General features: G+C 43.1%; 1 protein-coding gene across 1 annotated transcript; it reads left to right on the top strand.

Moving 5' to 3' along the window:
- Positions 1-23,892: 23,892 nt before the first annotated feature.
- Positions 23,893-87,599, top strand: LOC145399304 (sodium-coupled monocarboxylate transporter 1-like). Its single transcript, XM_080271971.1, has 13 exons — positions 23,893-24,121; positions 24,662-24,795; positions 37,773-37,961; positions 56,830-56,981; positions 58,407-58,547; positions 61,503-61,721; positions 69,100-69,209; positions 69,455-69,609; positions 72,705-72,965; positions 77,589-77,801; positions 78,008-78,072; positions 81,460-81,641; positions 87,415-87,599. The coding sequence occupies exons 1-13, from the start codon at positions 23,893-23,895 to the stop codon at positions 87,597-87,599; spliced, it is 2,235 nt and encodes a 744-aa protein (XP_080128097.1).
- Positions 87,600-144,179: the final 56,580 nt, after the last annotated feature.

The raw sequence follows: 144,179 nt of genomic DNA, 5'->3' as shown, positions 1-144,179 counted from the left end.
GCAGTAATAATTGTTCTACACGATTATGCTAATTATGCTGCTTCAGCCTGGTTTTCTTTTTGTAACACCGCATTACAACTTACATAATTTAATCTTATCAGTTATATAAGCCATCTCTGTCACATTTCTCACGTTATCAGTATAGTGTATGTAAAGTGTTCGTGACAATGTTCCGCTCGCACCCAACCTGCCTCTCATCCAGCCCCCACCTCCTCTACTCTCCCCACCCACCCCCACACACTAAAGAGGGCGACATCTGTTGGCCGACCATGGCATTTCCCCCAGCTGTTTCAGTACTTCAAACTCAGGCTATTCGAACCCCCACTGTGGCTGGATAGTGGACAAGACTTTTGTGCACGATAGTACAGCCGACAGCAGAAGTTCGTCCCTCTTAGCGTGCGTTATACGAACCTGTTGATCTGGTAACACTGTATGAGATAGAGTTGACAGGTACGCTTTAAATGGCTAATATTAAAGATATGTGTTCGGAGATAAGAACACATTCCCTAATGATAATATTAATTTGTAGCAGGTGGGGTAATGTTATTGTGAAATGTTTGACATTGGTGTATGAAGATTCTTCGTTACGGACACAGACGCATAGGATTATTTGGACTGGACTGATGTTGCCAGCAAGTATTATATGAAATATTATAGAACGATTACAGTCCTAAAGGTGAGGTTGCAAGAAAACACTAATTACGATGTTAGTTACACACTAAACAAACACAGAAACTGACAGTTCGTGTTTCGCCAGTATGCGGTTTAGTTTTACAAGTTAAATCACTTCCTTTTCCGACCTCTCTCCCCACCCGTCTCTTCTCTTCCTAGTCATGCTCTGCCATCATCCACGTTTTATCGTTAATGCTGAATACCGTATGTCTGTAGATAAACTGTGGGTAACAATATAAAAGTGTCAAATGAGCTTCATTTCCTCCTCCATCGCTTGAAATGTTATCCATGACTTGAATATAAATGTTAGTAACATGAATAAATCGTCACTGTGGTGGTTAGGAGACATTACTCGTCACCATTTATATAACATTTATATAAGCATCGTTAATACAGTGCTCCAAATACACTCCCTCTCCACCCCCTCGCCGTCTCCTCCCCTCCCCCTTCCACTGTCTCCATCACTTTTCCCCCCTCCCTTCCCCCCCTCTACCAGTACCCCTTGTTTCTCTCCCTCAACACCCCCAACCCTTCCCAACGATTTCATTTAACTGACTCTGCTTCTATTTACCTCCCTAACTAGATCGGTTCTTCATAATTTGAATACAGTTATTACCATTTACAGGAATTTGAGTCTTAATTGTAATGACATTATAAACACAATACTCGTGCACGTTATATTGCCAACTGTATTACACACAAGTAACCAAATTTCTTACATAACAATATGTCCATCGTAACTATCAGTGTTCAATACCATCCCCCCTTTGTGGATTCCTTCCCTCTTCGCCTCCTTCCCGCTTTCTGTATCCCTCACTCCTCCCTTCACGTTATAACATATTTATCTGTGTCCCAGCTTGTAATATATGTAATCCCTTCCCTCACCCAAAGTATTCCTGCTTCCATAATCCCCCCCCCCCCACACACATTGTGTTCCGCACTAAAGTGAGACCTATGAGATACGTCTAATTATCTATCTATCTATATACCTAGGCTGCTTCCCCCAAGGAAAGGGAGGTAGCCGAGACAGGACGACTCACTCTCCATTTACTCATCCATTCAAACACATTTATTCGCATCTTAGCCCCAAAGGGGAGAACGGACAGATCCTCACTGCATCACAACGCACAAGGGTCAACTGCGCAATGCAATCAGTGACATCCACAGCAGGGCCCGACAGCAGAACTGGTTTACCCCTGCCACATCATAACAGACCCATCCCCTTACCCGCACCTGACCTGACTAGCTGATCAGACCAAAAGCGGGAGAATATCCCCTCAGGGCTGCGTCATCACTTATTCATTCACAATTTCTCTCCATTTATTTCTGTCACGCACAGCCACTCTTCCTTGCTCAACAGACATCCCTCTCGCATCCAGCGCTCTCTGTCTAATTATATATAATTTAAAACAATATGCCATCGACATACTTTGATCTTAACTCCCTCAACGCATGATCTTACAAGGTCAGAGAATGCAGTCAGCAAGATTATCCCTATCATTCCATTCCCATAGCTGCATTGCATGGTTAGAACAAAAGGTAACGGCATGGCTGTCCGTCAGCGCCCTGAACATCTGTTCTGCAACTGCCGATATTATCGATACAGGAGTGACAAGGACTCGGATGGATAGGAAGCGAACCTTTACCATAATTAACCCTTACACCGCGACAATCTCATACTTCCACTTACATCTGCCTGCTGTCCGGGCTCATGACAAGCATATTCCGATAAGGGCTTAATCTACTCATCCAGAGGGGTATAATCCCCCTTCATCGTATATTACGATGATTATGGTAGCCAAATGTATGAGGATACAGCTTTTGTCACTATCATCTATTTTGCTATATTTAATCGTAACTGAAGATCTACAAATTATCACCAAGAATACTGACAGTACTTTTAAGAAAATATTTTCTGGATGCGTGTAGATCATACAACATCTATCTATCTATCTATCTATAGCCCGACGCCCTAATCCCGAAAGGGTTGTCGCAGACAAAACGCCTCCAAGTCGCTCTGTCACCCACCATTTGACTCCCCTCCCCCCAACTCAACCCCCCCTCCCCCATATATTCCTCTCAACTCCATCCCTCCACCTCATCCTTGGTCTACCCCTCCCTCTCCCTCCCTCCACCTCACCTACATACACCCTCTTAGTCTTTCATTCTCCATTCTCCCCACATGTCCAAACCACCTCAGTCGTACAACATACGCAATGATTATTTTTCATTTTATACTTTCTTTGGTGAAAAGAAGGACGTTTGTGCTTCATATTTTATGTATGTTGTTATTTATAAAATAAGTGTAAGCAAGATATTAATGGCTAGAGGAGGAGAAATAAAATGATCATTAAACTGAGGCACTGACTGCCGTCCTTTGAACAGTTAATGCCTCTTGACCGCCATTGTCACGGTCATTATAATATTACACATTATTAAAGGATACTATACAAAAACATGACCCAAACATCGTTATGTTGTTCGATTCCCGAGACAAAAATGAAAAAGGGAGAGAAAAAGACATTTGAACTGACAAGGGAGAGAAGTTGGGCAGGGTCAATACAATAACACGGTGGGGAGGGATTCGGAGTGTTGCAGGCTAGAAACAAAGGTTACTGGAAATGGGGGCGGAAGGAGGGGGGAAAAGTGATGGAAACAGTGGAAGGGGGAGGGGAGGAGACGGCGAGGGGTTGGAGAAGGAGTGTATTTTGGGCACTGTAAGAACGATAGTTAGGTAAGTGTTACATAAATGATGACGAGAAATGTCTCCTAACCACCACAGTGACTATTTATTCATGTTACTAACATTTATATTCAAGTCATTGATAACACTTCAAGCGATGGAGGAAAAGTAGCTCATCGACACTTTTATATTATTTCCCACAGTTTACCTACAGACATACGTTTATCAACATTAACGATAAAACGTGGATGATGGCAGAGCATGACTTGGAAGAGGAGAGACGGGTGGGGAGAGAGGTCGGAAAGGGAAGTGACTTAACTTATAAAACAAAATCGCATACTGGCGAAACACGAACTGGCAGTTTCTGTGTTTGTTTAGTGTGTAACTGACATCGTAATTAGTGTTTTCTTGCAACCTCACCTTTAAGACTGCAATCGTTCTATAATATTTCATATAATACTTGCTGGCAACATCAGTCCAGTCCAAGTAATCCTGTGCGTCTGTGTCCGTAACGAAGATTCTTCATACACCAATGTCAAACATTTCACAATAACTTTATTATCCCACCAGTTGCAAATTAATATTATCATTAGAGAATGTGTTCTTATCTTCGAACACATATCTTTAATATTAGCCATTTAAAGCGTACCTGTCAACTCTATCTCATACAGTGTTACCAGATCAACAGGCTCGTATCACGCACGCTAAGAAGGACGAACTTCTGCTGTCGGCTGTACATAAAGTCAGACATAGTAGATATATACAGAGACAGACAGATAGATAGAGAGAGATATATATAGATCGATCAATGGATAGACAGATAAATAGGTAGACTGTAGACTGCAGACTGTAGCGCCAGTCGAGCAGGGCAGTACTCCAAAGGTGGATGGAAAACTGATGACAGGTAGAGCTGGAGCTTCCGTTTCATCATACTCGGGACTAGTTCCTGACCGTCCCCCCTTGCTGACCTTTTTCAGTGTCTCAGTAACACAGAGAGTAGGCCAGCATGCTCTCCAATACAAGTTACTCTAACTGTCAACACCAAACTACATGCACAGTACACACTACACTTCCTTTTCAAAATTTAAAAAGTAAAATGGCGACAACTATCCACGTCTCGGAGTCCCCAGGGGGGTGGGGGGCCATAAATGCCCCCATCCGCCCCTTTCCCGGTGACGACTCAACCAGATGCCTGGAACCACTGTCTGACTCATTTCCTCATTTCTGCAACATTCACGGCCTTCCCTCTAACTTTCTCTCTGTTGAACACCACCTCTCCTCCTCGAAACCTCACCTTCTCTTCTTAACCGAGACTCAGCTGTGTGAGGCAACTGACAGCAAACCCTTTTCTGTATCCTCCTACTTTGTCTATATTCATTTAAAAGCCAAAGGTGGCTGTTGTGTATACGTACACAACGACTTATCTCGCTCTCGTATTCCTGAACTTTATTCTTCTGAATTCTCTACTCTCTGGCTTTGGCTATCCTGTCATTCTCTGACTAAATATATCTGGATGGTTAACTTATCCCCTAATTCTACTGACCATGAAAAATTCTTTGGCTATCTTACTTCTACGATGGAACACATTCTATCCATTTCTCCTTTCTCTGAAATCATCATTCTAGAAGATTTCATGTTCATCACCACCTTTGGCTCTCCTCTCCTTTCACTGATCCACCTGGTGAACATGCCTACAACTTTTCTATCCTAATGACCTAGAGCAGCTTGTACATCACCCTACCCGTATCCCTGACCGCCTTGAGGAGAGCTCCAACATACTTGACCTCTTCCTTACAACTAATTCTTCTGCTTACGCTGTTGATCTTTCCTCTCCATTGGGGTCCTCCAATCACAACCTTATTACCTTAACCTGTCCTATCGCTCCAGGCTGGCCTGTGGACCCTCCAAGGAAACGTCAACCATGGCACTTTGGAGCTGCGGATTGGGAGGCCCTCAGGCAGTACTTCTTCTATTTTCCATGGAATGATTATTGCTTCCATGGCCGGGAGCCATTTCAGTGTGTCTTGCATATTACAGAGGGTTTTCTCTCGGGCATGGAAACATACATTCCTTTCCCATATCCTTTTACTAATGCAAGAAATCCTTGGTTTAATCACGCTTGTTCTAATGCTGTCTGCAACAAGGAGAGGGCCTATAAAAAGTACTGGAGCCAACCCACCCCTGAATCACATTTATTTAATGTTTCTGACCGGAATTGTGCTAAGTATGTTCTTTGCTCTGCTAAAAATAATTTCATCCGTACTAAATGCTTTCAACTTTCCAATTTGAATTCTTCCCGATCCTTCCGGCACCTTGCCAAAAACCTTTCTAACAATTTTACCTCATCATCCTTCCCTCCTCTTTTCTACTCTGATGGCTCTGTAACTATTTCTTCTACTGATAAAGCAGATCTCTTTGATCAGACTTTCTCCTCCAATTCCATCTTAGACGATTCTGGTGCTGTTCCTCCATCACTTCCCCCCTCTGACTTCCTCATGGCTGACATTAAAATTTCTACAGCTGATGTATTTTCAGCTATCACTGGCCTCAATACTAACAAGGCAAATGGTCGTCATGAACTGTGCTTCTGTGCTTACGTCCTGCCGAGTAAACTCTTTTAACTTGTAACTTTCCTTCTTGCTGGAAGTTTGCTCTCATTCAACCAGTCCCAAAGAAGGGCGACCATTCCCAACCCTCTAACTATCGTCCAATTGCTTTAATATCCTGTGTCTCAAAAGTATTTGAGTTAATTCTTAACAGAAAAATTTTAAAGCATCTCTCCTATCACAACCTTCTTTCTGATCGTCAGTATGGGTTCTGTCAGGGACGTCCCACTGGCGATCTTCTCACTTACCTTTCAGACTCTTAGTCATCCTCCTTTCGGGACTTTGGCGATAGCTTTGCCATTGCATTTGACATCTCAAAGGCTTTCGATCGAGTCTGGCATAAATCTTTAATTTCCAAACTGCCCTCTTACGGTTCCTATCCTTCTATCTGTGCCTTCAACTATAGCTTCCTTTCTGGTCGTTCTATACCTGCTGATGTTGTGACGGTCATCGTTCTTCTCCTAGATCTATCAACAATGGTGTTCCTCAAAGCTCTGTCCTATCACCAACTCTCTTCCATTTATTCATTAATGATCTTCTAAGCTGTATAGTCAGCCAAAAAAGTCGTGTCTTCGTTCCGAACCCCGTAAATATTCAAACAGATAAGCGGAAGCAGCAGGGATAGTTTCACAAGTCTGGTAACTGTGTCAGATCAGACGGTGGTGGGGGTGAGTGGATTGGAGGTGGAGGTGGGGAAGTGGGGTGTGTGTGTGGTGTAATTATTGTTGGCAGTGTCTATCTATCTATCTATCTATATACCTAGGCTCCATCCCCCAAGGAAAGGGAGGTAGCCGAGACAGGACGACACACTCCCCATTTACTCATCCATTCAAACACATTCATTCGCATCTTAGTCCAAAAGAGGAGAAGGGACAGATCCTCCCTACACCACAACGCACAAGGGTCAACTGTGCAGTGCAATCAGTGACAGCCACAGCAGGGCCCAACAACAGAGCTGGTTTACCCCTGCCACATCGTAATAGACCCATCCCTTTATCCGCACCTGACCTGACTAGCTGATCAGACCAAATGCGGGAGAATATCCCCTCAGGGCTGTGTCATCATTTATTCATTAACAATTTCTCTCCATTTATTTCTGTCATGCACAGCCACTCTTCCTTGCACAACAGACATCTCTCTCACATCCAGCACTCTCTTCACACTGTCCATCCATCCTGTTCGTGGTCTCCCTCTCAGCCTTACACCTCTCACATCAGATCTAGTTACCTTTTTCACCATTCGCTCATTATCCATTCTCCATAGGCCCAAACCATCACAACACCCTCTGCTCAACTCTATCAGCCATCTCCCGAACAACTCCAGTTCTCCTTCGCACTTCATCATTTCGCACTCGATCCATACGCGTCACTCCACAGACACCTCATCTCCATTACATTCAAACTTTCCTCTTTGCTACTCCCATATTCCATGTTTCAGCCCCATATAACGCAGTCGGTACCACAACACCCCCATACAGCCTTCTCTTTACATCCATGCTAAGTGAACGACATCTAAACACCTTTTTCTTTCCTCCCAGCACCTTTCCTACTTCATTCATTCTAAATTTCACTTCTGGATCTATTCTTCCATCTTTAGCAACATGTGACTCTAAATATTTAAAACACTCTACCTCCTCAAGCAACTCACCATTCAAAACTATATTCATCCCCCTACCATCTACCAACCTAGTACATTTCATCACTTTACTCTTATTCTCATTTCCTTTCAATTTCCTCCTTTCACACACCCTTCCAAACTCCTCTACCAACTGTCTCAATCTCTCTTCTGAATCACCCACCAGTGCAGTATTATCTGCAAACAGCAGCTGTTTCAGATTTCACTCTCCACCATCAACACTCACCAGACTCAGACCTCCACCTAAAACTCTTGCATTCACCTCCCTTACAACACCATCCATATAAATATTAAACAACCAACGTGACATCACACGTCCCTGTCACAGCCCCACTCTCACAGGAAACCAATCACTCACAGCATTTCCCACTCTTACACACGCTCTACTATTTACATAAAAAATTTTCACCCCTTTTAGTAACCTACCATGAAGTCCATACAATCTTAAAACAGTCCACAAAGCCTCCCTATCAATTCTATCATACTCTTTCTCTAAATCCATGAATGCCCAAAACACATCCTTGCCATTCGCTAAATACTTTTCACACACTTGTCTCACAGCAAACACCTGATCCACACATCCTCTCCCTCTCCTAAAGCCACACTGCTCATCACCAATCACTCCCTCTGTACCCTCTCTAATTCTCATAATTAACACTCTGCCATACACCTTATCTACAACACTCAAGAGACTTATACCCCTAAAGTTAGTACATTCATAATTATCATCCTTGCCTTTATACAATGGGACCACACAAGCACTTGCCCAGTCAACTGGCACCATACCTTTCACAAAGCACATATTCAACAACCTTACTAACCAGTCAAAAATAGTCACTCCACCACCCTTCAGGCATTCCACAGCACACCCATCCATACCTGCAGCTTTCCCTGTTTTCATCTCCTTTACTGCCTTTTCCACTTCCTCCTTCGTGATCAAAGAATCATTCAACTCTCCCAACACATTTATTCCTTGCACCCTTCCATCCGCCACAGTCTCATCCACCCTTTCCTCCTCTACATTTAACAATCTTTCAAAATACTTTGCCCATCTCTTCCTTACTGCATCCATCTCATTTAACATGCTTCCATCCTCTGCTTTTACTCTCTCTTCCTTTCCAGACTCTCCCTTTTGCACCCTTTTCACCTCCTTCCAGAACATTTTCTTATTCTGTTGAAAATTCTCAGTCAGCCACCTACCCCACCTCTCATCTGCTGCCACTTTAGCATCATGCATAGCCTTTCTTGCCCTATTCCACTTTTCCTTATACCTTTCATATGACACCTCATCCTTCCTCTGCAGCCACACTTCATATGCACGTCTCTTCTCAGCCATAGTCATACTTACTTCCTCGCACCACCATTCACTTCCTTTTCTTACACCATCACCCACACGTCTCACACTACACACCTCTTCTGCATGCCCAATCACAGCACTCTTAAACAACTGCAGTGTAATCTGTAATTCTTGTTGGCAGTGTAGTCTAGTAATACACAGCACAGTAAAGGCTCTAAATGTGATATTACACCTGATTTAATACCTGTTAATAGTGAAATGTATCGTTAACCTGAAATAATGCCTATAACATGTAGCCAAACAAGCGTTAGCAGAAATGACGAGGTTCTACCCCTCTCCCCACCTTCCTGCCACACCCTCTCTGCTGGGCATCAGCTAGCCACATAACATGTGAATAAAGGAGAGACAGCTGTGTTTTTACTGTATGTTTACCTTCTGAACATGACAGGATATATTACATACCATTACCATGTGTGGTGTGGCACAGGGGTATGCGGTGCCTTCACAGTAATAACGAGAAAAGCATTTGTTTCCACAAGTGGTTAATGTTTTGGTAAAGGGGTAAGGGAAACCTGACCACAGGTGTTACGCACGGTAATGACACCCAGATATACACCCACCAGCATATAGTCATAGCTTCACAGTCATTCAGTTATCTATATTGGGCAACAGGAAAATTAGAGGGGAGATTCATGTTGTCACTAATAAATGTTGTTTTATATTATCACAACCATGACATTCCATTAAATTCCAATCACTCGTTATGAAACGTATTCCACAGTCATTCCGTCCTCTGGAGTATTCCAAATAACAAAGATGAATTAGACATGACAGCCTATGTATATGAAACTGCAGTATATTTTGATTACATGTAAACTCATGATGATGCATATGTAGACATTTAGCGACATACTAGTGATAAAAATTGACTATAACCCTATTACCAAGTATGTTATTCCCAACAGCTTCCACCCTTCGGTAATGCATGGTATATAAAACATGAGAGCACACACACCCTCCATTACCCCACCTCCACCCCCAATCCACTCACCCCCACCACCGTCTGATCTGACACAGTTACCAGACTTGTGAAGCTATCCCTGCTGCTGCCACTTATCTGTTCGAATATTTACGGGGTTCGAAACGAAGACACGACTTTTTTGGCTGACTATACATTTAACCCTATCTACTCGTATGCTGATGATACCACCCTTCACCTTTCCATTCGGTTCCCGCAACATCCATCTGTACAGTTACCTCAGCAAAGGATGAGGCTATGGCACACCTACTGTCTGACTTGGCTCGTATCTCTGACTGGGGTAAAAATACTTTGGTTGTTTTTAATGCATCAAAAAATCGGTTTTTACACCTATCAACCCGACAAAATTTTCCACAGGAGTACCCACTGATATTTAATAATACCCAGCTCAATCCTGCATCATCCTTGAACATGCTTGGGGTTTCATTCGCTAGGGATCTATCTTGGAAAGATCATATTACATCTCTTGTAGAATGTGCTTCCAAGAGATTTGGTGAGCTAAGCCAACTCCGTACCTTCTTTACCCCTGCACAGTTGTTGACTTTATACACAGGTTTTATTCGCCCTTGTGTAGAGTACAACTCTCATGTGTGGGGAGGCTTCCCACATACAGCTCTCCTCAATAGGGTGGACTCAAAGGCTTTTCATCTCATTAACTCTCCTCTTATTGGCTCCATTCAAACTTTGTCTCTTCGCCGCACTGTTGTCTCTTTATCTCTTTTCTATCGTTACTGCAATGGTTACTGCTCCTCTGAACTGTCTGCTTGCATCCCTCCACCTTTACGAGCACCCGTCTAGCAACAAACTCTCATCCCTTTTCTGTCCAACTCTCTTATACAAAAGTTAACCGTTACTCCTAGTCCTTCATTTATGCAACAGGTCAACCCTGGAACTGTCTCCCTCTGTCTGTATTTCCTGCTTCCTATGATCTCCAGTCTTTCAAACGCAGTGTGTCCAGGCATCTCGAAATGAACGGATCTTGAATTTGGCTCTCTGCTGTATTGTTTTTGCTTTTTTTCTTGGAAGGAAGTATTTTGTGGGCTCCTAGCCTTTGGCTCCTTCCTCGCATAAAAAAAAAAAAAATCATAAAAACAAACGTGCAGAGAGAGAGAGAGAGAGAGAGAGAGAGAGAGAGAGAGAGAGAGAGAGAGAGAGGCATATAGATAGGTAGACAGATAGGTAGATGGACCGACCGACCGACAGACAGACAGACAGACAGACGGAGAGACATGTAGGCAGACCGACAAATGAATAGATAATTGATATATACTCGTACTTGCACAACACCTGTACAGCAATATTTGTGGGGGAAATAATAATGAATAAATAAATGCGCGAAGAGGTATCAGGCTCTGAGGCGACATTCATAAGACAAGGGACACATTGATTAGCCGCACCCACCCCTGCAGTATTCTTCCAGGAGAAAGAATTAATATGTTACTGGTTAAACACTTAAATGACTTTATGCAGCACTGGCCCTCCCGATACAACTCAATGACCAGTGGTGTGTGTGTGTGTGTGTGTGTGTGTGTGTGTGTGTGAAGGGGGGAGTGGAAATACGAATGAAATGCCAATAAATAGTCGGTTGTCACAAAGGAATCGAGTCAAGTAGTAAGTGTTACTCTATGCTGGCTTACTTCGCCGAATCACTATAGACGAGAATTTCATAAACTTTCTCAACAGTACACAGTGAAGACTAATCGCTCACGAATGCTGAACTGTCGATACTGTTGGCCTCTGAGAAAGTATCCTGACCCCTGACAATCAATAATAATACTAATAATAATCAAGACAGATTTGCTGGTGCAAACTCCTGGCTGGCACAACGGATTTATTATGAATCAGTACCAAACATCTGGCATAACTACCAGTCGTGATTATTGTTTGTGCAAACTAGGAGCGGCAGACTAAAGTAAGCACAATGTGGAGAAATCAAATACACTTCTTACATTTAACTGAGCTCAAAGAAAAGATCTATAGATTTATTAATTACAAGAAAATAAATTTACGTTACAAGAATCTCAAAGTAAATTCAAAATATCAAAGCAAAGGAAATACAATCACTTACGCACTCAAACAATTAGCTAAATAATCTTAACAAGGTACAATTTAACGGAAGGATTATGGTGATGAGAGAGAGAGAGAGAGAGAGAGAGAGAGAGAGAGGCACACTGGAAGCCTTGCGGGCATAGGGGTAAGCACCCCCCTCTCAACATCCCCAAGCTCATTAAGGGTACTGTGTATAGGCCTTAGACATGCTCTCTCTCTCTCTCTCTCTCTCTGTCTATGGCAGAAGGTAGATTAAAGTATAAGGCATATGTTAGATAAGTCTGTCCGTCTGTCTGTCTGTGTGTCTGTCTGTCTACTCATGTCTGTGTATTTATATCTATATGTCTGTCTGTCTGTCTATGTTTCCCTGCTTTTATCTATCGCTGTATCTATCTAGCTATCTATCTACCGACCCACTTAGTAATCCATATTTTATTTGTCTGTCTTTCCATCTATATATCAGTCTATCTACCTGTCTATCTATATATATCTCTCTATCACCTTATCGACCTGTTATAAATCTATCGTTTCTATCTATCTACCTATAAGTATATGTAGAAGTCTATCTTCCTATCTCTATCTATTTATCTATCTATCTGTACTATTTTTTGTCAATGCCTTATCACTAAAGCGTCCCCTACACGATCAATGTTATCGACACAATATATTGACTCAGTATTATCGTCCAATATGCGTCCCCCCTACATGGCTCCATATTATTGCTCAGTATCGTCAGTCTAGCGAGCGATCTCAGGGTGACATGACTAACACTGACATTGCTTTAATCGGAATTGCAATAGCCAGCTGCACAAAAAAGAAGAAAAGTCACAGATGAATGAAAGAGTGGTACAAGAAAAGACATGAGTACAGCACTGAGAATTTGTTGAAGGATAAAAGGGTCAGTGAACCAAAGGATTACAGGAATTATATGCGAATGGACAGTGCAGCATTTGACGACTTACCGAAGATGGCAGCTCCAATTATTTCCAAAAAGAACACTGTGATGAGGGAATGTATCTCTGCAAGTACGCAGCTGCCAGTAACACTACGCTATCTTGCCACCGGCAACACATTTGATGATCTGAAATCTGGTAAAGCAGTGTCCCCTCAGTCGATCAGCTGCAGCATGATGGAGTCATGCTAAGCTATTATTCACTGCCTCAAAGGATATAAAAAAGTAAGAAAAACAGGCATTACAGTTTCAGTATTTATATATGAAAAATAAATGACTATGCACAACAAAACATGTAAACTGCACTGTCTTAAAGAATGGAACACGTTATTGTGACAATTAGGTTACACTTATGTTTAAAAATTAAAATAATACAATATATCCTTACGTTATCTGACATTTAAAATATATTTTCATTAACATAATTAACCGTAATGGTATACCACAGGATATAGCCTACCTACTGTAGAGAATGCCTTCCCATCAGTGACAGGAATAATTTTGTAATAATAAGAGAAATCCTTTCGTGTGTAGCTGTGGTAAGTACAATAATTCCTTATAACTCACACGTATACTTCAGTTTCTAAGTGAAAGAAGAAAAATACCGGCTAAGTGATGTTCCTGTTATAGAATTATCTGTCACCACATTCGCCTAACCTACGTCAGTGATACTATACTGGCTACTTGTATGCATTCTAGTAGGAATGGTCTATCATCTTTCGTGCCAGCCATGTCGACGGTATGAAGGCAGGATACAAACTACCAGAAGACTGCGCAATGTTACGTTCACAATACCAAGTATACTCGTATTGTGCAGTGAAATATCAAACCCTTTTTGATGTTTTCAGAATACTGCGTTAGTCTTCAGTACTATCCCTACACTGTTGTTATTATTGTGCAATACGGAATATTACGCAATAATACTGATCGTGTAGGGGGCGCTTAATTATAAAGTTAAATTCCTTCATGCTTTGATCTCACTCTTGATGTACGTAATAAATAAAGGCAATTTTACACACACACACACACACACACACACACACACACACACACACACACACAACCGGCATCGAGAGAGAGAGAGAGAGAGAGAGAGAGAGAGAGAGAGAGAGAGAAAGAGAGAGAGAGGTGCCATAGCCTGTTGGTGTGGGTTATGCAGTTACGGATGGCGAGGATCGCAGGCTTAAAGCGGGCCAGGAGTCGATACCCTTTCTATGTGGGAGCTTATCTGGTGGGGAAGGACTGTCCGTCTGTCTCTCATTAATGATTTTCGGATGCGAGGTGGTTTAATTTAGACTTTATCAAAGACTTTAGCGATCCCATAGCATACCGTACTACACCACAGCACATCACACTACAAACCACACCACACCACACCACACCACACCACACCTCACCACACCTCACCACATCACACCACACCACACCACACATCACATCACAGCACACACCACACCACACATGCCATACCACCGTCTCACACCATACCGACCAAAATCACCCTCTCACACCAAACCACAACACCACACCACACCACACAACCACACCATCCTACCTCACACCACACCACACCACACCACACCATCCAAAATCGCCCTCCCACACCCTACCACACCAACAGCATTAACTGGAGGGCCCTGAAGTTTCTGCATTTATCATTTTCGTTCCTGTTATATTGTTACTGACGATTTTATTTAGTGAAAGGTATCAAGGTGTAATGAACTAAGGGAGAAGGATAGTCTTGTCTCCTTCTTCTTCTCCTCTTCCTCTTCTTCTCGTCCTTCTTTTTCTTTTCCTCCTCCTCCTCTTCTTCTTCTTCATTTTTTCATCTTCTTCATTTCTTCTTCTTCTTCTTCTTCTTTTCCTCCTTTACTTGTTCTTTTTCTTCTTCCTCCTACTCCTCCTTCTCTTCTTCTTCTTCTTTTCCTCCTCTACTTCTTCTTCTTCCTCCTCCTCTTCCTTCTCCGCTCCTCCTCCTCCTCCTCTTCTTCTTCTTCTTCTATTTCTAATTATTTTCATACTTCTCCTCCTCCTCCTCCTCCTCCTCCTCCGTCTTTTTCCTCTCTGTTTCTATGCCTCTCTTTCTCCTCCCTGTGTCTGTGTCTGTCTGTCTCCTCCCTGTATCTGTGTCTTTCTCCTCTCTGTGCCTGTGTTTATCTCCTCTCTGTGTCTATCTATCTTTCTCCTCTTTGTGTCTGTCTTTCTCCTCTTTGTGTCTGTCTCTCTCCTTTCTTTGTCTGTGTCTGTCTGCCTTCTTTCTGTGTCTGTCTATCTATCTCCTCTCTCTGTCTGTCTGTCTATTTCCTCCCTGTGTCTGTCTGTCTATCTCCTCTCTCTGTCTGTCTTTATCTCTTCTCTGTGTCTGTCTGTCTATCTCCTCTCTGTGTCTGTCTGTCTATCTCCTCTCTGTGTCTGTCTGTCTATCTCCTCTCTGTGTCTGTCTGTCTATCTCCTCTCTGTGTCTATGTCTGTCTCTGTAACAGTCTCGGTCTCCATCTCTGTCAAGTCTCGCATATTCTCGCCCACATGAACAAAAGGTTAGGCAGGCACACGCAGAGAGAGAGAGAGAGAGAGAGAGAGAGAGAGAGAAATACATACATACATACATAGGTAGACATAGATTGACAGATAGATAGATAGATAGATAGACAGCTAGATAGATAGACAGAAAGAGAGAGAGAGAGAGAGAGAGAGAGAGAGAGAGAGAGAGAGAGAGAGAGAGAGAGAGAGAGAGAGAGAGAGAGAGAGAAACCAAACTTTGTGGAAGGCTTCAGGATAAGACAAGTATAAAGGTCAAAGCCAAAGGAGAAGGTCAAAGGTCATTTTAGGTTAAGGCCAATTTAGGGCAAGGTCAATTTTGATGTAGGTCAATTTTGGTCAAGGTCAATTTAGGTTAAGGTCAATTTAGGGCAATGTCAATTTAGGCCAAGGTTGATTTACGTCATGGTCAATTTAAAGCAATGTCAATTAAGGTCAAGGTTAATTTAGGTCAAGGTCAATATTAGGTCAAGGTCAACTTAGGGTGAGGTCAATTTAGGTCAAGGTCAATTTAGGTCAAGGTCAACATAGGGCAAGGTCAATTTAGATCCAGGTCAACTTAGGCAGAGGTCAATTAAGGTCAAAGTCAATTAAGGGCAAGGTCAAAGGGCATGCTCAATAGAGGTCAAGACCAATTTGGGCAAAGGTTAATTAGGTCAAGGTCAATTTAGGGCAAGGTCAAAGGGCAAGGTCATTTTAGGTCAAGGTCAGTTGAGGTCATAGTCAATTTAGGGCAAGGTCAATTTAAGTCAGGGTCAATGGGCAAGGTCATTTTAGGGTAAGGTCAATTTAGGGGAAGATCAGTTTAAGACAAGGTCAGTTTTATTGAACCCCCACCATGTGACACAGACTCTCCAATATCTTCCTATTCTGGCACTCTACGAAGCCATTCAAGGCTGAATGATGTGCCACTATATTGCATTTCCTAATTTAATATCAAAGACAAATTTCTTCCAGCATTGAATTGTTGAACTCTGACCCGTTATCAGTTAGAATGACTTCTGGGGTTGTGAAAAGGCAAATGACTGAATTAACGAAAGCATGGGCAACTGCATTGGCAGATTTGTCACGCAATGGAACCAATATCACGAATCTGGAGAAATGATTGACTATTACTATTAGACAGACAAAGCCAGATTCTGTACAGTGTAGCTTCAGAAGATCAAGGGAGACAGTTTGCCAAGACCTTGATGGTACTGGGTATTGCAATATAGGAGCAGGTTGACCAGTTGTTCCTTCATAACAAGCACACGATAAACTTGCATCGCAGTGCGCTTCTGTATCCTTTCACATAGTGGGCCAATAATACGAAAGACGTGGTTGTCATAAGCTTCTGTCTTTGCCAGGATGTGACGCATGAGGGGTGTCGTGGATCAAAAGAAGAGCAGCAGGAATTAAGTCTGTTGGAATGATTAGTTGCTTAACCTCGTGACGAGGCATATTGTTACCTGTGAATACCGAATTTTTGTAAAGTAATTCATTGTTGATACACTAAAGAAGAAACAGCGGATATGATTCAGACAAGCATGGTGTACTTGGAGCTTGGGGGCTGGAACAAAGGAACAGACAGATTGTACTGAGAAATTACGAACTAAGGCAGATTCGCAAGGAAACGCTGCTAAGAAAAATTGTCAGGAGGTATGAAGCACAAACTTGAGAGTTAGGTGTAAGAAAAGCACACATATTGAGGTCATTGGTGGATGTGAAAGCAATAGAGATATGATTTTGTGAGAGAAGGAAGTACTCCGAAGAAACAGAGGCCTGTACTAGAGAAGTACTGTACCAGAAAGGAAAAGGAATTTTTTGAAAGGGATCGAATGTGATAGAAGAACGAAGAGGGATATGAATAACTATTTCTTTAGTAAGGAACGTGGCCTCAATTATTGGGTAGTAGTATTCTAAGGAGCAAAATGAAATCACTGGAGATAAGTCAAAAGTGGAGTGAGCCCATTCCAATGCAGAGCGGAGGTCAGAGATAGGTACTAAATCTACACGACCATCGACAGTGTTTACCAGAATACAAATTAAGATAGAAACTAGGGAGACAAAAGAGTCCAGAGAAACCTGTAGGTTGTCTAGTTGGAGTTTTACATACAAAAGTTCTGATACAGTATTAACTTTTGAGATTTCCTTTGTTAGAATTCTGTTGAAGTTGTTTAATGTTTGTGTGTGACATCATCTAAATGGTTTGTGACCTTCTGTAGCATTGAATGTTGAACATTACAGTAATTAATCTGTTTTGAGATTCTAGGGCACTGGCTAATTCAACAAGGTCAGATTTAAATCCAGAAAGGTCACATGTGGTCACTACACCAAATAATTCACTGAGAATTTCTCCTCCAAGATCAGAAAGTCCACGTTTCACTCGTGAACGACCTACAGGTGTTTAGTTAGGGAAAGAATCTTGGAGATGAGAGAACTGAAGCCTTACATAATCCATCTTCCAGCATATGGGTAGGTAGAGTGGGTACCAAAATGCATCCTTTGGATATTGTTCCTTGATAGCAGACAGAAGAGCCTGTAACTCCTCTAGCTGGTGTGTGAAATCTGGCAGGGCGATGGCCACGGCAGCCAGCAGCTCTAGGTCGTAGCACATGGAGACTACATCTTTCACCACCATAACCTCGAATACCGCACCAACCAAGGCCCCAGGCCGTATGACACCATCGTCCTCACCCAATCCAAACCCGACTAGGGTCAGCACTGCCAGCACGTAGACCCACAACATTTATACTATAGCAGTAAGCGTGTGTGTTGTGTGTGTGTGTGTGTGTGTGTGTGTGTGTGTGTGTGTGTGTGTGTGTGTGTGTGTGTGTGTGTGTATGTGTGTGTGTGTGTGTGTGTGTCTGTCTGTCTGTCTGTGTCGGTCTGTCTGTCTGTCAGTCTGTGTGCGCGTGTGTGTGTGTATTTTCGGCAGCCGAAACTACACATTCATATCGCACCAAAATTGGCACAAAAATCGCAAAAAAAATCGCTGATGTGAAAAAACTTGGTCCTATGACGATTGAAAAACTTTACTATATATAATGAGAGATTACATTTTGACCAAAAAACGCTGCTCCAGGCGCCCGGCATAGGATCTTCGTAGAAATTTTTGCCCACAGTAATAACTAAAATATATTATGGCAGTGCGAAAGCCCTCCACAGGAGCAAATGCAAGGGGCCTGAAGGGCCCACAAGCACTTGTCTTTCCTATAAAATAAGTTAAAGTTAGAGGTGATGCTTATGAAGAGGATTATGACGAGAGTGTGGGATGATAATGTTATGTAAGAGACTTGGCAAGAAGTTGATAGGAGCTGAAGACTGTGACGTAGCCCTCCGTGAGTGGCCATGCTCCCTCTTTCATGACGTCAGGGCGGCTTGGTGTTGGGTGGTGATGATGCACCAAGCTTGGTGGTGGTTGGGGGCTACTCACTGTAGTGGGGGTTGGGGGGGGTCGGTTGGGGCTATGATGGCTAAATCGTTAAGCCCGGGCAGGGTGGTAATGCACTAATGTGTTTTACAGGACTGGCAGTTCAGGCAGGTAGGGAGGCTAGTGGTGGAAGACTTACTGGGGTTGTGGTGGCGTGGTGGCAGGTGGGGATTGGTGTGGGTTAGGTATTCCCGTAAGAGAACCACAGTTAGGTATTCCGTAGCAGAACTACAGTTAGGTATTCCATAGGAGAACCACACCAAAACTGCAAAGAGGCTGGAGGCTGGGGGCAGGAACAGACTATTGTCATGGAAGGTGCAGTACCATGGGCAAGGGAGCAATAACAGAGAGATTGCTCACAGAAGACGTGAAATTATGTTTATCCCACTCGCTATCCACCAACTGTCAAGGAAGATATCAGATACAGGGACTGGTAACTTGGGCAAGGAAGAATCATCACCAGGTATATGACCTGAGACCATTGAAGACCAACACGCTGCAACCCGTGGGGAGTGTTATAACTGAATGCTAAATTTACGTCACAACCAGTGGAGAATGTGGTTATATGCCAAGAAAGGGCATCGGCTACAACATTTGATTTCACTGGAATGTATTCAAAGGTTGGATTACAGTCATAAACAGTGACTGCCCAATGTGCAAGTCGACCGGTAAGATTACATCCCCCAAACAGGTCACACAGAGGAAGATGGTCTGTTTGGATGTGAATAGGGCAACCATTGATGATGTCGTGGAAATGTTTCAGGGGGCTTCCCAATGAGTTACACTGTAATTCTTTACTACTGAGTTTGACACACTGCTGGCCTAGGCAATGGCACGTTTCCTTCCTTCAGAGTCACCTTGCATGAGAACAGCACCGAGGCCCACTCCGGAAGCATCAGTACATAGAAGAAATGGTTTTGAATAATCAGGGAATGCCAAAACCGGGGCTAGTACAGGAGCAGTTTTCAAGGTGGTAAACGCGGTAACTTGTTCATCTGACCACATAAAAGGCTCGTCCTTCTTTAACAGTTTCGTTAATGGCACAGCAATTTGGGCGTACCCTTTGATGAAACGACAACAGTAGCCACTAAGGCCGAGAAAACTACGTACTACATCTGTGTTGGTGGGAGTAGGGAAGTTTGTTACTCCACTGATCTGGTCATCTAATGTATGAATTCCATAAGCATCGACGACATGTCCTAGGAACTGTAGCTTCTTACATAAAAAATAGTACTTTGACAGTTTGCTTTTCAGGCCAGCTTGTTTGAGCCTGATGAACACCTTGGCCAATTTTTCTAAGTGTTCTTCTACAGAATGACTAGTGATTATGACATCGTCTAGAAAAGGAAAGACTGAGTGACCTATCATGCCGGCGAAAACTGTATGAATTAGCTGCATGAATGCCGATGGTGCATTTCTCAAGCCAAATGGGAGTCTACAGAACTGGTAAAGACCGGATGGGGTGCTAAAAACAGTGATTGGACCAGATGAGTCCTCCATTTCTACTTACCAGTTGCCACTCAAAAGATCTAGGGAGGAGAAAACACTTGTTTTTGCCTAAGGATTCCAAGAAATCAGTGAGTACAGGAATAGGAAATCTGTTCGGGACAGTCAGCGCATTTACGGGTCTGTAATCAATGACTGGTCGCAACTCACGACCTTTCTTTGGAACGAGAAATAGTGGACTGTTCCATGGACTGTCAGAGTGTTCAATGATGTTGGATTCCAAATTTCCTGAATAAGACGGTCAGCCTGTTGGAGTTGGTTGTGCGGTAAAAGGTAGGCAGGGATATAGGTCTACACTGGTTGAGCTTCAGGTTGTAATGCAATATAGTACTGGAGGAAGCTAGTTTTGCCCATGTTCTCACTGGGTAGGGCTACTACTTCATGATAGTCTCACTAGAGATCAAGCAACTGACTTCTGTGCTCTGGATAATCACTCTGTTTCACGTGAGATTCAAGATTAGATGGGGTGGTAATGTCGGTGGACTGAACAACTGAGCACACATCTGCAACAGAGAGTGGGAAGTCCTGGCACACATGTTAGGCCGCTGGGTATACCAAGAAATCACCAATCTGAGTCCCTGTACACAGCTTAAATGGGGCATTAGTAGTGTTGGCTAATTACAAGTAGCATAAGCTATACTCCAGCACAGTACACAATGCCGACTTATAAGTTAAGCCATTCACACAACACGTCTCAGGTAGGGTTAGTACATCCACTCCTATTTTCACACCCACAACACGAACAGAGACTTTGGTAAACTCATGCGGTAACAATTTAGGTCAAGGTCAATTGAGGGTAATGTCAATTTAGGTCAGTTTTTCTGATAATAATAATAGTAGTAGTAGTAGTAGTAGTAGTAGTTGTAGTAGTAGTAGTAGTAGTAGTTGTAGTAGTAGTAGTAGTAGTAGTAGTAGTAGTAGCAGTAGTAGTAGTAGTAGTAGTAGTAGTAGTGTTGTAGTAATTGTAATAGCAGTATCAGTAATAGTAGTAGTAGTAGCAACAGCAGCAGCAGCAGTAGTAGTAGTAGTAGTAGTACTACTACTACTACTAATAATAATAATAATAATAATTATTATTATTATTATTATTATATAAGAATCACAATTTTAAGAACCAAATCAACATATCCTCAATAAATGGTAGCATTCCCAAGAAATGAGTTAGGATATGAGCAAAAAAAAAAAAAAAAAAAAAAAAGTAACAAATCCCAGATCTTTTTCAGTTATTTAATGAAATCCAGTTATTTTAATTACCTAAAAATAAGTGATAAAATAAGCATAACAATAAAATCAATAAAGTAAAATAAACAAGAAAAGAGAAAAAAAGTCATAAACTGCGTCTTATACGGCAACAATTTTTGGTCGATCGTTTACAAATTCTAAGAGAAAATGAGTGTGGGTTTAATATCCTATGTAAGAGAGAGAGAGAGAGAGAGAGAGAGATTGGCTGAGTAACTGATTCATTGATAGATAAATAGACAGACAACAACAAAAATGTTAAGATAGATTGATAGACAGATAGATAGATAGATAGATAGGTAGGCAGATGGATAGATAGATAGATAGACAGATACTGAGATACTTTAGAAAAACAGATAGATCAATAGATACATTCATACTAAAATTGAGAGAGAGAGAGAGAGAGAGAGAGAGAGAGAGAGAGAGAGAGAGAGAGAGAGAGATTAGCCCCTTCCACCCGAGGATTTATTTATTTATTTATTCATTTTGATGCAGAAACATCTCTAGGAATGGCCCTGTCAGTCGGTCCCACCCTAATGATTGTCACTCAAGATATTCCAGGAGAGAGAGAGAGAGGGAGAGAGAGAGAGAGAGAGAGAGAGAGAGAGAGAGAGAGAGAGAGAGAGAAAGCAAACCATGCATCACTCTTCCTGCTTACACACCTCCTTCGTACTTAGCCAATATTTGTAAGGGTTAGATCTGGCTGTCACTCTCCCACAGCAAAGAAGTGGACCTAATGTGGGTTGATACAGATGGAGCTACAAAATCCATCCGTCTATCTATCTATCTGTCTATCTGTCTATCTCTGCCTGTCTGTCTGATCTACTTATCAATCTACATATCTATCATTCTGCCTCAGTCTATCTATCTTTCTATCTATCTATCTATCATTTTGCTTCAGTCTATCTATATATCTATCATTTTGCCTCAGTCTATCTATCTATCTATCTATCATTTTGCTTCAGTCTATCTATATATCTATCATTCTGCCTCAGTCTATCTTTCTATCTATCTATCATTTTGCTTCAGTCTATCTATATATCTATCATTCTGCCTCAGTCTATCTATCTTTCTATCTATCTACTTATCTATCATTCTGCCTCAGTCTATCTATCTTTCTATCTATCTATCTATCATTTTGCTTCAGTCTATCTATATATCTATCATTTTGCCTCAATCTATCTTTCTCATTCTGCCACAGTCTATCTATCTATCTATCTGCCTCAGTCTATATATCTATCTGCCTCAGTCTATTTACCAACCAATCAGTCTATCTATCTGTCCCGGTCTACTTCAGTCTGTGTATCTATCTGTCCCAGTCTACCTCAGTCTACCCATCTATCTGCCCCAGTCTACCTCAGTCTATCTATCTACCTGCCCCAGTCTACCTCAGTCTGTCTATCTATCTGTCCCAGTCTACCTTAGTCTGTGTATCTATCTGTCCCAGTCTACTTCAGTCTGTGTATCTATCTGTCCCAGTCTACCTCAGTATACCCATCTATCTGCCCCAGTCTACCTCAGTCTATCTATCTATCTGCCCCAGTCTACCTCAGTCTGTCTATCTATCTGTCCCAGTCTACCTCAGTCTGTGTGTCTATCTGCCCCAGTCTGTCAGTCTACCCATCTATCTGCCCCAGTCTATCTATCGATCTCTCTATCTACACGGACAGGTTAACTTAGTGGCGCCTTGGGACACCCTCTCAGCTAACTTAAGAACACTAAGTTACCCACCGACACACTGCACCTCTCTCTCTCTCTCTCTCTCTCTCTCTTGTATTTTTATCTTGTGTGGACTGACAACAAATAGGCATCGGAAGCAAATAGACAGATAGATAGATGGAGAGAGAGAGAGAGAGAGAGAGAGAGAGAGATGATTAAGGCGTCTGAATAGATAGATAGATAGAAATAGACAGATATAGTGATAGATAAAATGTTCCACGTATCGTATTTTTGGAGAAAAATGTATCTTAGAAATTAAATCGCTTAACTGGAGTTGACAGGTAAGAATTTTGTGCCTAGCTTTCGATCCTTTATTTATGGAAATCAAACTTAGCGCCAAAAAACTGTGTACAGAACGTGAACTGAACGTAATCAATACCGTCTTTCTTGGTAGTTTGTTAGTCTGTTGGGGTTGGTTTCGTTAGAGTAAAGAAGAAGACAGAAAAAGTAGAGATCAAACTTAGCGCCAAAACACTGTGTACAGAACGTGAACTGAACCTAATCAATACCGTCTTTCTTGGTAGCAGTGTCGGGGTCGTGGAGTGATGGCGTCGGGAGTGGATGAGAGTCACGCTGCTGAGCACTTCACCGCCGTGGATTATGCTCTGTTTAGTCTCATGCTGGCGGTGTCGGTCGGTATCGGGGTGTGGACAGCCTACAGGAGTCGCGGCAAGGAGTCCACGCAGGAGTACTTGATGGGCAGCGGCGCCATGACACCCTTCCCTGTGGCACTCTCTCTCCTTGGTGGCATCATCTCGGCTATATCTGTACTAGGTTAGTCTCTCTCTCTCTCTCTCTCTCTCTCTCTCTCTCTCTCTCTCTCTCTCTGCAGGGTTCACTATTCAACAAGACGAGTGATGCAGTAAATTCATATACATTTTTCCATAGACAAATCTTTCAGTAAATTAACATGATATTTAATCGTCATAGCAGAATATTAATGGCTACAACTGAAGGAGTCAACATCTCTCCTAGTCAGTTTCTAATTCCCCATCCCCTCCACTCTGTCCCTCCATCTCATCCTTGGTCTCCCCCTCCTCCTCTCCCCCTTCACCTCACTCTCACTCTTCTAGTTAGTCTCTAATTCTCCATCCTCTCCACTTCATCCCTTCATCTCATCCTTGATCTCCCTCTCCCCTTCCTTCTCACTCACATAAACTCTTCTGTTCAGTCTCTCATTCTACATCCTCTCCACTCCATCCCTCCATCTCATCCTTGGTCTCCCCCTCCACCTCCTCACTCTTCTAGTCAGTCTCCCATTCTCTCAAAATATTTCCCTAAACCCATTTCAATCCCATCCCTATTTTTCTTCAGGGAATCCCACTGAAGTGTACTTATACGGGTCACAAATAGTGGTCACTCTGCTGGGCGTTGTGTTGGGCAGCATCGTCACCCACCAGCTCACCCTTCCACTCTTCTACAACCTGCGTCTTGTGTCCATTAGTCAGGTCAGTGTTTGGCCTCCACTCTTTTCACTCTAACTGGGAGTAAAGTTGACATTTCCTTTTCTAACTTGGTCTAAAATGCCATACTCGTTTCGACCTTGGTCTAAAATTGTCATTCTCTTTTCTAAACTGGTCTAAAATGCCATACTTTTCATTAACTTGGTCTAAATTGTCAAACTCTTTTACAACCTGGATGAGGGTAACTTTGGCCTGAGTGGCCACCATGGCAGTGCAGACGGTCTGGATCGCTATTGTGTCAGTGGAAGCAGTCTGTTTGAGGCAGCTGGCACCCAGTTGATGATGGCTTTGTCTCCTCTCACGCTGTGGTCTGGGGAGGTCGCCCCTCTTTGTATGATGTGGCTGCTGCTGGGTACCACAACCTGTCCAGGTACGGTGTGAAGGGTTAACATCCCGGTGAGCTTGGCACTAAACTGGATGGCAGGGTTGTGAGGCAGGCACAAAATGGTGAGGCTCTGTTGTTGTGCATCTTCTCACTTGGCATCCTCCGCAGGCACTGAGGGCACCTCACATGCCATGCATGGTTCCTACTATTATATCCTGGGCATTTGGTGACTATTTCGTTGTTATTCTATTTCAGGCAATTCTCTATAACTGTATCATTTATAACTTGGTGAGAGCCCAGTAAACTCCCGGCTTTGTGATGTTGCACCTGCGGCTGTGGTTCATGTTGAGAGTAGTGCAAGAATCACAAAGACGTAATCATGGTGCAGGTATTAAGGGCCTGCATTATAAAAGCTGAGTGCACGAAAATGTAAACAAGCCTTCAATTTGGACTTATTGGGGAAACACTTGCTATTACTGTTAAATGTGATTGGCCTGCATCCCACACGACGGCATGAAGTAAAAATGATAAAAAAAAAAAAGTTCAAACATGTTACTGTACAGACACACAAGTATCTTCCAAACTGTGACGAAAACATAACGGAAATATCGAACCATCTGAAACACACACTAGTACCGATAAAGTTTTTCACTGCATTTCGCCAGTTTTTCTTTTCTTGAGAGAACTGGGAAGACAGTTGCTTCTTTGACTGTACATGATCTTTAAATGTTTGAGAAATTCCTGTAAATAATAATAATAATAAAAGAATTCATTTTCAATAATATGGCCATGTATGCTCACTAAATTCACGCCATTGTGTTGGGGGTACTTGGAGATGGGATGCAAGCTGGAAGCATTGCAAGATTAAACACAATAAAAGATATATTTGTCTTCGTAGTGGTTATTTCCTTCGTATGACGTACTCCCTTAGTTTTCCTTAGAGGCAGATTGCTGTATTTAAATTATTAAGAAGGTGTGCCAATAATGGGATTAACTGGGGTAAATTGCCTCACTTGCGTTTGATACATCTCCCATTATCTGAATATATTGTTCGGAGATAGGAAAGATGATGATGATGATGATGATGAGGATGAGGATGAGGATGAAAATAATAATAATAATAATAATAATAATAATAATAATAATAATAATAATAATCTATCTATCTATTGCCAGACGCCTCAATCCCGTTCGGGGTGGCCACAAACAAATCGCCTCCACGTCGCCCTGTCCCCCGCGATTTCACTGTCCCGCTCCCAACTCACACACCCCTCTCTCATATACCTCTCCAGCCCATCCCTCCATCTCATCCTCGGCCTCCCTCTCCCTCTTCCCCCCTCCACCTCACTCACACACACTCTCTTCGTCAGTCTTTCACCCTCCATCCTCTCCACATGGCCAAACCACCTTAGTGTATTCCTCCTAACATTTCCCATCACATCCACATCCACACCACAAAGCTCCTTTATATTCTCATTTGTCAGCCTGTCTCTCCATGTGACTCCACAGGCTCCTCTTAAATAACTCATTTCCACTGCCCTCACTCTTGACTTGTGTCCTTCCAGCAACGTCCAAGCTTCGCTTCCATACGTTAGAGTTGGTATCACAATACTGTCATGTAGTAACTTTTTCACTTCCATGCTAACTTCCCTGCTTCTTATCACTGCTTTCAAAGCACCAGGAACCTTTCTTTCCTGCTGTACCCTTTCAAGCACTTCACCCTCCAAACCTCCATCCTTACTCATCACACTACGCAAGTACTTAAACGTACTCACATTTTCCAATTCCTCACCATCCAACCTCGCTGTACAATCACTGACTTCACCTCTCTCAAAGACCATCACTTTACTCTTCCCTACTTTCACCTTTAGATTTCATTTCTTACACACTCTCCCAAATTCATCCACCAAGCCTTGCAGCTCCCCTTCGTCTTCACTCAACAACACAGTATCATCTGCAAACAACAGTACAGGGAGTTTCCAAACGCTACCCTCTCTCACCAGGGCCACTCCAATATCCACTACCCTACCTTGTACCTCTTTTATTACCCCATCCATGTACAGATTGAACAACGATGGAGACAAGACACAGCCCTGTTTCAACCCAACCTTCAAAGAGAAAAATTCACTTAGCTCACCATCCACACACACTGCAGCCTTAGCACCATCGTACATACTCTTCACAGCATTCAACAACTTCACATCTACTCCATATATTCTTAACACTTTCCACAATCCTTGTCTATCCACCCTGTCATATGCTTTCTCCAAATCCATGAAAGCCGCATACAACTTCTTTCCCTTCTCTAGAAACTTTTCCACTAAAGATCTAAGAATGAATATCTGATCTACACAACCTCTTCCCTTCCTAAAGCCTCCCTGTTCTTCTCCAACTAATTCCTCTGTTCTTTCTCTAACTCTGTCAATAAGTATCCTACCATACACTTTTCCTATTATACTAAGAAGACAGATACCCATATGATTACCACACACTTCTTTTTCCCCTTTTCCTTTGTACAAGGGAATAATTATACGTGACTTCCAATCCTCCGGGACTCTACCTTCCTCCCAGGCCAATCTGCACATTTTCCACATCCATTCTACTACTATCTCTCCCCTATACTTCAGCATTTCACCACACACTCCATCAATTCCTGGGGCTTTCCCCAATTTAACTTTCTTCATTGCTTCCACAACTTCTATCCTACTGATTTCTTCCTGTCTTCTCACCTCCCTCCTCCTCCCAGCCATTCCCCAGCCACATATACTCGCATTACTTCCATCCTCTATGTTCAATAATTCCTTAAAGTGTTCTCTCCATCTGCTCACTTTTTCACCCTTCTGCACTAGTAATCTACCGTTTTTATCTTTCACTCCCCTGCTAACCTCACTTCCACCCTGTCTTACTCTTCTCACCTCTTTCCAAAACATTTTCTTACAGTCCCTCCACTTTACACTCAATTTCCTTCCAAATTCCTCATCTGCTCTCTTCTTACCCTCTCTTACTAATCTTTTCACTTCTCTCATTCTTTCTACATTTAACTCTCTCTTCCACCTCTCAACTTCTTCCACGCCCCTATTTCTCATCCATTCATTGTATGCTTTCTTCTTTTGTGCCACAGCCTGTCTTACCTCTTCATTCCACCACGCTGTTCCTTGCACACCCCTCTGTCTTCTCTTCCTCCCACACACCACACCACATGCTGCACATATTTCTTCTGTAAATATCCTGCACACACCTTGCACGTCCCCCATCTGCTCCAATTCATATTTGCCGAATCGTTCCTCCACTTCTCTTTTATACTCTGCCTTTTTCTCATCCTGTTGTAACCTTTCCACTCTTCTTACAAATACTCCTTCAGATCCCTCCCTTCTTCAATTTCTCCATCCTAATTGGACCTTGATTCTGGCCACCACCAAGTAGTGGTCAGAAAGTCCACTCCCCCAAACTTTTATAAGCTCTTGCATCCATTACACATTTTTGCATCCTTTCATCCACACACACATAGTCAATCATTGCCTTCCTTTCATTCAGTTCACCACCCACCCTTCTCATCACTCGCCATATATACTTGTGGATCATCATGTTCCTGAAGAGGGTATTGGCTATCACCAACCCCCTCCCAGCACAAATGTTCACTAACGCACTCCCATTCTCATCTATCTCAGCAGGCACACCCCACTCACAAACTATTCCATCCACCTTCACATTCCCTACTTTACCATTCATATCACCGATCAAAAACACTCTCTCATTCCTTCCAAACTTTTCCATGCACACTTCCACATTTGTCCAGAACTCTTCTCTCACTCTGCTTGCGTGATCTTGCGTTGGTGCATACACACACACAATCGTCCACATTTGTATTCCAACTTGCAATCTTACCCACACAATCCTTGAGCCAACTGATCCATACTCTCTTATGCTCTTCTTCCATCTTTTACTCACAACTATACATACTCCTTCTTTTGCCCTCATTCTCACCTACTCCTGCACATATACCCCATCCATACTCCCATTCTCTCACACTCTCACCTCTCCATTTCGTTTCAGTTATTCCACATACATCAACTTTCACACCCTCAAGCTCCTGGACAATCTCTCTCTTTCTTTCATCTCATCATTCGCTCTCCTTACATTCCAATTTCTGATAACCATGTCCTTTGACCGGTCCTTGGTCGTCATCTTTTGGTCAGTCCTTGTCCGAGGCTTATTGTTTGTCTTTTTAGTTAGTTGTTTTCTGGAGAGAGGCACTAACCCTCCGCCAACCCTTTTAGTCGCCTTTTACGACAACCAGGGATACTGGGGGAGTATTCTTGAAAAAAAAACCCTACCCCCAGGGGTAATAATAATAATAATAATAATAATAATAATAATGATAATAAGTAAAATACCGGGAATAGTGAGTAAGGTCAACACGACACCCCCAGCAGGAGCCTACGGAGGGGCAGACAGAGCGCAACCTGACCCCGGGCGATAGGGGCATAAGTCCGCCCAGGCCGCACGCCTCTGTGACCTGGAACTCACCCGCCACCACCATAGTAAGAAAAGGAGACTACCTTGCAGGAGAGCTGACCCTCAACAGGATCGGGGTGGAGCTATTACTCTAGCTCCAGGCAGCACCCCAGCGATGGCCAGTAGCCAGGCTCTTTTTGAGATGGCCTGCAGCCGCTCACCCCTTCTTCAGATGGCCAGTAGTCGCTCCTGCCTTCGTCAGGAGATGGCCGGTAACCGCTCTGAAGGTGCCCTAGAGACGGCTGGTAGCCACTCACCCCTCTTTCAGGAGACGGCTGGTAGCCGCTTCCACCTTTGTCAGGAGACGGCCGGTAGCCGCTCCAAAGGTGCCCATGAGACGGCCAGTAGCTGCCCACCCCTACTTCAGGAGATGGCCGCTAGCTGCTCCCGCTTTCGTCAGGAGATGGCCAGTAGCTGCTCCCCCACACAGGCCACAGTCAGTAGCCAGGCCTCAGCAATGGCCGGAAGCCGCGCCCCTAAAAGACCATTGCCAGCAGCCAGGCCCTATGGCAGGAGACGGCCAGCAGCCGCTCCTCCGTCAGGTGCTGCCACACCCCCACGATGTGACATCCTCCAGGAGGAGGGTCCCAGTTCTGAGGACCTGTGGAGAGACCCTGTGCTATCCCCAGGGTTGTACTTCACCCAGCCGGCTCCAGAGGGACCCTACTTGACAGACTCCAATAACGACTGATGTCGCAGATCACTCCTGACGGCGCCCCCAACAGCAGGAGACCTCAGCCACTGGGCCCCCGAGGACCCCCAGGCGAGGCCTCTTCTCACCCCGACACATATGACCCTTGTCCTCTGTCCAGCGCCTAAGAGAGCGCTTCAGGAGACTGTTCAGCCCCAGCCCTGAGGGCCGCACTCCAACTCCCAGCTCTGACAGTGCAGGGCCCTTCACCGGCCCTAGCCCCGGATGAGAGAGGACGCCCCTACGAGTGATCCTGTGGCCGCCGGACACAGAGGCCACAGGCGGGGCTCAGCCCCTATCACAAGTCGGGCTGTGAGTCCTCCCTCCGCCCCCAACTAAACTCTCTGCTGCCCCACCAAAAGTGAGTGACAGTGAAGAGTGCAGTGACAAAGTAATAGTGACTGGATTATCGGGCAGAGTATCACCCAAGGGAACATAAGTCCAAGGCCTAGTAATGTGTGATAATTATGATTTAGCCAAACAGTGACATAGTGAGAGTAAGAAGAAAGATCTAATAAGAGTGCAGTGATTTCAGTGAACATGAGACTCGGCCTTCATAATGTAATTCCTCTGCTCTTCAAGACCAGTGGCATAATTGCCCAGCCTAAATACAGTTTATATTTCCCTCCAAGTGACAGTGATCTACAGTATTCCCCTGCCCAAAATACTACAAACACTATTTAGTGTGCCATTCACATGCTATCCTGTACTATTGTCTAAATAGTATCCTATGCGATACAACGATACTAGTACATGACTTATAATTACCCAGATTCCTATTGTTGTGACATCTATCTGTTCCACATATAGAATTAGTCAATACACACATAAGGTTGTTGCCTTGAGTTTTTGTGTCCTGTCTCTTGTTTGTCTAAGCTCCGGTCTAGAAAGAGAACCCAGCTGCACATTAGGCATTCAAGGGATGGGAAGCTTACCCTTAAACACCTAGCATAACACTGGTGCACAGGGGTGGTTCCTGACCCGGGCATACGAGAGAGGCATTCAGGAAATACCGGCAAAATGGCAACCAAAACTTATGTGCAACTGCCTAAATTTGACCCAGAACAGTACGATGTCCACATGTATCTGGCGATTATTAAGCCATTGCTAGATATTGGGTTTGAGGATGACAAACAAAAAATATCAGTAACACTCCCACTACTGGGCAAAGTGGCAGCAAATATCACGCCAGAAATCGTCCCCGGGCTCACATGGCAAAACTTCACAAAGCTCGTGATCCAAGCCATCACACCCTCATCAGGAAAAGTAGTGGCACTATCCCAGTTGGAGAGCCTGACATATGATGGCAATTTGGATGACACTCTAATCCAGGCCAGATGCCTGGTAACTGCCACCTAACCTGAGGTGGATGATGAAACCCGGGAACAGCTCATGTTTAACACACTTATCAGGATCCTCCCCAGTTTCATCAAAAAACATTTTATAATACATGACCCTACGGGAGACCTGGATAAAGATATCCAAGTAACGAGGTGCCGTCTAGCCATCCACTCCACCCCTAAGCACATCGACGCAGTCAATCAGTTTCCCACGAACATCATCGCGAATGACCCGTGGGAATTTACTGCTTGCAGCCACGAATGCCCCATTCACGACATTCGCAAGCAGCTAAAAGCTGCCCGGAACAGCAGAACGACCCAAGAATGCCTACAAGCCGCCCCACTATATGCCAATTGCCCCGAGCCCAAGGGAAGCAAGACCTGAAGAAAAATGCACAGAAGGCATCCCCCCTCTGCCCCCATACCCCCTTATACTAACGGGGGCCACCTCACACCCCTCCCCCCAGCCTACGACAGGGGGAAATGGCACGTTTCCTTTTGCTCTCTTCCCTCTATCTCTTCTCTTTTACTATCCTCTCTCTCTAACCTACCCTCGCCCACCTCCTTTTTCTCAGTCACCTCCCCTACCCCACCGCCAACCTCACCATCCCCATGGACCCCCAGCTCATCACCAATAACCTCACCAGATGCCTCACTACTCGCCAAACCCCACACCTCAGCTCACCACCTGCACCTCACACTATCACACCCGCCGCCTCACCACCGCCAAAAATTCTTTTCCACAGCCAGCCTCCCACCTCCTCTCCTCCAGCCCCTTCACCCTCCACACTTAACGCCACCTCACCTGCCACCTCACCACCGCTGCCCACCTCCAGTACCAGAGCACCCTCTCACCCCCACTCACCACCCACTTCAAGCCCCACCGCCTCACCCACGCCCATCATCGGAGCGCCGCCCGAAACTACCCCACCCTGGCGCACCACCTCCTCCACCACGCCACACGCAGCCAAAGCACCAAAGGGGCGCACACCCACCTTACCACCCACTCCCACCCTAAAACCCGCCATCAATCGCTATGGCCACCTTTCACGCCTGCCTGCAAGACCCACCACCACCTCCCCAACCCCAACACCACCTTCCCCACTGCCAGCCACCACTGCCAACCCTTCCACTAACTCCTATGACTGCCACATCTCACCCTCACCTTCTCTACCTGCTTCCCCTCCCCGTCTCCTCCCACCCCATCCCCTGGAATGCCGCATTACACCTCACCTGAGAACACACCAAAACCACCCAGCTCAAATCTCTCCCCCACCCCCTCCCCGCCACCCTCTCCATCCCCCACGCCCACCACCGTGTGCTCTGCCCACGCATCAACCACTCCTCCACCCACTCAGACTTCACTCAATCCCACCCACCACCCACCACCACCCCCAGCCCCATCGCCACCTATCCACCCCCACGCACCCCACCTGCCTCCCAATCCCCCATGCCCATCTCCACGTGTCCCATCCATGGACCAACCTCTCCTCCACCTGCCCACAGTTCACCCTGCCCACTGCCCATCACCACTTCCAGCACCACCACTGCACTGCTGCCCCCACACACCCCACCCACCTCCCCACCACCCTCAACTCTACCACACTGCCCACTCGCCACCCACACCCACCTTAACCCCTACACCGCGGGCATGTTTACCAATGTTTTGCGTGTGCCGCGCGGTTATTCTGGCTCCGACAGACTCTCAAAAAATATTTGCCAAAAATCAGTTATTAGTCCTAGAATATTAAAATTGTATATGCTTCTGGCACATACCTTCAGCTTTCTCCTGGAATGTTTGTTGAGCCTTCGTCCGTTACCGTAGGACTTGTGGAGACCTCTGAAGTTGGGTAACGAAGTCTCCACTTTACACTTCCCGACAACCCGTAATATGATTACCACAGCCAGCTATTAACACTATAAACATTACTCTATGATTTTCAAGTAATTTGGGATCCATACTCCAAAAAAAAAACACTGTGAAAGCAATGAAAACTATGAGCGCGTCTGACTGCCGCACTTGCGCTAGTTCGCTCTTGGTACTCTGTCATTTATTATTCATAAAACCCCTCACACTTTATATTTCTATTACTATATAACACTTATATATATCTACAGTCTTTATCCATAAGTTTCCTTCAGTAGTATTAGTTTATTGTCACTGTAGGGATTCAATTTCTTTCAGTAAAATACGTAGCATTCACTTTCTCGTCCTGTATACTAGCATTGAGAGTGAATGTCACTTTCATCTTCACTCTCATAACTCATAGCATTCATACATGCTAGAGTGAAACTTTCACTTTCATTACTCCTAGGGTATATACTCGTATTCTTATAATACTACTCATTTACATTTCTATTTACGTCCTCTATTTTATTTACGTTATTTACATTTCTATTTTATTTATACTGTGTTATGCACTGTCACTTGAAGTAACTTATAAAACTATTTTCCATTGTTCACGTATATTTACATTCATTACTTTCACTTGCTGTTTACACATTATTTACAATTCCACTTGCACTGTTTTACTCAATAGAAAGATCGTAGTCACTCTCTTATCAATTGTCAGCCCTTTACCTCTTTCCACACGAGGTTTAGTAGGGGGTAAAGGTCACAGGGCCCTTTGCATGGGGTTGAAAAAAGGCCCTGAAGTCAGCAAGAGGAACAGGCGTACCTCCTCTTCGGAAGATAAGAGAGAATTGATAAGGGAGGGCCGGCCTGGGTAGAGGCCTACTTAGGGGATATTCAGTACTACCAACGTAGCTCTTGAAACAGCTATGTATTTCACTGAAATGATTGGCAGGAAATCTAGACAATACATTATAAATTAGGTAGTTCCAGGTGAATGTAAATATCACTTAGGCTTCTCCCTTCCCTCCTTATATGTATATTTATTACGAAAATAGATTATATGGCATATTTCAAGGGGAAAAAAACAGCAAAAATTAGCGAACGAGTGCACGTGAGGTGTTGTCAGGTGATAATTAGCCAATTCCAGATGTATGGCACTCTCACTTACCTTATTTCTTTCTTGTATATATTATTTGGTATAAGAATAGGGCATAGGGCTTATTTCAATGGATGAAATCAGTGAAAAATTCCAGGGAAGATTTACTTAGCGTAGCACAGCCGGGCAGGCGAGAGGATAGGGTAATGGAGGGGGGGTAGGGAGAGGAGTCAAGAACGGGGAGAAATGGCTAAATTGTCAACAATGGATGGGAGTACAGATGAGATTAGGAGTGCTGACTAGTGTTGGACATTGGCAGTACCGACAGATGATACAAGCCCCCACTTGGAAGCCCGGGTGAATTCAAAATAACACAGAATCACAAAAGCGACGCCCCGCGGTATGATCCCTTGCTCCCAAGCATCACGAAAGTGACGCCCCGCGGTTAAGGGGTTAAAGACCACCATCACACGCTCCAGCCACCTTTACCGACCACCCACCCGATACACCCCCACCCATACACCACCCACCTCACCACAAAACCACACTCCCCCTCCTAACACGAGTTCCACCACAGTCCTGCTACACCAAGCCGAAATCCTGGCTACCACCACTCCCCAGAGACATCACGCCGCATTGCCCCATCATAAAACTCCACGCTCCCCGGCGATCTCCAGCATTCAACACAGCTCTGTACTGGAGACAAGACCTGGCAACATGAGTATCCTACGAGCCATACGGGGACCGTCCTATGGACACAAACATCATGTCCGAGGCCCCTCCCACCTCCTGAGACTCCTCCACACCACCATCAACACGTCCACCCTTTTCGTCACCTGCGACACCCAGATGGACAACAACCCAGCCACCACAGCATGGAATGCCCTCCTTCAACATCTCCAACCCGTGCACCACACCAACAACACCAAAGTCTATCACCTCCAGTCACAGGGATGTGACTTTTTCCCTGACGACGGTGGTAAAATGCCAGGAATAGTGACAATGGGCAACACAGCACCCCCGGGAGGAGCCTACGGTGGCGCAGACAGAGTGCAACCAGACCCCGGGTGACAGGGACATAAGTCCGCCTGGGCCACGCACCCCTATGACCCAGAACTCGCTCGTTGCCACCATAGTGGGAAAAGGAGACTACCTTGCGGGCGAGCTGATCCTCGACAGGATCGGGGTGGAGCTATTACTCTACCTCCAGGCAGCACCCCAGTGATGGCTGGTAGCCACGCCCTTTTTGAGGCGGCCTGCAGCCGCTCACCCCTTCTTCAGATGGCCAGCAGCCGTTCCTCCGTCAGGTGCTGCCACACCCCCATGACGTGACATCCTCCAGGAGGAGGGTCCCAGTCCCGAGGACCTATGGAGAGGCCCTGTGCTATCCCCAGGGTTGTACTCCACCCAGCCGGCTCCAGAGGGACCCTACCTGATGGACTCCAATGATGACCAATGCTACGGCTCACTCTTGACGGCGCCCCCGACTGCAGGAGACCACAGCCACCGGGCCCCCGAGGCTGCCCCGAGGACCCCCAGGCGAGGCCTCTCCCCACCCCAATGCAGACAACCCTCGTCCTCCATCCAGCGCCTAAGTGAGTGCTTCAGGAGGCTATTTGGCACCAGCCCTGAGGGCTGCATTCCAACTCCCAGCCCTGACAGTGCAGGGCCCTTTCCTTCCCACAGCCTTGGACGAGGATGTCCCTACAAGTGATCCTGTGGGCGCTGGGCACAAAAGCCTCAGGCGGGACTCAGCCCCTATCACAAGTCGGGCTGTGAGTCCTCCTGCAGCCCCCCACTAACCACGCCGCCGCCCCACCAACAGTGAGTGACAGTGAAGAGTGCAGTGACAGTGTAATAGTGACTGGAATATCGGGCAGTGTATCATCCAAGGATACATAAATCCAAGGTCTAGTAATGTGTGATAATTATGATTTGGGCAAACAGTGACATAGTGAGAGTAAGAAGAAAGATCTAATAAGAGTGCAGTGATCTCAGTGAACATGAGACTCGGCTTTCATAGTGTAATTCCTCTGCACTGCAAGACCAGTGGTATAATTGCCCAGCTTAAATACAGTTTATATTTCCCTCCAAGTGACAGTGATCTATTCCACTGCCCAAAATACTACAAACACTTTTTAGTGTGCCATTCACATGCTATCCTGAACTATTGTCTAAATAGTATCCTGTGCGATACTGCGATACTAGTACTTGACTTATAATTACCCAGATTCCTGTTGTTGTGACATCTACCTGTTCCACGTATAGCATTAGTCAATACACGTGTAAGGTTCTTGCCTTGAATTTTTGTCCTGCCTCTCTCTTATTTGTCTAAGCTCCGGTCTAGAAAGAGAACCCAGCAGCATACTAGGCGTTCAAGGGACAGGAAGCTGACCCTTAAACATCTAGCATAATAATAATAATAATAATAATATCATCATCATCCAATCCTACATGCCCCATGAGGAGCATATGAGCCCGGGACTAGGTAAGTTGGTCCTAGCATTTAAGATGAGAGTGACCAGCCTCACTCATCCCTGAGTGGCATTATGTGAGCAATATACCCCAACCAACCCTTGGATATAAACCTTCACCGGCTCAATCCGATTGGAGCACCGTAATTACTCATTAAACCACCAGACACCAAAATCTGGTTATATGGTTACCACCCAGCATAGTAAATTGTTTCCTGGTGTACAGGAAACCATTTGGCTTGTCGCTCAGTGTAGTCACCCACAGGCAGAAGGAAGAGGAAAGAATGAAGGAATGAAAGATAGAAGAAGGAGTGTAAAGTCACCCGTAGGCAGAAGCACGAGGAAAGAATGAAGGAAAGAAAGACAGAAGAGGAAGGAAGGAAAGAAGGATGCAAGAGAGGAATGGGCAGATACCTGAGAGCAGCACTACAAGTGAGTGGATAGTGAGTGCCCCAACCTACTGCAGATAATGATAATAATAATAATAATAATAATGATATCACCACCTCTACCACCACCACCACCATCACCACCACGAATACTACTACTACTACTACTACTATTACTACTACTACTACTACTACTACTACTAATAATAATAATAATAATGATAATAAAATACCTCAATCCACTTTATAAAGCTCATGCCTTTTTTCTGTGTCACAGTACCTGGAGTTGCGGTTCAAGTCGAGGGCAGTGCGTCTCCTTGGAACCACGTGTCAGCTCACTGCAATGTTCATGTATATGGGGGTGTTTCTTTACGCGCCCTCCCTGGCTCTCTCCACCGTCACCAATCTCTCTGTTCTTGGTTCCATCGTGCTTATGGGGCTCGTGTGCACCTTTTACATCTCTGTGGTGAGTTGCAAGGAGGGAACCAGTCAGGCAGTCTCAGTGTACGGCCACACTTGCTCGAAACATGTGATCGACGAGATGAAACGAAGCACTGGGTTAGGTCTGCTTCAGTGTCCGAGTCTGAGCGTTGGACGGACCCTGAGCCTTAGGTCCTCCCGTCGATCACATGTTTGGTGCAAATATGGCTGTACCCATCGATCAGATTAGGGCAATTCAAATATCAGATCCATCTATTTTTGGTCCACCCCATTCCATTCACCTAAATTCGGTTCAATTGGGGTCATGCAAATTAAATTCAGTCAGGTTTATCAGTGCAGGTGGGCCTGTCTCATCCATTTGGCCTTGTTATGTGAAGTTAGCTTATGAAGGTCATGCTCATTTAAGTTCATTTGTCTACTTAGTCTCCTTTAGGTCATGCAGATCTCCGTGGGTCCTTCACATTCTTTCCCATTTAGATTAGCCCATGTCAGGTCAGGTTTCTTACTGAAACTACTTCTACTGCTTCTGTGAACTGGAGAACCATCAACAAGAATCATTCACCCTTTGAGAGATATTCAAACTCTAGTCCTATATTATTAACACTGGAAAGAATACTGGAGCCTTATCTCATTCTCTTATGTAATCCAGAAATCAAACATTGTCATTTTGCCTACATAGAAAAAAAAATGAAAAAATGTATAATAGGCTAATTATATAAGTTTTGTCAGCACAGAGAGCGACTTGGAAAGCACCTTGACCTTCACTTAATGCTCCTTGCTTGAAAATGATTCGGTAACATGAAATACAAAAGGGAAATAGGATGGGTGAAAATGAGTGTAGCTGTTACGCCTAGGACTTTGATGCATGGTGGTGGGGAGTTCGGACGTGTTTTTCTGGCTCTCCTCTAGCATAGGGCTGCCTCACCGGCATTAGTTTTTGTTTTTTCTCCGCCACTAGGACGTTTTTTAAATAAAGTTAGGTTAGTTAGTACTCATTTTCCTCCCCTCCCTGTTAGAGATACAGTAGGTGTTTGTATCTTTTCCTGAGTTTGCCTTTGCTTATCGCCCACAGAGGGTCCCCCCCACTGATCGCTCTGGGGCGTGAACTGACACGGTCGGGCCTCCCTGTAGTGGTTTGAGAGGGCAACCTCAGAATTAGGTGTTTGGTCCCAGGGTGATTGTCCTCTGCTCGTTTTCTCACCTTCCCATTTCCCCCGTTAGAGGGAAGTGGTACTATGATGGATGCCCCTACTGCCTCCCCCCCCTTCAGGGGGGGAGGTGGTCCTGACCAACCCCTGACTGATCAACGGACTGACAGCCCCCAGACAGAATGGCCCCAGACTCGTCAGCCTCTGGACATAAATGTAAAAAATGCAGAGTTTGTGATTGTTCATGCTCTAGGTTCCACTCCCTTGAGCAATCTCAATCCCTCCATGATCAAGAAGGTTATTGATGGCTGTGCTGGGGAGGTGGAATAAGTAAAAAAACTTGCTAATGGAGACCTCCTTGTCAAGACTAGTAATTCCTCCCAAGTTAAAGACTTGCTGTAGCTCCGTAATTTTCATTGCTATGATGTCGAAACCAAGATCCCAACTTCCATGTATTCCTGCAAGGGGGTTATCACTTGCAGGGATCTTATGGTGATGAGTGAGGAAGAGATCATAGATGAACCTGCTCAGCAAGATGTCATCGATGCCAGATTCATCACTAGATTTTCCGAAGGCATGAGGACGAAGACGGCCACCATTGTTTTGACTTTCGGCAAAGTTTCACTCCCAGCACATGTCAAAGTTGGCTATGAAATTGTTAATATCAGACCTTATATCCCCAACCCACTCCGTTGCATGAAGTGTCAATTATATGGGCACGTTGCTAAGAATTGTCGGGCTTCACAGTCAGTGTGTGGCAAATGTGCAACACAGGGTCACGATGCTGAGCAATGCACATCAGAGACTATCTGTTGCTTTCACTGTAAGGGTGCTCACTCCACTTTCTCTAGGGATTGTCCCAAGTGGAAGGAGGAGAAAGAGGTCTGCACAGTGAAGGCGACTGAGGGTGTCTCCTACTATGAAGCAAGGAAAAAGGTGAAGGAGTTGCATGCAACTCCTACGCCGAATAGGTCCTATGCTTCGGCGGTGATGTCTCGTCACATGATGTGCTCTGCTGCAACACAGACTGACCCTGAACCGGCTCCTCTTGCTACACATTCTACCTCTTCATCTCAGCCTCCTGTCCAATCCACCTCTCAACCTGATACCCCTGTTAGAATTTCCTACTCTCAGGCTGCTGCTGCTTCTCAGTCAGTCAAGCCTAAAACGAAGCCTGACAACTCTTGTAATAATATGACCACCGTTACTAAGTCACGACCTCACGTTCTTCCTGCTCCTAGCCCAGTGAGGAAGAGAAAGTGTAGCTCTTCCTCGGTGAAATCTGGGAACCTCGTTATTGATGAAAATATGGAGGTTTCCGTAAGCAAGCACTGGGATAGGTCCGCCGGTAGTCGCTCGCCTTCTGGCGGGTGGCAAAAAAAGTCTAAGCACACTGGCCCCCCACGTAAATCTTAAACCGCTGCATTCACTATATTACAGTGGAACTGTAGAGGTATTGGGAATAAGTTACCAAATATAGCAATCTTGCTGTCAATACACAGGCCAGACGTTGTTTGTTTACAGGAGACACGCCTAGAGGATCATCCTGATCCTCCACAGTTCAAACACTATCACTCATATAGAAGATATGAAGGTCACTGTCACGGGGTTTTTGAGAATATACAATATTAAAGAATAATATTCAATAATACTTGGTACTTTAAAATGTTACTTGAGAACAGGACAATGAACTGACTTGTGAAAATCAAGTAATAATTACTTTATGCCGGCTTACTTCGCCGATTCTCTAAGGACGAGAATTTATTTACTTTCTCAGCAGTACACAGCAAAGACTAATTACTCACAAAGGCTGTTTGTTAGTACTGCTAGCCTCACGAGAAAGTGACTCCACCCCTGACAATCAATAACTAATGCTATGAACGATAAGCAGGTTCTTGCTGGTGCATTAACTCCAAGTTACACAACGGATTTAAGTTAATAAAAAGAACTGGCCTAAGTACCAGTTATGAATAATGCAAAGGGTTTATGCAAATTAGGAGCGATAAGTGAAATAAGCTTAACCCCTTAAACGTGGCTGTGTACAGTCGTTTCCCCCCCGAGTGGCGGGGTTGTATCGCTGTCTGAGTATCTGTAGGAAAATATTCGCCAAAAATCAGAGATTAACCCTAGAACATTATACTTGATATGGCAGATAGTACTTACATTCAGCTTTCTCCAGAGACAGGTGTTGAGCCTTCATGGACTACCCAAGGACTTGTGGAGACTTGCAAAGTTGGGTAACCAAATTTTCACTTTCACACCTCCAGCAACCCGGTTTCCCCTCTACCACAGCCTCATTCTGTCACAGTAAACTTTATACTACAACGTAAAGGTAGTTAGGAATCCGTATTTGTACAATAAGCACTGAAAATAAGGCTAAAATCAACGGAGAGTACGGCCGACATGCACTGTGGTGACGGTCTTCCCGTCACTCAACAAACATTTCCATTTTCACAGCTAAAAACATGTATACTACATTATTTTCAATCATATTACTTCCCAAAAGAGCACCGCGGCACGCTTTTTATTCTGCCTTACGTCCGCCACTTTATTCTCGTTCCTGTCGGCCGCTTGCACTGACTGGGAAGAGCTAGAACTCGCCATAATGTCACTTTGAAAGCCTGCAGTAAACTGACGCTAAACAGGGGCAAACCGTGAGAAAAAAAGCTAGTGTTACAACTGGGGAAACAAGCGTTTCCTAGTAGCATAAACTGCTTGTGAGAGGAGAGCGCAGATGTACAGTTCTGAGCACTCAGAGCGCTGCCATGTATCACAGCCAGGCTGGCCGGGCCGTGGTGGGGGGGGGGGAACGGGGGGAAAACGCGATATTTGGCAACAACTGAGGTCAGTAGTACAAAGGTAAAGTATGCTAGATGTAGCTAGAGGGTGGTGGTACTGATAGACAATACCAGCTGGAGCCTGCTTGCCCGCGGTTATTCAAAATTTACTAGAATCGCAAACGCAACAACCCGCCGTCATGTCCTTTTGGCCGAGCGTCGCAAACGCGACGATCCGCGTTTAAGGGGTTAATGTGGAGAAATAAAACACGAGTTTACATTACATTAAGCTCAAGAAAAAGAACTGTTAATTTATTGATTATAATGAGTTAAATTTACGTTACATGTTTCATAATGAATTAAAAAATAAGGAGAACACACTCACTCGCTCACTCAAAAGTTAAACTCTTAAACCTAGGAAAAATACGAAAAGAAATACTGGTCAGAGAGTGGGCTAAGCAGAATGAACTGGGCGTCGTTGCTGAGGAAGGACACTGCCACACACGCTGAACCTCTCACCGATTCACACTAGGTGGGGATTCAGGAACTCGCTGTACACACGCTGCTCCAAGCTGGGCCAACGAACCTAGTCCCATGGCGCTCTAAGTCTGACTGGTTCAAATTGTGAGAGAGAGGTGAGTGTTGGCCACGCTCTTGCTAATGGAATTAATGCGAGCGATACATGCCCATAACAAATCACTCAGCGAAAGCGCTAATGTCGCACGCAAGGACGATCACTTATGAAACAGCGAAAAATTGTTCCGAAAACACTCCCGATCGGGTGAATACGTGGCGGTTGACTGAGTGATACTGAGATTCCACTGGAATTCGCAGTTTCCCACCAAAGTTCAATGTCACGAGTTTATTTAGATAGAAAATCGCGCCAATTCGTGACATTACGCCCCATCAAAAATCAAAATTTTTTCTACAAAAAATTTTACGATATATACATACATATAAATCCTAACTCAGTCACACAAGATTCACACTGTGGTGTGTGTGTGCTATCCTGCCATAGGAGAAAGTCATAGTCGCCAGTGAGCGAAAACAAAAAACTCGTATTTACGTTAATAGAAGCAAGCTTGAGGAAAAAACTGCATGACGATGGTGAAAAATCCTGTACTCAGGTAAAACTAAGTGAAAAATTCGCTACATTTACATTAACAACTAATTGTTATGTAGCATGATGTATGTAATACACAGTGTAGGTGTGACAGTTGTGGTGTAACTGTACCTATGTGTAAAATCATGTAATACAAATCAATGGTAAATGATGACGACGAGGCAGAAGAGAAGAGGCAGCAGCATGCATCAGGGACGATCAGCTGTTCTGCACGGCAATGGTGCACACGCCAGCTACACCTGCGAAAGTAATCAAGGTGGAGCATCAAAAGTGTCATTTCTCTCTCTCAGCCTAGCAATCAGTACTTATGTTACAAAAAGTACACTATTTACATTATTAACCAGGAAACGTAGTCAAGGCGTCTCTGCAGGACATCAAACGCTGACCCAGTTTACTGGTTAAACCCTAAACTTAATTAGCGAAAAGACTGGGCTTTTGTGCAGGACATCAAATGCTGCAATTTGCCAAATTAACCAGGGAACGTGGTCAAGAGCAAAAAGACTGGGCGTCTGTGCAGGACATCAAACGCTGCAATTCGCTAATGGAACCCAGTTTACTGGTTAAACTAACATTACACTTACAATTAATGACAGGAAGCTGAGAATCCCTACTCAGTCTTGGGCAGGTCACATTTTAACACCCACCATAAGTGTGAACACTCATGTGGATAATGTGCATTCTTCGGGAATCCTCTGAGAGGCCCACAGCCCGAGACGTTCCACAAGGTAATTCATACACAGCCTCAGACTGTCTCTACGGGGTTCTCGAACTTCCCTCTTAACTTACGGTACATATGTATGTACAGGCCCTGGACATGATGTGTCCTGTGGGACCAACGGGCGAGCCGTCAGGTCTGCACCCATTTCACCACTGCCCTGTCTCTCAACTGACTCAGAGGTTACGGGTGTGGTTTCATCCGACACAGGAAGGACATGTCCCTGATTAGTGGTACATGGACACACATTGCAAGAACGCACAAAACTATCTATCTCTCGTCCCATCCCTGGCCAGAAAAAGTCAGCATGGATACGGTCCTGGGTTTTCCTTTTGCCCATGTGACCTCCTGAGACTGAACAATGACCCCATTCTAACACTGCTTGGCGGTACTTTGCGGGGACGACAAACTGCAGTCGAACCTCGCCCTGGGGTGTTCGCGACTCACGGTACAGCCATCCTTGTTTGCGAAGGAACTTGGCTTGACTTCCCTGTGAATACTTTATCACTCTACCCTTTTGCTTCTTTTGTATGGCAGCAAGTGTCGGGTCAGAATGTTGTTCTTGAACAACAACTTGGCTACACATCAGATCTTGTGGCGATTCAGTGGTCACCGGGGTGACACAGTTTGGAGCCTCAGCCATGGCTCGTGTTACTGTAGCCGAAATTTGAGTACCGTCATCGTCGGTGCAACTATCCTTGGCACCGGGAATGTTGCCTATGATAAGGTCAAACAAAGGTTCTGGCATGACAACTGTGAGTGTCGTACCAGTGTAAAATGGAGATGCCATCTGGATACATGCTTCAGGGAACAATCTCATTGATCCATCAATAAGGTTAGCTTGGATCTGTCGACCTGTGTACTCCTCGGTCCGAACTAGACTCTGGCTGACAGAGCAACCTGAGGAACCATTGTCTCTCAAGACCTTCACAGGAATGTCTCCCACAAACCCTGGCTGAACAAGGAAAGCACTATCACCTGTGGGAGGGCCTGTGGAGGAAGCAGCTAGCCACTGATTAGGCTGCTGAATAAATGATGCAGCAAACATGGTGCCCTGAGAATTAGATACATGAGGGGTTGTACTCACTGTCAGGGGAGATGGAACACTGACCTCCTGTGGCAGAGTGTTCACTGTCGCTGTGGGACTAGAGAACTGTGGGGGAGTACCCATACTGGTAGGGACGTGACCACCGTGCTGCTGCTGAGGAATGAAGGCTGCGTTCGCCTCCTGCCTCGTATTCACTCGAGCTGGTGCTGAAAAGGACAGTCCCGACGGTGGGTTGCGTGGCTGATACTGCTGCTGGTTAGGGTACCTGTTGTACCTCTTCCACTCAGGCTTTTGAGTGTTTTGCCCCTGGTCCTTCCTCTGCGATTTTGGACCTTGGCCATTGTTCTGAGAACAGCCTTGTTGCTGGGGTTCAGTCTGAAATGGTTTCCCAGATTTATCAGCTTTCCTGTTCCAGGTATGCTGCTTGCGAGTTTGGTACCCATAGGCAGTGAAGAATGCATCAGCCTTCTCCACCAGTTGGCTGGCATCTCTTACCTGGCAGATCTTAAGCTGAGCCATAAGCTCAGTAGGCCATGACTTTTCTAGCTGCGTGCGCAGCATAAGGTCAATTATCCCCTCACGCGTGGAAGGATTTTCATCTTTCTCCATCCACTCATCTAAGTAAGCAGTAAGCCGGTCAAGAAACTGAATGGCAGTCTCTTTTTCCTGTAAATGTGCCCTCATGAACTGACTCTTGGCGTCATCAACTGTGAGACCGTACGCTTTGACGAGTGCGGCCTTCATCATCTCATACGTGAGATTGTCTCCACGAATTCTATGGAGAATGTCGAGGGCAGGGCCCTCAAACAGGCTAAGAAACTGAAGCCGCTTAGCTGCCTCATCCAGCTGGTAAAGTTGAGCCATGTCTTCAAAACGAGGTATGAATGGCTCGATTCGCTCACCTTCCTTGTATGGGGGACGCTTGATGTGTGGGGTCGCCAGAACATGTGCAGGGAGAGCGCTCGTGGAGCTTGGGCCAACTGCACCAGATGTGTCTGAAGCCAAGGAATCTCGCTTGAGCTTCAACATTTCAAGTTCATGTTTTTCGCGTGCTTCTCGCTCGGCACGTTCGTTTTCTCATTGTTCACGCTCGTATTCACGTTCTCTCTCATGTTGTTGTAACTCATGTTGACGTTCTCTCTCGCGTTGTTCTAACTTGTGTTGATGATCTCTCTCACGTTCCTCGCACTGTTCTCACTCGTGTTCGCGTTCTCTCTCTCGTTGTTCTAACTCGAGTTCGCGTTGTTTTTGCTCGTGTTCACGTTCTCTCTCGCGTTCCTCACGCTGAATTCGACGCTCTTTGCGAGCATCATTCTCACATTGCTGCTCGTAATTAAACCGAGAGAGGACGTCTGTAAGCCCCATATCTTTAGCTTCATGTACATAGACGCTGGTAGACATGATGCCAAGTCAATCTAAGTGAAATAGAGACTAAGCACTGACTGCTATTTTGCAGAGAAAGATGCCAATAATCGAGAATAAAGAATATAGGCACAGGTTAGTGGTGACCAGTTTTATATAGTTAAACTGATAAAGAAATAATTAAACAAACAACTGACTATGAAAACTATTATGTAAAATTAATTGAACTGAATCAATAATCACCAATAAGATAGTGCCTATAGACTTTAATGATAAATCCCTAAGTATGAGCGAGTGAGTATTGTCTCGTGAATAACTTTAGAGCTAGGAGTTAATATCCTGGAATGAGGTCGCCAGATGTCACGGGGTTTTTGAGAATATACAATATTAAAGAATAATATTCAATAATACTTCTATCTATCTATAGCCCGACGCCCTAATCCCGCAAAGGGTGGCTGTAGACAAAACGCCTCCAAGTCACTCTGTCACCCACCATTTGACTACCTACCCCCAACTCACCCCCCCTCCCTCACATACCTCTCAACTCCATCCCTCCACCTCATCCTCGGTCTACCCCTCCCTCTCCCTCCCTCCACCTCACCTACATACACCCTCTTAGTCAATCTTTCAGTCTCCATTCTCTCCACATGTCCAAACCACCTCAGTGTATTTCTCCTAATCTTTTCAACCACATCCACATCTACCCCACAACGTTCCTTCACTTCTTCATTCGTCAACCTGTCCCTCAACGTCACTCCACATGCTCCTCTCAAGTAACTCATTTCCACTGCTCTCACTCTTGACTTGTTCCCCTCTTGCAAGGTCCACGCCTCACTTCCATACGTCAGGGTAGGGATCACAATACCATCATGCAGTGACTTCTTAACTTCCATACTCACCTCCCTATTTCTCATCACTGCTTTCAGTGTACCAACAACCTTTCTTCCCTGCTGTACCCTTTCACGTACTTCATCACCCAAAGTTCCATCCTTACTCATCACACTACCCAAGTACTTGAATGCACTCACATTCTCCATATCCTCACCATCCAACCTCACTGCACACTCTGTGACTTCATTCCTCTCAAACACCATAACTTTACTTTTGTTTACATTAACTTTCAGCTTCCTCCTCCTACACACTGTCCCAAATTCATTCACCAAACCTTGCAACTCCCATTCATCTTCACTCAACAGTACTGTATCATCAGCAAACAGCAACACCGGAAGCTTCCAAATCTCACCCTCATTCATTAGGGCCAGCCCCACATCCACTGCCCTACCTTGCATCTCCTTTACAACCCCATCCATATATATATTAAACAGCCATGGAGACATCACACACCCCTGTTTCAGTGCCACATTGAGATCAAAGAACTCACTCAGCTTACCATCCACTCGCACCATAACCCTAGCTCCCTCGTACATACTCTTCACACCACTCAACAATTTCCCCTCCACTCCATATATTCTTAATACCTTCCACATACCTTGCCTATCTATTCTGTCATAAACTTTCTCCAAGTCCATGAAGGCAGCATACACTTTCCTTCCCTTCTCTAGATACTTCTCGACTAAACATCTTAGAACAAATATCTGATCTACACACCCTTTTCCCTTCCTAAATCCCCCTTGTTCTTCTCCAACTAGCTCCTCTGTCATATGCCTAACCCTATCAATGAGTATTCTACCATATATTTTACCAGTCACACTAAGAAGGCAAATACCCCTATGGTTACCACATACTTCTCTCTCCCCTTTTCCTTTGTACAGAGGAACAATTGTACCTGATTTCCAGTCCTCTGGAACCCTTCCCTCTTCCCAAGCCAATCTACACAACTTCCATATCCACTCCACAACAATCTCACCCCCATACCTAAGCATTTCACCACACACTCCACCAATTCCTGGGGCCTTTCCCAGCTTAATCTTCTTCATCGCTTCCACTACTTCCGACCTACTGATCTCTTCCTCCCTCCTCTCATCTCTTCTTCTCCCAGTCATTCCCCAACCACTTATACTCACACTGCTCTCACTCTCTACATTCAACAAATTCTCAAAGTGCTCCTTCCATCTCCTCAATTTCTCTCTCTTCTCCACCAACAATCTATTATTCCTATATTTCACTCCCCTACTATTTCCCCTTTCACACTGCCTTACTTTCTTTACCTCCTTCCAAAACAATTTCTTACTCTCCCTCCATTTCACACTCAGATTCCTCCCAAATTCTTCATCCACTTTCTTCTTACTCTCCTTCACCAGTCTCTTAACCTCCCTTCTCCTGCTCACATATGCCTCTCTCTTCTCTCTCTCATCTTCTCCCCTACCTATACTCGCCAACCATTCACCATATGCCTTCTTCTTTTGTTCCACAGCTCGTTTCACCTCATCATTCCACCATGCTGTCCCTTGCACACCCTTGCATCTCCTCCTCACTCCACAAACCGCCTCACACGCTGCGCCTATGTCTTCTGTGAATATCTTACATACATCTTCCACCCCTTCCGTCTGCTCTAGCTCATACCTTCCCAATCTTTCTTCCATTATGCTCTTATTCTCTGTCATTTTCTCACTATCTTGCAATTTCTCCACGCTTCTCACAGGAGCTGCTTCCTCCTGTCTTCCCCTTCGTCTCCTCAACCACTTTCTTTGCAGCTCTACTTTGGCCATCACTAAGTGATGGTCCGAGACTCCATTCCCCCACCCTCTCCACACTCTTGCATCCAACACTTGCCTTCTCATTCGCTCATCCACACACACGTAGTTTATCATTGCATTTCGTTCAACAAGTTCACCATCCATCCTCCTCATTACTCTCCATGTATATCGGTGGATCATCTTATGACGAAAGTAGATGTTGGCTGTTGCCAACCCCTTACCAGCACAGATGTCCACCAAAGCACTACCATTCCCATCTACTTCAGCTGGCACACCCCACTAACCAACCACTCCATCCACTCGTACATTCCCAACTTTGCCATTCATGTCGCCAATCAACAGCACTCTCTCGCTCCTCTCAAACTTGTCCATACATGCTTCTACTCTCGCCCAAAACTCATCTTTCACTCTTGCCACTCGATCCTCTGTTGGAGCATACACACATACAATCGCCCATGCATGTATACCTACTTTCATCCTCACCCATACAATCCTTGCACCCACTGTTCCATACTCTCTTATATTCTCCTTCCACTTCTTGCTTATCATCAGACATACTCCCTCTCTTGCCCTCTCATTCTCGCTGACTCTCGCACATATACCTACACGATATTCCCATTCTCTCACCCTTTCACCCTCCCATTTAGTTTCAGTCAATCCACATATATCCACTTTTGCATCCTCAAGCACCTGAACAATCTCTCTCTCTCTTTCACTTCATCATTCACTCCTCTCACATTCCATGTTCCCACCCTCAGAATGTCCTTTGTCCGTTCCTTAGTCATCAACGTATGGTCCGTCCGGGTCCGAGGCGCTTTATTCGCTTTTTTAGGTAGTTCTTTTTCCGGGGTGGGGCACTAACCCACCACCAACCCTTTTAGTCGCCTCGTACGACAAGCAGGGATACTGGGGGAGTATTCTTGAAACCCCCTACCCCCTACCCCAGGGGGGTTTCAATAATACTTGAAACTTTAAAATGTTACTTGAGAACAGGACAATGAACTGACTTGTGAAAATCAAGTACTAATTACTTTATGCCGGCTTACTTCGCTGATTCTCTAAGGACGAGAATTTATTTACTTTCTCAGCAGTACACGCAGAGACTAATTACTCATAAGGGCTGTGTGTTAGTACTGCTAGCCTCACGAGAAAATGACTCCACCCCTGACAATCAAAAACTAACGCTATGAACGATAAGCAGGTTCTTGCTGGTGCATTAACTCCAAGTTGCACAACAGATTTAAGTTAAAAAGGACCAGCCTAAGTACCAGTTATGAATAATGCAAAGCGTTTATGCAAATTAGGAGCAATAAGTGAAATAAGCTTAATGTGGAGAAATAAAACACGAGTTTACATTACATTAAGCTCAAGAAAAAGAACTGTTTATTTATTGATTACAATGAGTTAAATTTACGCTCCATGTTTCAAAATGAATTAAAAAATAAGGAGAACACACTCACTCACTCACTCAAAAGTTAAACTCTTAAACCTAGGAAAAATACGAAAAGAAATACTGGTCAGAGAGTGGGCTAAGCGGAATGAACTGGGCGCCATTGCTGAGGAAGGACACTGCCACACACGCTGAACCTCTTGCTGATTCACGCTAGGTGGGGATTCAGGAACTCGCTGTACATATGCTGCTCCAAGCTGGGCCAATGAACCTAGTCCCACGGTGCTCTAAGACTGACTGGTTCAAATTGTGAGAGAGAGGCGAGTGTCGGCTGCGCTTTTGCTAACAGAATTAATGCGAGTGATACATGCCCATAACAAATCACTCAGTGGAAGTGCTAATGTCGCACACAAGGATGATCACTTATGAAACAGCGAAAATTTTTCTGAAAACACTCCCGATCGGGTGAATACATGGCGGTTGACTGAGTGATACTTACTGGGATTACACTAGAATTCGGGGTTTCCCACCAAAGTTCAATGTCACGAGTTTATTTAGATAGAAAATCGCGCCATTTCGTGACAGTCACGGAGTTGCCATATACACATAAATCACATCCACAAACAGAAGTGATTCTAAATTCTACTATGGAAGCTGTCATGTGCAGAGTAAAATTTAATAACAAGTATCTGTCTATTTGCTCTCTGTACTGTCCTCCACACGGCCCCATTGATAGTGATGCTTTAAATTCACTAGTTGAACATCTACCTGGGAATTAACGCCCATCACTATCAATGGGGTAGCTTGAGGATCGATGGTCGTGGGGAGCAAGTAGTTGATGTAATACTACAGTCCAACCTCTGTCTTCTGAACGATGGTAGAGCGACTCATGTAGATGATCGTACTGGTAACTTTTTGGTCATTGACTTATCTTTGGCCTCCCCTGGTATACATCAAGATTTCTCATGGGACCCTTATGATGACTCCTTGGGAAGTGATCATTTACCCATCTGTCTTTCTTATACACGTGACATCATTTCGGACCCTCCACCTCCAAAATTTAACTATAAGAAAGCAGATTGGGGATCTTTCTCAAGGATTGCCAATTTAGATATATCTGGGGAGACCATAGATGTTAAGGTCGAAAATGTAACTACTTCCATATTACACGCAGCTGAGGCTGCTCTTCCCAAGACTTCTGCAGTTCATAAAGCATAGAGCACATTGGTGGACGCCGGATTGCCGACAAGCATTAAGGAAACGCAATAGGAGATACAGGATTTTTGATAGTCAGCCCACTGAGGAAAATTTTATTGCATACAAACAGGCACAGGCTGAGGCAAGGAGAATAATAAGAAGGTCCAAACGTGACTCCTGGCGGTCCTTTGTGTCCACGGTGACTCGTACAACACCATTAAGTAAAGTCTGGTCCACTATAAGAATATTAAATAAAAAAGGCCCATACTTCCCTGTGACCACCGTGCAGGTGAATAACACCAGCTATGACGAGCCCGTAGACGTTGCTAACATCCTTGCCAAGAGTTTTTCTCATATAAGTAGCTCAGCCAATTATGATCCGCGTTTTCAACATCATAAACACACGGCTGAGCTACAGTTAACTGACTTTGCCACAGAAGACGTAGACTCCCCATACAATCAAGAGTTTATGCTAGATGAACTGCTCCTTGCCCTTAAATCCTGTAAAGACACCAGCCCTGGACCAGACACCATCACGTACGGTATGATCCAGCATCTTAATCAGGACAACCTGATTAAGATGTTAGCATTGTACAATGAGATTTGGGCATCTCGAACGTTCCCAAACTCATGGCACTTTGTGCACGTCATACCGATACCCAAAGAGGCTGGTCGTCTTATGAATCCCACTTCATTTCGACCTATTGTGTTGACTTCTTGTCTATGTAAGGTCATGGAACGAATGGTTAATAATAGGCTTCTTTTTGTTTTAGAGTCGAAGAATTTGTTAAATGATCAACAATGTGGCTTCCGTAAATACAGAAGTTCACTAGATCATTTAATGAATTTGGAGCATTGTATTTCAGAGGCATTTGCCAATAAAGAATTCATGATAGGGGTGTTCTTGGACATCCATAAAGCCTATGACATGACATGGTGACACGGTATACTAATGAAGCTCTATGCTTATGGTTTAAGAGGAAATTTGCCTATTTTTATTTCAAATTTCCTAAGGGACAGGACTTTCTCTGTCAAATTGCCCCGTAACGTAACATCGGATATATTTATCCAGGAAAACGGGGTGCCACAGAGAAGTGCGCATAGTCCTACTTTATTTAGTATTATGATCAATGATATTCTGTCATCAGCTCCCATCCTGAGAAATCTTAAATACTTGCTCTACGCTGACGATTGTGCAATATGGCACTCTTCCCGTAATGCACAATTTTCGGCTGGGCTGATTCAAGCAGCCCTTGACTCCGTCCACTAATGGGCCTTGCAGTGGGGATTTAAGTTTTCCATCCATAAGTGTGCCGCTGTAGTTTTTACGACTCGTAACATACTTAATTTGTGCTTAACTTTAGATAATCAGGTGGTACCTTTTCAAAATTCTGTAAAGTTTTTGGGAATACATTTTGATCATTGTTTGAACTTCAAAATTCATGTTAATAATTTGATTGCACGTTGTGATAAACTGGTAAATGTCCTCAAGTACCTAACGGGTACCACATAGGGTGCCGACAGAAAATCTTTATTAATGGTGTATAAGTCCCTTATTCGATCGAAGCTAGACTATGGCGCACAGGTGTATGGCTCGGCATCCGATGCCACGTTGAAAGGATTGGATGTGTTGCAGAATAAGTGTTTGCGAACGTGTCTTGGAGCCGTCTGGTGTACCTGCATAGCTCGTATGGAAGTGGAGGCAAATGTGCCTCCCCTCCATATTCGCCGTGAACACCTGGCCTTATCGTATGGCCTACGAACATCGAGGAAAAGTGATATTGGCAATGTGGCCTGTACCCCCGTGTCAATACCACCACCTTATGCGGGGGGTGCGTCGGCCACTTGCTGTTCGCCTCCACTTACTAACTCAGGAGCTTGGTGTGGCCCTCAGTGACTGTGACAAGTTGATGTTTAAAAATATAGCGCCTTGGGAGCCACCCGGCTTTACAGTGGATGTATCATGGCTCCCTGCACCAAAGGCCAAGGCGCCGGAGGCAGAGGTCCACCACTTGTTTCGTAACATCATCGTTCGTCACTTGGGGTCCCATCAATTGTACACCAACGGCTCCAAGTCGAGTGACTGTGTGGGTGCAAGTGTGTGGTCGACTGAATGTGCACTTAGGTATCGGTTGCCGACTCATACATCTGTGTTTACCTCCGAACTTTTTGTTATTGACAGAGCCATAGACTATGCTCTCAATTCTAGGCATGACTCATTTGTCATATTTTCGGATTCAAAATCAGCCCTTCAGGCAATTGCATCTTGTACTACGGACTCTCACGAGATCCAGGGCCGCATCGTTAACAAGTTGCATTCATGCAACAAGTCATTCACGCTGATCTGGGTGCCTGGTCATTGTCGTATCTACGGTAATGAGCAGGCTGACTTATTTGCAAAGTCGGCTGTAGAGCTCAAGGAGACTTGGGACGTTCCTCGTGTTCTACAGTCGAATCTCTCTCTCAGAAAGAAATCAATAAATCTTCTGTGGCAAGGTCAGTGGACCAGACTAAATATTCCAACTTGTAAGCCGCACCTGGGCGACTGGGACACTGCCAACCACCCCAGTCGCCGTGGAGAAAATGTATTGGCGAGACTACAGCTCAATGCCACTATTTTAACTCACATGAAACCATATATGGAAAGACGCTTCCCACCACACTGTGACATCTGTAATGCGGTGTTATCTATCAGTTATATCATCCTGCGCTGTCGGCGATTTATTCTTGAACGTGCTTCACTTATAAATTACTGCGGCGCAGTAGACGTCCCCTTCACCCTTTCCACCATCCTGGGTGATGGGGACATTGTTCTATCTATCTATCTACTGCCAGACGCCTCAATCCCGTTTGGGGTGGCCACAAACAAATCGCCTCCAAGTCTCCATGTCCCCCGCCATTTCACTGCCCTGCTCCCAACTCACACACCCCTCTCTCATATACCTCTCCACCCCATTCCTCCATCTCATCCTCGGCCTCCCCCTCCCTCTTCCTCCCTCCACCTCACTCACATGCACTCTCTTTGTCAGTCCTTCACCCTCCATCCTCTCCACATGGCCAAACCACCTCAGTGTGTTCCTCATAACGCTTCCTATCACATCCACATCCACACCACAACGGTCCTTTATATCCTCATTCGTCAGCCTGTCTCTCCATGTAACTCCACAGGTTCCTCTTAAATAACTCATTTCCACTGCTCTCACTCTTGACTTGTGGCCTTCCAACAACGTCCAAGCTTCACTTCCATACGTTAGAGTTGGTATCACAGTAATGTCATGTAGTAACTTTTTCACTTCCATGAGTACTTCCCTGTTTCTTATCACTGCTTTCAAAGAACCAGCAACCTTTCTTCCCTGCTGTACCCTTTCAAGCACTTCACCCTCCAAACCTCCATCCTTACTCATCACACTACCCTAGTACTTAAACGTACTCACATTTTCCAATTCCTCACCATCCAACCTCGCTGTACATTCACTGACTTCACCTCTCTCAAAGACCATCACTTTACTCTTCCCTACATTCACCTTTAGATTCCGTTTCTTACACACTCTCCCAAACTCATCCACCAAGTAGCTCCCCATCGTCTTCACTCAACAACACAGTATCATCTGCAAACAACAGTACAGGGAGTTTCCAAACATTATCCTCTCTCACCAGGGCCACTCCAACAACCACTACCCTACCTTGTACCTCTTTTATTACCCCCATCCATGTACAGATTGAACAACCATGGCGACATGACACATCCCTGTTTCAACCCAACTCTCAAAGAGAAAAATTCAATTAGTTCAACATCCACACGCACTGCAGCCTTCGCACCATCGTACATACTCTTCACAGCATTCAACAACTTCCCATCTACTCCATATATTCTTAATACTTTCCACAATCCTTGTCTATCCACCCTGTCATATGCTTTCTCCAAATCCATGAAAGCTGCATACAACTTCTTTCCCTTCTCTAGAAACTTTTCCACTAAAGATCTAAGAATGAATATCTGATCTACACAACCTTTTCCCTTCCTAAAGCCTCCCTGTTCTTCTCCAACTAATTTCTCTGTTCTTTGTTATGACTGATAAATTGATGGCTTTCTTGAGAGAGACCAGACTGATCAGAGTGATGTGACTTTTTTACTGTATGGGTATGGTTATCAACTGTAAATATGTATATATTGTACTATTAATTAGGGTTGACAGTTGACGTATTTGAAATAGTTCTTCCTCCCACTGACCTATTTCTAATATTGATGTCCCCTACATTAAACCCCGTTCCTCGACTAACAGTCACCAGCTGATGAGTGCAAGTGTGCAATATAGAAAGGTATTGGGCACTTACAGTCGATGGTGGTCTGTTGGGCGAGGTTCTTCACTTTTTGTACATATTATGTAAATACATTATACAATGTTCCTGAAGTTACTAGTTAGGGCCGACAGCTGACGTATATGAAAATGTTCCTGACTTGTCTGGTTCTCTTTCATATATTGATATCCCCTACATTAGGTTGTGCCTCGACTGACAGTCACCAAGTGATGAGTGCAGGTGTGTAATGTAGAGAGGCATTACATATCTGCAGTCGATGGTGTTCTCTTGGTCGAGGCCTTTCTACCATTAGTGTAGGTTTAGTTATTTGTCTTTTTAGTATAGGTTAGTGATTTGTCAGTTAGGTGATTAGTTTCAGGTTCTTTAGATTAGGTATTTTTGTTCATAATGTAAGGTCAAGAAATATAAAAATAAAAAAAAAAATAAATAAAAATGCAAAAAAAAAATATTAAAATAAAAATTATTATATATATATATATATATATATATATATATATATATATATATATATATATATATATATATATATATATATATACGTGCGATTGAAAGTATGTCTGTATATATTCACGGAAGTGTGTGTGTGTGTGTGTGTATATATATATATATATATCTGGCCTTACTGACCAGGGGCTTTGCCCCAGTGGTCGATAGGCCAAAAAAAAAAAAAAAAAATTACCCCTTTCAAACCGAGGACTCATTTTTCGTGTCGGTATAACAATTTTTTCGGAATTATATGCAGGTTAGGTGATCTCTCTCTCTCTCTCTCCTTCTCAATTGGAGGGGTTATATATAGCCTTCATTAATTCCTTCGTTCTATCCAAAGTAAAAGTAAAAAAATAATAATAATAATAAAATCGTTCGTAGCTATCAAGAATAACTACAAAAGACGTCAGCGTAAGGAAGGGGTTAAGTGAGAGGGAGATGTAGTCTGTATTGTCGTTAGGTAAGGAGTCTCCCTAACATCTCTTCCTTACTGATTTATTTTTGGATGTGGCTGGTTAATATCCTTTTGTACGTTATTTATGCAGAGTATGGCTATGTTTGAAGGATTTACATAACGCAAAAGAGGACAGTGAGATGTAATAAGCAAAATAAATCGCTTGGGAAAAGGCGTTAGGGAGCTTCCTTAACCGACGGGGCTGTGTGGTTGCAGGGTGGTGTGAGGGCCGTGGTGTATACTGATGTGATGCAAACGCTGGTCATGTTCGGCGGGGTGCTGGTCGTGGTCATCATCTGCTGCCAGGAAATTGGTCTTGTCAATGTCTGGACCATAGCTGACCAGGGCTCCAGGATAGAGTTCTTCAAGTGAGTCACTGTTACTTCGGCGCAAATTCCAAATGACGGAAAGCGCCAGAATCTGCAATGGGAGTACCGTTTGATTCTTGTGATAGGGGAAATGTTTGTATTTTAACCGTAATGCACAAAACTCTGTGTGTGTGTGTGTGTGTGTGTGTGTGTGTGTGTGTGTGTGTCAGTGTTGCCAACTCCGAATTTCAAAACCCGCTAGACTGGGCCCCCCCAAAAGCTAGATTTTGGCAAAAACCCGCTAGATTTTAAAATGTTCTCTATTATATAAAACATACTAAGAAAACGATAATTCACATTGTTTGAGAAACTAATCAAGAGTTAAATGTTTTATAATTCGATTATACAGGAAAAGCAATACCAGTGTTGCAACGAACAGCATATTTATGTTCGTTGCAACACTTTTCCTGTATAAGTTGCGGTTCCCTCAGAACAAGCCTGTCTCAATAATTCGATTATAATTAACTTGATTACAGCAAGAAAAAAATCATTGAAAAGTACTATTGCCTTCAAAATTCCTGGGACACAGTCAGTATCGAGACCTGGCTACTAACATGATATTCCAATTGTATGGAAAAATTAAACATGGGAAGTACTTATTATCACGTGCTGAACTTGGTCACCAATGCATTTAAAATGAGAATTCATGTGATTTCCAGACCTCGATAAATGAAGATGTGTTCTTGGAATACTGAAAGCAACAGTACATCCGTCACAATCTGTAAACTGACTCACTTGGGACAGTAACCGACTCGCCAACGCAGTATGACCGAACTGACAGGAAACGGACGTGAACATGAACCAATAAAAGTGAAATGAACGTAGGCAGTAGTGTAACATACATGCTTAAGAGTGGGAGGCAGACTGATTACAAGTTCATTAATTCTACTAGTTGAATTTGTGAGATTGCATGACAAATATATCCTTCCCATCCCTCTAGGAAACCGTCAGACGAGTATGCAATCACGCCAGATTTCCCGCCAGCCGCTAAATCAATATTTCACCAGCTAGACTACAAACAAAACCTCCAGATTTAACGGGAAAACCGCTAAATTGGCAACATTGGTGTGTGTGTGTGTGTGTGTGTGTGTGTGTGTGTGTGTGTGTGTGTGTGTGTGTGTGTGGAGAGAGAGAGAGAGAGAGAGAGAGAGAGAGAGAGGAGATAATGTGGTGTGCGTTTAAAATCAATAAAAAACAATCTACTGTCATTTTGCGCACACATATAATAAAACTCATTTATTCGAGTCAACTTCATAATATTCAGCGTGATTGAAATTGTAAAAGAAAAAAATAACCATAAAGTCATACAGGTAAGAGTTAACGTTAGAGTCGGCTTTATAATATTCAACGACACTGAAATAATGAGAAAAATATATATGACCATACAGTAACAGGCCACACTACAGCCTCCTGTTTCTGCCCTAGCATGAACACAAGTCCTTTCGTGCGCCACACCTTCTGGTCGACCACCGTGCTTGGCTTCTACTTCACCATGGACGCCATTGGCATCCACCAGCCCAGCTACCAGAGATTTGCTTCCATCGGCAACCTCGCTATGGCACAAAGGTTAGATGGCCTTGTTTACATCTCTCTATCCATCGGTCTATCTACCTTCCTATTTCTATTGAAGGGAGACTAACTGGTTGTAATATTTTTAGAAAGATGCTTAGAAGTGTTATAGATACGAAAGCAGTTAGAGGTGATGGTGGAAGTTCATTGATCGTAAGACTGTGGTATAAAAGATAACGCTGCGAGGAACGTGGTGGATAGAGAGGAAGGGGACAACGGGAATGACAAGAAGCGAAATTTATAGTGAAAGCAGTGAGGTGAGTACTGAGGGAAAAGATGAGTTAGAGTCAGTGAATTAGGAACAAATGGATCAGGAAAACGTGTGGAGCTGATGAATGGAGTGTGTTTAGGAATGCAAGGGTAGCAAGCAGTAAGAAAGGTTCAATTTGGTGGGATGCCTATGTTGAACGGGCAGTGGGGTAAAAGGGGAGACGAGAGTGGATGCAAGACAGTCAAATGAATGAAGGGAATATGCTGAGGGTAAGAAGGGTGTGTGGATATCCGTAGAGAATACAGGCACAACAAAACTGCGTAACCCCACTACATTCTCATGGAGTTGCATATTGACAAGTGAGTGTGGACACATTGCATATTTAAGTATTCAGATTCATCTATCTATCTATCTATTGCCAGACGCCTTAATCCCGTTTGGGGTGGCCACAAACAATTCGCCTCCACGTCGTCCTGTCCACCGCCATTTCACTGCCATGCTCCCAACTCACACACCCCTCTCTCATATACCTCTCCACCCCATCCCTCCATCTCATCCTCGGCCCCCTCCTCCCTCTTCTCCCCTCCACCTCACTCACATACACTCTCCTCGTCAGTCTTTCACCCTCCATCCTCTCCACATGGCCAAACCACCTCAGTGTGTTCCTCATAACAATTCCTATCACATCCACATCCACACCACAACGCTCATTTATATCCTCATTCGTCAGCCTGTCTCTCTATGTGACTCCACGTGCTCCTGTTAAATAACTCATTTCACTGCTCTCACTCTTGACTGGTGTCCTTCCAACAACGTCCAAGCTTCACTTCCATACGTTAGAGTTGGTATCACAATACTGTCATGTAGTAACTTTTTCACTTCCATGCTCACTTCCCTGTTTCTTATCACTGCTTTCAAAGAACTAGCAACCTTTCTTCCCTGCAGTACCCTTTCAAGCACTTCACCCTCCAAACCTCCATCCTTACTCATCACACTACCTAAGTACTTAAACATACTCACATTTTCCAATTCCTCACCATCCAACCTCGCTGTACATTCACTGACTTCATCTCTCTCAAAGACCATCACCTTACTCTTCCCTACATTCATCTTTAGATTCCGTTTCTTACACACTCTCCCAAACTCATCCACCAAGCCTTGCAGCTCCCCTTCGTCTTCACTCAACAACACAGTATCATCTGCAAACAACAGTACAGGGAGTTTCCAAACACTATCTTCTCTCACCAGGGCCACTCCAACATCCATTACCCTACCTTGTACCTCTTTTATTACCCCATCCATGAACAGATTGAACAACCATGGCGACATGACACATCCCTGTTTCAACCCAACCTCCAAAGAGAAAAATTCACTTAGTTCACCATCCACACACACTGCAGCCTTAGGACCATCATACATACTCTTCACAGCATTCAACAACTTTCCATCTACTCCATATATTCTTAATACTTTCTACAATCCTTGTCTATCCACCCTGTCATATGCTTTCCCCAAATCCGTGAAAGCTGCATACAACTTCTTTCCCTTCTCTAGAAACTTTTCCACTAAAGATCTAAGAATGAATATCTGATCTACACAACCTCTTCCCTTCCTAAAGCCTCCCTGTTCTTCTCCAACTAATTCCACTGTTCTTTCTCAAACTCTGTCAATAAGTATCCTACCATACACTTTTCCTATTATACTAAGAAGACAAATGCCCCTATGATTACCACACACTTCTTTTTCCCCTTTTCCTTTGTACAAGGGAATAATTATACGTGACTTCCAATCCTCCGGGACTCTACCTTCCTCCCAGGCCAAGCTGCACATTTTCCACATCCATTCTACTACTATCTCTCCCCCATGCTTCAGCATTTCACCACACACTCCATCAATTCCTGGGGCTTTCCCCAATGTAACTTTCTTCATTACTTCCACAACTTCTATCCTACTGATTTCTTCCTGTCTTCTCACCTCCTTCCTTCTCCCAGCCATTCCCCAGCCACTTATACTCGCATTACTTCCATCCTCTATGTTCAACAATTCCTTAAAGTGTTTTCTCCATCTGCTCACTTTTTCTCCCTTCTCCACTAGTAATCTACCATTTTTATCTTTCACTTCCCTGCTAACCTCACTTCCACCCTGTCTTACTCTTTTCACCTCTTTCCAAAACATTTTCTTAAAGTCCCTCCACTTTACACTCAAATTCCTTCCAAATTCCTCATCCACTCTCTTCTTTCTCTTACTAATCTTTTCACCTCTCTCTTTCTTTCTACATATAACTCTCAGATTCATTTATGTTAAAATTCATAGCAGTCCTCATATGCATATAAAAATCCTCAAGGTAAGGGCTGAAAACACAGAATTCACATAAACTGTACAAATACTGGCCCAGCATAACACTGCTTAATCCAAGTATCGTCCCAACACTAAACACGAACTATCATTTGTAGTGCTCAGAAGATCAGTGCTTCAACTCACTACAGGGTACTTCATTGACATACACTCACCAATGCTTAATTTACATGGACCTCACAAGTCTCTTGTTTTTACTACAGGTTGGTCATCTCTTGCTGTGGGTGTGTGGCTGTTGTGGGGTCTGTTGCGCTTCTCTGTTAGTACATCTAATAATTTTTACGTTTTTACCACAGGTTGGTCATCGCTTTTGCTGTGGGTGTGTTGTTGTTAAAAGGTACCTACTGGTACCATTTAATCCTTGATTTACGTGTTTTTCCCCACAGGTTGGTCATCTCTTTTGCCGTGGGTGTGTGGCTGCTGTGGGGTCTGTTCTACTTCTCCGGCCTGGTTGCCTATGCTGCCTTTAGAGGCTGCGATCCCTTGGCATCAGGCAGGATACAGAAACCCGACCAGGTGATCCCTTACCTGGTCATGCAGAAGCTGGGTCACCTCACTGGCATTCCTGGGGTCTTTGTGGCAGCTGTCTATGGCGGCGCCCTTAGGTGGGTGATGTAGTGGTTCTTCCTTTTCTTATCAGCAGCCATTATCATCACCCACATCCTTTATCATCACTCACATCCATCATCACTATCCATCATCACCCACATCCTTTATCATCACTCACATCCATCATCACTATCCATTATCATCACCCACATCCTTTATCATCACTCACATCCATCATCACTATCCATCATCATCACTCACATCTTTTATCATCACTCACATCCATCATCACTATCCATTATCATCACCCACATCCTTTATCATCACTCACATCCATCATCACTATCCATCATCATCACTCACATCTTTTATCATCACTCACATCCATCATCACTATCCATCATCATCACCCACATCCTTTATCATCACTCACGTCCATCATCACCATGCATTATCGTCACTCACATCTTTTATCATCATTATCCTTTATCATCAATCTCATCCTTTATCTTCACTCTCACATCCATCAATAATATCCATAATCATCACTCTCACATCCTTTATCATCACTCAGTGTTACCAGTATCTACCCTGCATCGCATATGTATTTCATACTCATATTCCATCATCCGCGCCCATACTAGCAGACTGAGCCATCCCTACAACACATAAGATACTGCCACATGAGTTTAGTGAAGCATTATTTGCGTCACTCTGCAATATACACACACAGATTGGGTCTTTCCCTTTTTATTTTTTTTTTCCTCCATAGAAATGTGTACAAGGGGAAGGGTGATGCCTGGAAAAAGGAAATTATGGAGGCATAAAGCTTTTACACCAAATAATGAAGGTAATGGAGAGAGTTCTAGAATGTATGATTAGAGAAAGAGTGAATATTGATGAGATGCAGTTTAGGTTTATGCCAGGTAAAGGGACAACTGATGCTATATTCATTGTTCGATAGCTTCAGGAAAATATCTATCTATCTATCTATTGCCAGACGCCTCAATCTCGTTTGGGGTGGCCACAAACAAATCGCCTCCATGTCGCCCTGTCCCCCGCCATTTCACTGCCCTGTTCCCAACTCACACACCCCTCTCTCATATACCTCTCCACCCCATCCCTCCATCTCATCCTCGGCCTCCTCCTCCCTCTTCCCCCCTCCACCTCACTCACATACACTCTCCTCGTCAGTCTTTCACCCTCCATCCTCTCCACATGGCCAAACCACCTCAGTGTGTTCCTCATAACGCTTCCTATCACATCCACATCCACACCACAACGCTCCTTTATGTCCTAATTCGTCAGCCTGTCTCTCCATGTGACTCCACAGGCTCCTCTTAAATAACGCATTTCCACTGCTCTCACTCTTGACTTGTGTCCTTCCAACAACGTCCAAGCTTCACTTCCGTACGTTAGAGTTGGTATCACAATACTGTCATGTAGTAACTTTTTCACTTCCATGCTCACTTCCCTGTTTCATATCACTGCTTTCAAAGCACCAGGAACCTTTCTTCCCTACTGTACCCTTTCAAGCACTTCACCCTCCAAACCTCCAACTTTACTCATCACACTACCCAAGTACTTAAATGTACTCACATTTTCCAATTCCTCACCATCCAACCTCGCTGTATATTCACTGACTTCACCTCTCTCAAAGACCATCACTTTACTCTTCCCTACATTCACCTTTAGATTCCGTTTCTTACACACTCTCCCAAACTCATCCACCAAGCCTTGCAGTTCCCCTTGGTCTTCACTCAACAACACAGTATCATCTGAAAACAACAGTACAGGGAGTTTCCAAACACTATCCTCTCTCACCAGGGCCACTTCAACATCCACTACCTTACCTTGTACCTCTTTTATTACCCCATCCATGAACAGATTGAACAACCACAGAGACATGACACATCCCTGTTTCAACCCAAATTTCAAAGAGAAAAATTCACTTAGTTCACCATCCACACGCACTGCAGCCTTCGCACCATCGTACATACTCTTCACAGCATTCAACAACTTCCCATCTACTCCATATATTCTTAACACTTTCCACAATCCTTGTCTATCCACCCTGTCATATGCTTTCTCCAAATCCATGAAAGCCGCATACAACTTCTTTCCCTTCTCTAGAAACTTTTCCACTAAAAATCTAAGAATGAATATCTGATCTACACAACCTCTTCCCTTCCTAAAGCCTCCCTGTTCTTCTCCAACTAATTTCTCTGTTCTTTCTCTAACTCTGTCAATACGTATCCTACCATACACTTTTCCTATTATACTAAGAAGACAGATGCCCTTATGATTACCACACACTTCTTTTTCCCCTTTTCCTTTGTACAAGGGAATAATTATACGTGACTTCCAATCCTCCGGGACTCTACCTTCCTCCCAGGCCAATCTACACATCTTCCACATCCATTCTACTACTATCTCTCCCCCATGCTTCAGCATTTCACCACACACTCCATCAATTCCTGGGGCTTTCCCCGATTTAACTCCGCAATATACACATATAAATATATTGGAAAGAAAAGGGAGCTGTACTTTGTTTTTGTTGATTTGGAAAAGGCCTTTGACAGAGTCCCTAGAGAGGTGGTGAAGTGGGCAATGAGAGAGCTTGGGATGGAGGAGTGGCTGGTTAGGGTGGTTATGGGCCTATGGCCATGTATGTGGGTGTTCGCACCCAGGTAAGGGTGAATGGAGATTTGAGTGATGTGTTTTCCATGAATGTTGGTGTGCATCAGGGGTCAGTCTTGGGCCTCATGTTGTTTATCATGGTACTTGAAGCCCTGTCACGTGACTTCAGAAGTGGACTCCCGTGGGAGATGTTGTATGCTGATGATTTGATGATAATTGCAGAGAATGAAAGGGGGGCGGAGGAAAGATTTACGAAGTGGAGAGATGGTATGGGACACATGAGCTTAAGAGCAAATGGAGATAAAACAAAAGTGATGATATATAGGGCTGGGGGCGGTACTGTAAGAGGGAGAGTGGCCATGTGCGATTTGCCACAAGGGCGTGGGAAGTAATTCCATCATGTGCAGTGTCTGTGATAAGTGGGAGCATGAGAGATGTAGTGGTATTAGAGCTAGACTGCGAAATAATGCTGATATTATGTGCGTGGTGTGGCGGGGAGAGCAGGTGGAGATTGTCAGGCATGAAAGGATTGAGCTTGTTGGTGAGTCTCTTGAGTGTGTGGAAGAGTTTTGTTATTTGGGAGACATGTAATGTGCTGGAGGTGGGGCAGGAGCTAGCTCTGTGGCTAGAGTGGGGAGTGGTTGGAAGAAGTTTTGGGAGTTGTTGCCTTTCCTGACATTGAGAAGGCTCTCTCTCCATGCTAAGGGATCTTTGTATGCAGCATGTGTTTGGAGTGTAAAGCTGTATGGTAGTGGGACTTGAGCAGTAAAGGAAGAGGACAGTCGCAGGCTCAAACGTATAGAAATGACAGTGATTAGGTGGATGTGCAGTGCTTCCTTAAGTGTGAGACCTGGGGGAGTGGGGGGCTAGGTTTACAGTGGAAGAGTTGAGGGATGGGATGGGACTGGAGTGTATTGGTGCTGTGATGAAGAGCAGTAGATCGAGATGGTTTGGGTATTTGTAGAGCAGCGTTTCTTAACCTTTCCCGACCTCAGCACCCCCCGTGTCATAAGGTCTCAGTTCAGCACCCCTTTAAATCTGGTTACTGGGACTGTAGTTGCTACACGACTGCAGGGTTAAATTGAAGTGAAGTACTGCCTGACGGTTTATTTTATACATTCTCAAATAAAAAAAATCAAGGATGCCAATACTGAGCAAAACCAATTAGAAAAAAAATAATAGAGCAATTGCCAGCACCCCCTATAATTGATTTCAGCACCCCCTGGGGGTGCTAGCACGCCAGGTTAAGAAACGCTGGTGTAGAGGATGGAAGAGTATAATTGGCTGCAGAAAGTGAGAAGTGTTAATGCTGGCGGTAGGGTTGCGAGAGGTAGACCGAAAAAGACCTGGGACGAGGTCACTGAGTGTGACCTCAGGGATAAGGGACTGAATAGGGAAGCTGCCAGAGATTGAGCAGCATGGACAGCCGCCATTAGATGACCAAGGCCGATTCATGCAAACGTGTTAGATTATTCAAAAATGAATGAACGATAGAAAGTTGATACAACCTATTCACGTTGGGAGTTGGGTTGCGAGAGGCAGACCGAAGAAGACCTGGGATAAGGTTACAGAGTGTGGCCTCAGGGATAATGGACTAAATAGGGAGCTGCCAGAGATCAAGTAGCGTAGAGAGACACGCATGCAAGCAAGTTGGAGCCATTATAAACGAAACGAAAGTTACGAACAATACCGGTACACAAACAATATTCATATCCATGTCCACAGCACTTCATCATCGGGTCAAAAGTCTGAAAATATAATAAAAGAGCAAATTATACCAACTGCCAATTGCTCATCACTTTGGGATTGTGTATGGACAACACCTCAAAATATCCTTGGATTCGATCCTGATCATCACTATCATATCTTTCGTCATGACCCTCACACTTTTCATCATTATTCTCACACTGAAAAATAAAAGAAACGCAATGGGCAAACAGTAGAACACACACACACACACACACACACACACACACACACACACACACACACATACACACACACACACACACACACACACACACACACACACACACACACACATACACAGTGTTAAATACAAGCCAGTTATCAACTGGATAATCACTGTGGGGGTGCCAGGGGAAGAGGAGTCCTCCTACTGCTGCATCTTTTACTGAGTGAAGTGCCTTCTTGAGACTGATGCAGGCTGCCAGCAGCCCTCGCTGATACAATGGTTAGAATCCAATGAAGTTTAGACTTCTTGGGTGAAGATTGCCGAGGCTTCTGAATCTTTAACTAATGGTCCTGGATATCCATCAACAGCATATGAGCAAGACCCTTGCCTGGAGCACTGAGCACTGTAACACAGTGGTAGTTACTGCAGTCACACTGATCTCCTTTCCCTTCCCAAACAAGGCTAACCAAACACCTTGTCCTGTCAGGAGGAATTATACCAGTACATCGAACAGCTACTGCTACTGCAAGTAATATCCATATATGGCTTCTTCCCCAGCTTTGATCAGTTTGGCCGGATGCCACAAAGACCAGTCGCCCTACCACTTTTCAGCCTTGTCACTGCCTTCCTGTATCATCTAAGGAAGACATGGCATTGTAGACTGGTGGGATGGCAGCTAGCGACTGCACATCAGCTGATGGAAGCTCCATGCTGGGTTCTACTATACACAACTACTTTAAGTATTCAGGCCAAAGAGCCCTCTAGTCACTCACTCTAGACACAAACCATCTATCTGCTATTTCAGCAGAGTTAACCTGAGAGGCAGGTCTGGAGCAGAGTTTCTTCAGGGCTTGATAGCAGGTCGAAGGTCATTTACAGTAAAAGTCCTCCAATCCGACCACCAATAATCCAAACATCCCAATACTCCGAATATTGCAAGGCGAATTGTTCTTAATTTTCTAGGCTTTTTCAAATTTTTCTGGGCTCTATCTAAAGATTTATCTGGCTTGGACTTTCTCTTCGACTTAGATGTACCTGTCTGCAACTATTCATCTACAATTCTTTGTATTTCCGGTGAGTAAAACAATAACCCATATCATTTTAAGTGTTTATTTAATGATTCTTTATATATTTCTAATGTTTTCAGAGGTCCCTCCAGTAGTCCGAAGAAAGCAGTAGTCCGAAAGACCCTCGGTTCCCTGGCATTCGAATTATAAGACTTTTACTGTACTTGAGACCCACCCTCTAACTCCTCAGGAATTTCCCTGACATACCTCTCTTTGTCCGTTCTTGGTAATACTCTTGACAGAGAAACCAGAAATCTTTGTGGCCCTCAGTCCCTAGCCAGTCTAGAAGCATAACCCATCAACTGTTGCTAGCGTCCCTGGTGAGACAAATCCTTTACTTGATCTTGGGCACTTAACACATTTATCAGCTTCTCCCACAGTAACACACTTATGAGTACCCTACCACTCGAAAGGGTCGACAACAGCACTGACCACACCAAACTGACTCCTGACTGCCACTGCATACTCATCAGTGCATTCCATACTCAAAATGAATAGTTATATATGGCATCCCAAGATTTTCCCATATTTCATCTGTAGCCTTAGAGCAGCAACATCAAGTCTGTGAACTGCAGAAAAGAACTCTGTTTTCCTGAAAACCAAGCGGTTCTACAGGATGCTCCAGAGTTTTTACAATAAGGTGGTCAGTCTCCTTAGCAACCCCTTCAACAATGGAATAGCAAGTCCAGCAGTGAAGATAAGGCTTGTGGATTCTGGATGCAGAAATTTTCAACTTAAGGGATTTTTCAAAATACAGAAAGTTAGAACTATTGGAATTCCTGGTTCTACAGCCATGGGGACCTACTTATACACAGTCCTCAAAGCCTTCCCTGTCAGTGCCAATAACTGCACTGAAGTTGCTAAAGGCTAAAAGTGTATCTCACAAGGGGCACTGTTCCACACCTGAGTTGAGGCTGGTATGGAATAGGTCTTTTTCTTTGAGATAACTCATCTCAGTAAGTACATACACAGCAATATGAGAGATAATGCCATAACTGAATCATACATAACTCTGTGCAAGAATCTTCAATACAGTGCAATCATTTGCTAATTCTTTGCTTCACCAGTCTCCACATCTTGATGTCTTGTACACACCTTTGTTTGTCCATCTGTTTGAACTGCTGTACAGTATCTCATTCTTCCATCATCTACTGTACATGTACTTCCCTCACAAAAATATAAGTGTTCCATGTTGTCACACCAGAGGCAGTCTACAGTTCTTGGAGGAAACAACTCCATTGTGCTTCTGTTTTCAACTACAACAGTTCTTATCCTAATGATCCAAGGATATATTATTCCACATTTCTCAATGGATCACTTTCCTTTTTTTTTTATTATTATTACTATCAAGTCAGTTTCTTCCATTCACATGACAATGCTGAGCCTAGTATATATTCCTTTTTGAAGTTCTCCTGCAGCCATTTTGTTCAATTTCCTTCTCCATATCACAACTTTCAGAGCACACATTACACTTCCACTTCAAGTGACTATTTGCCACATTTCAAACCTTAGCTTTTACTTACATTAGTCATGCAAGAAAAATAATCATAGATTATAAATTTCTTGATAAAGTTATCATCTATGTATTTATCAAACACATGGGGTCAGGGTGGCACAGTGGTAGAGCGTCGGACTTGGGACTGGGGGAGTCGTGAGTTCGAGCCACGCCTGGTAGCTTCCATGCCGGGAGGGGTAATGCCCTCCTGTCACCTAGCAGGGCTATATGATCTAGTAAGGTCTAGCTCGGAGGAAAAATTTCCCTTTCAAACAACACATTCATAATTATCAAACAATGTCCCACCTTCCACACAGTTCGCTGTCCAGCTACGGGGCTTGCCTGCTGTGGGAGGACTTTCTGAAGGATATTCCATACTTCAGCAAGATGTCAGATGCCTCAGCCACCAGAGTCCTTAAGCTCATATGTAAGGCTTTCTTCTCATGTTATCAGCAATAATAAAGCAGTGTTGAAGGGTCCATAAACTCCTTTAAAAATCATTCCCTGTGTTGTCAATACACACTCAGCACTGCATGTTTTCCATGGCATTTATAATTACATACAATGGGACCAGATTGTATCATCAGCATAGAGTTTTGCAAAACACTTTCCTTACATTCTGGTAGACACAATCTTGTGACACTATGTATTGATGCTGCATGTTGGTGGCAGCTGGGGTGATGGGCCTGTCAAGCATCTGTGTGGGTGTGCTGGCAGGCAACCTGGGCAACATTTTCCATGTCATCATCAGCATTTCAGGAGCTGTCATGGGACCAATCCTAGGCGTCTTCCTGGCTGGCATGTGCACACCCTGGGTCAACACAAAGGTGGGCACAGGTTTACACTCTCCACATAAAAGTATTGTTATTTCATCATCCAATCCTACGTTGCCCCATGAGGAGCATTATTAATAGTAAAAAAATTATACATGTAACCTACAACTACAGGGATTTACTGTATCTTGCAGGCATTACCTCCCACACAGGGTTTTGAGAAGGGAGGGAGTATCAGCTCTTTCAAAACTAAAGTTTACCCTTCCCTAATGGTCAAACACATCACGCAGAATAAATAAATGCAAATCATTACCTTCTTGTGAGTGGTGTGTGAGAGGGAAGTTTTATAAAGATGGCTACTACGTTGGCTGGAAAGGTCTTTTGTTTGTGAAACATACTGTACTGCATGCAAAAAGCTAGCCAGGAGACGCCACCAGAACTGTACAATCGTTGTATTATTATGGCAGAAGCAGCACAGATTACTTCATGTAAATCGTGACATAATATAATTATTGCTAATTCTTTCACTCTTACATAGCCTAGTATTTCATAATCACTGTACATCTTGAAACTCAGGTAGGGAAGCAAAGATGTCACAGGTTTTATAATTTACTGTTCCTCTCATTTATCATACATTTCTTCATAATCACATCAATCTATCTATACACCTAGGCTGCTTCCGCCAAGGAAAGAGAGGTAGCCGAGACAGGACGACACACTCCCCATTTACTCATCCATTCAAACACATTCATTTGCATCTTAGCCCCAAAGGGGAGAACGGACAGATCCTCACCACACCACACCGCTCAAGGGTCAACTGCGCAATGCAATCAGTGACATCCGCAGCAGGGCCCGACAACAGAACTGGTTTACCCCTGCCACATCATAACAGACCCATCCCCTTACCCACACCTGACCTGACTATCTGATCAGACCAAATGCGGGAGAATATCCCCTCAGGGCTGCGTCATCACTTATTCATTCACAATTTCTCTCCATTTATTTCTGTCACGCACAGCCACTCTTCCTTGCTCAACAGACATCCCTCTCGCATCCAGCGCTCTCTTCACACTGTCCATCCATCCTATTCGTGGTCTTCCTCTCAGCCTTACACCTCTCACATCAGATCTAGTTATCTTTTTCACCAATCGCTCATTATCCATTCTCTCCATATGCCCAAACCATCGCAACACCCTCTGCTCAACTCTACCAGCCATCTCCCGAACAACTCCAGTTCTCCTTCGCACTTCATCATTTCGCACCCGATCCATACGCGTCACTCCACACATACTCCTCAGACACCTCATCTCCATTACATTCAAATTTTTCCTCTCTCCTACACCCATACTCCATGTTTCAGCCCCATATAACGCAGTCGGTACCATAACACCCTCATACAGCCTTCCCTTTACATCCATTCTAAGCAAACGACATTTAAACACATTTTTCATTCCTCCCAGCACCTTTCCTACTTCATTTATTCTAAACTTCACTTCTGCATCTATTCTTCCATCCACAGCAACATGTGACCCTAGATATTTAAAACAATCTACTTCCTCAAGCAACTCACCATTCAAAACTATATTCATCCCCCTACCATCTATCAACCTCGTACACTTCATCACTTTACTCTTATTCTCATTTACTTTCAATTTCCTCCTTTCACACACCCTTCCAAACTCCTCTACCAACTGTCTCAATCTCTCCTCTGAATCAGTCACCAGTGCAGTATCATCAGCAAACAGCAGCTGCTTCAGATTCCACTCTCCACCATCAACATTCACCAGACTCAGACCTCCACCTAAAACTCTTGCATTCACCTCCCTTACAACACCATCCATGTAAATATTAAACAACCAAGGCGACATCACACATCCCTGTCGCAGCCCAACTCTCACGGGAAACCAATCACTCACAGCATTTCCCACTCTTACACACGCTCTACTATTTACATAAAAACTTTTCACCCCTTTTAGTAACCTACTATCAAGTCCATTCTATCTTAAAACAGTCCACAAAGCCTCCCTATCAATTCTATCATACGCTTTCTCTAAATCCATAAATGCCCAAAACACATCCTTGCCTTTCGCTAAATACTTTTCACACACTTGTCTCACAGCAAACACCTGATCAACGCATCCCCTCCCTCTCCTAAAGCCACACTGCTCATCACCAATCACTCCCTCTGTACCCTCTCTAACTCTCACAATTAACACTCTACCATACACCTTACCTACAACACTCAACAGACTTATATCCCTAAAGCTAGTACATTCATACTTATCACCCTTGCCTTTATACAACGGGACCACACAAACACTTGCCCAGTCAATTGGCACCATACCTTTCTCAAAGCACACATTCAACAATCTTACTAACCAGTCAACAATAGTCACTCCACCACCTTTCAGGCATTCCACAGCACACCCATGCATACCTGCAGCTTTCCCTGTTGTGGATTTCATATTTTTCACCAGCAAAACTTTTGTAATTTACAATAATGCACAAAGGAAGAATTATTTGTATCATAATTAGCTACAACAAAAGTTCAGTCCTCTCTACTGCTCTTATGCTCATAAAAACCAGTGTCAAGGTTACTCTCTCTCTCTCTCTCTCTCTCTCTCTCTCTCTCTCTCTCTCGTCACCAAATGTATCTTTTATTATCTCATTTTTTTCCCAGATTGGAACTTGACATATATAAACCTCATGCTGTCATTCCTCTGCTATACATCATTCATCAACAGAGCAACTCCTTCCTTACGCCATCCACTCACGCTTATATATCTGACCCATACATTTCACATCTTCTCACTCCTCCACTTCATGCCCGTTCATCCTTGCCTCACGCAGTGCCAACACAACATACCTTGAATTCCTTAACACATTCACCATATTCACACCTCATATCTAAATGCCACACGAACTAGCTTATTACTAGTGCAGGACCTAGATCAAAGGATTGCTGCAAAACTGCCGAGAGTAAGAACAGAGGATATGGGACTGTTATCTCAGTTGATCCTCTTCCTCTTTAATATCAGGTCTGCTGGGAATATGCAGGGCAATATTATAATACATGCAAGTATTATTTTATATCAACTGATATCCACATAAAACCACAGAGATTCATATGACCAAACCACAATCTTCAGGGTGCAGTGTTAGGATTCCTGGTGGCCTTCTGTTACAACATTTGGGTGGTGGTGGGCAAGTTCCTGCGTGGGGGAGGACACCCCACCCACCTCCCCCTTTCTGTTGACAACTGTCCTGAGAACCTCCTACATCCTTTCAACGCCTCCATCGTCGCCTTCATCAGCAACATCACCACTGCTACACCCAGCACCAATCTCACCACTGACCTGACTGCAGATTTCACCACTATAGCACCTGACACTAACAGGTTAACAAACAGTGTCATCAAACATGAAACTTTCTCTTTAACTACAAGTAGGGGGGTTTTCAAGAATACTCCCCCAGTATCCCTGCTTGTCGTATGAGGCGATTAAAAGGGTTGGTGGTGGGTTAGTGCCCCACCCCGTAAAAAGAACTAACTAAACAAGCGAATAACGCGCCTCGGACCAGGATGGACCATACGTTGATGACTAAGGAACGGACAAAGGACATTCTAAGGGTGAGGACATGGAATGTGAGAGGAGTGAATGATGAAGTGAAAGAGAGAGATGTTCAGGTGCTTGAGTATGCAAGAATGGATGTATGTGGATTGACTGAAACTAAACAGAAAGGTGAAAGGGTGAGAGAATGGAAATACTGTTTAGGAATATGTGCAGGAGTTAATGAGAATGAGAGGGCAAGAGAGGGAGTATGTCTGATGAGAGGCAAGAAGTGGAAGGAGAATATAAGAGAGTATAGAATAGTGGGTGCAGGGACTGTATGGGTGAGGATGAAAGTAGGTGGACAAGCTTGGGCGATTCTATGTGCGTATGCGCCGACAGAGGACCGAGTGGCAAGAGTGAAATATGAGTTTTGGGCGAGTGTAGAAGCGTATATGGACAAGTTTGAGAGGAGCGAGAGAGTGTTTTTGATTGGAGACATGAATGGAAAGTTGGGAATGTACAAGTGGATGGAGTGGTTGGTCAGTGGGGTATGCCAGCTAAAGTAGTTGGGAATGGTAGTGCTTTGGTGGACATCTGTGCTGGTAACGGGTTGGCAATAGCCAACACCTTCTTTAGGCATAAGATGATCCACAGGTATACATGGAGAGTCATGAGGAGGATGGGACGGTGAACTTGTTGAACGAAAGGCAATGATAGACTACGTGTGTGTGGATGAGCGAATGAGAAGACAAATGTTGGATGCAAGAGTGTGGAGAGGGTGGAGGAATGGAATCTCGGACCATCACTTAGTGATGGCCAAGGTAAGGCTGCAAAGAAAATGGGTGAAGAGACGAAGGGGAAGACAGGAGGAAACAGCTCCTGTGAGAAGAGTGGAGAAGTTGCAAGAGAGTGAGAAAATGGCAGAGTATAAGAGCACAGAGGAAGAAAGATTGGGAAGGTATAAGTTAGAGCAGATGGAAGAGGTGCAAGATGTACATATGTAAGATATTCACGGATGAGATAGGTGCAGCGTGTGAGGTGGTTTATGGAGTGAGGAGGAGATGCAGGGGTGTGCAATAGATGACAGCATGTTGGAATGATGAGATGAAACAAGCTGTGGAACAAAAGAAGAAGGCATATAGTGACTGGCTAGCGAGTATAGGTAGGGGAGAAGATGAGAGAGAAGAGAGAGGTATATGTGAGGAGGAGAAGGGAGGTGAAGAGAATGGTAAAGGTAAGAAGAAAGTGGATGAAAAGTTTGGGAGGAATCTGAGTGTTAAGTGGAGGGTGAGTACGAAATTGTTTTGGAAGGAGGTAAAGAAAGTAAGACAGTGTGAAAGAGGAAATATTAGGGGAGTGAAAAATGAGAATAATAGATTGCTGGTGGAGAAAAGAGAGAAACTGAGGAGATGGAAGGAGCACTTCGAGGATTTGTTAAATGTAAAGAGTGAGAGCAGTGCGAGTATAAGTGGTTGGGAAATGGCTGGGAGAAGAGATGAGAGGAGGGAGGAAGAGATCAGTACGGCGGAAGTAGTGGAAGCAATGTAGAGGATCAAAATGAGAAAGGCCCCAGGAATTGATGGAGTGTGTGGTGAAATGCTGAAGTATGGGAGTGAGATTCTTGTGGAGTCGATATGGAAGTTGTGTAGACTGGCTTGGGAAGAGGGAAGGGTTCCAGAGGACTGGATATCAAGTATAATTGTTCCTTTATACAAAGGAAAAGGGGAGAGAGAAGTATGTGGTAACTATAGGGGTATTTGCCTTCTTAGTGTGACTGGAAAAATATATGGTAGAATACTCAGTGATAGGGTTAGACATATAACAGAGGAGCTAGTTGGAAAAGAACAAGGGGGATTTAGAAAGGGAAAAGGGTGTGTAGATCAGATATTTGTTCTAAGATGTTTAGTGGAGAAGTATCTGGAGAAGGGAAAGAAAGTGTATGCTGCCTTCATGGACTTAGAGAAAGCTTATGACAGAATAGATAGGCAAAGTATGTGGAAGGTATTAAGAATATATGGAGTGGAGGAAATTGTTGAGTGCTGTGAAGACTATGTAAGAAGGAGCTACGGCTACGGTGTGAGTGGATGATGAGCTGAGTGAGTTCTTTGATCTAAATGTGGGACTGAAACAGGGATGTGTGATGTCTCCATGGCTGTTTAATATATACATGGATGGGGTTGCAAAGGAGGTGCAAGGTAGGGCAGTGGATGTGGGGGTGGCTCTAATGAATGAGGGTGAGATTTGGAAGAATCCGGTGTTGCTGTTTGCTGATGAAACAATATTGTTGAGTGAAGATGAATGGGAGTTGGAAGGTTTGGTGAACGAATTTGGGACAGTGTGTAGGAAGAGGAATCTGAAAGTTAATGTAAACAAGAGTAAAGTTATAGTGTTTGAGAGGAATGAAGTCACAGAATTCACAGTGAGGTTGGGTGGTAAGGATATGGAGAATGTGAGTGGGTAGTGTGATAAGTAAGGATGGAACCTTGGGGGATGAAGTGCGTGAAAGGGTACAGCAGGGAAGGAAGGTTGTTGGTTCACTGAAAGCAGTGATGAGAAATAGGGAGGTGAGTATGGAAGTTAAGAAGTCACTGCATGATAGAATTGTGATCCCTACCCTGACGTATGGTAGCGAGGCATGGGCCTTGCAAGAGGGGAACAAGTCAAGAGTGAAAGCAGTGGAAATGAGTTACTTGAGAGGTGCATGTGGTGTGACAGGTTGACAAATGAAGAAGTGAAGGAACGTTGTCTGGTGGATGAGGATGTGGTTGAGAAAACTGGGAGAACACTGAGGTGATTTGGACATGTGGAGCGAATGGAGAATGAAAGACTGACTAAGAGGGTGTATGCAGGTGAAGTAAAGGGAGGGAGAGGGAGGAGAAGACCAAGGATGAGGTGGAGGGACGGAGTTGAGAGGTATATGAGAGAAGGGGGAGTGAGTTGGGGGGAGTGCAGTCAAATGGTGGGTGACAGAGCGACTTGGAGGCGTTTTATCTGCGGCCACCCTTTGTGGGATTAAGGCGTCGGGCTATAGATAGATAGACAGATAGATTCAACATGAAAGGAGAATTATTTATGAAATTATTTTTTGGTAAAAAGTAAAGCAAGAGAGGATGTTACCCTCTCTTGCTTTACCTTTGAGTTATCTTGAGCTTCATCATTTTCATTATCATCATCTCAACATTTTTTCCCAGCCAAGGATGCAGTGAGACAGGGCCAGAGGGCAAAAAAGAAAAAATGGCAGGAGGAGAACTACTCAACAACATGCCTAGTTAAATACACACTCTTATTTACTCACCATTCAAACTCCTGGAATCATGACTCCACATCACAAGCATAACTTACCACACTTATGCACTTCACCTTATTGATCAGCTAGAACCACTCTGATGACTGCCACATCACGTGGTAAAAACAGAGATGCCAAACCATGTCATACTTTAGTACAAAATTCTTTCAAGCAGTTTGATCCCCTGACAATTTCCTAGCCTTATCAACCTCCATGCCTCATTTTCTCACACATTCCTTCACAATATCTGTCCACCTTCTTGGTCTTCCATACCTCCTCCAACCTTCATGTTTCAACAGTTATACTCTTTTCTCTATACTACATTATTTACATCCATCCTCTTCAAATTACCATACCATCTAAAGACACATTCTACTGTCCATAGACTTCCTCACTCCACATCCTTCATGACTCACACTATACTTCTCATCCCATCCACATTTCACACTCATTTCCCCCGAACTACATTTCTACTGTACTTACTCTAAGCTTTTCATTTCACACCAATGTCACACTCAAATGTTACTGTGGGCACTGAAACTCCTGTATGTAGTCCTCAAGCATAGCCAATATACTTGGACCTGTTTCACATCAGTACTGTATCATCATAGCAACTGCTACTCTATTTTCCTGTGAGACTCCAGTTTTCCTTTCCTTTGCACATTTACCACTCTCAACTACACCACCTCTGTACTGAATGTCTGTCACCAATTCAAGTCTCTCATCATACACCATCACATCACACTGGGAGTCACCTTCTCCCTCAGCAACCATCACTTTGCTCTCATTTACATATGCTTTCGGATCACTATGCTCACAAATATTCACAACAGTCTGCACCAATCTTCAAATCTCTTGTTCAGCAGTTAACACAGCATCATCTGCCCAAACCATGTTTGAGATAATCCACCCTTCACCACTCGTTACTGTCCTCATCCCTCTCTCAATAGCTTGATTTTTTTTTTTTTTTTAACTCTAATAAACCCACTCATACACAGTATATGGTATATACACTGAAAAGCCATGAGTATGTTACACATAGGAGGTCTATTCAGAAAGTATCCGACTAAGTAACCTGTTGACCTACGACACTAATCCCCCTAAAAGTAGATAGCTTCTGACTTGACACACGTAGCCCAGCATTCTTTCCACTGGGTGAAACAATGTTCAAAGTCGGTTTTCAATATCTCCTGCAGGTGAATCATCGCGTTCGTAATGATCTCTTCTCTCGGATGAACATTTCTCAACACATGCTGGAGTGTGCAAATCGTGATCCAGACCTGAAGATTGTTATCACTGGAGATGAGACTTGGGTGTACGAGTACAATGCAGAAACCAAAGCACTGTCGTCCCAGTGGAAGGATGCAGGGTTCCCTCGGCCAAAAAAAGCACGACAGGTCCACAGCAAGGTGAAATGAACTCGCATGTTGACATTTTTTTTTTCGACTACTATGATGTTGTGCATCACGAATACGCACCGGAGGGTCAGACTGTCAACAAACATTACTACTTCCACGTTTTCCGTTGTCTCCGTGATGCAGTTCGGAGGAAGAGAGCAGCAAGTTGGAAGCTGCAACATAACAACACCCCTGCTCATTCTTCTTAACTGATTCAGAAATTTTTAGCCAAGCACAACATCCTGCAGGCCCAGCAGGCTTCCTGCTCGCCAGACATGGCTCCGTGTGACTTTTGGTCACTCCTAGAGCTCAAAACTGCGCTGAAGTGTTCTTGATTTGAGACATGAGAAGATATCATGATGAATGTGACGAAGCACCTGTAGGAGATACTGAAAACCGACTTTGAAAATGTTTCAGGGAGTGGAAAGAATGCTGGGGTACGTGTGTCAAGTCTGAAGGGTCCTACTTTGTGGGTGAATAATGTCCTAGCTCAACACATTACCTATTCATTTTTTAGGGCCTTAGGTTGGATATTTTCTGAACAGAACTCGTACTTATCTCACTCTAACACTGATATTAAATCACACTCTTAAGACTGGCAGTGCTTTAGAGGACACTTGTGCCGGGAAAGGGTTCGTAACTTCTTCAGGTACAAAATGATCCATAGGTATACATGGCGAGTGTTGAGAAGCGTAGATGATGAACTGAATGAACGGAAGGCAATGACTGACTATGTGTGTGTGCATGAAAGGATGCGGTGTGTAATGGATGCAAGAGTATATAGAGGTTAGGGGAGTGGATTGACCACCACTTGGTGGTGGTGAAAATCATGATCCAAGTGAAATGGAGAAATAGAAGAAAGGAAGGACAGGAGGAAGTAGTATATCCAAGGAGAGTGGAAAGGTTACAAGAGGATGAGAAAAAGGCAGAATATAAGAGAGAAGTCGAGGAGCCATTGGGTAACTATGGATTGGAGCAGATGGGAAACGTGGTAAGTGTGTGCAAGATATTCACGGAAGAAATTTGTGCAGCATGTGAGGTGGTGTGTGGGGTGAAGAGAAGACGGAAGGGGGTGCAAGGAACAGCATGGTGGAATGGAGAGGTGAGACAGGCTGTGGCACAAAAGAAGAAAGCTTATAGTGAGTGGGTGAGAAACAGGGCGTGGGAGAAGTTGAGAGACAGAAGAGAGACTATATGTGGAGAGGAAGAGAGGGGTGAAAAGATTAATAAGAGAGAAAGAAGAGAGTGGATGAGGAATTTGGAAGGAATTTGAATGTAAAGTGGAGAGAATGTACGAAAATGTTCTGGAAAGAGGTAAAGAGAGTTAGACAGGGTGGCAGTGAAGTTAGTTGGGGAGTGAAAAATAAAAATGGTAGATTACTAATGCACAAGGGAGAAAAAGTGAGCAGATGGAGAGAACACTTTAAGGAATTGTTGAACATAGACAATGAAAGTAATGTGAGTATAAGTGGCTGGGGCTGGGAGAAGGAGGGATGTGAGAAGAGAGGAAGAAATCAGTAGGATTGAAGTAGTGGAAGCAATGAAGAAAGTCAAAATGGGGAAAGCCCCAGGAATTGATGGAGTGTGTGGTGAAATGCTGAAGCATGGTGGAGAGATAGTAGTAGAATAGATGTGGAAGATGTGCAGATTGGCCTGGGAGGAGAGTAGAGTCCCAGAGTATTGGAAGTCAGGTTTAATTATTTCCTTTTACAAAGAAAAAGGGGAAAAAGAAGTGTGTGGTAGTCATAGGGGCATTTGTCTTCTTAGCATAATAGGAAAAGCACATGGTAGGATACTTATTGACAGAGTTATGGGAAATAACAGAGGAATTAATTGGAGAAGAACAGGGAGGTTTTAGGAAGGGAAGAGGTTATGTAGATAAGATATTCATTCTTAAAACTTTAGTGGAAAGTTTCTAGAGAAGAGAAAGAAGTTGTATGCGGCTTTCATGGATTTGGAGAAGCATATGACAGGGTGGATAGACAAGGATTGTGAAGAGTAATAAGAATATATGGAGTAGATGGGAAGTTGCTGATTGCTGTGAAGAGTATGTATGAGGGTGCTAAGGCCGCAGTGCACGTGGATAGTGAACTGAGTGAATTTTTCAACTTAAAGGTTGGATTGAAGCAGGGATGTGTCATGTCTCCATGGTTGTTCAATCTGTATATGGATGGGGTTATAAAAAAGATACAAGGTAGGGCAGAGGATATTGGAGTGGCCCTAATGCAAGAGGGCAGTGTTTGGAAACTACCTGTACTGTTGTTTGCAGATGATACTCTGTTGTTAAGTGAAGACGAAGGACAGCTGCAAGGCTTGGTGGATGAGTTTGGGAGAGTTTGTAAAAAACGGAATCTAAAGGTGAATGTAGGGAAGAATAAAGTTATGGTCTTCGAGAGAAGTGAAGTCAGGGAATGTATAGTGAGGCTGGATGAGGAGGAAATGGAAGATGCGAGTGCATTTAAGTACTTGGGTAGTGTGATGAGTAAGGATGGAAGTTTCGAGGGTGAAGTGCTTGAAAAGGTACAACAAGGAAGAAAGGTTGCTGGTTCCTTGAAAGCAGTGATAAGAAACAGGGAAATACGCATGGAAGTGAAAAAGTTACTACGTGACACTACTGTGATACCAACTCTAACATATGGAAGTGAAGCTTGGACCTTGGTGGAGGGACAGAAGTCAAGAGTGAGAGCAGTGGAAAAGAGTTATTTGAGAGGAGCATGTGGAGTCATGTGGAGAGACAGATTGACAATTGAGGATGTGAAGGAGCGTTGTGATGTGGATGTGGATGTGATAGGAAGTGTTAGGAGAAACACACTGAGATGTTTGACCATGTGGAGAAGATGGAGTGAGAGGCTGACGAGGAGAGTGTACGTGAGTGAGGTGGAGGGGGGGAGAGGGAGGAGGAGGCCAATGATGAGATGGAGGGCTGAAGTGGAGAGGCGTATGAGAGAAGGGGGTGTGAGCTGGGAGAGGGGCAGTGAAATGGCGGGGGACAGGGCGACATGGAGGCGATTTGTTTGTGGCCACCCCTTACGACATTAAGGCGTCTGGCAATAGATAGATAGACAGATAGACTTAAGTCACCCTTACACAAGCCTGACTACCATAATAAAAACTCTTAACAGCAATCAATGGCTGTCTGTCCATACCGTACATACACAAAACCTTTCATATACCCCTCTGGTTACCTTGGCATATCCTTTTTCAAAATCCTCAGGGAAAATGGACTAAATAGGGAGGCTGCCAGGTATCGAGCAGCGTGGAGGGCTGCAATTAGGTGACCAAGGCCGATGCAGGCAAGCATGATGGAGCCTATATAAACGATATCTTTCATAAACATTTAACATTTCATTTCACAAGTAGTTCCCATTGTTCTGTTACAGGGATTTGATCCATAAATTCCCAACCACTAGTAAAACCATCCTGTTCATCAATCAGCGGGTGTGTTGATATACTGCCTCACTTATTTCATGATAATTCTTCCACATCAACTTTCCAACTGCAATGAACAGACAAATCACAATAATTTTTGCACTCAGTTCAATTACTTCATTTTTTTTTTTTTTTACATGGACATGACTACAGCGTTTGTTCTTATTCACTGGTAATGATTCAGCGAGTTTATTTCTTTACATATGCAAATTTTTGAGGGTGTGTGGTATGGTGCCAGCAGGAGTGAGGGCAGGACCGTGTATGATGTCTCGTACTGCTACTTCGGTATCACCGGCATCATCATGACCCTCATCATCAGCAACCTCATATCCCTCTGTACTGGTGAGCTGTCTTGCCGTTGTAATGTCCACTCAGCACTGGTTGGCCCGGGTGGGGGTGAGCCCACACCAACAGTCAGCACTGGTAATATAGTGATGGCACACGAACCGTTAGCTCTGGTAGCACTGACAAATGGATGGCGGTACACTGACTAGCACCAGTAGTGGCAGATGGTGGTACTGTTTATCAGTGGTTGGGATTGGTAGACCAAGCTGTTCCTGGTGGTAGTACACCAACAGTCAGGGCTGGTAGCATTGGTAGGAACAAGTAGTGATGCAGGAGCAGATTGGAATGACCGTGCTAGTATGGCTGAGTTGCAATGCACCAGCAGTAAAAACCTGTTCTGTCAGCTACTGTTGTCACGAAGTACCGATATGTTGTGAAAGGTGATTAGAATGGCAAGACCATAATTCTAGGCTTAGTTATGTAGTTCCAGAGGACATTTTAATGTTCTGAACAAATATGTGTCACTGCTCCTCTATACAGACCCAACACCACTTTTTCAAAACACATTTTTTTTTTTTAATAACAGAACAGAGGAAGGAAAAACAAATGAAGTAAAAAAAATAATCCATACACCAAATTACTGGTGTCCTCTGTTCATAATATATCTGTAACAGTTAGACCTGAACAGCTGTAGGTTGAAGTTTGGAGGGAAACAACTCTGGGGAAGCGAGTTCCAAAGAGATGCGGTTCGGGGAATGAAAGAATTCTGATAGGCAGAAGTTCTGCAATATGGCTGTGTGACATTCCAGACATGAGCGCTACCAGATGCCCATGTACCATGAGGGAAGGCATGGAGAGGTGGCTCCATGAACACAACTTCGTCTGAGCATTTGCCATAAAAATATCTGTAAAATAATGCAAGGGAGGCAACATTCCTTCTTACTTGTAGGGGAGGTAGTTTATTTTTAATGGCAGGGTTGTTAATAATTCTAACAGCTTTGTTCTGAATTTTGTCTAGTTCTTTTAATGCAACCTCTCCACATCCATTCCAAAAGGGTGAGCACTATTCAAGCTGAGAGCACACATGGCTCTTATAAATTATAGCTAACTGCTCGTCAGTGAAGAAGTTACGGACTCTGTACAATAATCCAAGTTTCTTTGAGGTGGTTTTAGCAAGTGATTTAGCATAAGAGGTCCACCTGAGGGCATTGTTATGTAAGACGCCGAGAATTTCAATACTTTTGGAGATGGGAATATTAGTACCATTGAAGGTAATATACGAAACTGGCAGTATCTGTCTATTAGTAAATTGTATATATTTAGTTTTACTACTGTAGCATTAAATGAGACAAGGTTGTATTGTCCCCATTCATTGATTGTAGATAGGTCGTGATTTAAGGAAATGGCTGTACTGAGTTGAGGGGTAGAGATATTAGACTTTGTAAATGGGTGTCTGAGTGTGAATAAACTACGTAGTGTTGAGTCATCTGCATATGAGTGGATGGGATTGTGAGTGACAGATAAGTGACCATTAATATGAATCAGGAACAGGATTGGGACCAGAACTGATCCCTGCAGCACACCGGTGTTAACTGAGTGGAAATTGGAATATACATTATCTACTTTTACCCTTATTTTCCTCTCACTGAGATATGAGGAAATCAAAGGAACAAAAGACGTTAGTCGATAGCCAGGAAGTCTGGACAGCAAGGAACGGTGCCATACTCTGTCAAAAGTTTTAGAAATATCAAGGACTACTGCATGAGTTTCTCCATGTAGGTCAGTTGATTGACGGACAGTATGAGTTTGGAGATTGAGTATGTCATTGGTGGATCTTTCTTGGCGAAAACCATTTTGTCTATCATTAATTAAGTTGTTGGATTCAAGATGTTTAAGAATGTGCTTATTAAATAAAGTTTCAAATACCTTACCAAGAGAAGATGTGACAGCTATTGGTCTGTAATCAGAGGGGTCAGAGGAACTTCCTTTCCTAGGAACTGGGTGGATATTCAACTTTAGAATCCGAAAAATAAAATATACCATAGTTTATCAGATGCACACACTGTCAAAGCAGAGGGAGAGTGGCCATGTGCAGTTTGCCAGAAGAGTGTGGGAAGTAACTTCATCTTGTGCACTATCTGTGGTAAGTGGGTGCATAATGCTGATTCCATGTGTGGAGTGAGTCTGGGGGAGCATATAGAGATAGTCAGGTGTGAAAGGATTGATCCTGCTGGTGAGTTTCTTGAGTGTGTTGAAGTTTTGTTATTTAGGGGACAAGTTTTTTACTGGAGGTGGGGCTGGAGCTAGCTCTGTGGTTAGTAAGGAGTGGTTGGAAGAAGTTCAAGGAGCTGTTGCCTCTCCTGACATTGAGAGGGCTCTCCCTCTGTGCTAAGAGATCTTTGCATGCGGCATGTGTTTGGAGTGTAATACTGTATGGTCGTGAGAGCTCAAATGAATGGTAATGACATTGATTAGGTGGATGTGTATTGCGTCCTTGAATGAGAGGCCTGAGGGGGCTAGGTTTACAACTGAAGAGTTGAGAGGAAGGATGGGACTGGAGCATATTGGTGCTGTGATGAGGGGCAGATTGACATGATTTGGGTATGTGGAGAGGATGGAGGATTACAACTGGATGCGGAAAACGAGAAGTATGAACGTCGGGGGAAGAGATGCAAGAGGCTGACTGAAAAGGACCTGGGATGAAGTCATGCAGTGTGACCTCTCGAGCCGCATGAAGAGCCACCATTAGGTGACAAAGGCAGATGCATGCAAGCATGCTGAAGCCTTTATCAATGATACAACATAAAAATATTTCACACAAATGCAATGAACTTTTAAATTTCAATGGTGCATCCACAAAAAGAGGGGCCATACCACCTTAATGAAATCTCAACATGGTCTGGAAGTATGCCCTTATATTTTGTATACTCTATTAAAGCCCACAAATTAAATCAGTGGTTAAATTCCATGCCAAGAACAAGAACTTAAAAATTAGGATATTCTATTACAACTCTTAGTCAGTTCTTGCATACTTCACAAGACTGATTTCAATACTTAAAAGTTGGTGAAGCCTTGGAAGCTTTAACCCGTGATGTAACCAGCAGTAGAGGGAGACAGACTGAAAAGGGCAGATCTGGTGGATTCACTGGTTTCATTTTTGAAGGTTCCAACATGCTTGCATGCATTGGCTCGGTCACCTAATGGCGGCTGTCCTTGCTGCTCGATCTCTGGCAGCTTCCCTATTTAGTTCCGTATCTCTCACTGGGCATATGGAGAGAATGGATAATGAGCGACTGGTGAAAAAGATAACTAGATCTGATGTGAAAGGTGTAAGGCTGAGAGGAAGACCACGAATAGGATGGATGGACAGTGTGAAGAGAGCGCTGGATGCGAGAGGGATGTCTGTTGAGCAAGGAAGAGTGGCTGTGCGTGACAGAAATAAATGGAGAGAAATTGTGAATGAATAAGTGATGACGCAGCCCTGAGGGGATATTCTCCCGCATTTGGTCTGATCAGCTAGTCAGGTCAGGTGCGGGTAAGGGGATGGGTCTGTTATGATGTGGCAGGGGTAAACCAGTTCTGTTGTCGGGCCCTGCTGCAGATGTCACTGATTGCATTGCGCAGTTGACCTTTGTGCGGTGTCGTGCGGTGAGGATCTGTCCGTTCTCCCCTTTGGGGCTAAGATGCGAATGAATGTGTTTGAATGGATGAGTAAATGGGGAGTGTGTCGCCCTGTCTCGGCTACCTCCCTTTCCTTGGGGGAAGCAGCCTAGGTATATAGATAGATAGATAGATAGATCTCTGAAGTCACACCCAATGACCTCTTCCCAGGTCTTTTTCAGTCTACCTCTTGCATCCCTACCCCCAACATTGACACTTCTCACTCTCCGCACCCAATTATCATCCCCCATTCTCTCCATATGCCTAAACAGTCTCAATCTATCCCTTCTCATCACAGCACCGATACACACTGGTCCCATCCTACCTATCAACTCTTCCGTCGTAAATCTAGCTCCCCAAGGCCTTGACTCAGGGATGCACTGCACATCCACCTAATCACTGTCATTTCTGTACGTTTGGACCTGCGAATATCCTCTTCCTTTACTGCCCAAGTCTAACTACCATACAGCATTACACTACTAACACATGCCACATACAAAGATCCCTTAGCAAGGAGGGACAGCCATCTCAATGTCAGGAGAGGCAACAGCTCCCTGAACTTCTTCCAATTACTCCCTACTCTAGCCACAGAGCTAGCTTCATTACATAGCAATATTCATTACAAGGGCATATTATAATACAGTATTTGCATATATCAATTGTTCACACAAGCTCACCCCAAATCAGACTTAGTTCCATACCATGACAATCTTTTTGGGTAACCTGTTGGATAATATGTAGTCATAAGAAAAACTATCATAACCCTTCAGAGCTATGCACTATGACACAGCCTAAGTCTACTAATACCAAGTCGGATCACTTCCACCTAAAATGGGTCCAAGCTGGCGCAGGGGGCGGAGCATCGGAGTGATGTCAGCTTGCACGAAACGCAAGTTCAGTTGACGCCTGACCGTGGTAGTGAGTGGATGTATGCTACACTCTCCAGATCATGACAAATTTTCAGTCCGAAGTGAGGGAAGGGACTGAAATGTGTGAGGGAAGGTGTCGGGGTGTGAGGGAAGCCATAGGGGTGTCAGGGAACCTACTGCGATGTTATGCAGTTAAACGAGTCCGCACTTCTTCCCCTTCTTCGTTTTCCCTTATTATAATGTTTAATTTGAGTCTGCCCTTTTATACATTCTCTGTTACTTAAGTCAACTAGCGTCACACACAAGCCACGCCTCCCTGAGCCCTGAGGGAAAGTAAACAGACTTGGTATTAGTAGACTTAGGACACAACGACGAAGTGCTGTGGAATGACAGGACAGGAAAGTTTGTACAGCAAACCCATCAATGGCAGTTATGTGAGACACAGATATTAGAATTTGTTCTAGAGGTAATAAAAGCTAATTTGATCATTTGGCCTCCGTGCATAAAGACAATACGTTATATTATCCGGCACCGAATTCATTAAATAAAAGTATAAGAAAATGGTGTAAAGTCGGCAACACACATGCAGACGGGCAATGAGTACGTGCACCCATGCCAGACGTATGATAGTACTTCAGCCGTTACAAGCCAAGTTAGTAAATTTCAATGTAATATTGATATGTATTGCTTTCCATATATAAGAAATATTGAGTACAAGGAAAATAATAATACATGCTCAGTCCCATTGCTTTAATATTTTGTATACCCACCCCTTGCTTCCAAAACAGCCTCTAGACGTCTGAAGCATCCATCTGAAACATTTAACCACCCATCTAAAGCAAACAAATGAACTCGTGCACCCCTGCTAGACTATCAAGAAGAGAAAAAAAAGTCGATGCCTATGGATTTAATACCCTTAAAAGTAATTTATTTGTTGTATTCTATAGATAAATACGTGTTGATCAGTAGGAAAATAATAAACGTGCCGAGTTTCGTTTTTAATCCCCGGCAGGGCACTCAGGGTAACACAAACACGTCCTATGAATTTCCACGCCATATGGCTTGTTCTTGTTTATTAGTCCAACTCTTGTAATGGGATTGTGATATGGCAACAATACAAAGGGGAGGGGCGAACAGCAAGGACCCGCCCACATAGCCCACCTAACATTCGTTTCGTATCGAGCATCCCTAGGGGTAACGATAGCTTTTCTTATGACTGTACAAATATTAAGCTGAAACTACACTAATGTTGGCAAGACTCTCCTTACATTATTGTATAGCATATTTGTAGATAATTATGGAGTTGTTACTTTCATAGTTTCAGGAATAGGGTGCCTGTAAAAGCTTAACTGGACTCTAATCTGTTGAACTAATGCCTCCAGGTCCTCTGAGCCCAAAGGCTGTGGATAAGCGGTTGTCGTTTCTCAGCTGCGGGAGGCTCCATCAATGGCTGTGGAGGACCTGCTGTGGTTCACATAAGGTGGACTATGTCTATGAGGCGGACCATGTGACCACCATGACCATGTTGCCCCAAACCAAGAGTCATCACAGTGACAGCCATCCCTAGCCTATGCTGCCTTACCACCACCACACACAAATCAATCCAGTGTTCTCCAACATGAACAGTAAAGACACAACCATCTTCCCAGTTCTGTCGGAAGAAAATGTACAACTGGTTAAATATGGTGTAAAACCCTATCTCTACCAGTGCGTGTATCAGATGTTTTGATTTTTTCACAATGAGTTCATCACACATTGAGAAGACACCACATAAATGAAAAGCCTCTTGTAATGATTTGTTTTAAAGGCAGGAACATTGCAGTGATGCCGTTTATAAGTAAGAGTGATGCCCTCAAATATTTTAATGATGATGCTTGGTATATAATTTCCTTTAGAATAATTTCGGAGTACACTACCATTACATTTATATTTATAAGTTCAGTATAGCATGTAATGTATGTTGTGCTGGTTACAGTTATTTTTTCCCATAGCCTACTTTAGACAAATCAGTACATAATTTTACAGAATGGCATCTTAATAGCAGGAAGAGGAGAAAATGTGCAATCATACAGATGTTCACTTAATGATAGTCCGTCAGGATTCATCCGAACGAAGGTACAACAAGCAACCCGAAAGTTGGATTAATGAGTAAACACAAAACTGATACTGAGTACAGTTCCAGCATTTGCCATGTGAATTAACTTAGTATACTGTAAATAAACAATGGTAATAGTGGCACAGTATTTGAAAGTTTTAACAATAACCTAGGACGTGTACAGGGAAGGCTCAAAAGTGATACAATCTTTTTCTCTTTGCCTAGTTAGTTCCAAAGTTTATGGGGCAGGGTCTTGAACTATTAAAAAAAAAAAAAAAAAAAGCTGGTATATGAGAGAGAGAGAGAGAGAGAGAGAGAGAGAGAGAGAGAGAGAGAGAAATGGGTATTTCTGTTGTTACAGGCCCTAATGAATGTTTTATTGCTGGGAATAGCTGGGCAATACGTGTCAGTGTGCACGTTAGAGCTTGTAGCACCATAGACCTCCTAGCACCATCAACTTGCAGCACCATAGACCTCATAGCACCATCAGCTTGTAGCACCATAGACCTCATAGCACCATCAGCTTGTAGCACCATAGAGCTTGTAGCATCACATAAGTTAAATCTATGAGAGATGAATATGCACAAGTTGGGGAATGACTGTACTGCTCCAATCTGTTTATGTCCATACCACCCATTACTGTATATTTCTTTTTATCTATTCACGTTATTTCACACCTCCCTTCCGTCATCCTCTCCTCCATGTTAAAATGCTCATGAATTTCTCCATCATTTACATCATCCATCCTACTGATGCCTGCAGCTGTTCTGAGAATTGTACAGTAGAAATTTCGTTGTCACTCAGTGCCAAGTTTCACTCCTGTGCTGAAAACCGACTTTGAAAATGTTTCAGGGAGTGGGAAGAATGCTGGGGTACGTGTGTCAAGTCTGAAGGGTCCTACTTTGTGGGTGAATAATGTCCTAGCTCAACACATTACCTATTCAATTTTTTAGAGCCTTAGGTTGGATATTTTCTGAACAGACCTCGTACTTATCTCACTCTAACACTGATATTAAATCACACTCTTAAGACTGGCAGTGCTTTAGTGGACATTTGTGCCAGGAAGGGGTTTGTAACTTCTTCAGGTACAAAATGATCCATAGGTATACATGGCGAGTGTTGAGAAGGGTAGATGATGAACTGAATGAACGGAAGGCATTGACTGAGTATGTGCGTCGCATGAAAGGATGCGAAGGTGTGTAATGGATGCAAGAGTATATAGAGGTTAGAGGAGTGGATTGACCACCACTTGGTGGTGGTGAAAATCATGATCCAAGTGAAATGGAGAAATAGAAGAAAGGAAGGACAGGAGGAAGTAGTATATGCAAAGAGAGCGGAAAGGTTACAAGAGGATGAGAAAAAGGCAGAATATAATAGAGAAGTCAAGGAGCGACTGGGTAACTATGGATTGGAGCAGATGAGAAACGTGGTGTGTGCAAGATATTCACGGAAGAAATTTGTGCAGCATGTGAGGTGGTGTGTGGGGTGAAGAGAAGACGGAAGGGGGTGCAAGGAACAGCATGGTGGAATGGAGAGGTGAGACAGGCTGTGGTACAAAAGAAGAAAGCTTATAGAGAGTGGGTGAGAAACAGGGCGTGGGAGAAGTTGAGAGACAGAAGAGAGACTATATGTGGAGAGGAAGAGCGGGGTGAAAAGATTAATAAGAGAGAGAGAGTAAGAAGGAGTGGATTAGGAATTTGGAAGGAATTTGAATGTAAAGTGGAGAGAATGTACGAAAATGTTCTGGAAAGAGGTAAAGAGAGTTAGACAGGAAGTACAGTAGCTAATCAGTACAAGTCGATAAATTTTAACAGGATGCCTATAGCTAATGTTTTATACATAATTCCTATTATTGACTTCCGGTTGTTGTTGTTGTTGTTGTTGTTGTTCATCCCCAGTCTTCCTAGTGAAGCAGACCCATCAACCACAGCCACACCTGCAGGGTTTCCTGGAGCTAGACAGCGCCTCGCCACAGGAAGGGACGGGGAAAAATGTGAAGGTTTGGTCTATCACTGGATGCAGCATTGGTGTCTCTCCAGCTGGTTAACAGGGACAATATAGCAGGCTCCACATCACCCTGTTATTAGGTTATATGGTTACCAACCACCATTGTGAATATTTGGGGGGTTACAGGAAACCATTAGGCTTGCCACTCAGCGTAGAGCTTCCTGAAGTGAAAAGTAGAGTAATAAAAAGTGACAAGAAGGATGGAAGAAGTAGGAAAAGAGGAAGGCAGATGAGAAAAAGAATGATAAAAGGTGAAGGTAGGGTGAACTGCATCAAGTGAAAGGATGATAGTCACCACCACCTACCACCTTAACTAACGGTAATTGTCATATGTATAACCTGAGCCATTAAAGGCTCCTAAATATTTACGTGAATACCTTGTAAACTACCTGAGTAAATATTTTTTTTACGCCTTTATGACTGACAGTTCATTGTTGTAATAAAGGAATATAAACAACAAAAAATACTGATGTTTAATAAAAAAAATATTCGTTACTGTGATACCTTAGTAAAGGATTTATTCAATATGTATTGGATCAGATTATAAATATTACCCCCCTTGTTGAGCTGCCGTGTAACCTGCAGTTTAGGCTTTGCTCACAGTGATAAAGATGTTGTCGTGTGTCATTGCCTTTACAGTTAATAGGTCCCTAAATAATTCTCCAGTATGAGTCATGGGTTGTGGAGAACTTCCCATTCAAAGTACACTACTGAGTTTTCTAAAATGGACATAAGAAGCTAATTCATTTGTTGGGTGTAAGTTTACCATCATTCAGCTTACTACACTACCTTGCACTCACTTCATAAAGCTGGCCTAGCATGTACTGCATTTTGTATATTTTTTTCTTGAATATGTGCAGTAGGTGGAGAGAACACTTTATGGAACTGTTAAACATAGAGAATGAGACTAACAATAATATAAATGACTGGGGATTGGCTGGGAGGAGGGAGATAAGAAGGGAGGAGGAGATCAGTAGGATGGAAGTAGTGGAAGCAATGACTAAAGTCAGAAAGGGGAAAGCCCCAGGAATTAATTGAATGTGTGGTGAAATGCTGACGCACGGGGGAGATATAGTAGTGGAGTGGATATGGAAAAATATGGAGGTTGTCCTAGGAGGAATGTAGAGTCCCGGAGGATTGGAGGTCAGATATAATCATTCCTCTGTTCAAAGGAAAAGGGGAAAGAGAAGTGTGTGGTAATCATAGAGGCATTTGTCTTCTACTGTAATAGGAAAAGTCTATGGGAAGACACTGGCAGAGATACGGTTTAACAAAGGAATTAGATGAAGAAGAATGGGGAGATATCAGGAAAGGAAGAGGTCATGTAGATGAGATATTCATGCAGAGATGTTTAATAGAAAAGTTTCTAGAGAAGGGAAAGAAGTTGTACGCTGCCGTCATGGATTTGGGGAAGACATAAGACAGAGTGGTTAGAGATGGGATGTGGAAAATGTTGAAAATATTTGCTTTAAACCTATGGGGGCACTAGAGCTGCAGAGTGTGTGAATGGTAAACTGAGTGAATTTTTCTGTCTGAATGTTGGATTGAAACAGGGATGTGCCATGTCTCCATGGTTGTTCAGTTTGTTTATGAAGGGAATTATAAGAGACTGAAGGTAGGGCAGTGGATGTTGGAGCACCCCGAATGAGACAGGGCAATGTATGGAAACTTCCTGTTCTGATATTGACAGATGATACTATAGTCTCACCAATCTTAAACCCAGGTTTGGGTGGAGTCTGGCGCTGGGTGCAGCCATGCCATACTTCCTAAACGAGCGATGAGTAGATTCTGTTATATATGTAATAGGCATCACAGATAGGTACACACATACTAATACAATATAAACGTAAGTATTCTAGCATATCAAAGGAAGGTAAACGTGTAATGCATATGGCTCTTGTACATCAATAAAGAAACGTGGCATACATATTTTACAGTGGTGCTGAAAAATATGTAGTTACTTTTACCGACTTTCACGGTAGTTCTAAGTTGGGTAAGTAATGTAACAATTACGTTTATAATATAATTTGAAGGAATCAGTAGAACATAGGCTATTTTCTTAATAGAAATAAATAAGTTAAAACACTCACGAGCGGCAACACCAGGCCCATACTGGGAGTTAATCCATTGGAGGGAGATTTAAGCTTCTGTCAGGTGCTTCCACTATTCACTTTCTATGTTGATGCAGACACAATGGCAGCTACGCCAACTCGCTCGCATCTACATAGTCAAGCCAAAGAAATGGCCTTCAACGTAAGCCAGTATTTTCTGCAGGAGAAGCAGTACGGAGGAATTTTCGATGATGTGTCAAGGGCAATTCATCGAACAGCTGCAGTAACAGGACTTAGCAAGAGCAGGATTGAAGCAATACGCAGAGAAGCAAGAGATAATGAAGAAAACAACTCTCCAGAGTTTACGTCTCCCAAGAAAATCACTCTCACCTCTTCTGATGAGGAGGATTCATGATAATTTCTTACATGCTGTAAGAGAAGAGGAATAGGCCTATCGGGGAAACCTCTTAAAAAAAAAAAAAAAAACGCGCCGTGACTTTTACCTCTTGGGTGGTGTGGAAAGAAAGTCTAAGTTTTAATATGTAGAGTGTAATTTAAAGGCTACAACCAGGTAAAAAATCATAAATTATATGAGAGAGAGAGAATGAGACTTTTAAATTCATTATTTTGATTATATTTATAACTTAAACTAGTTTGTCTTTACACACACACACATACATAAAAACACACACACACACACACACAGAAGTGGGTGAAGTCATGTCAGGCCAGGTGGCGAGATGGGAGCGGACGAACTCTAACGGTGTCAGGTCAGCCACTAGCCAATGAGAGTATAGGAAACAAGGCAACGCTGTACGCCGGGAAATCCCCGGCTAGACTCCACCCAAACCTAGGTTTTAGATTGGTGAGACTATAGTACTGTATTGTTAAGTGAAGACAAAAAAGGATCTGTAAGGCTTGGTGAATGAGTTTGGAGAGTATGTAAGAAACAGAATCTAAAGGTGAATGTAGGGAAGGGTAAAGTTGTGGTCTTCGAGAGAAATGAAACCACTGAATGCACAGTGAGGCTGGATTAGGGGGAAATGGAAAAATCTATCTAACTATAGCCAGACACCATAGTTCTGTAAGGGGTGGTCATTATGCTCTGAGTTAGTTGTTTTATGGGGAGGGGCACTAACCCTCCACCAATCCACTTGTTAACACATGGGGAACACATATGGGTTGGTTATATGGTTACCACCCAGCATTATAAAGGGTTTCCTGGCTTACAGGAAACCACTTGGCTTGTCACCCAATGTAAAGCCACATGAAAAGGAAAGAAGAGTAATAAAAGGTGACAGAAGAGACAGGAGAAATAGGAAGAGAAAGAGCAGACACAGAAAAACAGTACTAGGGTGAAGGAAGAAGTAGGCAGCACTACATCAAGTGAGTGGATAATGGTCACCACCACCTACCATCTAAACGGAAAAATGTGGGTGCATTTAAATGCGTGGGTAGCGTGATGAGTAAGGATCAAAGTTTGGGGGATGAAGTGCTTGACAGGGCAAAACAGGGAAGAAGGGTTGCTTGTTCCGTGAAAGCTGTGATAAGAAATAGGGAAGTGAGCATGGAAGTAAAAAAGTTGCTGAATGACGGTAACGTGATACCAACTCTAACGCATGGCAGCAAAGCTTGGACCTTGCTGGAAGGACACAAATCAAGAATGAGAGCAGTGGAAATGAGTTACAGTATTTGAAAGGAGCATGTGGAGTTATATGGAAAGACAGACTGACAAATGAGGAAGTGAAGGAGCATTGTGGTGTAGATGTGGATGTGACAGAAAGCATTAGGGGAAACATATTGAGGTGGTTTGGCCATGTGGAAAGGATGGAGAGTGAGAGGCTAACTAGGAGAATGAATGTGAATGAGGTGGAGCGGGGGAGAGGGAGGAGGAGACCGAGGATGAGATGGAGGGATGGAATAACAAGCTATATGAGAGAGGGGGTTCTAAGTTTGAAGAGGGGCAGTGAAAAGGCAGTGGACAGTTTGACATGGGGAAGATAAATTTGTGACCACCCCTTATGGGATTAAGGTGTCTGGCTGTAGACACATAGTAATACTTTTTTCTGCATACGTGTCATTCCTTGTATACCCTAACTTATAGCTACAGGTATTATGCATAAGGCACTTGTGAATAAAGAAGAGTCAGTGTACAGTCAAAGAACACCTATCTTTTCAGTTCTGTCTGAAGAAAATTTCTATCTATCTATCTAGCCAGGTGCCTCAATCCCAAAGTGATGGCCACAGACAGATCGCTTCCATGTCGCTCTGTCCCCTTCCATTTCATTAACCTCCCGCAGCTTTCACCTCCCTCTCTCATATACCTCTCCACTCTACCCCTCCATCTCATCCTCGGTCTCCCCCTCCCTCTCCCCCCTTCCACCTCACTCACATACACCCTCTCGTTAGTCTCGCACTCTCCATCCTCTCCACGTGATCAAACCACCTCATTCTATCACACTACATCCACACCACACCGCTCCTTCACTTCCTCATTTGTCAGTCTGCCACTCCACGTAACTCCACATGCTCCTCTCAAATAACTCATTTCCACTGCTCTCACTCTCTACTTATGCCCTTCCAACAAGGTCTAAACTTCGCTTTCAAATTAGAGTTGGTATCAGAATACTAACATGCAGTGACTTTTTTTATACTTCCATGCTCACTGCGTTATTTCTTACCAATGCTTTCAAAGAACCAGTAACCTTTCTTCCCTGTTGTACCCTTCCATGGACTTCATCCTCTAAACTTCCATCCTTCCGCATTCTACCGAAGTACTTAAATGCACTCGCATTTTCCATTTCCTCACCATCCAACCCCACTGTACATTCAGTGACTTCATTTTTCTTGAAGACAATAACTTTACTCTTCCCTACATTCACCTTTAGATTCTGTTTCTTATGCACTCTCTTAAACTCATTCACCAAGCGTTGCACTTCCCCTTCGTCCTCACTTAGCAACCACTACCCTACTTTGTATCTATTTTATAACTCCATCCAGATACAGATTGAAGAACCATGGAGACATGACACATTCTTGTTTCTTCAACTGGCACAATACAATGAAAATCCCATCTCATGTACAGTATGTTTCAAATGGTTTGATTTTTTTGCTATGTATTAGTCAAACTTTGGAAAGATATTTATGCCTTTCTGTACATGCAGAGCAGAAGATTAGGTTTTGGAACCCCTATACAGAGGGGGTCACTGTATGTAGAAAGAAATGGGTTAGTTTCTGGAACCACTGTATACGGTATTGCTTTAAAAAGAACAACACAAAAATATCCCCAAGAAATCCCATTAAAACATATTTGGACACTGTTTCTGTTCTGTTATCCACATATTCTACACTTGGACGACTGGAAGGCAGAGTGTGGTGTTGCTGTTTACACAGGTTTCTGCAACTTTTGGTCATCTGTTACTCATGTAAAGTAATCCAGATATTTCTTCTCTCTTACTGTTTGTACATTAGAATGGCGTGTTATGCTTCAAGTGAGTGTTGAGAGAGCAGTTGGATTATGGATGCCTGATGTACAGTACAAGACATCCATCAGGCAATGCAGCCGAGGAGCTGGTGTGGACCGTGCTGAGCCCAGCTATAAGATAAGGGTTGTGGCATGACTCATATCTTCATGCTGTGCCTCCTGGCTGTGTGTGCATAAAGTGCTGTACAGTGCTATCAGGTTCGTTGGTACAATATGCTGGTCTGATGGCTGCTGATGTTCCAGGTCCACAGCTGAAGTCACATCACTGAAATAGATGCATCAGCAGTGTGATCTTCAGGCAGCTGTTTGAGTTATAAATGCTAAGAGTGGTCGTGAGTGAGTTCACACTTTGTGGTGTTGCCTGGAAGAATACCTGATATAATTTTTTGAGCACATACCATTAGAAGCACCTTATGCATTTCATATAAGAACTCTGAACCATTAATATACTGCAAGAGTGCAATGTGGATAAAATATTTATTATGTTGATAGATTATGGTATACTATAATGCTGCAAATGTGTATAGAAATCAAACATGGGGAAGACTGAAGAATGTAGTAGTCATTTTTATCCATATGTTACTAATGGTTTAGTAATCATGATTTTTATATTGACAGTTATGATCCAGTATTAATGATCTGTGTTGATATCTTGTGTCTAGAGTTAATAGATATTTTCTGACACGACATTGATGTTGGCTATTTATCATGTTACATGTAAATTGTAAGATGGGCAGTTAGGTGAAATAGAGTGGAGAACCGGCATAGTTCGGCAGGTATTAAGAGAACTCAGAAGGATGATATAATGGAGGTGATTAAGGAAGCACTAGATATGAAGTCAGAGAGTGAGGAAATAATTGTGGAACCAGATGTGAAGTGTGAGAGGGAGTTTAGTGAAGAGATAGTTGTAGAACCAGATGTGAAGATAGAGGTTGGGGTGAATGAAACTATCCAAGACACACACCCTTTCAGGTGCGAGAAGTTCAAATGTCTGGAGTGTGGCAAACTGTTCCCGTGTAAGAGCCAACTTACCCGACATGCGGTAGTTCATTACGTAGCGAAGGAGTTCAAGTGTAATGTGTGCGGTAAACTGTTTAGCCAGAAATCTCATCTGACGAGGCATTTGGATATACATTCAGGAGTGAAGGAGTTCAAGTGTCATTATTGTGGTAAACAATTTAATTTGAAAAGTAACCTCACTAAGCACCTACTTATTCATTGAAGGGAGAAGTTCAAGTGTAATGATTGTGGTAAGCTGTTTCGTACCAAAGCCAACTTCACCCAGCACTCACAGGCTCATTCAGAGGTGAAGTTCAAGTGTGATATATGTGGTAAACTATTTAGTCACAAAGGTACCCTCACCCATCACTTGCTGGTTCATTCAGAAGTAAAGAAGTTTTAGGGTGATTAGTTTGGTAAATTGTTTCAAAAGAATACACCCAGGCATGTTACCTTTCACCGAAGTCAAGGAGCATTGGTGTCTTGAATGTGATGTGGCATTGTGTCAGGAGCTGAAAGAAATGCTATTTAATTATATGGTAGGATTTTTTTCCTGTTTAATACCCTAGTTAAAAACACTCATTCTTTCAGTCTGTAGTTATATAGTAGACCCTTGCTTTACTGTACCCCACTAGACTGCTTATTGGATTTAACGAGCACTTTGAGGTCCCTGGACAATTCATCATACACACCGGATGCCATCTGGTAAATGGGAAAAACCATGTGGATCTGGCGGATAACTCTGCGCCTACCAATCATTTTTTTTTTTTTTTTTTTTTTTTTTTTTTTTTGCCGTTAACGCATGCTGAATATTACATGAGGCGCATGATGCAAGGCTACCAGATTGTTTCCCGTGTCCAGAGTGACCCAAGATGCAGTTACCAATGCTGGCAGTGGTATTTTCAACCCGCATAGCCTAGTCATGAAGTGCTATGACAAGGGTGTGAAAATATGGGCTGCATAAGTGTAGAATGGGCGTAGTTTTCCTTTTTAGTACTGAACTATGCTATTTCACTCAAGTATTTTCCATTGCGTGCCTGAAATCCCACTTCAGGAGGGGACCATCAGACTTACTGGATTATCAGCTTTACCAGATTGGGTTTGTCCCCAGTTGATCCTGTGTACTGTAGAGAGGGTCTACTGTATGTATAATATGCTCAAGCTGATATGTGAACTTTGGAGACCACTGTTTAACAAGTCTTATGTTGTGTGTACCTGCAGAGATATTCTTTCAGATTTAATAGTGTTTTTTTTTTACCATGTTTTAATATGTTTTTACCATGTTTAACAGTGTTTTTTCCATGTTTTAAGTGTTTTTTCCAAGCACACCTACCTCACTGCAAAGAATATTGACATATAATAAGTAAGTTACATACTGTACCAGAAGTCCATGTATAAATCTTTTATCACATCTTTCCAGGACCACCTGTCATTCATTTTATGAGAGAGTAAAAAGAACCAATATTAAGAAATCTTTAAATTGGAATGCTACATGAGGATGGAAGCTATTGAATGTATCCATATCAAGATATCGGAAATTCCAAATTATGATGTCAACTGTTATTGTATATATGTATTTCATTAGAAAATGACATCTCAGATTCATATAATGTATTCAAAATAAAATGCTACAAGTGTTTTACTGCTAACACTTACACAGGAGTGAAACTTGGCACTGAGTGACAAAGAAATTTCTACTGTACAATTCTTAGAAAAGCTGCAGGCATCAGTAGGATGGATGATGTAAATAATGAAGAAATTCATGAGCATTATATAATGGAGGAGAGGGTGACGGGAGGGAGGTGTGAAATACCGTGAATGGATAAAAAGAAATATACAGTAATGGGTGGTATGGATATAAACAGAGTGAAGCAGTACAGTCATTCCCCAACTTGTGCACATTCATCTCTCATAGCTTTAACTTATGTGATGCTACAAGCTCTATGGTGCTACAAGCTGATGGTGTTATGAGGTCTATGGTGCTACAAGCTGATGGTGCTATGAGGTCTATGGTCCTACAAGCTGATGGTGCTAGGAGGTCTATGGTGCTACAAGCTCTAACGTGCACACTGAAACGTATTGCCCAGCTATTTCCAACAATAAAACATTCATTAGGGCCTGTAACAACAGAAATACCCATTTTTTTTCTCTCTCTCTCTCTCTCATATACCAGCTTTTTTTTTTTTTTTTAATAGTTCAAGACCCTGCCCCACAAACTTTGGAACTAACTAGGCAAAGAGAAAAAGATTGTATCGCATTTGAGCGTTCCCTGTACACGTCCTAGGTTATTATTAAAACTTTCAAATACTGTGCCACTATTAACATTGTTTATTTACAGTATACTAAGTTAATTCACATGGCAAATGCTGTAACTGTACTCAGTATCAGTTCAGTGTTTACTCATTAATCCAACCTTCGGGTTGCTTGTTGTACCTTCGTTCGGATGAATCCTGACGGGCTATCATTAAGTGAACATCTGTATGATTGCACATTTTCTCCTCTTCCTCTTATTAAGATGCCATTATGTAAAATTATTTACTGATTTGTCTAAAGTAGGCTATGGGAAAAAATAATCGTAACTAAAGTAGGCTATGGGAAAAAATAATCGTAACCAGCACAACATACTTTACATGCTATACTGAACTTATAAATATAAAAGTAATGGTAGTGCACTCCGTAATTATTGTAAAATAAATTATATACCAAGCATTATCATTAAAATATTTGAGGGCATCACTCTTACATATAAACGGTATCACTGCAATGTTCCTGCCTTTAAAACACAATTATTACAAGAGGCTTTTCATTTATGTGGTATCTTCTCAATGTGTGATGAACTCATTGTGAAGAAATCAATACATCTGAAACATGCACTGGTAGAGATAGGGTTTTACACTGTATTTAACCAGTTGTACATTTTCTTCTGACAGAACTAGGAAGATGGATGTTTCTTTACTGTTCATGTTGGAGAACACTCGACTGACTTGTGTGTGGTTGTGGTTAAGCAGCATAAGCTAGGGATGGCTGTCATTGTGATGACTCTTGGTTTGGGGCAACATGGTCATGGTGGTCACATGGTCCGCCTCATAGACATAGTCCACCCTATGTGAACCACAGCAGGTCCTCCACAGCCATTGATGGAGTCCCCGCAGCTGAGAAACGACAACCGCTTATCCACAGCCTTTGGGCTCAGAGGACCTGGGGGCATCAGTTCAACAGTTTAGAGTCCAGTTAAGCTTTTACAGGCACCCTATTCCTGAAACTATTAAAGTAACAACTCCATAATTATCAACAAATATACTACACAATAATGTAAGCAGAGTCTTGCCAACATTGGTGTAGTTTCAGCTTAATATTTGTACAGTCATAAGAAAGACTATCGGTACCCCTAGGGATGTACGTTATGTAGGCTATGTGGGCGGGTCCTTGCTGCTCGCCCCTCCCCTATCTTTTGTTGCCATATCACAATCCCATTATAAGAGTTGGACTAATCAACAAGAATGAGCCATATGGCGAGGAATTATATAGAACGTGTTTGTGTTACTCTGAGTGCCCTGCCGGGGATTAAAAACGAAACTCGTCACGTTCATTATTTTCCTACTAATCAACACGTATTATCTATAGAATACAACAAATAAATTATTTTTAAGGGTATTAAATCCATAGGCATCAACTTTTTTTTTCTTCCTGATAGTCTAGCAGGGTTGTACGAGTTCATTTGTTTGGTTTAGATGGGTGGTTAAATGTTTCAGATGGATGCTTCAGATGTCTAGAGGCTGTTTTGGAAGCAGGAGGTGGGAATACAAAATATTAAAGCAATGGGACTGAGCATGTGCTATTATTTTACTTCTACTCAACACTTATTATGTGTGGAAAGCAAAGCATATCAATATTACACTAAAATTGACTAACTTGGCTTGTAACTGCTGAAGTACTATCATACGTCTGGCATGGGTGCACGTACTCATTGCCCGTCTGCATGTGTGTTGCCGACTTTACACCATTTTCTTATTCTTTTATTTAATGAATTCCGTGACGGATAATATAACGTATTGTCTTTATGCACGGAGGCCAAACGATCAAATTAGCTTTTATTACCTCTAGAACAAATTCTAATATCTGTGTCTCACATAACCGCCATTGACGGGTATGCTGCACAAACTTTCCTGTCCCGTCAATCCACAGCACTTCATTGTTGTGTCCTAAGTCTACTAATACTAAGTCTGTTCACTTTCCTCAGGGCGCAGGGAGACGTCGCTTGTGTGTGACGTCAGTAGACTTAAGTAACAGAAAATGTATAAAAGGGCAGACTCAAATTAAACATTTATAATAAGGGAAAACGAAGAAGGGGAAGAAGTGCGGACTCGTTTAACTGTATAACATAGCAGTAGGTTCACTCACACCCCTATGCCTTCCCTCACACCCCCACACCTTCCCTCACACATTTCAGTCCCTTCCCTCACTTCGGACTGAAAATGTGTCATGATCTGGAGAGTGTAGCATACATCCACTGACCATCACGGTCAGGCGTCAACTGAACTTGCGTTTCGTGCAAGTTGACATCACTCCGATGCTCCGCCCCCTGCGCCACCCCACACATGAAACTTGTACTCGACACAGAGGCATATGAAACCTCTGTACAAAGTCAACAACTGTGAATGGGTAAAGAAGGCATATAGTCGGCTTAGTACACGTAATCTGTTGGGAGCAGGTTTTGCAAGGGAGGTAATATGATCTTTCCATAGTCAAGAAAATGAAACCCTAAGTATGTTCAAAGATGATGCAGGATTGACTTGGATATTATTAAAATTTAGAGGCCACTCCTGTGGAAGATTTTGATGGGTTGTATAGTTGGTACTGTATCTTCATAAGTACGCATGTATGCAACTTTTTAAGCCTATCCCAGTGATAGTTACATTAGAGTTTATTCTTTAAAAAAAATTGCAGTTGTAAATTCTATGCATGGGATCTTTCCTGCAGTTTCACCCAAATTCCAGCCTTGCCTTAGCTGTCAGCCTCACATTCTTAAAATTGAAGAGTAGGAATGAAAGTGCCTGCTACTTGCAGATGCCATAATAAAATTGATGGTGATATGCTTAATTACTAAACCATTAAGTGAAATGCAAGCTTCCTAATTTTTTTTAACACATTCTGAAGCAGGTGAGTAGAGTGGTACATGTTTAACTTTCTTATATGGTTGCTGACTGCACTCTGTGATGTTGGATACAAGATGACCATAACCAATAACCACACCAAAAATTACAATATAATATTACGGGTTTGCATTTCACTTTGTGATTTAAGGTTTAACAATACCACATCACTGAGTTGCCAAACAACAACTCAGCCAGTGGTTGGCTAGAGCATACCACATGAAACTCATCCAAGCTGCCACCTCATATCATTGATATCATATCGTTTATAAAGGCTCCAACATGCTTGCATACATCAGCCTTGGTCACCTAATGGCGGCTCTCGATGCTGCGCCATCTTTGGCAGCCTTTCTGTTCAGTCCATTATTCCTGAGGTCATGCTCCATGACGTCGTCCCAGATCTTTTCGGTTTCCCTCTCGCAGTCCTACCCAAGATGTTGACAAATCTCGCCTTCCACTCCCAGTTGTCGTCCTTCATCCACTCAGCATCCCCACAGCATCTCATTCTAACTCTCCTCATCACAACACAAATTCATTCCGGTCCCATACTTTTTCTCAACTCTTCAGTCGCCACCCTAAACCCCGCCGGGCCTTGCATCCAAGGATGCACTACATATCCATCTAATCATTGTTATTTCTGTACGTTTGAGCCTGTGAATATCTCACTGCCATAAAGCATTACATCCGAGCACATGCCACACACAAAGATCTCTGAGTGTAAGGAGTGGCAACAGCTCCCAGAACTCTCCCCCCTCCCTCCCTCCTCCAGTTATGGACCATAATGAGAAAAATATTTCTTGAAGTACTGTAGCAAATCAGTACAAGTCGATAAATTTTCAAAGGGTGCCTATAGCTAATGTTTTTATACATAATTCCTATTTTTGACCTCCGGTTGTTGTTGTTGTTGTTGTTTTTGTTTTTGTTCTTCATCCCCAGTCTTCCTGGTGAAGCAGACCCATCAACCACAGCCACCCATTCAGGGTTTCCTTGAGCTAAACAGCGCCTCGCCACAGGAAGGGACGGGGAATAATGTGAAGGTTTGGTCATTCACTGGATGCCGCATTGGTGTCTCCAGCTGGTTAACAGGGACACTATAGCAGGCTCCACATCACCCTGTTACTGTATTAGGTTATGTGGTTACCACCCACCATTGTGAATATTTGCGGGTTTCAGGAAACCATTAGGCTTGCCACTCAGCGTAGAGCTTCCTAAAGTGAAAGTAGAGTAATAAAAAGTGACAAGAAGGATGGAAGAAATAGGAAAAGAGGAAGGAAGATGAGAAAAAGAATGATAAAAGGTGAAGGTAGGGAGCACTACAACAAGTGAACGGATGATAGTCACCACCACCTACCACCTTAACTTACGGTAATTGTCATATGTATAACCTGAGCCATTAAAGGCTCCTAAATATTTACGTGAATACCTTGTAAACTACCTGAATAAATATTTTTTTTACGCCTTTATGACTGACAGTTCATGGTTGTAATAAAGGAATATAAACAACAAAAAATACTGATGTTTAATAAAAAAAATATTCGTTACTGTGATACCTTAGTAAAGGATATATTCAATATGTATTGGATCAGATTATAAATATTACCCCCCTTGTTGAGCTGCCGTGTAACCTGCAGTTTAGGCTTTGCTCACAGTGATAAAGATGTTGTCGTGTGTCATTGCCTTTACAGTTAATAGGTCCCTAAATAATTCTCCAGTATGAGTCATGGGTTGTGGAGAACTTCCCATTCAAAGTACACTACTGAGTTTTCAAAAATGGACATAAGAAGCTAATTCATTTGTTGGGTGTAAGTTTACCATCATTCAGCTTACTACACTACCTTGCACTCACTTCATAAAGCTGGCCTAGCATGTACTGCATTTTGTATATTTTTTTCTTGAATATATGCAGTAGGTGGAGAGAACACTTTATGGAACTGTTAAACATAGAGAATGAGACTAACAATAATATAAATGACTGGGGATTGGCTGGGAGGAGGGAGATAAGAAGGGAGGAGGAGATCAGTAGGATGGAAGTAGTGGAAGCAATGACTAAAGTCAGAAAGGGGAAAGCCCCAGGAATTAATTGAATGTGTGGTGAAATGCTGACGCACGGGGGAGATATAGTAGTGGAGTGGATATGGAAAAATATGGAGGTTGTCCTAGGAGGAATGTAGAGTCCCGGAGGATTGGAGGTCAGGTATAATCATTCCTCTGTTCAAAGGAAAAGGGGAAAGAGAAGTGTGTGGTAATAATAGAGGCATTTGTCTTCTACTGTAATAGGAAATGTCTATGGGAAGACACTGGCAGAGATACGGTTTTAACAAAGGAATTAGATGAAGAAGAATGGGGAGATATCAGGAAAGGAAGAGGTCATGTAGATGAGATATTCATGCAGAGATGTTTAATAGAAAAGTTTCTAGAGAAGGGAAAGAAGTTGTACGCTGCCGTCATGGATTTGGGGAAGACATAAGACAGAGTGGTTAGAGATGGAATGTGGAAAATGTTGAAAATATTTGCTTTAAACCTATGGGGGCACTAGAGCTGCAGAGTGTGCGAATGGTAAAATAAGTGAATTTTTCTGTCTGAATGTTGGATTAAAACAGGGATGTGCCATGTCTCCATGGTTGTTCAGTTTGTTTATGAAGGGAATTATAAGAGACTGAAGGTAGGGCAGTGGATGTTGGAGCACCCCGAATGAGACAGGGCAATGTCTGGAAACTTTCTGTTCTGTTATTGGCAGATGATACCAGTACTGTATTGTTAAGTGAAGACAAAAAAGGAGCATTAAGGCTTGGTGAACGAGTTTGGGAGAGTATGTAACAAACAGAATCTAAAGGTGAATGTAGGGAAGGGTAAAGTTGTGGTCTTCGAGAGAAATGAAAGCACTGAATGCACAGTGAGGCTGGATAATGAGGAAATGGAAAAATCTATCTCTCTATCTATAGCCAGACACCATAGTTCTGTAAGGGGTGGTCATTATGCTTTGAGTTAGTTGTTTTATGGGGAGGGGCACTAGCCCTCCACCAACCCACATGTTAACACATGGGGAACACATATGGGTTGGTTATATGGTTACTATCCAGCATTATAATTGGTTTCCTGGCTAACAGGAAACCATTTGGCTTGTCACCCAACGTAAAGCCACATGAAAAAGAAAGAAGAGTAATAAAAGGTGACAGAAGAGATAGGAGAAATAGGAAGAGAAAGAGCAGACACAGAAAAACAGTAGTAGGGTGAAGGAAGGAGTAGGCAGCACTACATCAAGTGAGTGAATAATGGTCCCCACCACCTACCATCTAAACGGAAAAATGTGGGTGCATTTAAATGCGTGGGTAGCGTGATGAGTAAGGATCAAAGTTTGGGGGATGAAGTGCTTGAAAGGGCAAAACAGGGAAGAAGGGTTGCTGGTTCCGTGAAAGCTGTGATAAGAAATAAGGAAGTGAGCATGGAAGTAAAAAAGTTGCTGAATGACGGTAACGTGATACCAACTCTAACGTATGGCAGCAAAGCTTGGACCTTGCTGGAAGGACACAAATCAAGAATGAGAGCAGTGGAAATGAGTTACAGTATTTGAAAGAAGCATGTGGAGTTATATGGAGAGACAGACTGACAAATGAGGAAGTGAAGGATCATTGTGGTGTAGATGTGGATGTGACAGAAAGCATAAGGGGAAACATATTGAGGTGGTTTGGCTATGTGGAAAGAATGGAGAGTGAGAGGCTAACTAGGAGAGTGTATGTGAATGAGGTGGAGCGGGGGAGAGGGAGGAGGAGACCGAGGATGAGATGGAGGGATGGAGTAACAAGCTCTATGAGAGAGGGGGTTCTAAGTTTGAGGAGGGGCAGTGAAAAAGCAGTTGACAATTTGACATGGGGAAGATTTATTTGTGACCACCCCTTATGGGATTAAGGTGTCTGGCTGTAGACACATAGTAATACTTTTTTCTGCATACGTGTCATTCCTTGTATACCCTAACTTATAGCTACAGGTATTATGCACAAGGCACTTGTGAATAAAGAAGAGTCAGTGTACAGTCAAAGAACACCTATCTTTTCAGATCTGTCTGAAGAAAATTTCTATTTATCTATCTAGCCAGGTGCCTCAATCCCAAAGTGATGGCCACAGACAGATCGCTTCCATGTCGCTCTGTCCCCTTCCATTTCATTAACCTCCCGCAGCTTTCACCTCCCCCTCTCATATACCTCTCCACTCTATCCCTCCATCTCATCCTCGGTCTCCACCTCTCTCTCCCCCCCTCTACCTCACTCACACACATCCTCTCGTTAGTCTCGCACTCTCCATCCTCTCCACGTGACAAAAACACCTCATTCTATCACATCACATCCACACCACACCGCTCCTTCACTTCCTCATTTGTCAGTCTGTCACTCCACGTAACTCCACATGCTACTCTCAAATATCTCATTTCCACTACTCTCACTCTTGACTTGTGCCCTTCCAACAAGGTCCAAGCTTCGCTTTCAAGTTAGAGTTGGTATCAGAATACTAACATGCAGTGACATTATTTATACTTCGATGCTCACTTCGTTATTTCTTACCACTGCTTTCAAAGAACCAGCAACCTTTCTTCCCTGTTGTACTCTTCCATGGACTTCATCCTCTAAACTTCCATCCTTACGCATCACACTACCGAAGTACTTAAATGCACTCGCATTTTCCATTTCCTCACCATACAACCCCACTGTACATTCAGTGACTTCATTTTTCTTGAAGACAATAACTTTACTCTTCCCTACATTCACCTTTAGATTCTGTTTCTTACGCACTCTCTTAAACTCATTCACCAAGCCTTGCACTTCCCCTTCATCCTCACTTAACAACCACTGCCCTACTTTGTATCTATTTTATAACTCCATCCAGATACAGATTGAAGAACCATGGAGACATGACACATTCTTGTTTCATCAACTGGCACAATACAATGAAAATCCCATCTCATGTACAGTATGTTTCAAATGGTTTGATTTTTTTGCTATGTATTAGTCAAATTTTGCAAAGATATTTATGCCTTTCTGTACATGCAGAGCAGAAGATTAGGTTTTGGAACCCCTATACAGAGGGAGGTCACTGTATGTGGATAGAAATGGGTTAGTTTCTGGAACCGCTGTATACGATATTGCTTTAAAAAGAACAAGACAAAAATATCCCCAAGAAATCCCATTAAAACATATTTGGACACTGTATCTGTTCTGTTATCCACAAACTCTACACTTGGACAACTGGAAGGCAGAGTGTGGTGTTGCTGTTTACACAGCGTTCTGCAACTTTTGGTCATCTGTTTCTCATGTAAAGTAATCCAGATATTTCTTCTCTCTTACTGTTTGTACATTAGAATGGCGTGTTATGCTTCAGGTGAGTGTTGAGAGAGCAGTTGGATCATGGATGCCTGATGTACAGTACAAGTCATTCATCAGGCAATGCAGCCGAGGAGCTGGTGTGGACCGTGCTGAGCCCAGCTATAAGGTAAGGGTTGTGGCATGACTCTTATCTTCATGCTGTGCCTCCTGGCTGTGTGTGCATAAAGTGCTGTACAGTGCTATCAGGTTCGTTGATACAATATGCTGGTCTGATGGCTGCTGATGTTCCAGGTCCACAGCTGAAGTCACATCACTGAAATAGATGCATCAGCAGTGTGATCTTCAGGCAGCTGTTTGAGTTATAAATGGTAAGTGTGGTCGTGAGTGAGTTCACACTTTGTGGTGTTGCCTGGAAGAATACCTGATATAATTTTTTGAGCACATGATGTTAGAAGCACCTTATGCATTTCATATAAGAACTCTGAACCATTAATGTACTGCAAGAGTGCAATGTGGATAAAATATTTATTATGTTGATAGATAATGGTATACTATAATGCTGCAAATGTGTATAGAAATCAGACATGGGGAAGACTGAAGAATGTAGTGGTCAGTTTTATCCATATGTTACTAATGGTTTAGTAATCATGATTTTCATATTGACAGTTATGATCTAGAATTAGTGATCTGTGTTGATATCTTGTGTCCAGGGTTAATAGGTATTTTCTGACATGACATTGATGTTGGCTATTTATCATGTTACATGTAAATTGTAAGATGGGCAGTTATGTGAAATAGAGTGGAGAACCGGCATAGTTTGGCAGGTATTAAGAGAACTCGGAAGGGTGATATAATGGAGGTGATTAAGGAAGCACTAGATATGAAGTCAGAGAGTGAGGAAATAATTGTGGAACCACATGTGAAGTGTGAGAGGGAGTTTAGTGAAGAGATAGTTGTAGAACCAGATGTGAAGATAGAGGTTGGGGTGAATGAAACTATCCAAGACACACACCCTTTCAGGTGAAGTCGAGCAGTTCATATGTCTGGAGTGTGGCAAACTGTTCCCGTGTAAGAGCCAACTTACCCGACATGCGGTAGTTCATTACGTAGCGAAGGAGTTCAAGTGTAATGTGTGCGGTAAACTGTTTAGTCAGAAATCTCAACTGACGAGGCATTTGGATATACATTCAGGAGTGAAGGAGTTCAAGTGTCATTATTGTGGTAAACAATTTAATTTGAAAAGTAACCTCACTAAGCACCGACTTATTCATTCAAAGGAGAAGTTCAAGTGTAATGATTGTGGTAAGCTGTTTCGTGCCAAAGCCAACCTCACCCAGCACTCACAGACTCATTCAGAGGTGAAGTTCAGGTGTGATACATGTGGTAAACTATTTAGTCACAAAGGTACCCTTACGCATCACTTACTGGTTCATTCAGAAGTAAAGAAGTTTTAGGGTGATTAGTATGGTAAATTGTTTCAAAAGAATACACCCAGGCATGTTACCTTTCACCGAAGTCAAGGAGCATTGGTGTCTTGAATGTCATGTGGCATTGTGTCAGGAGCTGTAAGAAATGCTATTTAATTATATGGTAGGATTTTTTTTTTTTCCTGTTTAATACCCTAGTTAAAAACACTCATTCTTTCAGTCTGTAGTTATATAGTAGACCCTTGCTTTACTGTACCCCACTAGACTGCATATTGGATTTAACGAGCACTTTGAGGTCTCTGCACAAGTCATCATACACACCGGATACCATCTGGTAAATGGGAAAAACCATGTGGACCTTCCGTAGTACTCTGCGCCCACTAGACACTTTTTTTTTTTTTTTTTTTTTTTTTTTTTTTTGTTAACGCATGCTGAATATTACATGAGGCGCATGATGCAGGGGTACCAGATTGTTTCTCCACCCTCTGCTTCCAAGACAGCCTCTATACGTCTGAAGCATCCATCTGAAGCATTTAACCACACTATCTAAAGCAAACAAAGGAATTCGTGCACCCCTGCTAGACTATCAAGAAAAAAAAAAAAAGTCGATGCCTATGGATTGAATACCCTTAAAAATAATTTTTTTGTTGTATTCTATAGATAATACGTCTTGATCAGTAGGAAAATAATGAACGTGCCGAGTTTAGTTTTTAATCCCGGCAGGGCACTTAGGGTACCACAAACACGTCCCATATATTTCCTCGCCATATGGCTCATTCTTGTTGATTAGTCCAACTCTTATAATGGGATTGTGATATGGCAACAATAGATAGGGGAGGGGCGAACAACAAGGACCCGCCCACATAGCCCACCTAACGTTCGTTTCGTATCGAGCATCCCTAGGGGTAACGATAGTCTTTCTTATGACTGTATAAATATTAAGCTGAAACTACACCAATGTTCGCAAGACTGTGCTTACATTATTGTGTAGTATATTTGTAGATAATTATGGAGTTGTTGCTTTCATAGTTTCAGGAATAGAGTGCCTGTAAAAGCTTAACTGGACTCTAAACTGTTGAACTGATGCCTCCAGGTCCTCTGAGCCCAAAGGCTGTGGATAAGCGGTTGTCGTTTCTCAGCTGCGGGAGACTCCATCAATGGCTGTGGAGGACCTGCTGTGGTTCACATAAGGTGGACTATGTCTATGAGGCGGACCATGTGACCACCATGACCATGTTGCCCCAAACCAAGAGTCATCACAATGACAACCAACCCTAGCCTATGCTGCCTTACCACCACCACACACAAATCAATCCAGTGTTCTCCAACATGAACAGTAAAGAAACAACCATCTTCCCAGTTCTGTCAGAAGAAAATGTACAACTGGTTAAATACGGTGTAAAACCCTATCTCTACCAGTGCGTGTTTCAGATGTTTTGATATTTTCACAATGAGTTCTTGAGACGATACCACATAAATGAAAAGCCTCTTGTAATGATTTGTTTTAAAGGCAGGAACATTGCAGTGATGCCGTTTATATGTAACAGTGATGCCCTCAAATATTATAATGATAATGCTTGGTATATTATTTCCTTTAGAATAATTACGGAGTGCACTACCATTACTTTTATATTTATAAGTTCAGTATAGCATGTAATGTATGTTGTGCTGGTTACGATAATTTTTTCCATAGCCTACTTTAGACAAATCAGTAAATAATTTTACATAATGGCATCTTAATAACAGGAAGAGGAGAAAATGTGCAATCATACAGATGTTCACTTAATGATAGTCCGTCAGGATTTATCCGAACGAAGGTACAACAAGCAACCCGAAAGTTGGATTAATGAGTAAACACTGAACTGATACTGAGTACAGTTACAGCATTTGCCATGTGAATTAACTTAGTATACTGTAAATAAACAATGGTAATAGTGGCACAGTATTTGAAAGTTTTAATAATAACCTAGGACGTGTACAGGGAAGGCTCAAAAGTGATACAATCTTTTTCTCTTTGCCTAGTTAGTTCCAAAGTTTATGGGGAAGGGTCTTGAACTATTGAAAAAAAAAAAAAAAAAAAAAAAAGCTGGTCTATGAGAGACAGAGAGAGAGAGAGATGGGTATTTCTGTTGTTACTGGCCCTAATGAATGTTTTATAGTTAGGAATACCTGGACAATACGTGTCAGTGTGCAAGTTAGAGCTTGTAGCACCATAGACCTCCTAGCACCATCAACTTGTAGCACCATTGACCTCATAGCACCATCAGCTTGTAGCACCATAGACCTCATAGCACCATCAGCTTGTAGCACCATAGACCTCATAGCACCATCAACTTGTAGCACCATAGACCTCATAGCACCATCAGCTTGTAGCACCATAGACCTCATAGCACCATCAGTTTGTAGCACCATAGACCTCATAGCACCATCAGCTTGTAGCACCATAGACTTCATAGCACCATCAGCTTGTAGCACCATAAAGCTTGTAGCATCTATCTATCTATCTATCTATTGCCAGACGCCTCAATCCCGTTTGGGGTGGCCAAAAACAAATCGCCACCAAGTCGCCCTGTCCCCAGCTATTTCACTGCCCTGCTCCCAACTCTCTCTCATATACCTCTCCACCCCATACCTCCATCTCATCCTCGGCCTCCCCGTCCCTCTTCCCCTCTCCACCTCACTGACATACACTCTCTTAGTCAGTCTTTCACCCTCCATCCTCTACACATGGCCAAACCACCTCAGTGTGTTCCTCATAACGCTTCTTATCACATCCACATCAACACCACAACGCTCCTTTATATCCTCATTCGTCAGCCTGTCTCTCCATGTGACTCCACAGGCTCCTCTTAAATAACTCATTTCCACTGCTCTCACTCTTGACTTGTGTCCTTCCAACAACGTCCAAGCTTCACTTCCGTACGTTAGAGTTGGTATCACAATACTGTCGTGTAGTAACTTTTTCACTTCCATGCTCACTTCCCTGTTTCTTATCACTGCTTTCAAAGAACCAGCAACCTTTCTTCCCTGCGTACCCTTTCAAGCACTTCACCCTCCAAACCTCCATCCTTACTCATCACACTACCCAAGTACTTAAACGTACTCACATTTTCCAATTCCTCACCATCCAACCTCGCTGTACATTCACTGACTTCACCTCTCTCAAAGACCATCACTTTACTCTTCCCTACATTCACTTTTAGATTCCGTTTATTACACACTCTCCCAAACTCATGCACCAAGCCTTACAGCTCCCCTTCATCTTCACTCAACAACACCGTATCATCTGCAAACAACAGTACAGGGAGTTTCCAAACACTATCCTCTCTCACCAGGGCCACTCCAACATCCATACCCTACATTGTACCTCTGTCATCAATGACTTTGTGTCATAAAATACCTTGTTGTTCTTTGCGCTTGAGTTGTAGTTGAGTTATATATATATATTTTAGACTTCTGGTCGAGCGGCTTTTATATCTTGTAGCAGCTTCCCCATTTGTCATGTAGTGACAGGAGAGGTAAAGAATAGTATGGGACTATTTTTATTTGTCTTGGAAATATTAACAAGTCTCTCACACGGAACGAAGTATAAGTCCCGGGTTGCTACCTCCCTGTCTCGCTATCTGTCTCTCTCTCTAATTGCCAAGCCCTTCTCCCGTGACCTGTCTCTAGGATCGCTTGTCCCCTTCTCGACCTCTCTGTTCTATAGCTAACCTCCGTCTGAGCTCTCTTTCCTAAATTCTGGTGTAGCAGGGGTGTGTCACGTGTGTTCCTCGTGGATGGACTAGGTCTTCATTCACGAGAGGACTGCTGACAGCTAACTGCATCATCTCCTTACTGGCCGCTGTCGTCAGCTTTCCTCAGTGTAAGCATGTTTAGCATTGCTCGATTCTTGCAGACACAATACCTTCTCATCATCTGACTCCCTGCTTCTATCTGTCTCTCTATCTATCTATTTATCTATCTATCTATTATGATTTGCAATTATAATATGTAGTCCTACCACACTGCTCGGCCGCGCAAAAATGGCGTACCATAGACATTTAATAGTCATAACATATTAATTACATATTATATATACATTATAATGAATTTATAAGCTAATTAAGTGAAATATATAATATTGTAAAGTAACATAACTGTATGAATATTGTATACATATATTATTCATAGTAAATAGTGATTATTCAGTAATATTACATTTTAAATAAGTTGTATACATATTTGAATAAATGCAATGGTTGTTGTATAACACTTTGTAAGACGTGCATGTACAACAGACGTACGCTTCATCTAACTTGTATGATGATACTGGTAATACAGAATTGTGCTATAATTGTATGACTTATAATATTGTACTAACATTGTGGTACTACATAATTGTAACATTTTATGAATTGTTATAAAATATTGTGTTAATGCATAATTGTGTTGGCCTTATAATTGTAGTTACATTTTGTTAATGCAACTATTACATAAATGTCTTGGCCTTATAATTGTAGTTAAAGTTACATAAAAGTTACATCTTGTTAATGCAACTGTTAATTGGCAAAGTGTAACATAATGCAATCGTTTGTCGTTACATAACTGTTACATATCGTTTGTGGTTACATAATTGTAGTTAAAGTTACATAAAAGTTACATCTTGTTAATGCAACTGTCACATAAATTGGTACATATTGTTTGTAGTTACATAATTATAATATGGAGTAACATAATTGTAATAATTGCAGTCCTAACATATGCTGCGGTCGATGATAGTGATGATGTGTCATGCCACTTGTTTGTGGAGACAACAATTTGCTTTTTTGTTTGTAGTTTATGTGGTATTTTGGCATATGTAGTAACACTTACACTTATTTTCATTTGTTTGTTATGTGATCTTACTCTATTTCTCTTTTTTCTTTCTTACTTTTCTTTCTTTCTTTCTTTCTTTCATTTTTTTTTTTTTTGTATGTATTGATTTTCTATAGTTTGTTTTTCTTCGCTTGTGTACGCTTTTTCCATGTTGTTCATGGTTGCATAATTACTGGCTAATTTCCTTGGGATACTTTTTTAAAGTTTAGTTTATATTGCACAGAAAATGATATTATATAGTCCCATATTTTGTTATTTTATATAAAAAAATATATATATACATATATACAGTATTAACTATACACACTGACTTGTTGTTCACCTGTACCTATCGTGAGTAATATGTGTGTCAGCACTGTGTGGAAATCATTGTCTTCACGATTGTGTTGAAGATGTTCACTCTTGCTAACGTCATTTGTGTTGGCCATTTTTTTCTTTTCTCTAGTTTACTTTGTAACTTAATTTATATGTTTCCACTAGGTAGCTTTAATTAATAAATGTTTAATACAGTTCCTTTAATCGCTCACTGAGTAACTGTGATGGTATATTTTCTTTATTACTTTGTAGATGTAATAATGTATAGTTGTATATATGAAACACGTATTTTATGTAGGTATAAATGGTAACACTCGTTGACAGTAAATAAATGTTATAATAAATGAATGAATATATACAGTGTAGAATATTTATTGTTGGTGCAAGTATTTAATGATTGAATTATGAAGATAATTGAAGTAGGTATGTGTATTTAAGCTGTAACTATACAAAACGTTTTATATGTTTGTGCAGAAGCTTATTGTCTATCACTGTGTATTGTATAAATGAAGTAACTGTAACTCACTAATTTTTACAGTGGTGGGAAATGGTGTGAGTGGTGTTGCACGTGGTGATAGCGTTGTCCTTCGCGGGTTGATTGGCGTGCTGTCGTCTCAGCACATGGTGACGTCGGCTTCCCACACTGGTAGCTGTGGTGAGTGAAAGAGTAGCGATGAGTAACTTGAGTGAAGACGGGTGAGTAAGACGAGTTGTGAATATGGACTCGGTGTTTTGCTGCGTGTCTTGACCTCTGGGTCAGGCGGGAGAGAGTGGTGTGCTTGTTGCTTTGGTTTTTCCTCCTCTTTACTTGCTTCGTTTTATATTCTTCTTGTTGCTGCTTGAAGTTACGTGAAGATTATAGAATTGTTTCGTAGACTTGTAGACTATTTGCATTGTAGGCTGTATTTTGTCGGGATTCACTGTAGAACTGAAGCTAATCTTGTAGAGTCTCGCCTGCTTTTGTAGAAGTTTGCTTTTAATTGGGAGACGATGTCCGTAGTTTCGCTGGGTCGTCGTAGAAATTGCAATATTGTATCAATTTTGTTAAACTACTTGCAAGGCGTCGTGTGATCTCTTGACCTCTGCATCAGCATGATGATCTGGGAGACTGAGGGGGCTGGTTGGAGAGAACTGTCAGGAGCTCTTTGTGAGTTGTTGGTTGTGAGAGGTATTCTTGTTTTCAATCTTGATATTTTGTAGGAATTGAATGTTGATTCGTAGACGAGGTTCGTATACGTTCGCTGCTACCAAATGTCATAAATGACATTTGTCTTGGGAATATTAACAAGTCTCTCACACGGAACGAAGTATAAGTCCCGGGTTGCTACCTCCCTGTCTCGCTATCTGTCTCTCTCTCTAATTGCCAAGCCCTTCTCCCGTGACCTGTCTCTAGGATCGCTTGTCCCCTTCTCGACCTCTCTGTTCTATAGCTAACCTCCGTCTGAGCTCTCTTTCCTAAATTCTGGTGTAGCAGGGGTGTGTCACGTGTGTTCCTCGTGGATGGACTAGGTCTTCATTCACGAGAGGACTGCTGACAGCTAACTGCATCATCTCCTTACTGGCCGCTGTCGTCAGCTTTCCTCAGTGTAAGCATGTTTAGCATTGCTCGATTCTTGCAGACACAATACCTTCTCATCATCTGACTCCCTGCTTCTATCTGTCTCTCTATCTATCTATTTATCTATCTATCTATTATGATTTGCAATTATAATATGTAGTCCTACCACACCTCTTTTATTACCCCATCCATGTACAGATTGAACAACCATGGAGACATGACACATCCCTGTTTCAACCCAACTTTCAAAGAGAAAAATTCACTTAGTTCACCATCCACATGCACTGCAGCCTTCGCACCATCGTACATACTCTTCACAGCATTCAACAACTTCCCATCTGCTCCATATATTCTTAACACTTTCCACAATCCTTGTCATATGCTTTCTCCAAATCCATGAAAGCCGCATACAACTTCTTTCCCTTCTCTAGAAACTTTTCCACTAAAGATCTAAGAATGAATATCTGATCTACACAACTTCTTCCCTTCCCAAAGCCTCCCTGTTCTTCTCCAACTAATTCCTCTGTTCTTTCTCTAACTCTGTCAATAAGTATCCTACCATACACTTTTCCTATTATACTAAGAAGACAAATGCCCCTATGATTACCACACACTTCTTTTTCCCCTTTTCCTTTGTACAAGGGAATAATTATACCTGACTTCCAATCCTCTGGGACTCTACCTTCCTCCCAGGCCAATCTGCACATCTTCCACATCCATTCTACTACTATCTCTTCCCCATGCTTTAGCATTTCACCACACACTCCATCAATTCCTGGGGCTTTCCCCGATTTAACTTTCTTCATTGCTTCCACAACTTCTATCCTACTGATTTCTTCCTGTCTTCTCACCTCCCTCCTTCTCCCAACCATTCCCCAGCCACTTATACTCGCATTACTTCCATCCTCTACGATCAACAATTCCTTACAGTGTTCTCTCCATCTGCTTACTTTTTCTCCCTTCGCCGCTAGTCATCTACCATTTTTATCTTTCACTCCCCTTTTAAACTTCACTTCCACCCTGTCTTACTCTTTTCACCTCTTTCCAAAACATTTTCTTACAGTCCCTCCACTTTACACTCAAATTCCTTCCAAATTCCTCATCAACTCTCTTCTTATTCTCTCTTACTAATCTTTTCACCTCTCTCTTTCTTTCTACATATAACTCTCTCTTCCGCCTCTCAACTTCTTCCACGCCCCTGTTTCTCATCCATTCATTGTATGCTTTCTTCTTTTGTGCCACAGCCTGTTTCACCTCTTCAGTCTACCACGCTGTTCCTTGCACTCCCCTCCGTCTTCTCTTCCTTCCACACACCACATCACATGCTGCACATATTTCTTCTGTAAATATCCTACACACACTTGTAGCATCACGTAAGTTAAATCTATGAGAGATGAATATACACAAGTTGGGGAATGACTGTACTGCTTCACTCTCTTTGTTTATGTCCATACCACCCATTACTGTATATTTCTTTTTATCTATTCACGTTATTTCACACCTCCCTCCCGTCATCCTCTCCTCCATTCTAAAATGCTCATGAATTTCTCCAATATTTACATCATCCATCCTACTGATGCCTCCAGCTGTTCTGAGAATTGTACCGTAGAAATTTCTTTGTCACTCAGTGCCATGTTTCACTCCTGTGTAAGTGTTAGCAGTAAAACACTTGTAGCATTTTATTTTGAATACATTATATGAATCTGAGATGTCATTTTCTAATGAAATACATATATACAATAACAGTTGACATCATAATTTGGAATTTCCGATATCTTCATATGGATACATTCAATAGCTTCCATCCTCATGTAGCATTCCAATTTAAAGATTTCTTAATATTGGTACTTTTTACTCTCATAAAATGAATGACAGGTGGCCCTGGAAAAACGTGATAAAGGATTTATACATGGACTTCTGCTACAGTATGTAACTTACTTATTATATGTCAATATTGTTTGCAGTGAGGTAGGTGTGCTTGGAAAAAACACTTAAAACATGGAAAAGATACTGTTAAACATGGTAAAAACATATTAAAACATGGTAAAAAAAAAAACACTATTAAGTCTGAAAGAATATCTCTGCAGGTACACACAACGTAAGACTTGTTAAACAGTGGTCTCCAAAGTTCACATATCAGCTTGAGCATATTATACATACAGTAGACCCTCTCTACAGTACACAGGATCAACTGGGGACAAACCCAATCTGGTAAAGCTGATAATCCAGTAAGTCTGATGGTCCCCTCCTGAAGTGGGATTTCAGGCACGCAATGGAAAATACTTGAGTGAAATAGCATAGTTCAGTACTAAAAAGGAAAACTACGCCCATTCTACACTTATGCAGCCCATATTTTCACACCCTTGTCATAGCACTTCATGACTAGGCTATGCGGGTTGAAAATACCACTGCCAGCATTGGTAACTGCATCTTGGGTCACTCTGGACACGGGAAACAATCTGGTAGCCTTGCATCATGCGCCTCATGTAATATTCAGCATGCGTTAACGGCAAAAAAAAAAAAAAAAGTGATTGGTAGGCGCAGAGTTATCCGCCATATCCACATGGTTTTTCCCATTTACCAGATGGTATCCGGTGTGTATGATGAATTGTCCAGGGACCTCAAAGTGCTCATTAAATCCAATATGCAGTCTAGTGGGGTACAGTAAAGCAAGGGTCTACTATATAACTACAGACTGAAAGAATGAGTGTTTTTAACTAGGGTATTAAACAGGAAAAAAATCCTACCATATAATTAAATAGCATTTCTTAGAGCTCCTGACACAATGCCACATCACATTCAAGACACCAATGCTCCTTGACTTCGGTGAAAGGTAACATGCCTGGGTGTATTCTTTTGAAACAATTTACCAAACTAATCACCCTAAGACTTCTTTACTCCTGAATGAACCAGTAAGTGATGGTTGAGGGTACCTTTGTGACTAAATAGTTTACCACATATATCACACTTGAACTTCACCCCTGAATGAGTCTGAGTGCTGGGTGAGGTTGGCTTTGGCACGAAACAGCTTACCACAGACATTACACTTGAACTTCTCTCTTGAATGAATAAGTAGGTGCTTAGTGAGGTTACTTTTCAAATTAAATTGTTTACCACAATAATGACACTTGAACTCCTTCACTCCTGAATGTATATCCAAATGCCTTGTCAGATGAGATTTCTGACTAAACAGTTTACCACACACATTACACTTGAACTCCTTCGCTACGTAATGAACTACCGCATGTCGGGTAAGTTGGCTCTTACACGGGAACAGTTTGCCACACTCCAGACATTTGAACTTCTCGACTTCACCTGAAAGGGTGAGTGTGTCTTGGATAGTTTCATTCACCCCATCCTCTATCTTCACATCTGGTTCTTCAACTATCTCTTCACTAAACTCGTTCTCACACTTCACATGTGGTTCCACAATTATTTCCTCACTCTCTGACTTCATATGTAGTGCTTCCTTAATCACCTCCATTACATCATCCTTCCGAGTTCTCTTAATACCTGCCGAACTCTCCACTCTACTTCACCTAACTGCCCATCTTACAATTTACATGTAAGATGATAAATACCCAACATCAATGTCATCTCAGAAAATACCTATTAATCCTAAACACAAGATATCAACACAGATCACTAATACTGGATCATAACTGTCAACATAAAAATCATGATTACTAAACCATTAATAACATATGGATAAAAATGACCACTACATTCGTCAGTCTTCCCCATGTTTGATTTCTATATACATTTGCAGCATTATAGTATACCATAATCTATCAACATAATAAATATTTTATCCACATTGCACTCTTGCAGTACATTAATGGTTCAGAGTTCTTATATGAAATGCATAAGGTGCTTCTAACAGCATGTGCTCAAAAAATTATATCAGGTATTCTTCCAGGCAACACCACAAAGTGTGAACTCACTCACGACCACACTTAGCATTTATAACTCAAACAGCTGCCTGAAGATCACACTCCTGATGCATCTATTTCAGTGATGTGACTTCAGCTGTGGACCTGGAACATCAGCAGCCATCAGACCAGCATATTGTATCAACGAACCTGATAGCACTGTACAGCACTTTATGCACACACAGCCAGGAGGCACAGCATGAAGATATGAATCATGCCACAACCCTTACCTTATAGCTGGGCTCAGTACGGTCCACGCCAGCTCCTCGGCTGCATTGCCTGATGAATGACTTGTACTGTACATCAGGCATCCATGATCCAACTGCTCTCTCAACACTCCCTTGAAGCATAACACGCCATTCTAATGTACAAACAGTAAGAGAGAAGAAATATCTGGATTACTTTACCTGAGAAACAGGTGACCAAAAGTTGCAAAAATCTGTGTAAACAGCAACACCACACTCTGCCTTCCAGTTGTCCAAGTGTAGAATTTGTGGATAACAGAACAGAAATAGTGTCCAAAGATGTTTTAATGGGAATTCTTGGGGGGTTTTTTGTCTTGTTTTTTTTCAAGCAATACCGTATGCAGTGGTTCCAGAAACTAACCCATATCTTTGCAGATACAGTGACCCCTTCTGTATAGGGGTTCCAAAACCTAACCTTCTGCTCTGCATGTACAGAAAGGTATAAATATCTTTCCAAAGTTTGACTAATACATAGCAGAAAAATCAAACCATTTGAAACATACTATACATGAGATGGGATTTTCATTGTACTGTGCCAGTTGAAGAAACAAGAATGTGTCATGTCTCCATGGTTCTTCAATCTGTATCTGGATGGAGTTATAAAATAGATACAAAGTAGGGTTGTGGATGTTAAGTGAGGACGAAGGGGAAGTGCAACGCTTTGTGAATGAGTTTAAGAGAGTTCATAAGAAACAGAATCTAAAGGTGAATGTAGGGAAGAGTAAAGTTACTGTCTTCAAGAAAAATGAAATCACTGAATGTACAGTGAGGTTGGATGGTGAGGAAATGGAAAATGTGAGTGCATTTAAGTACTTGGGTAGTGTGATGCGTAGTGTGATGAAAGGGTACAACAGGGAAGAAAGGTTGCTGGTTCTTTGAAAGCAATGGTAAGAAATAAGGAAGTGAGCATGGAAGTATAAAGAAAGTCATTGCATGTTAGTCTTCTGATACCAACTCCAACTTGAAAGCAAAGCTTGGACCTTGTTGGAAGGGCACAAGTCAAGAGTGGGAGCAGTGGAAATGAGTTATTTGTGAGGAGCATGTGGAGTTACGTGGAGTGACAGACTGACAAATGAGGAAGTGAAGGAGCGTTGTGGTGTGGATGTGATGTGATAGAATGAGGTGGTTTGGTCACGTGGAGAGGATGGAGAGTGCGAGACTAACGAGAGGGTGTATGTGAGTGAGGTGGAGGGGGGGAGAGGGAGGAAGAGACCCAGGATGAGATGGAGGGATAGAGTGGATACATATATGTGAGAGGGAGGTGAGAGCTGGGGGAGGTTAATGAAATGGAAGGGGACAGAGCGACATGGAAGCGATCTGTCTGTGGCCACCCCTTCTGGGATTGAGGCACCTGGCTAGATAGATAGATAGAAATTTTCTTGAGACAGAATTGGAAAGATAGGTGTTCTTTGACTGTACACTGACTCTTCTTTATTGACAAGTGCCTTGTGCATAATATCTGTAGCTATAAGTTAGGGTATACCAGGAATGACACGTATGCAGAAAAAGTATGACTATCTGTCTACAGCCAGACACCTTAATCCCATTTGGGGTGACCACAAATAAATCTTCCCCATGTCAAACTGTCCACTGCCTCTTCACTGCTCCTCCACAAACTTACAACCCCCTCTCTGATATAGCTTGTTACTCCATCCCACCATCTCATCCTCGGTCTCCTCCTCCCTCTCCCCCGCTCCACCTCATTCACATACACTCTCCTAGTTAGCCTCTCACTCTCCATCCTTTCCACATGGTCAAACCACCTCAATATATTTCTTCTAATGCTTTCTGTCACATCCACATCTACACCACAATGCTCCTTCACTTCCTCATTTGTCAGTCTGTCTCTCCATATAATTCCACATGCTCCTCTCAAATACTGTAACTCATTACCACTGCTCTCACTCTTGGTTCGTCCTTCCAGCAAGGTCCAAGCGTTTCAGCCATACGTTAGAATTGGTATCACAGTACTGTCTTTCAGCAACTTTTTTACTTCCATGCTCACTGCCCGATTTCTTATCACAGCTTTCACGGAACCAGCAACCCTTCTTCCCTGTTTTGCCCTTTCAAGCACTTCATCCCCCAAACTTTGATCCTTTCTCATGACGCTACCCACGCATTTAAATGCACCCACATTTTTCCATTTAGATGGTAGGTGGTGGTGACCATCCACTCACTTGATGTAGTGCTGCCTCCTTCTTCTTGCACCCTAATACTATTTTTCTGTGTCTGCTCTTTCTTTTTCTATTTCTCCCATCTCTTCTCTCACCTTATGTTACTCTTCTTTCCTTATCATGTGGCTTTTCATTGAGTGACAAGCCAAGTGGTTTCCTGTAAGCCAGGAAACCAATTATAATGCTGGGTGGTAACCATATAACCATCCCATATGTGTTCTCCATGTGTCAACAAGTGAGTTGGTGGAGAGTTAGTGCCCCTCCCCATAAAACAACTAACTCAAAGAATAATGACCACCCCTTACAGAACTATGGTGTCTGGCTATAGATAGATAGATAGATAGATTTTTCCATTTCCCTCACTATCCAGCCTCACTGTGCATTCTGTGGCTTCATTTATCTCGAAGACCACAACTTTGCCCTTCCCCACATTCACCTTTAGATTCTGTTTCTTATATACTCTCCCAAACTGATTCACCAAGCCTTGCAGTTCCTTTTGGCTTCACTTAACAATACAGTACTGGTATCACCTGCCAATAACAGAACAGGAAGTTTCCAGACATTGCCCTCTCTCATTCGGGGTGCTCCAACGTCCACTGCCCTACCTTCAGTCTCTTATAAATCCCTTCATAAACAAACTGAACAACCATGGAGACATGGCACATCCCTGTTTCAGTCCAACATTCAGACAGAAAAATTCACTCAGTTTACCATTCACACACTCTGCAGCTCTAGTGCCCCCATTGGTTTATAGCAAATATTTTCAATATTTTCCACATTCCTTCTCTAACCACTCTGTCTTATGCCTTCCCCAAATCCATGACGGCAGCATACAACTTCTTTCCCTTCTCTAGAAACTTTTCCATTAAACATCTCTGCATGAATATCTCATCTACACAACCTCTTCCCTTCCTGATACCTCCCCATTCTTCTTCAGCTAATACCTTTGTTAAAACCCTATCTCTGCCAGTAAGTGTCTTACCATAGACTTTTCCTATTACACTAGAAGACAAATGCCTCAATGATTACCACACACTTCTCTTTCCCCTTTTCCTTTGAACAGAGGAATGATTATACCTGACATCCAATCCTCCGGGACTCAACCTTCCTCCTAGGACAACCCCCATATTTTCCATATCCACTCCACTGCTATATATCCCGCGCACGTCAGCATTTCACCACACATTCAGGTAATTCCTGGGGCATTCCCCTTCTGACTATTGTCATTGCTTCCACTACTTCCATCCTACTGATCTCTTCCTCCCTTCTTATCTCCCTCCTCCCAGCCATTCCCTGGTCACTAATATTAGTGTTACTCTCATTCTCTATGTTTAACAGTTCCATAAAGTGTTCTCTCCAAGTACTGCACATATTCTAGAAAAACTATACAAAATGCAGTACATGCTAGGCCAGCTTTTTGAAGTGGGTGGAAGGTAGTATAGTAAGCTGAATGATGGTAAACTTACACCCAACATATGAATTAGCTTCTTAAGTCCATTTTAGAAACCTCAGTAGTGTACTTTGAATGGGAAGTTCTCCACAGCCAATGACTCATACGGAAGAATTATTTAGGAAGCTATTAACTGTAAAGGCAATGACACAAGACAACATCTTTATCATTGTGAGCAAAGCCTAAACTGCAGGTTACGTGGCAGCTCAACAAGGGTGGTAATATTTATAATCTGATCCAATACATATTGAATAGATCCTTTACTAAGGTATCACAGTAACGAATATTTTTAATAAAACATCAGTATTTTTTGTTCTTTATATACCTTTATTACAACAATGAACTGTCAGTCATAAAGGCGTAAAAAAAATATTTACTGTGGTAGTTTACAAGGTATTCACTTAAATATTTAGGAGCCTTTAATGGCTCAGGTTATACATATGACAATTACCATTAGTTAAGGTGGTAGGTGGTGGTGACTATCATCCATTCACTTGAGGTAGTTCTCCCTACCTTCACCTTTTATCATTCTTTTTCTCATCTGCCTTCCTCTTTTCCTCTTTCTTCCATCCTTCTTGTCACTTTTTATTACTCTGCTTTTCACTTCAGGAAGCTCTACACTGAGTGGCAAGCCTAATGGTTTCCTGTAACCCCCAAAATATTCACAATGGTGGGTGGTAACCACATAACCTAATAGAGTAACAGGGTGATGTGGAGCCTGCTATAGTGTCCCTGTTAACCAGCTGCAGAGACACCAATGCGGCATCCAGTGAAAGACCAAACCTTCACATTTTTCCCCGTCCCTTCCTGTGGTGAGGCGCTGTCTAGCTCAAGGAAACCCTGCAGGGGTGGCTGTGGTTGATGGGTCTGCTTCACCAGGAAGACTGGGGATGAACAAGAACAACAACAACAACGACAACAACAACAACAACCGAAAGTCAAAAATAGGAACTATGTATTAAAACATTAGCTATAGGCAACCTGTGAAAATTTATCGACTTGTACTGATTAGCTTCCGTACTTCAAGAAATATTTTTCTCATTGTGGTACATAACTGGAGGAGGGAGGGAGGGGGGGGAGTTCTGGGAGCTGTTGCCACTCCTTACACTCAGAGATCTTTGTGTGTGGCATGTGCTGGGATGTAATGCTGTATGGCAGCGAGATATTCACAGGCTCAAACTTACAGAAATAACAATGATTAGATGGATATGTAGTGTGTCCTTGGATGGAAGGCCTGGCGGGGTTTGGGGTGGCGACTGAAGAGCTGAGAGGAAGTATGGGACCGGAATGAATTTCTGTTGTGATGAGGAGAGTTAGAATGAGATGCTGTGGGGATGCTGAGTGGATGGAGGAGGACAACTGGGTGTGGAAGGCGAGAATTGTGAACATCAGGGGTAGGACTGCGACAGGCAAACCGAAAAGATCTGGGACGACATCATGGAACATGACCTCAGGAATAATGGACTGAACAGAAAGGCTGCCAAAGATGGCGCAGCATCGAGAGCCGCCATTAGGTGACCAAGGCTGATGTATGCAAGCATGTTGGAGCCTTTATAAACGATATGATATCAATGATATGAGTTGGCAGCTTGGATGAGTTTCATGTGGTATGCTCTAGCCAACCACTGGCTGAGTTGCTGCTTGGCAACTCAGTGATGTATTGTTAAACCTTAAATCACAAAGTGAAATGCAAACCCGTAACATTATATCGTAATTTTTAGTGTGGTTATTGGTTATGGTCATCCTGTATCCAACATCACTGAGTGCAGTCAGCAACCATATAAGAAAGCTAAACATGTACCACTCTACTCACCTGCTTCAGAATGTGTTAAAAAAAATAAGAAGCTTGCATTTCACTTAATGATTTAGTGCTCAAGCATATCACCATCAGTTTTATTAAGGCATCTGTAAGTAGCAGACACTTTCATTCCTACTCCTAGTTTTTAAGAATATGAGGCTGACAGCTAAAGCAAGGCTGGCATTTGGGTGAAACTGCAGGAAAGCTCCCATGCATAGAATTTACAACTGCAATTTTTTTAAAGAATAAACTATAATGTAACTATCACTGGGATAGGCTTAAAAAGTTGCATACATGCGTACTTATGAAGATACAGTACCAACTGTACAACCCATCAAAATCTTCCACGGGAGTGACCTCTAATTTCTAACAATATCCAAGTCAGTCCTGCATCATCTTTGAACATACTTAGGGTTGCATTTTCTTGACCATGGAAAGATCATATTACCTCTCTTGCAAAATCTGCTCCCAACAGATTACGTGTACTAAGCCGACTCCTTGCCTTCTTTACACATTCACAGTTGTTGACTTTATACAGAGGTTTCATATGCCTCTGTGTCGAGTACAGATTTCATGTGTGGGGTGGCTTCCCACATACAGCTCTTCGCATCAATGTAGAATCAAAGGCTTGCTGTCTCATTAACCCCTACACCGCGGGCATGTTTACCAATGTTTTGCGTGTCCTGTGGGGTTATTCGGGCTCCGACAGACTCTCAAAAAATATTTGCCAAAAATCAGTTATTAGTCCTAGAATATTAAAATTAAATATGCTTATGGCACATACCTTCAGCTTTCTTCTGGAATGTTTGTTGAGCCTTCGTCGGTTACCGTAGGACTTGTGGAGACCTCTGAAGTTGGGTAACGAAGTCTCCACTTTACACTTCCCGACAACCCGTAATATGATTACCACAGCCAGATATTAACACTATAAACACTACTCTATGTTTTTCAAGTAGTTTGGGATCCATACTCCAAAAAAAAAACACTGTGAAAGCAATGGAAATTACGAGCGCATCTGACCGTCGCACTTGCGCTAGTTCGCTCTTGGTACTCTGTCATTTATTATTCATAAAACCCCTCACACTTTATATTTCTATTACTATATCACACTTATATATATCTGGAGTCTTTCTCCATAAGTTTCCTTCAGTAGTATTAGTTTATTGTCACTGAAGTCATTAAATTTTTCATTCAGTAAAATACGTAGAGAGCCACGGATTCACTTTCACTGTTATAACATAAAGTATTTGTACTCATATTCTTATATTACTAATTACTTACATTACTATTTACATTTTCTATTATATTTTCAATATTTACCCTTCTATTTTACTTACACTATGTTATTCACTGTCACTTTCAGTAAGATAAAACTATAATACACTGTTCAGTCATATGTACTGAACATCCATTGCTTTCACTTGCTATTTACACATTATTTACACATTATTTCCACATTACTCTCCTTTCCCACTTGCACTGTTAGAACTGCTTCTGGCTGTGGTAATCAAAGAAGCAGGTAACACAGAGGGGAACCTGGCACTCAGCGCACTGCCAAGAGGTGCGTTGTTGCTCAGGTGTGCGGCGGGTGGTATGTGCACACACCTGACACCTGCGGATCGCAGCCTTCCTTTTCCCTGTGGCAGGCATTAGCTCCAGTCTGTGCCGATCCATATACGCCCTCTGCTCAAGTCGGTCGGGAAGTGTTACTGGATGGCGCCTTGGAGTTGCTGCTGTCACCCTACCATATCTTTCCAGCAGCTGCTGGACACAAGTCCTGGTGAACAACCTCAGGGAGAAGGACTTGGGTGGCTTGACCTTCATCTTGTACAGGATGAAGGCGTTCAGCATCGTCATATCTATGAGATGCAGAAAAACTTTCCTGTACCACCTAGTATTCTTCCTGAGGCAGTCGATCTCACCAATCATCATGTCAGACTTGTCCACCAGCCGCATGTTGATATTGTAGTCCAACACAGCATCAGGTTTCATCACAGGTTCGCCTGTCCTACGGTCGACCTTCCCACTGTCTGTCATCTCCCCCTTATGTATGGTGGTGAGCATGTGCACGACCCTCTTGTCATGCCACCGTATTGCCAGCATCTTCTCAGACTTGCGTAGGTGCACGTCTCCTCGCTGCGAGGTTCCTGCCTCTGTGAATTTAGGGAAGTGGGCACGATTACTTTTGAAAGTGCCGCAGGAGCCAATGCCGTGCTCAGAAAGGTATTTGGCAAGTTTTGGTGCTGTATAATAGTTGTCTGTATACAGCACATGATTCCCACCAAAATACTTTTCAAGGAGCACTTTCACTACACAGCCTGAGAAGCCAAGGGGGTGTGTTTTATCCAGATCGACAGTGCTGGCTGAATAAATGACGAAGTCAAGGATGTACCCCGTCTTACAGTCGCACAGTACAAAGAACTTAATTCCAAAGCGATGGCTTTTGCTTGGAATGTACTGAACAAACCGAAGACGTCCTCTGAACAAAACCAAGGATTCGTCAATGACAACCTTCTGAAAGGGGTGGAAGAATGACATAAACTTATCCTTCATTCTGCTCAGAATCTCCTGGATCTTCCAGAGTGGGTCGGTTTGGGAAGGTACATCGTTGTCGGCAAAGTGCAGGTTTCCCATGTTGTTCCGGAAGTGATCTCTGGCCATGTACTTATTGAAGGTGGGTGAGGGTAGTAAGGGGTCCATGGACCAGTATTCTTCCAACTCATGCTTCTTGGAGTGTGGCATGAGAAGCATGAGGGCAAAGAACACATACAGCTCCTGCACTCCCAGCATGGACCACTGTTGCATCTTGGCTGCACCTTGACCACTTGCAGCACATTGTGATTCATACCTGTTGGTCTCATCACATATGTGCTGCATGACTTCGTCATCTAAGAAGGCCAAAAGGTAGTCCACACACTCAACATTATCGTCAATAGTGAAGGCAGGCTGAACTCCTGAGGAGCTCTCATCAAAAACTAAATGTTCAGGCACAAAATCGGACCCTTCTGTCCACGCGAAGGCGTCCAGGATTCCCTGTCGTGGCGGTGTAGGGTGGGTGGTGGTGGTGGGTGGCTGTGAGGAAGATTTACCCCGTTCAAGGTCACTCGCACTGACCCTGGGCTGCCGTACAGCACTAGCAGCCCTTACTCTACTACCAACTCTACTTTTACCAGTCTGGGATTTACCTCTTCCTCTACGGCCTGCCTTCACTGTTGATGCTGGTGGTGACTCCGACGACGAAGACTCCGGAGATAACTCAGCAGATGAAGAGGAAGAAATGTGTGAAGTGGGGCTTGGGGAACGGGAAGGTGAATCAACTCGGGACTCATGGCGGGCTGGGTTACGCGGAGGCATTGTTCTGGGGCTAACACGCCGCCTTTTCACTCCCTTCCCAAATTCCTTCCCTTGCTGCACTAACGGCTCCTTTCCCTTGGAGCTAGGGATAACTTCCGACACTGAAGCACTCGTACTAGCACTTTCTGGCACAATTACCTCACCCGGCTCATCACACGATTCACCCGAATCGTCAAAATCACTATCCATCATCACCATGGACAATTCTGCTAGTTCACGTGCCACTGCAGAGTCACTAAGTCCTTTCCTGCTTCCCTCATGACTTTTTATGGGGGTAGAGGTCACGGGGCCCTTTGCAATGGGCGCAGAAGCGGCAGAAATGGCGGGGCGTGAGTGCGACATGGTTTGACCACAGCGGAGGACAAGGAACTAAATGCCGCGGCTTATCTGAGAAGGCAAGGGTTGACAATGACACTGAGGCTGACTGCTGCTAACTTACATGCTAATTTTATATTGGTAGAAAATCTCGGCAATACATAAAGAAATAGGTAGTTCCAGATGAATGTAAATGTCACTTCGGCTTCTCCCTTCCTTTCTGATATATATTTTTATTACAGACATCGATTACAAGGCATAATTCAAAGGGGAAATTACCGTGGTAATGTAGCGAATGAATGCACGTGAGGTGTTGTCAGGTGATAATTAGCCAATTCCTGGTGTATAACACTATCACTTACCTTATTTTTTTTGGTATATATTATTTTGTATAAGTATAGGGCATGGGGCTTATTTCAATGGATGAAATATGTGGAAAAACCTGGGGGAAATTTGCTTAGCGCAGGGCGGCATAGGAGGTGAGAGGACAGGGTAATTGAGGGCAGGTAGGGAGGGGAGTCAGGAAGGGGGGAAAATCGCTAAAATGTCAACAATGGATGGGAGTACAGATGAGATTTGGAGTGCTGACTAGTGTTGGACATTGGCAGTACTGATAGATGATACAAGCCACCACTTGAGAGCCCGGGATAATTCAAAATAACACAGAATCACAAAAGTGACTCCCCGCAGTATGATCCATTGTGGCCGAGCGTCACGAAAGTGACGCCCCGCTGTTAAGGGGTTAATCCCCCTATTCTTACCAGCTCCCTTCAACCTCTGTCCTTCACTGTACTGCTGCATCTTTATCTCTTTTCTATCACTACTTCAATGGTCAATGCTCCTCTGAGCTGTCTGCCTGCATCCCTCCACCACTACGGTGGGCACGTAACACCTGTCTAGCAGCAAACTCTCATCCCCTTTCTGTCCAACCCTCTAAATCAAGAATAAACTGTTACTCCCAGTCCTTCATGTATGCAATAAGTCAGCTGTGGACTTGTCTTCCTCTGTCTGTATTTCATACTGCCTATGATCTCAAGTCTTTCAAACGCAGTGTGTCCAAGCATCCTGAAGTGAACAGATCTTAAATTTGGCTCTCTGTTATCTTGTTTTTATTTTTACTTGGAGGGAACAATCTTACAGGTTTCTAGCATTTGGTTCCTTCTTCGATGCAATAAAAAAAAAAAAATCAAACCATGGCAAATGACCACTGGTCATTTGGACTTTCAGGCTGATTCGGCTCCAAAGTCAATCTGTCACTAATTGTTTGTCCCTTATAACCTAAACTAAAATGACCTAAGCATGGGGGAGAGAAGTGAAATGGATAATTCTGGGAGATGTGCTGGTTGGCCTGGAAGGAAGGTCGAGTCCCAGGGGATTGGCAGTCAGGTACAGGTATACCCCGGTTTAATGATGAAATTTGTTAAGTAAACCCATCATTAGGCGGGGTATCATATTATGTTGGGGGATGTGTTTTTGAGCCTTGGGTTTCCCCCCATCGAAGTCCTAAACCCACCCAGATAAGTCCAAAAACAAGTTTAAAGCCAATCTAAATGGCCTAACAGCTGTAACAGAAGCTAACTTAAGCCTAACACCTGTAAATAATGCACTAAAACCAACAAATAAAATCTGAAAATCATCAAATATAAGTCTGGAAAAAATCAAGCTTAGTAAACTGTAGCCCAAAATGAAAATGTTCACCCCACCTATGGCTAAAACAGATTAATCGAAGCCTAAAAACAGTTTATAAATCAACCTAAACACATAACTTTAGTCTAAAATATTAAAATCAGTAACAGAAATCAAAATCCATCATTAAACCCAGGTTTGGGCATTGTAAGGCGGGGTATGGTGGTATTTCTACCCCCATTGCCAAGCTAGGGCATCGCATGAAGGGGTATCATATATCAAGGTATACCTATATAATTATTCCTCGGTACAAAGAAAGAAAGGAAAAACAAGTGAGTGGTAATCATAGGGGCATTTGTCTTCTTATTGTAATAGGAAAAGTATACAGTATGGTAGCATACTTACTGACAGAGTTTGGGAAATAACAGACGAATTAGTTAGAGAAGGACAGGGAGGTTTTAGGAAGGGAAGAGGTTGTGTAGAGCAGACATTCATCCTTAGGTCTTTAGTGCAAAAATTTCTAGAGAAGAGAAAGAAGTTATATGCAGGCTTCATGGATTTGGGGAAAACATTTGACAGGGTGGATAAACATGGATTGTTGAAAGTATTAAGAATATTTTGGAGTAAATGGGAAGCTGCTGAATGCCGTGTGAAGAGTATGTATGAGGATGCTAAGGCTGCAGTGCATCTGGTTAGTGAACTGAGTGAATTTTTCTATTTGAAGGTTGGATTGAAACAAGGATGTGTCATGTCTCCATGGTTGTTTAATCTGTATATGGATGGGGTTATAAAAGAGGTACAAGGTAGGGCATCGGATGAGACAGGGCAGTGTTTGGAAACTCCCTGTACTGTTGTTTGCAGATGATACTGTGTTGTCAAGTGAAGACAAAGGGGAGCTTCAAGGCTTGGTGGATGAGTTTGGAAGAGTGTGTAAGAAACGAAATATAAAGGTGAATGCAGGGAATAGTGAAATTATGATCTTTGAGAGAAGTGAAGTCAGTGAATGTACAGTGAAGTTGGATGAGGAGGGAATGCAAATGTGAGTGCGTTTAAGTACTTGGGTAGTGTGATGAGTAAGGATGGAAGTTTGGAGGGTGAAGTGCTTGAAAGGGTACAACAAGGAAGAAAGGTTGCCGGTTCTTTGAAAGCAGTGATAAGAAACAGCGAAGTGACCATGGAAGTGAAAAAGTTACATGACAGTATTGTGATTACAACTCTGATGTATGGAAGTGAAGCTTGGGCTTTTGTGGAGGGACAGAAGTCAAGAGTGAGAGAAGTGGAAATGAGTTATTTGAGACAAGCCTGTGGAGTCACATGGAGAGACAGACTAACAAATGAGGATATAAAGGAGCGTTGTGGTGTGGATGTGGATGTGATAGGAAGCGTTATGAGGAACACACTGAGGTGGTTTGGCCATGTGGAGAGGATGTAGAGTGAGTGAGAGACTGACGAGGAGAGTATGTGTGAGTGAGATGGAGGGGGGAAGAGGGAGGGGGAGGCTAAGGATGAGATGGAGGGACGGAGTGGAGAGGTATATGACAGAGAAAGGTGTGAGCTGGAAGCATGGCAGTGAAATGGTGGGGGACTGGGAGACATGGAGGCGATTTGTTTGTGGCCACCCCTTACGTCTGGCAATAGATAGGTAGATAGTATGGTCCATTCATTAATTCTTTTCAGAGGCAACATAGAAAGGCAGGACGTGAGTGACGCTTGCAACGGACCGAATTAACTTGTTTGCATTATGTTTGTGCAAGAAGAGCAGTTGTTCATACTGTAAAACTGAAAAGGAAAGATATTATCAATACAAAGTCGATTCACATGGTGATTAAAAAAAAAAAAAAAATGTCTGCAGTTGTAAACAATTTAGTTGGTCGGAGGAATATAATTGTTAAACCAACTTCTGTATCTGATGCTCGATTGGCTTCTGATTTTGCTTCATTTTTTAAAACTAAGGTATCTTGCATAAATAATTATTTAGACAACAGTTCTTCTAGTGAAGTGTACTCACTTGACTTCCAATCATGGTGCACTGGGGGTCATTTGCTTTCAACATTTCATCCATTGTTATATCATAGAACTTAAAAAACATTTCACCCACTCGATCCGTGTAACATGTCACAACCGCCTGATGTGTACGAGCACGCAGCAGACTGTATCTGCAACATAAGAAATAAATGCTTCTTGGAAGGTAATTTTGTGCGGTCTGAGAAACGTGCCTTGCTTAGGCCCCAAATCAAGAAACCTGCCCATGATGTCAAGAACATGACAAATTATCATCCCATCTCTAACCTGTCTTTCTTATCCAGGATTATTGAACAAGTCATACTTGATCAACTCTTACCACTACTGGAACACAACAGGGTTGTTCCTGTTGTTCAGTCAGCATACAGAAAATACCATTCAACAAAAATTGCATTAACAAGAATTCATAGTGACTTGGTGGCAAACACCTTTAGTGGGATGTCCTCTCTCTTAGTTCTGTTGGATCTATCTGCAGCTTTTGATGCAGTAGATCACAAACTATTGTTGGATGATTTGTATTTTTATGGCGTACGTGATAGTGATCCTTTGCTCCTTGAGTCTGTTATGTGTGTAAGAGTGTATATATATTTTTGTGTTTATTATGTATAGTGCATGTCGCTGTGTGTGCGTGTGTGTATGTGCGTCGATGCCGTGTATGCCAGCATCCACGCACATGCACTCGCTCACATTCTTGCTTGTTTAGTTCATACACATTCATAAAGACTTTGTTAATTCTGTTTGCCCTCTCGACACGGGTGTGACTAAAATTGTTTTTAATATCAGTGACTTTGGTGGAGCTTGGACTGGCACAACATAAAGATTTATATTCATCAGTGATATTTATAATGATCGCAGTGCAGGGGAGAAACTACTACGCTTTTATGTTTCTCGTCTGGCCCAACTGCGTGTTGTTGCTTGCATGCGACCAGAGCGTATATAATGCCGAGGATTTTGGATGGTGATAGTTTTTTGTGGGTTGGCGTCGAGAGAAGGTATGTTTGACTGGAGAACAGAGGGAGAAGTAGCAGTGTTTTGTGCATTGTATATGCTTCTGAACATTCTTTTTCACTTTGTATCAGCATCCTATCGCAAGTATTACAGTATTGTTATTATTATTATTATTATTATTATTATTTGTGGCCATTGAGTGTAGTTTAGTTATCTTTTTGTATGATTTCATTTCTTTTATTTGGCAGGTTTGTTCCCAGACTTTAGTGTGATTATTCAGGGTATTATCAAGTGACTTTTTTTACTGCATTCTTTTGTGTTTTTCATTATCTCATTGTAAATATTGTAAACATTATTAGCCTTAAATTATATTAGGTATATTTTTCATTGTGTTTATTTTGCCCTTGCTAACGTCAGCTAATTTTATTTACTTTCTGATTGCGTTGCAAGGTTGGAGTTAGTTTTTTTATTGTTTCTCATCACTTAACCATTTTATACACATCCCTTTTCACTTTGTTTTTCCTCAGTTTTTACACAGTCAGATTGTTATCTTGTGTTGCGTACTCCCATCTTGTAACATAAATTGGCGATCTCGCCAGGATAATACCCTTATGTTTTGATTATTATCATGTCATTGTAGTGTGTCATTATGGAGGTTAGAACTAATGATGTTACTGTGGCACCCCTACACATTGTGATTCAACAAGATGCAGTTGACTTTATTAACTCACGACCAATGAAGGATAAGGTTAGAGGGTTGCAAAGGCAGGAGTTAGCCTTTGTTGCTCAAGCTCTTGATATTCAGAGTGCATCAGGTAATGCCTTCCCGTTAACTAACTTAATCTGCCAGCGACTGTTTGGCACAGACCCATACGAAGTCCCTGGATCCATACCAGACCTGGAGTCAGTTTCTACATCAGTTCATTTATCCCAAGATAGTTTAGCTGAGGTCACTGTCATCCACCAGAAAGAATATGTTGATGTACAGCAGGCTAAGCGAGATCATGAGTATAGGATGTTGCAGCTTAAACTACAGGGGGAGAATAGGATGTTACAGCTTCAACTACAGCTTCAGAGGGAGGAGAAGGAGGAGGAGAATAGGATGTTATAGCTTCAACTACAGCTTCAGAGGGAGAGGAAGGAGGAGGAGAATTGGACGTTACACCTTAAACTACAGCATCAAAGGGAGAAGAAGGAGGAGAATAGTAGACTACAGGAAGAGAAGATAAAACTGGATCAGATGACGCTTGACTATGAAATGCACATGAATTGCCCAAATGCCCCAACTAATTTTCCCCATTCTTTTTCAGAACTTAGAACAGTTGAACCGACTAATTTAGTTCCCCAATTCGATGAGTGCTTAGTCTTGGAGCTCTTTGACGGATTTGAGAATATTGCCACAGGTAGCAAGTGGCCCAGAGACAGCTGGTCATCTCTAGTTCAGACAGTAATTAAAGATAAAGCGTTGAAGGCCTGTGACAGTCTTAGCCACCAAGAATCATTGAATTATAAGGTACTAAAGAAAGCCATACTGTGTGCATACGAGATGAGACCTGAAGCTTACAGGCAGAAATTTAGGAACTGTAGAAAGTGCCGTCATAACACTTTTGTAGATTTCAGTAGATAGCTGACTGATGCATTTAATCAATGGATGCGAAGTGAGGATGTCTCAGAATCTTATGTTAACCCCTAAAGTACACAATTCGTTCAGCAGTTCTGTCCCTACAGCTGTAAAACAGGGTCGATTTTTTGACTTTCATCAAGGTAAAAATATTTCTTCCACATTTCAAGAGACTGAATTTACTCACCTGAAAATGTATGTTTCAGCCAGATTGACCAAATAGTTATCGCACAATCGCCCATCAAAGATGCAAATAAAGTTACCGATCCCCCATGGGAGAAAACAGAAAATGTATAGAAAATGCATTATTTACGCTAAATAATTATATATACATAACTAATGTCAAAAAGCCCCTTTATAATTGGTAGAAGAAGCTGTCAGTGTGGCATATGCCCATAGTAATAAAACAAGCCAGGCAAAAAGTGGAGGTGGAGTGTGTATGGCTGGAGAGGGGAGGAGGATGGAGGGACAGGGGAGGAGGGAGAGGGGAGAAAGGTTGCTATGCACACACACTGCTGTAGGGGTTATGTTGGGGTATGTTTGGTTGCAAGGGGACAATGTAGAGATTATGCAGTGGGGCTGAGGGAGGTAAAGTGACTGTGGTGGGAGGGAGGTTCTTTCTCCCACACCTTAGGGGGCCAATCACGCCATACCACCCCAGACACTCCAGTTCTCATTTGTCCGATCCCATATACATCACCAAAGGGGCAGAGTTACCCTCCACGAGTTTTTTGTGTGTCTTTAGTGATCGAGCAGGATAGGCTGGCATGTCAAATTACACAAAAGCACGATCGTGCCGCATCGGTCTTGAGGGGATAAGTTTAACCCTTACCCGCTGGGAGGTTCCTGGCCGCAGCACACTCCTCCCTACGGGAAATATCTGAGATTTTGGGAAAAATATCCTTTCTTCAAACCATTATATATGACAAACTCAAATAGCTAGAGATTCAAATAAAAGTTCATAAGACTCATTTCCTCTTTCCAATGAAGGTATCCCGAGGTTTCTAGGTGGTCCCGTCGATGAGTAAGGATGAGTTGAAGACGAGTGGTTTTTCATGTTTTGGTGCGCTGCTCTGAGTGCAAGCCACTGGCCGTGGCCTTGGCCCAGCCAGCTAGCGTTGGCAGCACTGCCTGGAGTGGTGATTGTAACACTGCCTGTGCATCCTTGGATAGAATGCGGAAGATTCCACTCGTTTTTTCTACTCCTCCTTACTCACAGCCGTGAAAATGAGTCATCACCAGGTTCATGTGGCTCACCCAAGGATTTACTGTCCGCTCCATACTGCCTCTATGCCCCATAGGTGTGTGGGAAGTGAAATATCTCGTCGTTTTTCTGTACTCACTTCCTCCATAAGGAATATTTCTCCTTTACTTAATTTTTCTGTTCTCACTTCTTCCGTAAATAATCATATTTCTCCTTTACTATGACACTTAGAACTGCACTGTACATCGCCATTACGCGTAATTACATTTTGACAAGTAAATGTTGTTGCTCTTTCATGCATTATCGTAGAGTATGAGGTAATTATTTGTACTGTAAATCAGACTGCTTTGTGCTAATCAGGGTCAAGGTGAAAATCATATCAATGTTTCACACAACTAACATTATCTGTACTTCACATCACAGATACACTGATGCTTATATTTGGCACAATCTCCCTGAGTACTGAGTGAAATAATTTAGGTATAGCTAAGCAGGTGTTGTTCTTTGTGGCCCGCTCACAAGTGGTTTTCTTTCAGGTAACACGTAGGCAAACACAGACTATTTCCAATAATTTTCTAAACAATATCCAATACACAGTATCAATTTCTGTATTGCACTTACTATAAATCACATATATGCACTTGTAGAACTTATTATAAATGACTTACATCTTAGCTCTTACTATACTTCACTCATACAATCACACTTTTCACTCATTTATGAAAATACACAAACTTGTGCATTGCTGTAGACTATTTACACTTCCCACCACACCTGCTCAGTACTCACGGTTGGAGCGATACTTTGAGAAGCATTTGGGGCATAGGAGGACCTTGCATTCTGCACATTGGTACGAGGTCTCTTTTCGTGCTGGGGGACGGCGTTTGGTTGTGTGGCAGACGTGGCACTGCCTGTATGCCAGATGACCTGCTACTGTTCTCCCGATCTCCACAATCTTGTGCCGACGGAAATACTCAGCACAGCTGAGCCTGTCCGCTGTAGCCGCTGTCCCCCGCCTAGCACCTGTCACCTGAGCAGTTGAATATTGCTCAAGGAGTTTGCGTACCAGCTCTCTCTCAAACTCTCGTAAAGAGAGAGGTTTCCTGACAAGCTCCTTGAACAGTATGAAATTGTTCAGGACGGTGATATCAAGAAGGTGTAAGAACATCTTCTTGTACCACCTGCAGGACTTACGTAGGCAATCGACCTCACCAATTTGCATGTCCGATTTATAAACCAGCCGCATGTTGATATTGTAATCGTTGACTGCATCTGGCTTTACCACGGGTTCCCTGGTCCTGTACTCTGTTTTACCAGTTTCCTCCAGCACACCTTTATGAACTGTAGGCAACATGTTAACCCGTCTCTTGTCATCCCAGAGAAGGGCTAACATGTTCCCACATTCCTTTGTCAGAAGGGCTCCTTTCTCAGTATTTGCCGGAAACACTGGGAAATTCTTTCTGTTGGCCCTAACAGTTCCACAGGACCCAGTACCATGGTCAAGCAAATACTTTATCAATGCCGGGGCTGTGTAATAATTGTCGGTATACAGAATGTGGTGTCTGTTGAAATACCTTTCCATCAGCACTTTCACTACTGATGCAGAGAATCCATGAGGATCATTGCTAGGTATATCAACATCTGTTGCCGAGTAACCTATTACATTCAGCACATATCCAGTTTTATAGTAAAAAAGCACAAAGAATTTGAGGCCAAATCTGTGACGTTTTGATGGCACATAATAAATGCAAGCCTGTCCATGAATAACACCAGCGACCCGTCAATAACCACTTTCTGGAATGGACAGCAAACCCTGGAGAATGACTTTTTCAGCATTGTCAGGATTGGTCTTATTTTTCATACCCTGTCATTAGGTGCAGGCCCGTAATTTCGATTGAAGTGTAGGAACCTCAGGATTGCCAGGTACCTATCACGGGTCATGTAATTGCTGAAAACAGGTGTGCCAGCAAGTTCATCCACCGACCAATAGTTGTGGAGCACATGTTTTTTAACACACGCCATCAGCATGGTCAGTGCGAGCCACACAAACATCTCCCCCATCTCAACAGGTATCCATTCACGCATGTGCGTGCCCTTGCTTACAGGTACGTCCAGCCAATGCACGCACATGGCCTGGGGGAAATTTGTTTCATCCACCAGGTACTGCATAACTGCAGTCGTGAAAATAGCCTTGAATAGAGTGCTAATAGTCCAGGGCCTGGGGGAAAACGCATCCTCCTGCACACCTGCACCCTCCTCATCAAATTCTGGCACAGATGGCTCAAAGCTGGCACCATCCTCCCACACAAATGTATCCACTCTACCCACACGTGGTACAGCAGGCTGTCTGGCAGTTGCAGTGCGTTTTTCCATCACTTGTGCATGACCACGGGCAGGGGGGAAGGGAGGAGAGGGAGAGGAAGAGGGAGAGGTGGGGAAGTAAGCGGGTGATGACTCACCTGACGCGGAACTTTCCATTGACGATGCTCGGCGGTGCGTATCACCACGTGGATCCTGTCAAGGAAATACTTCTCTTGAAGGGCCTGGTTGAGGCGATTCTGCCCTTGAAGTGATAGGCTGAAGTGTGGGGGAGCGGTGGAGGAAGATACATCGGCGAGCAGGCGGGGAGAGTGTGGGGGAAATGGCTCTGCGGCGTTTTTTCCACAGATGTCCGCCAGGTCCACGGCCACTTTCCCGATCTCCTGGGTCATCTTGCACCTCCTCATCACCAAAATCATCGCTCTTGTAGGCTGTCCCTTCCTGCTGAAGAAGTCAGAGAGCCCTCTCTGGCATCAGGGAGCGAATAGGGGTTGGAGGGCGAGAGAGCTTGCTCTCCACGTGGTAGCTTTCTTTACTCTCAGACGACGTACTTTCACTAAGTGTCCTAGATGACACAGTTTCGTCTAGGGCACGTCCTATGGCACTATCACTAAGCCCTTTCCCTGGCACAAAGGGCATGACTTTAGCAGGGGTCGATGAGGCAATCGGCCTTTCACTCAGTGGAACGGAATCTGACGACGTCGAGGAAGATGACATGGCTCCTCTCGCTACCACTGCCAAGTACAAACTGAACCGCGCAACCACAGAGTACCTGTGGATCCTACCTACCCCGTAGGTATAACAGAAAATTCTCCCGCGCTCAAACAGTGGCGGGAAGGTGAGTGCGGTATAGCAAGTCAACCGGCGGCCCTGCGCGCCCTGAATCCTGTCGTGCATACACGTCAACTGGCGGATAAGGGTTAAGGAACTTGTTATCCTTGAGAACTTTGTAGATAAGACTGATACAGATTTAAGAACTTACCTTGCTGGTAACAAAGTTAAGAATACTGCTGAAGCTGCAGTTTATGTAGATGATTATTTATTGATTAAGAATTTGAATAAGGGTGAGGAAGTTCATAGGAGTGTTCCTCAGAAGTGTTACCCCTCTCAGCTCCCGAAACAACCATCTCAGAAGCCCAGCTACATTAATTACTCCACACCGAAACCTGATACACCTCACATTTCCCCCAAACCTACACACCACCCATTCACTTGTTCATATTGTGTGAAGCCAGGTCACACTGTAGAGAGATGTTGGTGAAAGTCAGGTGTTGTTAAGCCAGTGAGCTTTGTTTCTCATGAAGCTCCCGTGGTTACCCCTTCAGTTGGTTCCCCTGTTGATAGTCAGGGAAAGTCTGATGTTTTACCCTGTTCTAAGGTTGATGTTGTTCCGGCAGGTGGGAAGGAGGCCACAGTTGTGTCGGAGCCTACTGTTTCAGGAGGTGTGGTACAGGCGGTGATGGGCAGTGTTGCCCCTGCTTTTTTGTATGCCCCCTACCTGTATTCTGGTTCAGTGAAGGTGAATGGCGAGCAGCATCTGGTACTCATTCTTCGTGACACTGGTTGTTCAATTTCTTTGTAAGGCCAAATAATGAAATTTTTGATGTTCCAGGAGGAGAGTTTGTTCTGATTAGGGGAGTAACAGGTGCAAAGACTGTGCCACTAGTTTCTTGTGAGGTTAAATGTCAATAGTTTGATGGACTGGCACGATTGGGTGTTACAGATTATTTATCTGAGAGTGGTGTTGACATAATACTTGGCAATGACCTAGTGAGAGGTGAGGAGATCACCACTCCAGTTTCCTCAGAGATGCCAGTGACTAAAGTTCCCTCGCAGGTTGATCCCAGTGATGCAGAGGTATTCCCAGTTCGTGCAGTGACTAGGTCCATGTCACCTGCAGAGAGGAGCCGACAGGAGAAGGTAGCCTGTAGTATGCCGAGTGTCACCATACCAGATGCAATAGTTAGTCCTACATCCGAGGACACGAAACAACTGGACGATGAGATATCTTTGACAGATATGTTTATGGTTTCTTTAGAAGATATTCCCCCGTTCCGTTGGAGGAGGTGAACATTGAGAAGTTAAAGGAGTTACAGTCTGGAGACCAGGTGATTCAGAGGTAAGTTGCGTGCAGTGGATGATTTTGAGAAGGAGAAGGGTGGATGTTTTTATGTGAAAGATGAGATTTTGTGGAGACGGTGGAGACCTCCACATGTGAATGTAGATGATGGGATGTGGGACTACTATCAGATCGTAGTACCTAATATGTGCAGGCAGGCGTTAATTCAACTGGCCCATTGTACTCCATTTGCAGGTCACATGGGTGTAAGGAACACCATGGAGAGGCTGCATGTGGAATTCTACTGGCCCTGCATGGCAGCGGATATGGCCAAGTTTCTCAAACATTGTCATACCTGTCAAGTAGTGGGTAGGCCAAATCAGTCTGTCCCTAAGGCCCCTCTTGTTCCCATTCCTGTCATTGATCCCCCTTTTTCCAGGTTAATTATTGATGTCGTGAGACCCTTGCCCCCAACTTCTAGCGGTAACTCATATTTGCTCACTATCATTGACCCCTCCACGAGGTACCCTGAGGCAATACCTTTACGGTCTGTTAAGGCAAAGACAGTGGTTAGAGTTTTGCTAGATTTCTTTACAAAACTTGATTTGCCCCATGGGGTTCAGTCAGATAGAGGATTTAATTTCCTTTCCAACATCTTCCAGCAGTCATTAGCTCAACTTGGCATCATGCACATCAAGAGCAGTGCCTACCATCCGGAGACACAAGGTGCCTTGGAACGTTACCACCAGACTCTCAAGAATATGCTCCGCAAGTACTGTCTGGAGCACTCTAAGGGCTGGGACTGTGTTGTGCTGTTTCTCCTGTTCTCTAAGAGGGAAGTTCCCCAGGAGAGTTTGGGTTTCACTCCTAACGAGCCCGTGTTTGCCCATTAAGTTCGGGGTTCCCTGAGCTTCGTTAAGGAGATTTGGAGCAGTAACCTCACTGAGAGCAAGAGCTTACTCCGTTATGTGCAGGACTTCAAGCCCCGTATGAGTGAGACTCTGGAGCTGGCCAGGGAAAATCTTAAGCAGGCACAAGAAGATATGAAGATGTGGTACGATCGAAAGGCCAGGCTGAGGGAGTTTCAGGTTGGCAACGAGGTTTTGGTGTTGCTGCCACTGCAAGGTCAGCTGCTGGCCACTAAGTTTAATGGTACTTACCATGTAGTGTGGCGTATTGGAGACACCAACTACCTGGTGGAGAACCCCAACAGAAGAAAAAAGCACCAATTGTGCCATGTGAAAGTGCTGAAGCCGTACCATTGTGCAGATTCTCCAGCTCCCGTACACCTTGCCTCCAGCACTGCTGCTGCTGCTGCTGAGGAGGGTGTTGATAGCGGCTTGTTTGAGGTGGACTGCGAGCTTCCAGATTTTAGCTGGGTGAAGGATAATGAGGCAGAGTTCACTCTCAACTCCAAGTTGGCACATCTACCTCAGGACCAAGCATTGCAGTTGGTTGCCCTCTTCTCAACTTACAAGGAAGTATTCAGCAGTACCCCTGGGAAGACCGATTGGATTCAGCACAACGTGGATGTGGGTGACGCTGTTCCTGTGAAGTTGCCCTCTTATTGAGTCAGTCCTCAGTGTGTTGGTATGCTGCATCAGGAGCTTAATTATATGTTGGACCATAGGCTTATATCCACCTGTGTTAGTCCCTGGAGATTTACTGTGACTTTGCAGCCTAAACCAGATGGCACCACAAGATTTTGCATAGACTACAGATGGGTGAACGCACTAACCAAGACTGATACGTACCCATTGGCCCGGCTTGAGGACTGCATCGATCGCATTGGCTCATCTAGTTAAATCACCAAGTTAGATCTCCAGAAAGGCTTCTGTCATGTACCTTTGACCGAACAGGCTAAGGAAGTCTCGTGTTTTGTGGCAGATGGACAAACATATCAGTGTAATGTGATGCCGTATGGTATGAAAAACGCCCCAGCAACGTCCCGACGATTAATGAACATGGTTGTCAGTGGTATGAAGCATTGTGTGGTATACTTGGATGGTGTAGTAGTTTTTACTGATGATTGGAAAAGCCACTTAAGAAAACTAGGTGTGTTGTTGTCCAGGCTTTCTGAGGCTCGCCTTGTAGTGAATTTCAGGAAGTTCGAGTTTGTCTGTGCACAAGTTCAATACCTTGGTTATGTGGTTGATCATGGTTGTGTACGCCCCCTTGACTCTAAGGTGGAGGAAATAAAGAATTTTCAGGCACCACAAAACAGGCGCGAGCTTCGGAGATTCCACGGAAGTATTGGTTATTATCGTAATTTTTTGAAGAACTGTGCAGCGATAGTGGCCCCTCTTAATGAAAGATAGAACATACGTCTGGACTGATGTGTGTCAGAAGAGTTTTGATGCAGCCAAGGAAGTCTTATGTAATTATCCAGTTATGGCTGCACCAAACTTTGATATGACATTTAAACTTGCTGTAGATGCTAGTAATGTGGGTGCAGGAGCTATGTTAATGCAGGATGACGATCATGGCATACAGCATCCTGTTTGTTATATTAGTAAGAAGTTTTCTGTTTCTCAACGTAAATATTCTGTTCTCAAAAAGGAACTATTAGCCCTGATCCTCGCCCTGCAGCACTTCTCTGTGTGTCTCTGCATTTGGACCTACTCTCATTGTATATACTGATCATCACCTACTCAGATTTCTGAATAATTTGAAGATGAAGAATCAGCGATTGATGCGTTGAGTTTGTTCCTTCAGCAGTTTCTTTTGGATGTTAAACGTAGTAAGGGTGCAGACAATGTCATCACTGATAGTTTGTCACGTTTTTAAGAACGAATTTCCCAAGGGAAAATTCTTTCTTAGGTGTGGGCGTGTTACATGTGTAAGAGTGTTTATATATATTTGTGTTTATGTATAGTGTGTGTCTCTGTGGTGTGTGTGTGTATGTGCGTCGATGCCGTGTACGCCAGCATCCACGCATATGCTCTCACTCACGTTCTTGCTTGTTTAGTGCGTTCACATTCATAAAGACTTAGTTAATTCTGTTTGCTCTCTCGACGCGGATGTGACTAAAATTGTTTTTAATATCAGTGACTTTGGCGCGACGTAAAGATTTGTATTCACCAGTGATATCTATAACGATTGTAGTGCAGGGGAGAAACTATTGCTTAATGCTTTTATGTTTCTCGTCTAGCCCCAACTGCGTGTTGTTGCGTGCATGTGACCGGAGTGTATGTAAGGCCGAGGATGTTGGATGGTGACAGATTCTTGTGGGTTGGTGTCGAGAGAGGGTGTGTTTGACTAGAGAAGAGAGGAGTAGCAGTGTTTTGTGTATTGTATTTTACTTCTGAACATTCTTTTTCACTTCGTATCATATTACTGCATTATTATTATTATTATTATTATTATTATTATTATTTGTGGCCACTGAGTGCAGTTTAGTTATCTTATTGTTTGATTTCATTTCTTTTATTTGTCAGGTTTGTTCCCAGACTTTAGTGTGATTATTCAAGGTATTATCAAGTGACTTTTTTTTTTCCTTATTCTTTTGTGTTTTTCATTATCTCATTGTAAATATCGTAAATATTGTTAGCCTTATATTACATTAGGTATATTTTTCATTGTGTTTATTTTGCCCTTGCTAACGTCAACTAATTTCATTTACTTTCGGACCTGCGTTGCGAGATTGGAGTTAGTTTTTTTTTACTGTTCCTCATCACTTAGTCATTTGATCATTTCCCTTTTCACTTTGTTTTTCCTCAGTTTTTACACAGTTAGATTGTTTTCTTGAGCTGCGTACTAAAATCTCGTAACAAGTCGTATCTGTCGGACAGATCTCAGAGAGTGGTTGTTGATTATGCT

This window comes from Coenobita brevimanus, chromosome 48 (assembly GCF_032717465.1).
Source record: "Coenobita brevimanus isolate Jiangsu-jjx chromosome 48, ASM3271746v2, whole genome shotgun sequence".
Taxonomy (NCBI): Eukaryota; Metazoa; Arthropoda; class Malacostraca; order Decapoda; family Coenobitidae; genus Coenobita; species Coenobita brevimanus.
The sequence above is the reverse complement of the archived record's forward strand: the minus strand, read 5'-3'. Positions and strand labels throughout refer to the sequence as shown.

Excerpts from the sequence above, each read along its gene's own strand:
- LOC145399304 (XM_080271971.1), top strand. The coding sequence starts at position 23,893 with ATGGCGTCGGGAGTGGATGAGAGTCACGCTGCTGAGCACTTCACCGCC. Across the intron at positions 58,548-61,502 it reads AACCTCGCTATGGCACAAAG|GTTGGTCATCTCTTTTGCCG; the intron begins GTTAGATGGCCT and ends TTTTCCCCACAG. Across the intron at positions 81,642-87,414 it reads CACACCAACAGTCAGCACTG|GTCCTCTGAGCCCAAAGGCT; the intron begins GTAATATAGTGA and ends TAATGCCTCCAG.